General features: G+C 33.1%; 7 protein-coding genes across 15 annotated transcripts in view; 4 read left to right on the top strand and 3 right to left on the bottom strand.

Moving 5' to 3' along the window:
• Window positions 1–12081, top strand: part of LOC115385263 (thimet oligopeptidase) — a 55067-nt gene extending 42986 nt beyond the window's left edge. Inside the window, exons 9-13 of the mRNA XM_030087236.1 lie at window positions 958–1403; window positions 3456–3883; window positions 6740–6868; window positions 8735–8871; window positions 11866–12081. Coding sequence (XP_029943096.1) covers window positions 958–1403; window positions 3456–3883; window positions 6740–6868; window positions 8735–8871; window positions 11866–12027 — 1302 coding nt within the window. The 3' untranslated portion in view covers window positions 12028–12081. The remainder of the gene's footprint in view (window positions 1–957; window positions 1404–3455; window positions 3884–6739; window positions 6869–8734; window positions 8872–11865) is intronic.
• A 1481-nt stretch (window positions 12082–13562) lies between these two features.
• Window positions 13563–31602, top strand: LOC115385277 (excitatory amino acid transporter 5-like). The gene is made up of 11 exons (XM_030087254.1): window positions 13563–14152; window positions 17070–17149; window positions 22335–22550; window positions 22807–22849; window positions 24205–24421; window positions 25195–25294; window positions 25897–26130; window positions 27324–27518; window positions 29186–29320; window positions 29398–29500; window positions 30398–31602. Exons 1-11 carry the CDS (start codon window positions 13916–13918, stop codon window positions 30563–30565), a joined length of 1728 nt encoding a protein of 575 aa, XP_029943114.1. The 5' UTR covers window positions 13563–13915; the 3' UTR covers window positions 30566–31602.
• Window positions 31603–36872: 5270 nt separating this feature from the next.
• Window positions 36873–50815, bottom strand: LOC115385275 (tetraspanin-33). The gene is made up of 7 exons (XM_030087251.1): window positions 50675–50815; window positions 49163–49220; window positions 46597–46721; window positions 44225–44299; window positions 42479–42703; window positions 39760–39960; window positions 36873–37200 (listed from the first exon to the last, which is right to left on the bottom strand). Exons 1-7 carry the CDS (start codon window positions 50807–50809, stop codon window positions 37057–37059), a joined length of 963 nt encoding a protein of 320 aa, XP_029943111.1. The 5' UTR covers window positions 50810–50815; the 3' UTR covers window positions 36873–37056.
• A 1887-nt stretch (window positions 50816–52702) lies between these two features.
• On the top strand, window positions 52703–77848 carry LOC115385268 (receptor expression-enhancing protein 6-like). 9 transcript variants are annotated; one of them, XR_003931108.1, is made up of 9 exons: window positions 52703–52792; window positions 54343–54476; window positions 55413–55506; window positions 57820–57958; window positions 60109–60277; window positions 63579–63697; window positions 64882–64904; window positions 66424–66515; window positions 68664–68709. XR_003931108.1 is itself a non-coding variant. In XM_030087243.1 (8 exons), exons 2-7 carry the CDS (start codon window positions 54344–54346, stop codon window positions 63920–63922), a joined length of 669 nt encoding a protein of 222 aa, XP_029943103.1. In that variant the 5' UTR covers window positions 52703–52792; window position 54343; the 3' UTR covers window positions 63923–63958; window positions 66424–66510. The 9 variants fall into 9 exon arrangements, 6 of the variants coding, with proteins under 6 accessions (XP_029943103.1, XP_029943100.1, XP_029943101.1 ...); XR_003931109.1 differs by lacking the exons at window positions 66424–66515; window positions 68664–68709 and adding exons at window positions 63908–63958; window positions 65007–65641; XR_003931110.1 differs by lacking the exons at window positions 66424–66515; window positions 68664–68709 and adding exons at window positions 63908–63958; window positions 65003–65641.
• A 1822-nt stretch (window positions 77849–79670) lies between these two features.
• On the bottom strand, window positions 79671–101740 carry apc2 (APC regulator of WNT signaling pathway 2). Its single transcript, XM_030087245.1, has 13 exons — window positions 101555–101740; window positions 99873–99963; window positions 99594–99774; window positions 97971–98079; window positions 97191–97301; window positions 95849–95923; window positions 95697–95771; window positions 91098–91464; window positions 90010–90108; window positions 88012–88151; window positions 86997–87191; window positions 85679–85893; window positions 79671–82132 (listed from the first exon to the last, which is right to left on the bottom strand). Exons 1-13 carry the CDS (start codon window positions 101687–101689, stop codon window positions 79675–79677), a joined length of 4251 nt encoding a protein of 1416 aa, XP_029943105.1. The 5' UTR covers window positions 101690–101740; the 3' UTR covers window positions 79671–79674.
• A 12500-nt stretch (window positions 101741–114240) lies between these two features.
• LOC115385282 (uncharacterized) lies at window positions 114241–127946 on the bottom strand. The gene is made up of 5 exons (XM_030087259.1): window positions 127588–127946; window positions 120664–120760; window positions 118020–118173; window positions 116236–116384; window positions 114241–114746 (listed from the first exon to the last, which is right to left on the bottom strand). Coding segments are annotated over exons 1-5 (720 nt in total). The 5' UTR covers window positions 127906–127946; the 3' UTR covers window positions 114241–114744.
• Window positions 127947–132419: 4473 nt separating this feature from the next.
• On the top strand, window positions 132420–139984 carry rtca (RNA 3'-terminal phosphate cyclase). The gene is made up of 11 exons (XM_030087246.1): window positions 132420–132504; window positions 132581–132681; window positions 134293–134436; window positions 134857–134980; window positions 136343–136401; window positions 137494–137635; window positions 138203–138324; window positions 138402–138460; window positions 138620–138714; window positions 138776–138880; window positions 139783–139984. Exons 1-11 carry the CDS (start codon window positions 132466–132468, stop codon window positions 139894–139896), a joined length of 1104 nt encoding a protein of 367 aa, XP_029943106.1. The 5' UTR covers window positions 132420–132465; the 3' UTR covers window positions 139897–139984.
• Window positions 139985–144179: the final 4195 nt, after the last annotated feature.

Here is a 144179-nt window from a genome sequence, read left to right as displayed (position 1 = left end):
TTTTCATTTCCGATTTTATTTTTTTTTCGGATTTTCATGTACGAAGTTTTTCCGTACTTTTCATTTGCCAATTTTTACATTTTTTAATTTATTTTTATTTTTTATTTATTCATTTATTTTTTTAACACATTTTCATCTACAATCATTTCCTTGCGAGATTTACAGTTACGATTTTTTTTTTTTTTACGGACTTTCATGTATGTAGTTTTTCCGAACTTTTCTCCAAACTTTTCATTTGCCACTTTTAAATGTTTTAGCATATCATTTTTTTTTTTTTTTTTTTTTTTTTTTACCAATTTTCATCTACGATCATTTCTTTCAAAGATTTTCACTGACGATTTTTGTTTACGGACTTTTATGTACGAAGTTTTTCCGAACTTTTCATTTGCCACTTTTACCTTTTTTAACTTATGATTTATTTCTTTTTTTTATTTTAACCAAATTTCATCTGCGATCATTTCTTTGCGAGATTTTCATTTTAGATTTTTCTTTTTTTTTCACATTTTCATGTACGAAGTTTTTCCGAACTTTTCATTTGCCACTTTTACCTTTTTTAACTTGATTTTTTTTTTTTTTTGATTTTAACCGAATTTCATCTGCGATCATTTCTTTGCGAGATTTTCATTTCCGATTTTTTTTTTTTTCAAATTTTCATGTACGAAGTTTTTCCGAACTTTTCATTTGCCACTTTTACATTTTTTTTCTCTTTTTTTTTTTTTTTTTGTTTTTTTTTACCAATTTTCATCTACGATTAATTCCTTGCGACATTTACACTTACGTTTTTTTTTAAGGAACTTTCATGTACGAACTTTTCCCGAATTTTTCACTTGTCAGCTTTTACCTGTTTTATTATTATGATTAATTAAATAAATTCTGAGCAATCTGAATATTTCTGCGTTAATCGTTTTAAACATCTGTTGTGTGTGTGTGTGTGTGTGTGTGTGTGTGTGTGTGCAGGTGGAGGAGACCCAGTACTCGGTGGACCAGAACCAGCTGAAGGAGTACTTCCCGCTGGACGTGGTGACGGCCGGCCTGCTGGACATCTACCAGGAGCTGCTGGGCCTGCGCTTCACCCGGCTAGCCACCGCTAGCGCTAGCGCTAACGCTAGCGACGCTAACACTAACGCTAGCAGCGATAAGGCTGAAACTAGCTCCACAAGTTCCAACACTAGTGCCAGTAATGCCACCGCTAACGCTAACGCTAATGCTAACGCTAGCACGGCCGCCGCTAAAGCTAGCGCCGCCGACGCCGAAAGCGGCGCCGGTAATACTGACGCCCCGAGCAAGGCTAACGCTAGCGGCGCTAGCATTAGCGTGTGGCACCCGGAGGTGTCGTGTTACGCCGTGCACGACCGCGAGAGCGGCGAGGCGCTGGGGGTGTTCTACCTGGACCTGCACCCCAGGTAACGCGCGCACGCACGCACGCACACACACATTATTTATTATTATAATTAAATAAACTTAAAAAAAGCAAGTAATACAGTTAAATCAATTAAAACAGGGCGTGGTCAGACACCAACAAATTAAAAAATTTTGAATAAAAAATGTTTATAAAATGTAATGATTTGTAAAATAAACTAAATGCTCAATAAATTTTAAAATTCTATTGAAATAAATATTTATTCATAAAAATATAATTAAGAAAAATAAATAAATTGAATTAAACACATAATAAAATGTATATTGTTTTTATATTTTTGTGACCACGCCCTCTTTTTGAAAAGAACAAATTATTAATTCATTTGTATTATGATTATTTTATTTTTTATGGTTATAATTTTTTTTAAAATTAAAATTTAAAAACAATTTTTCTATTTTGTTAACTTAATTTCTGACCCCGCCCCTTCTGTGTGTTTACTATTATTTTTTATTCTAGTTATATATATTTATTTTTTTATATTTTATTTTCTGAAACCAGCCCTTTAAATGATATTTAAATTCTAATTATTATTAATTTTGTTATGATATACTTTTATATATTCGTTTTATTTATTTTAATTTGTATTTTCTGACCCCGCCCCTTTTCTCTCCTGTAATTTATCTCCAACCCTGGCCCCGCCCCCAGCCCTGGCCCCGCCCCCTCCCGTTGTCCTGACCACACCATCTTTTTGGAGTGAATGATTTTGTATTCAATTATTTGTATTTTTAATATTGTTATTGTTATTATTATTAGTATTTATTTTTATGGTTACAATTTTGTTTAATATAAGTTCATTTCAATAGCTTAATTTCTGACCACGCCCCCTTTTTGAAATGAAATACATTTTTTATCCAATTATTTGTATTATTGTTATTATTATTATTATTATAAATATAAAAATATTAACATTTTTGCTATTGTTATTTTTATTTTATTTTTTATTGTTAAAATTTTATTTTACAATCAAATACATAAACCTTTTCTATGCTTTGAACTGAAATTCTGGCCCCGCCCCTTTTCTCACTCCTGTAAGTGGTCTCCTCCCCTGGCCCCGCCCCCTCCTGTTGTCCTGACCACGCCCTCTTTTTGAAATGAATTATTTTTTTCATTCATTTGTATTATGATTATTATTATTATTATTAATTTTATTATTATAATTATTATTATTATAAATATCAATATTATTGTTTTCATTTTTTATGGTTACAATTTTTTTAAAAAAAACAATGTATAAACATTTTCCATTGTAATAACTTATTAAAATATAATATTATCATTATTATTATTATTATTATTATTATTATTATTGTTAATATATTTATTATTATTTTATCTTTACGGTTAAATTTTTTTTTAATAAAAGTTCATAAGCATTTTCTATTTCAATAACTTAATTTCTGACCACGCCCCCTTTTTGAAATTAAATAATTTTTTAATTCAATTATTTGCATTATTATTATCATTAATATAAATAATATTAATAATATGTTTGCTATTCTTATTATTGTTATCTTATATTTTATGGTTAAAATTGTATTTTGAATGAAATTTATGAACATTTTCTATGTTATGAACTGAGTTTCTGGCCCCGCCCCTTTTCTTACAACTTGTCATTTTTCCCCCTGGCCCCGCCCCCTCCCGTTGTCCTGACCACGCCCTCTTTTTGAAATGAATGATTTTTTCATTCATTTGTAAAATTATTATTATTATTATTATTATTTTTATTATTATTATTGTTATTATATAATAACTTAATTTCTGGCCACGCCCCTTTTTGAAATGAAATTTTTTTAATTCAATTATTGTTATTACTGTTATTATTAATATTAGTGTTATTTTTATTGTTATGTTAATAAATGAATTTATATAGTTATTGTTTTTATTAATGTGTATTTTATGGTTAAAATTGTATTTTAAATGAAATTTATGAACATTTTCTATGTTATGAACTGAGTTTCTGGCCCCGCCCCTTTTCTCACGACTGTAATTTCTCTCCTCAATCTGGCCCCGCCCCCTCTGGCCCCGCCCCCTCCAGAGAGGGGAAGTACTCCCACGCCGCCTGCTTCGGCCTGCAGCCGGGCTGCCTGCTGCCGGACGGCCGCCGCCAGCCGGCCGCCGCCGCCATGGTGGCCAACTTCAGCCGGGGGGCGGGGCCCGAGCCGGGTTCGGCGTCGGCGGGGGCGGAGCCGACCCCGGCGCCCTCGCTGCTGCAGCACGACGAGGTGGAGACCTACTTCCACGAGTTCGGCCACGTCATGCACCAGCTGTGCGCCCGCGCCGACGTGGCCGCCTTCGCCGGCACGCACGTGGAGCGCGACTTCGTGGAGGCGCCGTCGCAGATGCTGGAGAACTGGGTGTGGGAGGCGGAGCCTCTGGGCCGCATGGCGCGCCACCACCGCAGCCGCCAGCCGCTGCCCCAGGGCCTCATGGGAAAGCTGGCCCGCTCCCGGCTGGCCAACACCGGTAGGAAGCCGACCAGCAAAGACATCGAGCTTCAGAATAAAGAAAATAAGTAGAATAAAGTTTGAAATAAATTAGTGAATAATGACAATAAAAATGATCATAATATAAAGATAATAAAAATGTAAAATAATGTTATAAAATACATAACAGTTAATAAAATAATAACAAAAAGTATAAAAAATATATGTAGAAAGTCCATTTAAAACTTTATTCTTCAAAATATTCTTTTAAATAAAGTCAATGAATAAGATAAATAGAATAAAAATCTAAATAAGTGATTAAAAATAATATCGTAAATAACGGTTATAATAATAAAAATAAAATAAGTAGAATAAAGTTTAAAATAATACAAAATAATGACAATAACATTATAAATGATAAAACAAAACTTTATGAATCTATTTTTATCTTTCAAAATATTTTTTTAAATAAAGTCAATAAAAAATAAACCTACAAAATAATAAAAATGATAATAGAAAAATAAATAAAATAAGTAGAATAAAGTTTTAAATAGATAATAAAAAATAATATCGTAAATAACGGTTATAATAATAAAAATAAAATAAGTAGAATAAAGTTTTAAATAAATAATACAAAATAATATAGTAAATAATTAAAATAAAAATGATAATATAAAAATAAATAAAATAAGTAGAATAAAGTTTTAAATAAATAATACAAAATAATATAGTAAATAATTAAAATAAAAATGATAATATAAAAATAAATAAAATAAGTAAAATAAAGTTTTAAATAAATAATACAAAATAATATAGTAAATAATGACAATAAAAATGATCATAATATAAAGATAATAAAATTTAAAATGTTATAAAATACATAACAGTTTATAAAATAACAAATAAAAAGTATAAAAAATATATATATAAAAAATCCATTTAAAACTTTATTCTTCAAAATATTTTTTTAAATAAAGTCAATGAATGAGATAAATAGAATAAAAATCGTAATAAGTAATAAAAAATAATATCGTAAATAACGGTTATAATAATAAAAATAAAATAAGTAGAATAAAGTTTTAAATAAATAATACAAAATAATATAGTAAATAATGACAATAACATTATAAATGATAATAAAACAAAACTTTATAAATCTATTTTTTATTTTTCAAAATATTTTTTTAAATAAAGTCAATAAAAAAATAAACCTACAAAATAAATAAAATGGAATAAACATTTAAATAAACAAATAAAAAAATTAGTAAATAATGACAATAAAAATGATAATATAAAGAATAAAAATGTAAAATAATGTTATAAAATACATAACAGTTAATAAAATAACAAATAAAAAGTTTAAAAAATATATTTAAAAAATCCATTTCAAACTTTATTCTTCAAAATATTTTTTAAATAAAGTCAATGAATAAGATAAATAGAATAAAAATCTAAATAAGTAATACAAAATAATATCGTAAATAACGGTTAAAATAATAAAAATGAAAATATAAAAATAAATAAAATAAGTAGAATAAAGTTATAAATAAATAATACAAAATAAATGAAAATAAAACAAAACTTTATCTTTTTTAAATGAAGTCAATAAAAAAAATAAACCTACAAAATAAAATAAATCGAATAAAGATTTAAATTAAAAAATAAAAAATGATTCAATAATGACAATAAAAATGAACATAATATAAAGATAATGAAAATGTAAGATAATGTTATAAAATACATAACAGTTCATAAAATAATAACAAATAAAAAGTATAAAAAATATATATAGAAAATCCATTTAAAACTTTATTCTTCAAAATATTCTTTTAAATAAAGTCAATGAATAAGATAAATAGAATAAAAATCTAAATAAGTGATAAAAAATAATATCGTAAGTAACGATAATAATAATAAAAATGATAATATAAAAATAAATAAAATAAGTAGAATAAGGTTTTAAATAAATAATACAAAATAAATGATAATAAAACAAAACTTTATATTTTTTAAAATAAAGTCAATGAAAAAATAAACCTACAAAATAATTAAAATAAATCGAATAAAGATTTAAATAAACAAATAAAAAGATTAGTAAATAATGACAATAAAAATAATCATAATATAAAGATAGTAAAAATGTAAAATAATGTTATAAAATATATAACAGTTAATAAAATAACAAGTAAAAAGTATAAAAAATGTATATAAAAAATCCATTTAAAACTTTATTCTTCATAATACTTTTTAAATAAAGTCAATGAATGAGATAAACAGAATAAAAATCTAAATAAGTAATAAAAAAATAATGTTGTAAATAATGGTTATAATAATAAAAATGATAATATAAAAATAGTAAAAATGTGAAATAATGTTATAAAATAAATGATAAGAATTATCAAAATAAATAGAATAAAAATTAAAGTGAATGATTAATGCTAATGTCGTAAATAATGATAAAAGTGATACTAATGCAAAAATAATAAAAATGTGAAATGTAATAAATGACAAAAATTTATAAAATAATTACAAGTAATTTAAAACAAAACTAGATACATCTATACTTCCTTTAAATATTTTAAAATATTTTTCATATTCTTTACTTTTTAATTGTTACTCATTTCTTTAAAATATATATTTTTTTATTTTTAACCAATTTATTTTTCAAAATTTGCGCTTTTTGGTCAATAAGAAAAAATTTTCAACGTAAATTGGAATTAATGTATTTTGCTTGTTTTTATTTTCTGTAAACTCATTTAATTTGAAAAATTATTAAACTTTTAAGTTTTTTTTTCCTATATTTCTTTTACATTAGTGTTATTGGGCGTTTTCCCGTCGTCCAGCCGTTTGTTTACCTTTGTTTGTTTGTTTGTTTGTTGTTGTTGACTCCCTGCAGGCCTCTTCAACCTGCGGCAGATCGTCCTGGCCAAGCTGGACCAGGCGCTGCACACCCGGCCGGGGCTGGACCCGGCCCAGGAGTACGGCCGGCTCAGCCGGGAGCTGCTGGGCGTGGCCGCCTCGCCAGGTAGGCTAGCGGGCTAGCAGGCTAACTGCTAGCTAGCATGCTAACGGGCTAACTATAAGCTAGTGTGCTAACAGGCTATATGCTTAAAACAAGCTAGTATGGTAACACGCTAATGTCCAAAAAATAAGCTAGCCTGCTAAAAACAAGCTAGTGTGCTAAGAGGCTACTATGCTAATGACAAGCTAGTATGCTACAAACAAGCTAGTGTGCTAACAGGCTAATATGCTTGAGACAAGCTAGCGTGGCAACACGCTAATATGCTAAAAAATAAGCTAGCCTCCTAAAAAGAAGCTAGTGTGCTAACAGGCTAATATGCTTTAAAACTAAGCTAGTGGGCTAAAAACAAGCTAGTATGCTAAGAGGGTAATATGCCAACGACAAGCTAGTTTGCTAACAGGCTAATATGCCAACGACAAGCTAGTATGCTAAGAACAAGCTAGTGTGCTAACAGACTAATATGCTAAATACAAGCTAGTGTGCTAACAGGCTAATATGCTTGAGACAAGCTAGCGTGGCAACACGCTAATATGCTAAAAAATAAGCTAGCCTCCTAAAAAGAAGCTAGTGTGCTAACAGGCTAATATGCTTTAAAACTAAGCTAGTGGGCTAAAAACAAGCTAGTATGCTAAGAGGGTAATATGCCAACGACAAGCTAGTTTGCTAACAGGCTAATATGCCAACGACAAGCTAGTATGCTAAGAACAAGCTAGTGTGCTAACAGACTAATATGCTAAATACAAGCTAGTGGGCTAACAGGCTAATATGCTTGAGACAAGCTAGCGTGGCAACACGCTAATACGCTAAAAATAAGCTAGCCTTCTAAAAACAAGCTAGTGTGCTAACAGACTAGTACGCAGAAAACAAGCTAGTGGGCTAACAGGCTAGTATGCTTAAAACAAGCTAGTATGGTAACACGCTAATGTCCTAAAAATAAGCTAGCCTGCTAAAAACAAGCTAGTGGGCTAACAGGCTAATATGCGAAAAATAAGCTAGCCTGCTAAAAACAAGCTAGTGGGCTAACAGGCTAGTATGCTAAGAACAAGCTAGCCTGCTAAAAACAAGCTAGTGAGCTAACAGGCTACTTTGCTCAAAGTAAGCTAGTGTGCTAACAGGTTAATATGTGAGAAACTAGCTAGTGTGCTAACAGGCTAATATACTAAAAATAAGCTAGTGTGCTGACAGGCTAGTATGCTAAAAACAAGCTAGTAGGCTAACAGGCTAGTGTGCTAACAGGCTATTATGCTAAAAACAAGCTAGTGTGTTAATAGTCTAATATGCTAAAAACAAGCTAGTGGATTAACAGGCTTGTATGCTAATGACTAGCTAGTATGCTAAAAACAAGCGAGTGTGCTGATATGCTAAAAGCAACCTCGTGGGCTAGAGTGCGAGAATGCTGACAGGCTAGCATGCTAGCAACAAGCTACCATGCTAGCCTAGGTAGGGTAACAGGAGGAACATAGCAGGCGTCGCGGCGGCTTCGCCAGGTACACAATGCTATCATGCTAACATGTGACTAAAATTGTAACGCTTCCATGCTAACACCGGAATGCTAACCCAGTCATGCTAGCATGCAGCATGTGTATGCGAACGGGTGTGCTAACATGCTCACACAACTAAGGCAACATGCTAAATAACTTGAACGAGCTGAAGTGTCGACACGCGCATGCTAACGTGCGAACTAGCATGCTAACATGCTAACACAGCCATGCTAACTTGCTAGCACAGGAAGCGACGGTAACTTCCCGCTACTTAACTGTAAATGCGAGACGTTTTGATGTTGCCGGTGAAGCCCCCTCCCGCTCTAAGACCCGCCCCCCCCTCCTTCTTAACCCCGCCCCCTTCCCCTCTAAACCCCCCCCCCCTCAGGCACGGACATGCCGGCCACGTTCGGCCACCTGGCCGGCGGCTATGACGCGCAATACTACGGATACCTGTGGAGCGAGGTCTTCTCCATGGACATGTTCCAGAGCCGCTTCAAGGCCCAGGGGGTCATGAACCCGGAAGTGAGTCCCCGCCAAAGCCCCGCCCACTTCCCCACTTCCCCTCCCCTCCAATAAGCCCCGCCCACTCGTATCTGTTTCAGCAAACGAAGTATTTCATCATGAAATTGTTAAGCAAGCCTCTGTGCAGGAAGCAAGCAAGCCACGCCCACCTCACGTGCCCAAGCCCCGCCCCCACAGTTTATAAAAAAGAAAAATTACAAAAATGTGATACGAAAATATTAAAATAAAAAATATAAATATAATGGATATAATTACTAGATACATAATATATGTTGTCCATTATATAAATATATAAAAACAATAAAAAATATATATATTAAAAGTAATTAAGATACATATGTCGTCATTTATATAAATATATCATATAAAATAATAAAAATAAATATATTAAAAATGATTACAACATACATAATATATGTTGTCATTTATATATATATATCATATAAAATACTAAATAAATATACAAGAAATAATTGCTACATAATATATGTCGTTTATATAAAAATATGAAAATAATAAAAATTAATATCTTAAAAATAATTACTACATACATAATATGTCGTCCATTATATAAATATATAAAAACAATAAAAATAAATATATTAAAAGTAATTATAACATACATATGTCGTTATTTATATAAATATATCATATAAAATAATAATAATGAATATATTAAAAATAATTACGACATAAATATGTGTTGTCATTTATATAAATATATCATAAGAAATAATAAAAATAAATATATAAGAAATAATTACTACGTAATATATGTTGTTATATAAAGATATGAAAATAATAAAAATGAATATATTAAAAATAATTGCTAAATACATAATATATGTTGTCATTTATATAAATATATCATATAAAATAATAAAAATAAATATATAAGAATTAATTACTTCATAATATATGTCGTTCATATAAAAAATATGAAAATAATAAAAATTAATATCTTAAAAATAATTACTACATACATAATATGTCGTCCATTATATCAATATATAAAAACAATAAAAATAAATATACTAAAAGTAATTGTAACATACATATGTCGTCACTTATATAAATATATCAAAATAATAAAAATAAGTATGTTAAAAATAATTACTACATCCATAATATATGTTGTCGTTTATATAAATATATCATATAAAATAATAAAAATGAATATATTAAAAATGACTACATACATAACATATGTTGTCGTTTATATAAATATATCATATAAAATAATAAAAATGAATATTTTAAAAATGACTACATACATATGTTGTCATTTATATAATCATATAAAATAATAAAAATGAATATATTAAAAATGACTACATACATATGTTGTCGTTTATATAAATATATCATATAAAATAATAAAAATGAATATTTTCAAAATGACTACATACATAATATATGTTGTCATTTATATAAATATATCATAAAATAATAAAAATGAATATATTAAAAATAATGACTACATACATAATATATGTTTATGTAAATATATCATAAAATAATAAAAGTAAGTCACTTAAAAAAAAATCTTACATAATATATGTCGTCATTGAAATAAATATATAAAAATAATAAAAATAAGTCACTTAAAAATAATTCATACGTAAAATGTGTCGTCATTTATATAAATATCATATGAAAATAAAAATAAATGTATTAAAAATAATTACTACATGTGTCGTCATTTATATAAATATATCATATAAAATAATAGAAATACAGATAAAAATAATAATTGCATGCTACATATGTCGTCACTTAAAAATATATAAAAATAAAAATAAATATTAAAAATTACTACATACATAATATATGTCATTTATGTAAATATGTAAAAATAATAAAAATAAATATATTAATAATCAATGCATAATATATCTTGTTTATTTAAGTATAAAAATAATAAAAAAGTATATTAAAAGCAATTGCTGAATACATTATATGTCGTCATTTATATCACTATCATATAAAAATAATAAAGATAAATATAAATAAGTAATACATACATAATATATGTCTTAATTTATATAAATGCATCATTAAAAGTAATAAAAACAAATATATTAAACACATTAAGACATACAAAATATATGGTTGTCATTTATATAAATTGTATAATAAAACAATAAAAATAACAACATGAAAATTACAAAAATATGTACATAACAGGATATCTTTTATGTCTGTTATATATACATCAATAATAAAATTAAATATATTTAAGATAGAAAATATACATAACATAAGATGAAATATATGATAATAAATTTTTTAAATATTTGTTTTTGGTTTTCATTATCATTCAAAAATATATTTTTTGTATTATGTTAATTATTTAATTTATTAAATGTAAATATGTTGTAAATAAATAATTTAATTGTTTAAAATTTTTTAATGGTATTAAAATTTAAGGTAAAGAATAATTAAAAATATTGATTAATACAAAATTAATTATAATTGAATTTTTTATGAATAATTTTATCATTTAAAAAAAAAAAAAATAGCCAAAAAGAAAAAATGAGTTCCTGAAATTATTTCCTTTAATCTTGAACTAATACTATTAGAAATAAATTAAAAGTATAAATTTCTATTATAGTTTAATAATAAAACAACTGAAACTAAAATTTGAAAATTCAGAAAATTCATATTAAAAAAAAACATACTTTGGGGGCGTGGCTTAATTATGTCCAATAAATTGTTTTTAAATTTTTTGCTCAGCTTGTAATTGTTTTTATTTTTAACCTGCAATTTTTTGATTTTATAAACCAAATTTTATTAGAAAAGAAATTTTGATGAATATTTTTTATATGTATTATTTCTTTTGAATTTTTTGTTTTTGTACAAAATTAAATAATGTTAATTATTTAAATAATTTTATTATGTATTATTGATTTCTTGACTGTTAATTTGGGGTGACTAAGTGTTTTTAAATGTGTTGCGTCCTGGCCCCGCCCCCCCTCTCCTCTGATTGGCCAGGTGGGGCGGGACTACCGCCGCTGCGTCCTGGCGCCGGGCGGCTCGCTGGATGCCGAGGAGATGCTGCGCAACTTCCTGGGTCGCGACCCCGAGCAGGAGGCCTTCCTGCTCAGCAAGGGGCTGAGCCCCGAGGCACAGGCCACGCCCACCCCGGCCTGCTGAGGCCACGCCCACTCTCCCGGAAAAACCAAACCAATAAAAGTCGTCGAATCATGACTCAGCTTTTTTTTTTTAATTCCATTAAAATTCAGGTCAGGTTCATCAGTATCAAACCATGACTCTGCATTTTTACTTAAAATGATTAAAACATGAGTCAGCATTGTTTTATTTAAAATGATTAAAACATGAGTCAGCGTTTTTTTTATTTAAAATGATTAAAACATGACTCAGCAATTTTTTTTATTTAAAATGATTAAAGCATGAGTCAGCATTTTTTAATTTAAAATGATTAAAACATGAGTCAGCATTTTTTTATTTAAAATGATTAAAACATGAATCAGCATTTTTTTACTTAAAATGATTAAAACAGGCAGTGTTTTTTTATTTAAAAGTAAAACATGAGTCAGCATTTTTTTACTTAAAATGATTAAAGCATGAGTCAGCGATTTTTTTATTTAAAAGTAAAACATGAGTCAGCATTTTTTTATTGAAAATGATTCCAAGATGACTCAGCATTTTTTTATTTAAAATGATTAAAACATGAGTCAGCGTTTTTTATTTAAAATGATTAAAACATGAGTCAGCATTTTTTATTCGAAATTATTAAAACATGAGTCAGCATCACAATAAACTGACTGATTATATATAAATCACTTTTTTGGGGTGAAAGAAATTTAAAAAAAAAAAGATCAGCCATGACTCATCATTTTCAGGAAAACAAAGTAAACCATGACTCAGCATTTTTACACAAAATGCAATAAATTAAAATAAAACATGACTTGGCGTTTTTAATAAAATAAAATAAACCGTGAGTTAAAAAAAAAAAAACTCACAAAAACAAACCATGACTTATCATTTTCTCAAAAACAAAATATTACCCGTTACTCAGAAATTTTTAAATATAAAAACAGGTTTTTTATTATTATTATTAAAACGTGACTCAGAATTTTCTCAAAAAAAATATACTCTTACTAAGAATTTTTTTTTTAAATAAAAACATATATTATTTATATTATTATTAAAACATGACTCAGCATTTAAACAACAACAAAAACAATCCATCACAATAAACTGACTGATTATATATAAATCACTTTTTTGGGGGAAAATAAAAAAAAAAAAAAAAAAAAAAAGATCAGCCATGACTCATCATTTTCAGGAAAATAAAGTAAACCATGACTCAGCATTTTTACACAAAATGCAATAAATTAAAATAAAACATGACTTGGTGTTTTTAATAAAATAAAATAAACCGTGACTCAGCTCTTACATGAGTTAAAAAAAAAACTCACAAAAACAAACCATGACTCAGCATTTTCTCAAAAACAAAATATTACCCGTTACTCAGAAATTTTTAAAAATAAAAACACGGGTTTTTATTATTATTATTATTATTATTAAAACGTCACTCAGAATTTTCTCAAAAAAAATATACTCTTACTAAGAATTTTTGAAAAATAAAAACATTACATTATATTATTATTATATTATTCATATTATTAAAACATGACTCAGCATTTAAACAAAAAAAAAAAAAATCCATCACAATAAACTGATTATATATGAGTCACTTTTTTGGGGGAAAAGAAATTTTAAAAAAAATTAAAAAAAAGATCAGCCATGACTCATCATTTTCAGGAAAGCACTCAAACCATGACTCAGCATTTCTTGAAAAGTCCCACAATTCCGCATTAATTGACCCCGACTCCTCGCTCCTCCTCCTCCTCCTCCTCCTCCTCCTCACCTGCCACCTGCCGCCCTCACCTCCCATAATTCCCTGCTGCCTCGATCTAATCCTCTTTCCCCTCCTCCTTCCTCTTTAATCCGCCGCTCGCCGTCTGCTGCTGCTGGCGGCGTTTGACTCGCTGCCAGCGCCGTTTCCTGTTTGGCCATGGAGGAGCTGCTGCTGCCCTCCGGCGCCGGTGGCGGCGGCGGCGGCGGCGGCGGCGGGGAGGAGGACGGCGACGGGGACGGGCGGCGGCGGCGGCTGCTGGCGGCGGCGGAGGACGGCGGGCGCGCCGCCCGGGGCTTCTGCCGGCGCCACGGCCTGCTCACGCTCTCCGTGGCCGCCGTGCTCACCGGCTGCACGCTGGGATTCATGCTGCGGGGGACCAAGCTCAGCACGCAGGTGAGACGGGGGGGGGGAGGGGGGGAGGGGCTAGAGGGCAAGGGAAGGGGGGGGGGGATCAGGTGGCTTCAGTTAGATTAGCTTCAATCCGACAGGAAACAAGGAGAAAGTAGCATGAAGTGGCATCGGTTAGCGGGAATTAGCTGAATGCTGAGTAAAAACGAGGGAAAAAACTAGCTTGAATGAGGTAAAGTAGCTGAAATTAGCTTCATGCTAACAGGAAACAAGGACTAACTGGCTTAAACTAGCTTAAAACTTCCAGGAAACAAGGAAAAACTAGCTTAGATTAGGTCAAACTAGCTGATATTAGCTTAATGCAAACAGAAAACAGGGACAAACTAGCTTAAATTAGCTGAAATTAGCTGAAAGTACCTTAATACTTTCAGAAAACAAGGAAAAGCTAGCTTAAATGAGGTCAAAGTAGCCAAATTTAGCTTAATGCTAACAGAAAACAAGGACAAACTAGCTTAAAGTAGCTTAAATTTGCTGAAATTAGCTTCATGCTAACAGTAAACAGGGACATACTAGCTTAAAGTAGCTTAAATTTGCTGAAAGTAGCTTAAAACTTGCAGAAAACAAGGAAAAACTAGCTTAGATTAGATCAAAGTAGCTGTAATTAGCTTAATGCTAACAGAAAACAAGGACAGACTAGCTTAAATTAGGACGAAGTAGCTTAATACTTTCAGAAAACAAGGAAAAAGTAGCTTAAACTAGCTGAAAGTAGCTTAATGGTTCCAGACAACAAGGAAAAAGTAGCTTAAATGAGGTCAAAGTAGCTGAAAGTAGCTTAAAACTTCCAGGAAACAAGGAAAAACTAGCTTAGATTAGGTCAAACTAGCTGATATTAGCTTAATGCAAACAGAAAACAGGGACAAACTAGCTTAAATTAGCTGAAATTAGCTGAAAGTAGCTTAATACTTTCAGAAAACAAGGAAAAACTAGCTTGAATGAGGTCGAAGTAGCTGAAATTAACTTAATGCTAACAGAAAACAAGGACAAACTAGCTTAAATGAGCTGAAAGTAGCTGAAATTAGCTTCATGCTGACAGAAAACAAGGACAGACTAGCTTAAAGTAGCTTAAATTTGCTGAAAGTAGCTTAAAACTTGCAGAAAACAAGGAAAAAGTAGCTTAAATGAGGTCAAAGTAGCCACAATTAGCTTAATGCTAACGGAAAACAAGGACAAGCTAGCTTACATTAGCTTTTTTTAGCTCCAAGCTAACAGGAAATGAGGAAAAACTAGCTTAGATTAGCTTCAATCCAACAGGAAACAAGGAGAAAGTAGCATGAAGTGGCTTCAGTTAGCCGCAATTAGCTTAATGCTAACCGAAAACAAGGAAAAACTAGCTTAAAGTACCTTAAATTGGCTGAACGTAGCTTAATACTTACAGAAAACAAGGAAAAAGTAGCTTAAAGTACCTTAAACTAGCTGAAAGTGGCTTAATGGTAACAGAAAACAAGGACAGACTAGCTTAAATTAGGACAAAGTAGCTTAATACTTTCAGAAAACATGGACAAACTAGCTTAAACTAGCTGAAAGTAGCTTAATGGTTCCAGAAAACAAGGAAAAACTAGCTTAGATTTTTTTTGTTTTGTTTTGTTTTTTTTTTTTAGCTCGAAGCTAACAGGAAATGAGGAAAAACTAGCTTAGATTAGTGTCATTCCAACAGGAAACAAGGAGAAAGTAGCAAGCTAACTGAAAACAAGGAAAAACTAGCTTAAATGAGGTCAAAGTAGCTGAAATTAGCTTCATGCTAACAGGAAACAAGGACAAACTAGCTGAAAGTAGCTTAATACTTTCAGAAAACAAGGAAAAAGTAGTTTCAATTAGCTTTATTTAGCTACATGCTAACAAGAAATGAGGAAAAACTAGGTTAAACTAGCCTAAATTAGGACAAACTACCTGAAATTAGCTCGATGCAAACAGACAACAATGGAAAACTTGCTTAAATTAGCTTGATTTAGCCCCGTGCTAACAGGAAACAGGAAAAAAAACTGGCTTGAAATAGCTTAAATTAGCTTAAATCAGCTGTAATTAGCTTAATGCTAACAAAAACTACTTTAAATTAGATTCATATAGCTTCATGCTAAGAGGAAACAGGGAAAAACTAGCTTGAATTAGCTTAAATTGCTTAAAATTAGCTGAAATTAATTTAATGCGAATAGAAAACGAGTAAAAACTAGCTTAAATAGCTCAAATTAACAAAAATTAGCTTAACACTAACAGAAAACAAGGACAAACTAGCTTAAAATAGCTTAAATTAGCTTAATGCTAACAGGAAACAAGGACAAACTAGCTTAAAATAGCTAAAGTTAGGGGAAATTAGCTTAATGCTAACAGGAAACAAGGACAAACTAGCTTAAAATAGCTAAAATTAGGTGAAATTAGCTTAATGCTAACAGGAAACAAGGACAAACTAGCTTAAAATAGCTAAAATTAGGTGAAATTAGCTTAATGCTAACAGGAAACAAGGACAAACTAGCTTAAAATAGCTAAAATTAGTTTAAATTAGCGTAATGCTAACAGGAAACAAGGACAAACCAACTTCGATTAGCTTGTATTGGATAAAAAAACTAGCATCCGTTGGCTAATATTAGCTCAAATTACATTCATGCTAACAGGAAGTAACCACAAGCTCGCTTCAGTTAGCATACAATAGCTTGAAATAGCGCTACGCTAACGACATAATGGAAAAAATCAACTAACTTCAGTTAGCATGAAATAGCTTAAATTAGCATGTTGCTAACAGGAAGTAAAGGTAAACGACCTGTGATTAGCATGTCTTAGGTACAATAAGCATTATGCTAACAGGAAGTAACGGAAACACTAGCCTCAGTTCATTTCAGTGGGCTTTTATTGTTAGCATGGATGAGCGTCATGCTAACAGGAAGTCCCGCCTCCACTTCCTGTCTTCTAGGCTAAGATCTACTTCTCCTTCCCCGGGGAGCTGCTGATGAGGATGCTCAAGATGCTAATCCTGCCGCTAATCACCTCCAGGTGGGTGCATGCTAACGCTAGTGCTAGTGCTAAGCTAGTATGCTATGCTAGGCTAGCGTGCTTGCTTACATGCTAGGCTAGAGTGGATGGTATGCTAATATTCTACGCTACGATTTTCGTTGATCAAGGCTATATGCTAAGCTAGGCTATATGCTAAGCTAGGCTACATGCTAAGCTAGGCTATATGCTAAGCTAGGCTCTTGGCTACACTACGTCATATCCTAAGCTAGGCTATATGCTAAGCTAGGCTACATGCTATGCTAGCTCATATCCTAAGCTAGGCTATATGCTACGCTAGGTCATATTGTAAACTAGGCTAAATGCTATGCTAGCTCATATCCTAAGCTAGGCTATATGCTACGCTAGGTCATATTGTAAACTAGGCTAAATGCTATGCTAGCTCATATCCTAAGCTAGGCTATATGCTACGCTAGGTCATATTGTAAACTAGGCTAAATGCTATGCTAGCTCATATCCTAAGCTAGGCTATATGCTGCGCTAGGTCATATTGTAAGCTAGGCTAAATGCTATGCTAGCTCATATCCTAAGCTAGGCTACATGCTAAGCTAGCCTATAGGCTGGATGCTAATATAAGCTAAATGCTAGTGCTAGGCTGTTTGCTAGCCTGTGCTACAGGCTAGCCTAGCATGCTAATTCTCATGCTAGGCTAATGAGCCAAATCAATGGAGGAGCCCTACAATGCATTGTGGGTAATGTCGCGGCCTGAGCTGTAGTCAAAATTGCTCCTCCAATCAGGAAGCTTTATGAGGAGGGGGGGCGTGGCCAGGCTGGCTTCGAGATGACATCATCGTGCTTCAGTCCTGGCTGTTTTGTAAGGCTCTCCTGGCCCACGTCCATGCTAGTGCTCATGCTAATGCTAGGCTAGTCTTGTATTTTAGGGAATTAGGCTAGGCTACGCTCTATGCTAAGCTAAGCTATAGGCTAGCTACTAGGCTAGCTACATGTTAACAGGAAACGAGGAAAAACAGGTTTGTATTATCTTGATTTAGCTACATGCTAACAGGAAGTAAGGAAAAACTAGCTTAAATTAGCTTAATTTAGCTTGATGCTAACAGGAAATAATGGAAAACTAGCTTAAATTAGCTTAATTTAGCTTCATGCTAACAGGAAATAATGGAAAACTAGCTTAAATTAGCTTGATTTATCAACATGTTAACAGGAAACGACGTAAAACTAGCGTCAAATAGCTTATTTGAGCTTGGTTTAGCTACATGCTAACAGGAAGTAATGCAAAACTAGCTTGAATTAGCTTGATTTAGCTTCAAGCTAACAGGAAGTCATGAAAAACTAGCTGAAATTAACTTAATTTAGCTTCATGCTAACAGGAAGTAATGTAAAACTAGCTTGAATTAGCTTAATTTAGCTTCAAGCTAACAAGAAGTAATGAACAACTAGCTGAAATTAACTTAATTTAGCTTCATGCTAACAGGAAGTAATGCAAAACTACCTTGAATTAGCTTGATTTAGCTTCAGGCTAACAGGAAGTCATGAAAAACTAGCATAAATTAGCTTAATTTAGCTCCATGCTAACAGGAAGTAATGAAAAACTAGCTTGAATTAGCTTGATTTAGCTTCATGCTAACAGGAAGTAATGTAAAACTGGCTTGAATTAGCTTGATTTAGCTTCAAGCTAACAGGAAGTCATGAAAAACTAGCTGAAATTAACTTAATTTAGCTTCATGCTAACAGGAAGTAATGTAAAACTAACTTGAATTAGCTTAATTTAGCTTGATGCTAACAGGAAATAATGGAAAACTAGCTTAAATTAGCTTAATTTAGCTTCATGCTAACAGGAAATAATGGAAAACTAGCTTAAATTAGCTTGATTTATCAACATGTTAACAGGAAACGACGTAAAACTAGCGTCAAATAGCTTATTTGAGCTTGGTTTAGCTACATGCTAACAGGAAGTAATGCAAAACTAGCTTGAATTAGCTTGATTTAGCTTCATGCTAACAGGAAGTAATGTAAAACTGGCTTGAATTAGCTTGATTTAGCTTCAAGCTAACAGGAAGTCATGAAAAACTAGCTGAAATTAACTTAATTTAGCTTCATGCTAACAGGAAGTAATGAAAAACTAGCTTGAATTAGCTTGATTTAGCTTCATGCTAACAGGAAGTAATGCACAACTAGCTTGAATTAGCTTAATTTAGCTTCAGGCTAACAGGAAGTCATGAAAAACTAGCTGAAATTAACTTGATTTAGCTTCATGCTAACAGGAAGTAATGTAAAACTAGCTTGAATTAACTTAATTTAGCTTCAGGCTAACAGGAAGTCATGAAAAACTAGCTGAAATTAACTTGATTTAGCTTCATGCTAACAGGAAGTAATGCAAAACTAGCTTGAATTAGCTTGATTTAGCTTCATGCTAACAGAAAGTAATGAAAAACTAGTTAAAACTAGTTTAATTTAGCTTCATGCTAACAGGAAGTAATGAAAAACTAGCTGAAATTAGCTTAATTTAGCTTCAGTCTAACAGGAAGTCATGAAAAACTAGCTTAAATTAGCTTGGTTTATCTACATGCTAACAGGAAGTAATGAAAAACTAGCTTAAATTAGCTTGGTTTATCTACATGCTAACAGGAAGTAATGTGAAAGTAGCATAAATTAGCTTAATTTAGCTTCATGCTAACAGAAAGTAATGTAAAACTAGCTTAAATTAGCTTGATTTAGCTTCATGCTAACAGGAAGTAATGTAAAACTAGCTTGAATTAGCTTAATTTAGCTTCAGGCTAACAGCAAGTAATGAAAAACTAGCTTAAATTAGCTTAATTTAGCTTCATGCTAACAGGAAGTCATGAAAAACTAGCTTAAATTAGCTTGGTTTATCTACATGCTAACAGGAAGTAATGTGAAAGTAGCATAAATTAGCTTAATTTAGCTTCATGCTGACAGGAAGTCATGAAAAACTAGCTTAAATTAGCTTGGTTTATCTACATGCTAACAGGAAGTCATGTGAAAGTAGCATAAATTAGCTTAATTTAGCTTCATGCTGACAGGAAGTCATGAAAAACTAGCTTAAATTAGCTTGGTTTATCTACATGCTAACAGGAAGTAATGTGAAAGTAGCATAAATTAGCTTAATTTAGCTTCATGCTGACAGGAAGTCATGAAAAACTAGCTTAAATTAGCTTGGTTTATCTACATGCTAACAGGAAGTAATGTGAAAGTAGCATAAATTAGCTTAATTTAGCTTCATGCTAACAGGAAGTAATGAAAAACTAGCTTGAATTAGCTTGATTTAGCTTCATGCTAACAGGAAGTAATGCACAACTAGCTTGAATTAGCTTAATTTAGCTTCAGGCTAACAGGAAGTCATGAAAAACTAGCTGAAATTAACTTGATTTAGCTTCATGCTAACAGGAAGTAATGTAAAACTAGCTTGAATTAACTTAATTTAGCTTCAGGCTAACAGGAAGTCATGAAAAACTAGCTGAAATTAACTTGATTTAGCTTCATGCTAACAGGAAGTAATGCAAAACTAGCTTGAATTAGCTTGATTTAGCTTCATGCTAACAGAAAGTAATGAAAAACTAGTTAAAACTAGTTTAATTTAGCTTCATGCTAACAGGAAGTAATGAAAAACTAGCTGAAATTAGCTTAATTTAGCTTCAGTCTAACAGGAAGTCATGAAAAACTAGCTTAAATTAGCTTGGTTTATCTACATGCTAACAGGAAGTAATGAAAAACTAGCTTAAATTAGCTTGGTTTATCTACATGCTAACAGGAAGTAATGTGAAAGTAGCATAAATTAGCTTAATTTAGCTTCATGCTAACAGAAAGTAATGTAAAACTAGCTTAAATTAGCTTGATTTAGCTTCATGCTAACAGGAAGTAATGTAAAACTAGCTTGAATTAGCTTAATTTAGCTTCAGGCTAACAGCAAGTAATGAAAAACTAGCTTAAATTAGCTTAATTTAGCTTCATGCTAACAGGAAGTCATGAAAAACTAGCTTAAATTAGCTTGGTTTATCTACATGCTAACAGGAAGTAATGTGAAAGTAGCATAAATTAGCTTAATTTAGCTTCATGCTGACAGGAAGTCATGAAAAACTAGCTTAAATTAGCTTGGTTTATCTACATGCTAACAGGAAGTCATGTGAAAGTAGCATAAATTAGCTTAATTTAGCTTCATGCTGACAGGAAGTCATGAAAAACTAGCTTAAATTAGCTTGGTTTATCTACATGCTAACAGGAAGTAATGTGAAAGTAGCATAAATTAGCTTAATTTAGCTTCATGCTGACAGGAAGTCATGAAAAACTAGCTTAAATTAGCTTGGTTTATCTACATGCTAACAGGAAGTAATGTGAAAGTAGCATAAATTAGCTTAATTTAGCTTCATGCTGACAGGAAGTCATGAAAAACTAGCTTAAATTAGCTTGGTTTATCTACATGCTAACAGGAAGTAATGTGAAAGTAGCATAAATTAGCTTAATTTAGCTTCATGCTGACAGGAAGTCATGAAAAACTAGCTTAAATTAGCTTGGTTTATCTACATGCTAACAGGAAGTCATGTGAAAGTAGCATAAATTAGCTTAATTTAGCTTCATGCTGACAGGAAGTCATGAAAAACTAGCTTAAATTAGCTTGGTTTATCTACATGCTAACAGGAAGTAATGTGAAAGTAGCATAAATTAGCTTAATTTAGCTTCATGCTGACAGGAAGTCATGAAAAACTAGCTTAAATTAGCTTGGTTTATCTACATGCTAACAGGAAGTCATGTGAAAGTAGCATAAATTAGCTTGATGCTTCATGCTAACAGGAAACAAGTAGTGGCTTTACCTGTCGTCAACATTGCTCCTCCAATCAGGGAGCTTTAAGCGAAGGGGGGCGTGGCCAGGCTGGCTTCTCGATGACATCATCTTGTTCAGTCCTAAGAGGGAGGGGGGCGTGGCCAGGGTGCGGTCGACGACATCGTCGTGTTCAGCCCGGGCTGCTTGTGGGTAATGCAGTGGCCTACGCTGAAGTCAACCTGGCTCAGCCAATCAGGGAGGTGTGTAAGGGAGGGGGCGTGGCCAGGGTTAGGTTGATGACATCATCTTGTTTCAAGTCCTGCCTGTTTTTCTCAGGCTTTTCTGCTCCTCTAATGGTCTTTTCTGGTCCTGATCCTGGTTCTGATCCTGGTCCTGCTGGTCCCCCCCCCCCCCACCCCCGCCCCCCAGCCTGATGTCGGGCCTGTCCTCCATGGAGTCGCGGGCCTGCTGCCGGATGGGGGTCCTCACGGTCACCTACTACCTGTGGACCACCTTCATGGCGGTGGTGGTGGGCATCGTCCTGGTGCTCATCATCAAGCCGGGGGTGGGCACCACCATGGAGAGCAACCGGCTGGGGGCGGGGCCCGTCATGACCTCCGCCGACGCCCTGCTGGACCTCATCAGGTCAGGGTGGGGGGGGGGGGGGGGGGGCGGGGCTTAGGGAAAGAAATTGAAAGGGCGGGGCTTAGAGGGAGAGAAACTGAAAGGGCGGGGCTTAGAGGGAGATAAACTGTAGGGGCGCGGCTTAGAGAGAGAAACTGAAGGGGCGGGGCTCAGAGGGAGAAACACTGAAGGGGCGGGGCTTAGAGAGAGAAACTGAAGGGGCGGGGCATAGAGGGAGCGTTCCCTCAGACCTGTGACCTTTGACCTCTCCCCACAGGAACATGGTTCCCTCCAACCTCATCGAAGCCACGTTCCAGCAGGTAGGGGACTTCCCCACGCCCTACGCACTTTTCTACGAACTATTTTACGCACTTTATTTTATGTGTCATTTATTTGAATTTTTTTTTCTTCTCAAAGCTATTTTAAAAATCGTTGCAATTTTTATTTCATCCAATTTGCAAAATTCGCAATTTTTTTTTCAATGTTTTTCATTTTTATTTTTTAATTTAAATAAAAAATTAAGGAACTTTTTTTTAATATTAAGTTTGATTTTCAACATAAATTGTCGAAATAATTTTTGAAACTTTTTCAAAGATTTCTTGAAAGTTTTATTTTTATTTCTATTATTTTTTTTAGCTTTTAAAGATTTTAATTTGGAAAAATATTTTTCTTTTTTTTTTAATTTTCTTGAATTTTACATGTTTTTTTGTAAGTTTTCAATATGTTTCACTTATTAATTTAAAATGTCATTTTTTATCGTTATTATTATTATATTTTAACTCCGGTTGAGTACACTGTCAATTATTTTTTATCTTTGTTTTTTTTTCTTTTCTTTCAAAGAAAGCCACGCCCACATTTAATTTTTTTTACACCTTACGTCCGGAAACGGCCTTTATTAGTCTGACTTTTTTGGCCCCGCCCCCTTTTGAGTCCTGCCCACTTTTTTTGTACAATGATGTCTTCACAACCCTGCCCCCTCACCTTCTGCTTGAGCCCGCCCCTTCCTTTTCATCTCTCTTTAACTCCGCCCCTTTTGAATATATGTCTTTAACCCCGCCCCTTTTATCACTCTCTTTAGCCCCGCCCCTTTTTATATATCTCTTCAATCCCTCCCCTTTTTATATATCTCTTTAACCCCACCCCCTTTTTACATCCATCTTTAACCCCGCCCATTTATAAACATATCTCTTTAATCCCGCCCCTTTTCAAGATATCTCTTTAACCCCGCCCCTTTTATCACTCTCTAACCCCGCCCCTTTTATATATCTCTTTAACCCCGCCCCTTTTATATATCTCTCTTTAACCCCACCTCTTTTTATGTCTGTCTTTGACCCCGCCCCTTTTTATATATCTCTTTAACCCTGCCTCTTTTATACATCTCTGTTTAACCCCGCCCCCTTTATATACATATATATCTCTTTAACCCCACCCCTTTTTTGTATCCCTCTTTAACCCCGCCCCTCTTTAATCTCTCCATCTTTAACCCCGCCCCTCTTTGTTGATGACGTCGCTCCTTCCTCTTAATTCTGGCCCCGCCCCCTCTGCTAATTTGTCCCCGCCCCCTTTCCCCCTCAATCCCTTATTTGTCAATTTCAAATTTTTTTGTGCCACGCCCCTTTTTTTCAAAACTTCCTGTTTTGACCCCGCCCCCTTTTCCTCTAACCCCGCCCACCAGTACAAGACGGACCTCATCCCCATCCTGAAGGTGGCGGCGCGCACGGCCCCGCCCAGCTTCCTGTACGCCGTGCCGGACGAGGAGGAGGGCGACGCCCCCCGGGGGCGGACCGTCCTGCTGGAGCTGACTCCGCCCCCCGAGGTCACCTACCGCACCAGCCCCGGCAGCAGCCAGCAGATGAACGTGCTGGGCATCGTCATCTTCTCCGCCACCATGGGTAGCTAGCGTTAGCATTAGCATCCCGTGCTATGGCAACAGCGAGTTTGCTGTTACATCATCGACTGCTACAGATTGTTTATTAGCCTGTTGCTATGGTAACAGCCAGCGTGCTACTTTGTCTTTACAATGTTCATTAGCCTGTTGCTATGGCAACCAGTCTGTTGTCGGGCAGATTAGATGCTTCATTAGCGGCTAGCCCTGTTTCTATTAGCATCTCATTGTGTTTATAGTTGCTATGGTAACAGTTAGCTTGCTATTACGTCATGTTTTGCTACAGATTGTTTATTAGCCTGTTGCTATGGCAACAGCTAGCTTGCTGTTGCGTCATCTATTGCTAAAGATTGTTTATTAGCCTTTTTCTATGGTAACCGCTAGGTTGCTGTTACATCATGTACTGGTGTAGATTGTTTATTAGCCTGTTGCTATGGCAACAGCTAGCTTGCTAGTCTGTCATCTACTGCTGCAGATGGTTTAGTGGCCTGTTGCTATGGTAACAGCTAGCTTGCCATTATGTCATCTAATGCTACAGATTGTTTATTAGCCTGTTGCTACGGTAACTGCTAGCTTGCTATTACATCCACTACTGGTGTAGATTGTTTATTAGCCTGTTGCTATGGTAACCGGTTCTGTTGCCGGGCAGATTATGGGCTCTCACTTTATAATTTTTTTTGTCTGTTAGCGTCTCATTGCATTTGTTTGCCGTTGCTGTGGGCGACGCTAATGGCTAGGCAGGGGCTAACGGCTAACAGCGGCTAACAGCTTGTCCCGCAGGCCTCCTGCTGGGCCGGATGGGCGAGCGCGGCTCGCCGCTCATCAACGTGTGCCAGTGCATCAACGAGTGCGTCATGAAGATCATCAACGCCGCCGTCTGGTCAGTGGCGCTACTGCTAGCTAGGCTAACAGGCTAATGCTAGCCGGCTAGCAGGCCAGAAATAGACATTTAACTAGGCTAGCCGCAGGAATAGATGCTAACAGCTAGCGTCCTTTAGCCATGCTAACTGCTAGCATGCGAGCTTATTCCCCAGTTTAGCATGCTAGCGATTAGAATGCTAGTTTGTTTCTCGTTTTATGCTACGTGCTAGCATGCTAGTTTTTTGTTCATATTTTAGCCATGCTACCTGCTAGCGTGCTACTTTTTTTTTCTAAATTAAACCATGCTAACTGCTAGCATGCTAGTTTTTTTCCCTTTTTTAACAATGCTAACTGATAACATGCTAGTTTTTTTTTTCCTTTCTCAAACATGCCAACCCCTAGCATGTCGTTTTTTTTTTTATTTTAACCATGCTAACTGCTAGCATGCTAGTTTTTTTCCCCCCTATTTCTACACTGCTAACTGCTAGCGTGCTAGCCTTTTCCCTATTTCAGCGTGCTAGCTATCAGCATCCCCGTATTTCCTCCTCTCCGGCTCCGTTTTCGACCGTTCTTTTTGCCGCCCCGCCCCCTCTAACCTTCAGCCCCGCCCCCTCCCTGCAGGTACTTCCCGTTCGGCATCGTGTTCCTGGTTGCCGGTAAGATTCTGGACATGCAGGACCCGAGCACGCTGGGCCTGAAGCTGGGCTGGTACGGCGTGACCGTGCTGGCGGGGCTCTTCGTCCACGGCCTGGTCCTCCTGCCGGGGTTTTACTTCCTGCTGACGCGCCAGAACCCCTTCCGATACATCCGGGGCCTGCTGCAGGCCATGGTCATCGCCCTGGCAACCAGCTCCAGGTGGGCGGGGCTTAGGACGCAGAAGGGGGAGGGGGCTCAGCGTCTCGTTTCTGCAGATAGATGTGTTGTGATGCATTAGCTTCCTTCCGCTGTCTACTTCCTGTTTCCCCTCTAATCCCGCCCCTTCTTTCCCGTCTTCTTCCTGTTTCCCCTCTAACTCCGCCCCCTTCCTTCGCCTCTCTATATCCTGTTTCCCCTCTAACCCCGTCCCCTTCGTCCCCTCTCTACTTCCTGTTTCCCCTCTAACCCCGCCCCCTTCGTCCCCTCTCTACTTCCTGTTTCCCCTCTAACCCCGCCCCCTTCGTCCCCTCTCTACTTCCTGTTTTCCCTCTAACCCCGTCCCCTTCCTTACTCTGTATCCTCCATTTTAACTTCCTGTTTCCCATTTATCCCCGCCCCCTTCCTTTCCCTCTCGACTTCCTGTTTCCCCTTAAACCCCGCCCCCTTCTGGCCCCTCTCTACTTCCTGTGTCCTCTTTAACCCCGCCCCCTTCCTTTGCCTCGCGACTTCCTGTTTCCCCTCTAACCCTGCCCCCTTCCTTCCTCTGGCTCTTTCCTTTCTACTTCCTGTTTGCTCTCTAACCACGCCCCTATTCATTTCAATTTCCTGTTTCTCGTCCAACCCGGCCCCTTTCCTTCCCCTCTCTACTTCCTGTTTCCCCTTAAACCACGCCCCCTTCCTTCCTCTGTATCCTCCATCTCTACTTCCTCTTTCTCCTTAAACCACGCCCCCTTCCTTCATCTCACTACTTCCTGTTTCCCCTCTAACCCGACCCCCTTCCTTCCCTCCTACTTCCTGTTTCCCATTCATCCCCGCCCCCTTCGTTCCCCTCTCGACTTCCTGTTTCCCCTTAAACCCCGCCCCCTTCTGGCCCCTCTCTACTTCCTGTGTCCTCTTTAACCCCGCCCCTTTCCTTTGCCTCGCGACTTCCTGTTTCCCCTCTAACCCCGCCCCCTTCCTTCCTCTGTCTCTTTCCTTTCTACTTCCTGTTTGCTCTCTATCCACGCCTCTTTTCATTTCAACTTCCTGTTTCTCGTCCAACCCGCTCCCTTTCCTTCCCCTCTCTACTTCCTGTTTCCCCTCTAACCCCACCCCCTTCCTTCCCCTATCTCTCCCCCCTCTACTTCCCCGTTTCTTCCTCTCTCTAACCCCGCCCCTCTCCCCTCTGGCCCCGCCCCCCCCCCCCCCCCCAGCTCGGCCACCCTGCCCATCACGATGAAGTGTCTGCTGGAGAACTGCCGGGTGGACCGGCAGATCGCCCGCTTCGTGCTGCCGGTGGGCGCCACCATCAACATGGACGGCACGGCGCTGTACGAGGCGGTGGCGGCCATCTTCATCGCCCAGGTCAACGACTACGAGCTGGACTTCGGCCAGCTGGTCACCATCAGGTACGCTAGCGCTAGTGCTAACGCCGACGCTAACAGGAAGTACACGAAGAGGGCTTAGAGGGCAAACAGGAAGTAGAGATTAAAAGGGGGTGGGCTTAGAGGACAAACAGGAAGTAGAGATTAAAAGGGGGTGGGGTTAGACTGGAAACAGGAAGAAGAGATAATAGGGGGTGGGATTAAAAGGGAAACAGGAAGTAAAGAAGAAAAGGGGGTGGGGTTAAATGGGAAACAGGAAGTAGAGATAAAAAGGGGATGGGCTTAGCGGACAAACAGGAAGTAGAGATTAAAAAGGGGTGGGGTTAGACTGGAACAACAGGAAGTAGAGTTAAAAAGGGGGCAGGATTAAAAGGGAAACAGGAAGTAAAGAAGAAAAGGGGGTGGGGTTAAAGGGGAACAGGAAGTAGAGATAAAACGGGGGCGGGATTAAAAGGGAAACAGGAAATATAGATATAAAAGGGGCGGGATTAAAGGGGAAACAGGAAGTAAAGAAGAAAAGGGGGTGGGGTTAAAGGGGAAACAGGAAGTAGAGATAAAAAAGGGGGCGGGATTAAAAGGGAAACAGGAAATACAGATATAAAAGGGGCGGGATTAAAGGGGAAACAGGAAGTAAAGATAAAAATGTAGTGGGATTAGAGGGAAAATAAGAAGTAAAATTAAAAGGGGGCGGGGTTAGAGGAGAAACAGGAAGTAAAGATGAAAAAGGGGCGGGGATAGAGGGATGACGGGAAGTTTAAATAAAAAGGAGGTGGGCTTAGAGGGGACACAGGAAGTAGAGAGGGGGAGGAAGGGGGCGGGGTTATAGGGGAAACAGGAGATTAAAATGAAAAGGGGGCGGGGTTAGAGGAGAAACAGGAAGTAAAGATAAAAAGGGGGTGGGGTTAGAGGGGAAACAGGAGGTTGAAATGAAAAGGGGGTGGGGTTAGAGGACAAACAGGAAGTAAAGATAAAAGTGGAGAAGTTAGAGGGGAAACAGGAAGTAGATTTAAAAAGGGGTGGGGTTAAAGGAGAAACAGGAAGTTTAGAGTTGAAGGAAGGGGGTGGGCTTAGAGGACAAACAGGAAGTACAGATTAAAAGGGGGTGGGGTTAGACTGGAAAAACAGGAAGTAAAGATGAAAAAGGGGCAGTGATAGAGGGATAACAGGAAGTTGAAAAGGGGGCGGGGATAGAGGTAAAACAGGAAGTTTAAATAAAAAGCAGGTGGGTTGAGAGGGGAAACAGGAAGTAGAGAGGGGGAGGAAGGGGGCGGGGTTAGAGGGGAAACAGGAAGTGACAATAAAAAGGGGGCGGTGTTAGAGGATAAACGGGAAGTAAAGATAAAAAGGGGGTGGGGTTAGAGGGGAAACAGGAAGTAGAGATTAAAAGGGGGTGGGGGTTAGAAGAGAAACAGGAAGTTGAAATGAAAAAGGGGTGGGGTTAGAGGGAAAACAGGAAGTAAAGATAATAAGGGGGTGGGGTTAGAGGGGAAACAGGAAGTAGAGATAATAAGGGGGGGTTAGAGGGGAAATAGGAAGTAGAGAGGGGAAGAAAGGTGGTGGGTTAGAGCAGAAACAGGAAGTTGAAATAAAAAAGGGGTGGGGTTAAAGGGGAAACAGGAAGTGAAACTAAAAAGGCAGTGGGTTTAGAGGAGAAACAGGAAGTAAAAATGAATCGTGACCTCCCCTGCTAGCATCACGGCCACGGCGGCTAGCATCGGCGCGGCCGGCATTCCGCAGGCCGGCCTGGTTACCATGGTGATCGTGCTGACCTCGGTGGGGCTGCCGCCCGATGACATCACCCTCATCGTGGCCATCGATTGGATCCTGTGAGTCCCTCATTAATTCGCTTGTTTCCGCTCCGGTCTCACCTCGCTGACTCCGCCCACTTTTTGTGTCGCCGTAGCGACCGCTTCCGGACCATGATCAACGTGCTGGGCGACGCGCTGGCGGCAGGGATCATCGCGCACCTCTGCAGGAAGGACTTCCCCCTGAGCGGCGCCGCCAAGGTTAGCATGCTAATGCTAATGCTAACAGGCTAATGCTAACTTGCTAACAGGCTAATGCCAGCTGATTATATAGCTTGATGTGTCATTTGGTAACTCATTGGCCAAGGTGGGTAGCTAATGCTAATGCTAATGCTAACAGGAAGTAGCTAAAGGTGCCACATAAACAACCTGTGATGATAGAGCTAATGCTAATGCTAACACGAAATAGCTAAAAATGCCACATAAATAGGTGGTGATGCTAATGCTAACAGCTAACAGGAAGTAGCTAAAGATGCCAAATAAGTAGCTGGTGATGCTAATGCTAACAGGAAGTAGCTAAAGCTGCCACATGAACAGCTGGTGATGCTAAGGCTAATGCTAATGCTAACAGGAAGTAGGTAAACATGTCACATAATCAGCCGATGATGCTAAGGCTAATGCTAACATGAAATAGCTAAAGACGCCACAGAAATAGGTGGTGATGCTAATGCTAATGCTAATGCTAACAGGAAGAAGTGAAAGGCGTCAAAAAAAAGGTGATGCTAATAGTAATGCTAATGCTAACAGGAAGTAGGTAAACATGTCAGACAATCAGCTGGTGATGCTAATGCTAATACTAACGCTAACAGGAAGAAGCTAAATGTGACATAATAGGCTGTTGATGCTAATGCTAATACTAACGCTAACAGGAAGAAGCAAAACGTGACATAATAAGCTGTTGATGCTAATGCTAATACTAACGCTAACAGGAAGTAGCTAAACATGTGGCTTAATAGGCTGTTGATGCTAATGCTAATACTAATGCTAACAGGAAGTAGTTAAACATGTCACATAAACAGCTGCCGATGCTAATGCTAACAGGAAGTATTGATGATGCTAGCTCTCAGATGCTAACGGCTAGCGGCTAATCCCCCTCAGGTCCCGTCCTACGGCTCGGCGGCGCCGCGGCGGCCGGACGTCCCGCTGACCCGTCTCCGCGGCGACGAGGAGGAAGGGGCGGGGCCCGAGGAGGAGGAGGAGGAGGGGGCGGGGCCTGCCGGCCACGGCCACGCCCACACCGTCTACTACAACATCTGCCAAGTGTGAGAGAGGCCCAACGCCCGGGGCGGGAACCCCGGGGCGGGACGACAACAGGGACGCTAGGGCTAACGCTAAGCTAACGCTAAAGCGAAGCGGACGTCCTCTTTTGTACCACGTTAGCATGCGGGCATGCGGCTAATGACTTCCTGTGAAGTCGCCTTATGTTTGTTACGGTGCTAGCATAGCGGTAGCTTCAGCTAGCTAGCAAGCTAGCATTTAGGCTAGCTGCGGAGCGATTAGCTCGAGCTTTTGGATTAGCGGTCGTGAGCGCACTGAGCGGTGGAAGCTAGCGGGGGGTTAGCTCGCCATGCTAGCATTAGCATCTCAAGGCTAAGTTAGAAGGTTAGCATGTTGAGTTAGCATCCCGCCATTTTAGGATTAAAGCTAGCAGTTAGCGCAAGCGAAAGGAGTTAGCTGGTCAGGACGGCGCAAGCTAGTGGAGTTAGCATGTAATGCTAGCATTAGCATCTCAGGACTGATGCTAAAACTAGCAAGAAGGCTAGCATTTTTGAGTTAGCATCCCGGATTAATTAACCTTGAAGCTAGCTGTTCAGCTAGCATATGCCAAAGCTAAAGGAGTTAGCATTTAATGCTAGCTTTAGCATGTCGGTGCTGATGCTATAGATAATAAGTAGGTTAGCTTTTCATGCTAATATCCCAGCTAGCTGGAAATTACGCTAGCAATTGCGAATGCTAAAAGCTAACGGTGTTAGCATAGCGGGATGAGGGAAGCTAGCGGAGTTAGTCGGTGTTCGCTAAGAGCTAGCTAAAGTATATAGCGTTTAGGCTAACATATGACAAAGGAGATAGCATTGTTTGCTAATGCTAATGCTAACTCTGCTAGCTAGGAGAGTTATGCTAGCATTTCAAACTAGCGTAGTCTCAGATCCGAAGCTAATGCTAATGCTAGCAACCTAGCTAAAGCATGGCAACAGTGATGCTAATTCCATTAGCTAATCTGAAGAGGTTAGCATTCATGCTAACTCCATGAGCTTAGCTACAGACTCAGCTTTGTTTACTGACGCTAGCTAGTTGACGCTAGCTGCGATGCTAACTCCATTGACGGTCAGGTAGTGGAGAGGGCGTTAGCGTCGGGTTGCTAACAGCGCTAGCATCCGTGCTAGCACCATGCTAATGCTAACTGTTTGGATGTGTTGAAATAAAGACGTTTGTTCCGACGCTTGTTGTTTTGATTCGTGCCGATGACGTCGTCACGGTGTCTGACGACGTCAACGGGACGACGTCTTCCGATGACGTCGCCGCGCTTTGTTTTTGACACGTGAGCTAAAAGCTAAGACGCTAATAGTGCTATGCTAGCAATGAGATGCTAATGATAAGAAGCTAACACTGTGATGCTAACACTAAGATGCTAATGGTGCTATGCTAACAGTAAGATGCTGACACTACTGATGCTGGCACTAAGATGCTAATAGTGCAATGCTAACGCTAAGTTGCCAAAATAAGAAGCTAACACTGTCATGCTAACACTAAGATGCTATTGGTGCTATGCTAACAATAAGATGCTAACAATAAGAAGCTAGCAATAAGAAGCTGGCACTACTCATGCTAGCACTAAGATGCTAATAGTGCAATGCTAGCAATAAGATGCTAATGATAAGAAGCTAGCACTGTGATGCTAGCACTAAGACGCTAATAGTGCAATGCTAGCAATAAGATGCTAATGATAAGAAGCTAGCACTGTGATGCTAGCACTAAAATGCTAATAGTGCAATGCTAGCAATGATATGCTAATGACAAGAAGCTAGCACTGTGATGCTAACACTAAGACGCTAATAGTGCAATGCTAGCAATAAGATGCTAATGATAAGAAGCTAGCACTGTGATGCTAGCACTAATAAGCTAATAGTGCAATGCTAGCAATAAGATGCTAATGATAAGAAGCTAGCACTGTGATGCTAGCACTAATAAGCTAATAGTGCAATGCTAGCAATAAGATGCTAACACCGATGCAAGCTATAAGATGCTATTTAGCTTGCTGAGGCTAACGATGCTAACATATTTATGATGCTAGTTTATGTTTGATGATTAAGAAGCTAGCATTGCTAACAATGCTAACGTGTTAAATATGCTAAAAGTAGCCGGTTTAGCTAACAGGCAGCGGCGGCGGCTGTCGGCGCCTCACGTGCGCGCCAATCGGATGAGCGCGCACGTGAGGCGTGAGGTAATTAGCGATTAGCGCCGGCGCTAATGGCTAATCCTCCAGGGGATCTGGGGGGGGGCGGCGGAGGAGGATTACACAGGAAAGGTGAGCCGTCGGCGGGGAGAGGAGGAGGGGAGGCCCCCTGGAGGACATGGAGCTCTGGAGGAAATACATCAAACATAAAGAAATAAACATGTACATAAAAAAGGTAAACAACAACAAAAAAAGAAGATTAAAAAAAGAATAAATTTTTGAATATATCTTGGAAATAAAATAATTAAAAATACATTTTAGAAACAAAAATAAAAAAACAAACAAATAAAATAAATTAAAATAAAATAAACTAAAGTAAGATAATATAAAATATGACAAAATAAAATTGAGAAAAAATAAAATAAAATAAAATAAACCAGACATTAAGAAGTAAATGTGTAAATAAAAAAGTAAACAACAAAAAATACACTAAGAAAAAAATAAATTGTAGAATGAAGCTTAGAAATAAATGAAAAAGAACTAAAATTATTTTAAAAAAATAATTAAAAATACATTTTAGAAAGAAAATGGAAGAAAAGTAGAGAAAGAAAAATGAAGAAAAGTAAAGAAGCAAACATAAATAAAATAAATAAAAATAAAATAAAATAAAACGATACCTAAATAAATAAATAAAAAAAGAAATCAAAAGAAAAAGAAAGAAATACATCAATAACAGAAAAAAGTAAATAAGTAAAGAAATATAAATACATGAAAAATATTTTTAAAAAATGATATATATAAATAAATAAATAAATAAATAAATATCACTAGATATAAAATAAAAATTATACGAAATAATAAGTGAATAATAACAAAAAAAATGATTGAAAAAAGTGTTCAATAAATAAAAAAGTTAATTGAAAATAATGAATTAATAAACAATAATAATAACAAAATAGACATAGTTATATAAATGTAATAAACAAGTAAATAATGTAAAAAATGAATAAATCAATAACATATTTTATGATCAAAATAAATGAATCGATATGAAAATATGATCAATAAGAAAATAAATACTATTCTAAATGAATCGATTGTAATGATGATAAAAAAAATGAATTCAAATGACAGCTATATCCAATACAAAGCATATATTAAAATTAAATAAAATAATTTTAAAAAAGTAACACAGTAAAAATGCGAAGGACAAAAACGTAAACTATCAATGCAAAATATAGAGAAAATAATATAAATAATTTTACATAAGTCAATAACAAATATATGGAAAACAAGTAATTTAAATAATTTAGAAGATTGAAAAATAAAAATGGTAAATTTAAAAAAAAATTTTGAAAAAAATTAATGAAATAGTCAAATGTTAAAAAAATAGTTTAAATAATTTGAAAAAAGGCAAATATGGAAATAAAAATAATGAAAAAAATTATAAAAAATCTTTAAAAATATGTAAACATAAAAAAAAAAAAAAATTAATTGAAGTAATTAAAACGGTTCATATAAAAATATTGAAAAGAAATATAATTAAAAAAGTAAATAATAAAAAATTGGTAATCCAAGCACTGTGCCTCAATCAATAAAAAAATTGCAAAAAAAAACTTTTTGAGAGAAATGTTAAAAAATTTAAAATTAAGGATCAACTTTTGTTTGTTGTTTTGCAAATTTTGTTTATTGGTCTTTCTTTTCAGAAAAACATTCAGACATAAAACTCAAACTGAAATGAAATGTGAATGAACTCAATGGAAGAAGAATAATATGAAGAAAAATGAGGAAAAACAGAAAACAGAAAAGAAAAAGAAAAAAGATAAAAAGGAACACTCAAGAAATCACATGACTGATAGAAAAATATAAGCTAAGAAAGCAAGTTTAATTGAATTATTTACTGTGAATACTTATACATTTAAAATTGATTAAAATTAAAATAAAAAACTAAAAAAATTAAATTTAAATTTAGATTTTATTTATTTTAATAAATTTATTTTTTTGAACATTTTTCAATTAAATTAAAACATTTAAAAATTAACTTACAATTTCTTAAATTTTTTTAATTTTTCATAAATATATATATATATTCCAGGGTACTGGAGAGGAGGATCCGACCGATAGTCGAACCTCGGATTCAGGAGGAACAATGCGGTTTTCGTCCTGGTCGTGGAACAGTGGACCAGCTCTATACCCTCCATAGGGTGCTCGAGGGTTCATGGGAGTTTGCCCAACCAGTCCACATGTGTTTTGTGGACTTGGAGAAGGCATTCGACCGTGTCCCTCGTGGTGTCTTGTGGGGGGTGCTCCGGGAATACGGAGTCCGGGGCCCCCTGTTAAGGGCCGTCCGTTCTTTGTATGACCGGAGTAGGAGTCTGGTCCGCATTGCCGGCAGTAAGTCGGACCTGTTCCCGGTGCATGTTGGACTCCGGCAGGGCTGCCCTTTGTCACCGGTTCTGTTCATCATTTTTATGGACAGAATTTCTAGGTGCAGCCAGGGGCCGGAGGGGGTCCGGTTCGGGGACCACAGGATTTCATCTCTGCTTTTTGCAGATGATGTTGTCCTGTTGGCTTCATCGAACCAGGACCTACAGCATGCACTGGGGCGGTTCGCAGCCGAGTGTGAAGCGACAGGAATGAGGATCAGCACCTCCAAATCCGAGGCCATGGTCCTCGACCGGAACAAGGTGGCTTGCCCTCTCCAGGTAGGTAGAGAGACCCTAGCCCAGGTGGAGGAGTTTAAGTATCTTGGGGTCTTGTTCACGAGTGGGGGACGGATGGAGCGTGAGATTGACAGGCGGATCGGTGCAGCGGCTGCCGTGATGCAGTCGTTGTATCGGTCCGTCGTGGTGAAGAAGGAGCTGAGCCGAAAGGCGAAGCTCTCGATTTACCGGTCAATCTACGTTCCCACCCTCACCTATGGTCATGAGCTTTGGGTCATGACCGAAAGGACAAGATCCCGGATACAAGCGGCCGAAATGAGCTTCCTCCGTAGGGTGGCTGGGCGCTCCCTTAGAGATAGGGTGAGGAGCTCAGTCACCAGGGAGGAGCTCGGAGTAGAGCCGCTTCTCCTCCACATCGAGAGGGGCCAGCTGAGGTGGCTCGGGCATCTGTTCAGGATGCCTCCTGGACGCCTCCCTGGGGAGGTTTTCCGGGCATGTCCCACCGGGAGGAGACCCCGGGGAAGACCCAGGACACGCTGGAGAGACTATGTCTCTCGGCTGGCCTGGGAACGCCTTGGGATCCTCCCGGAAGAGCTGGAGGAAGTGTCTGGGGACAGGGAAGTCTGGGCATCCCTGCTGAGACTGCTGCCCCCGCGACCCGGCCCCGGATAAGCGGCTGAAGATGGATGGATGGATGGATATATATATATTAATGCTTATTAAATCATTTTATTTATTTATTAACTTGTTATTTTGGTAAATTTATTAACTATTATTATTATTTAATAACAAAATATTTTAACTTTTTAAATTTTTTAAAATTTTAATTAAAATTTTAATTTAATTTTTGAAAAAGTTTTTTAATTAAATTAAAACATTTAAAAAATAAATTGCAATTTTTTAAAAAAAAATTTAAATATATAAATTCTTGCATATATATATATATATATATATATATATATATATATATATATATATATATATATATATATATATATATATATATGCTTGGATCTGCTCCAAGCATATATATATATATATATATATATATATATATATATATATATATATATATATATATGCTTATTACATCATTTTATTTTTTTATTAACCTGTTAACTTGTTAAATTTATTTTTATTGTTATTTGTCTCATAACAACAATTTTAAAAATTTTAATTTTTCAAAATATTAATTTTAATTTAATTTTTAATGGTTTTGTGAAATCAAGTTTCAAAATTTTATAATTACATTACAATATTTTTTTTTAATTTTTTTAAATTTAGAATTTGTTGCATATACATCATTTTATTTATTTATGAACTTCTAAAGTTGTTAAATTTATTATTATTATTTTTAAGAACCAAAAATTTGAGAAAACATTAAACGTTTTAAATTTCTTAAAAATTTGATTTTAATTTTAATTTAATTTTTTTTGAAAGTTTTTCAAATGAAATTAAACAAATGTAAAATTTAATTTAATTTTTAATTTATTTTTTACTTATTTTTTGTTGCATATATGTATATATATACTTATTAAATCATTTTATTTATCTACAACTTCTTGACTGGTTCAAATTATTTTTCTATATTATTATTTTTTTCAATCATTTTAATATCTAATCATTTTAATGAATTCTAATTTTTTAAATATTTATTAATATTTCTTTTTTGAAATTTTCAATGAAGCTAGCTGCTAGCCTCAGTCGTAGTCGAAGTCAGCGAACGCCGGCAGCCAGACGGACGGGCTCCGGTCCCTCTCCCGGTCCCGGTCCCGGTCCCGGTTCCTCTTCTGGACCCGGCGGATCCAGCAGACCTGGACCAGAGCCAGAACCACCAGGGAGACCTGATAAACAAACAAACAAACAAACAAACAAACAAACAAACAAACAAATTATGTTGAAACTCCGTCTTCTGTGATATAAAATAAAAATGAGACATAAAAGTGATTTAAATAGAGAATTAAAAAAATAAGGAAAAATCAATTCATAATAAATACATGAAACATGACAATATAAACATAACAGTAAAAAATATAAGTACAAATTCAATAATATAATTACAGAATGCATATAATTAATTAATTATATATAATTATTAGACATACATTTTTTAAAATCATTTCGAAATAATTAATTTTTAAAATATAACAAATATAAAATGTCAGACATTAATAATTTTAAGAAACTTGTTAAAAGACAAAATAGAAAAAAAAATATTATACACACACATATACATATATATACATATACATACATATATCCACATATATATATATAATATTAATGACTACATAAATTTTATGTATTTATATATTTTCTTTAAATAGTAATTATTTAAAATATAACATAATATAATATAAATTATTTTTTATTTTTATGAACAGGTTAAAATAAAAAACATATATAAAAGAATATTTGTAAATAAAACAATATAAATACAAATAGAAAAATCATAACAACATGACATAATATTAATGAATGTGTAAACATAAAATTTTTACAATAATAATTATGTAAAATATAACAAATGTAAAACATCAGAGAGAAATAATTTAAAAAAACAGATTAAATTCAAAAATATATAAAATAATAATTATATACAAAAAATTAATAACAAAATAGAACAAAATGTAATATTAATAAATACACAACAATTTTTTTTAAATAGTAAAAATAGTAAATACATACAAAAATTAATAAATTAGCTATTTAAAATATAACAAATATAAAATATCAGACAGAAATAATTTTAAAAAAAGATGTTAAAAGAAAATAATAGAAGAAAAAATAATTATTATTATATATGTAATATAATTACAAAATAGAAAAATTATAAAAAAATACATAATATTAATGAATACATAAACATAATTTTTATTAAAATAATAACTATTTAAAATAAAACAAATATCAAACATCAGACAGAAATAATTTTAACAAACACGTTAAAATAAAAAAGTTATATAAAATAATGATTATGTACAAAAATAATAACAAAATAGAAAAATAAAAAAATAAAAAATATTAATAAATACATAACAATATTTTTTAAATAGTAATTACTTGAAATATAACAAATATAAAACATCAGACAGAAATATTTTAATAAACTGGTTAAAATAAAGAACAATATATAAAATAATTATTATATATAAAATAATATAATTACAAAATGGAAAAATAATAAAAAGATAAGTAATATTAACAAATGCATAAAAATATATTTTTTTCAAATAATAATTATTTAAAAAATTAAATAAATGTACAACTAATACAACAATGTCATAAACACATAAGAAAATAAAAATAAAAATGATTTTAAAAATAATATCATTACAAATTAAAAAAAATTGGATTCAACAAATTCACACATGTGAATTCATCTTTATTTTAAAATCATAGCAATATAAAAAATAACATTAATAACAAAATAGAAAATAAAAAATATATAGATTATAATATATTTAGATCAATTAAACATGTAAAATAATTATAAAAAAATAATATTAATAAACAGATTAAAATACAACAAATTTAAAAAGAATAGCTATATAAAAATAATGTAAATGTAAAGTAAAAAGTATTTCTTTTATATATTTGCAATTTTAATGTTTAATGTTTTTGTTTGTATTTGTTTTATTTAATGTTTGTTGTTTTTTGTTTGTATGATATTAATAGATGCATTGATGCGTACGTGTACAAGAGAGCTTTGTTGTGGAACTTGGTGACTGAAATTAGTAATGTAATAATAATAATCATCATCATCATCATATGATTATTATATATTATTCTTAGGGCGATCATTTTTATGCGTTAATTAGATTAATTAATCACAACGCAAATTCAATTATAGCACGCATTAGCATTAGCACTAGCACCACGGTTGCCACGGTCACCTCCAGCATTAGCACTAGCATCAGGGTTGCCATGGTTACCTCCAGCATTAGCAATAGCATCAGGGTTGCCATGGTTACCTCCAGCATTAGCACTAGCACCACGGTTGCCATGGTTACCTCCAGCATTAGCACTATCATCAGGGTTGCCATGGTTACCTCCAGCATTAGCACTAGCATCAGGGTTGCCATGGTTACCTCCAGCATTAGCAATAGCATCAGGGTTGCCATGGTTACCTCCAGCATTAGCACTAGCACCACGGTTGCCATGGTTACCTCCAGCATTAGCACTATCATCAGGGTTGCCATGGTTACCTCCAGCATTAGCACTAGCATCAGGGTTGCCATAGTTACCTCCAGCATTAGCACTAGCATCAGGGTTGCCATGGTCACCTCCAGCATTAGCACTCGCATCAGGGTTGCCATGGTCACCTCCAGCATTAGCACTAGCATCAGGGTTGCCATGGTCACCTCCAGCACTAGCATTAGCATCAGGGTTGCCATGGTTACCTCCAGCAGCAGCATGGCCAGCGTCAGTCCGGCCACCAGCAGCAGGTTGTTCCTGGTCCAGGTCCGGATCTGCTCCAAACAGCCCACAGTGAAGATCTGCTGGTCCCGGTCCCAGTCCCGGTCCCGGTCCCGGTCCTGGTCCCGGTCCCGGTCCGGGTCCTGGTCCTGCATCCCGTAGCCGCACATGGTGTTCAGGACCGTCTGCAAGATAAAAATAAAATTATATATGAATCAGTAAATAAATAAATAAATAAATAAATAAATAAATAAATAAATAAATAGAATAAAAAAACACAAGAAATCCATTGAATTAAATGAATAAATAAATAAATAAATAAATAAATAAATAAATAAATAAATAAATAAATAAATAAATAAATAAATAGAATAAAAAAACAGAAGAAATCCATTGAATTAAATGAATACATAAATAAATAAATAAATAAATAAATAAATAAATAAATAAATAAATAAAATTTCAATTTCGGAAAAGAAAAATGCGGAAACATGAAGTACAAGTGATTAAAACCAATAAATAAAAAATAAAATTAAAAACACAATGAATCAATTAAATACAGAAATCACTAAATAAAAATAAATAAATGAATAAATAAATAAAATAATCAATAAATAAATGAATAAATACATAAATAAAATTTCAATTTTGGAAAAGAAAAATGCAGAAACATGAAGTACAAGTGAGTAAAACTGACAAATAAAAATTAAATTAAAAAACACAATGAATCCATTAAATACAAAAACCACTCAATAAAATAAATAAATAAGATAATAAATAAATAAATAAATAAACAAATAAAAAAAAATAAATAAATAAATAAATGAAGAGGAAAAAGAAAAAGGTCGGAAAATCTCAATTAAAAATGTGAGAAAAGAAACAAAAATGTAAAGAAAGCAATTTAAATCAGTAAAAATAAAGAAGAAAACAAATAAATGGATAAAATTTCAGTTCAAAAAAACATTGAAAAACGTTAAATAAAAATCAAAAAGCTATGAATACATACAAATAGTATTAATTAAAAAAAACTAAATTTTTAATAAAAAAAAATCAATGACAAAGTTAAAAAAATGACAATAAATCTGTGAGAAACAGTCGAATCAAACTCAATGGAATAAAGTAGCAAAATAAAAAATTATAAATCAAATGTCGAAGTAAATAAATAACATTGGAAATTGCAAAATTGAAAAAATGTCAACAAATATTAAAAAACGAATCAATTTTAAAATATATATAAATAGATCTTAGAAAAAAATGTTCATCACACCATTGAAAAAATGTGGAAATAAATAATAAATAATTCAAAAATAAATAAATAAACAAATACATAAATTAATAAATAAATAGTAGTTTGCAGTAAACAAGATAACATTTTAAAATATCAAAATAAATAACAACAAATATAAATAAAATATAAATATATTTAACCAAATTTATAGAAATATATATCATAAATAAAATGAACAATATGAACAATATAATTTATAAACAATAATAAATACAATTATAAAATAAATATAATTCATATAAAACTATATAAATTAAATAAAACATATAAACAATATAATTTATAAACAATAAAACGATCAATATAAACAATATATTTCATATACAATAGTAAATATAATTATAGAAGTAACATAATTAATGTATAACCACATAAATAAAATTAACAAGATTAATATTATTTATAAACAAATAATTTATAAACAATATAAATTAAAATATCAAAAACACCAACTGAAAAAACAAAATGAATAAACCAAAAACAGAAAACATAACAAAAACAACAAGAAAACGTTACAACACAGAAACATAACAACAACAAAAAACAAAAACAACAAAACATAACCACAGCAACAAAAAACAACAACAAAACATCACAACAAAAAACATAACAAAAACAACAACAAAACAGAACAACAAAAACAGAACAAAAAACAACAAAATAAAAACAGAACAAAAACTCAACAACAACACATAACAACAACAAAAAACATAACAAAAAACACAACAACAAAATAACTAAAACATAACAACAACAAAACAAAAAAACAACAAAACATAACAACAAAAACCACAACAATGAAACACAACAACAAAATAACTAAAAAAAAAACAACAACAACAAAACATAACAACAACAGCAAAACAAAAAAACAAAACATAACAACAAAAACACAACAATGAAACACATCAACAAAATAACTAAAACAACAAAAAAACAACAACAAAACAAAAAAACAACGAAACACAACAACAAAATAACTTAAACATAACAAAACAACAACAACAAAACAACAAAAACATAACAAAAACTCAACAACAACACATAACAGCTAAATCATAACAAAAAACAACAAAACATAACAACAAAACACAACAACAAAATAACAAAAACATAACAACAACAAAACAACAAAAACATAACAAAAACTCAACAACAACAAAATCATTACAAAAAACAACAAAACATAACAACAAGAAACACAACAAGAAAACACAACAACAAAAGCATAACAAAAACTCAACAACAACAAATGACAACAACAACAAAACAGCAAAAAACATAACAACAAAACAACAACAAAACATAGCAAAAACAACAACAACAACAAAACATAAAAAACAACAAAAAACGTAACAACATAAAAGATCAAATCAAATGACACAAAATAATGATGGAAGATTTAAAAAGCGGACCTGGTTGCCGTGGCGACGGCAGCAGGAGTAGGGCACGCCGCAGGCCTCCAGGCCCGGGTTGCCGTGGCGACAGGTGAAGTAGGGGTTGCGGTCCCAGTCGCCGTGCCCGCCCACGCCGCAGCAGCCGAACTTCCGCTGGACGAAGTCGATGGCGTTCTGCAGGTCGGGGTCGTCACGGTAACTCTCCACCGCCCGCATCAGCAGCCGCTCCGAGCGCTCCAGCACCTGCAGCGTTACCGTGGCGACCGAGGGATGGAGAGGAGGGGGGGGGCGGGGTTAAAAAATCAATCACAATAAAATGAGACAAAATGAATGATACTGATAAAGTTTTAAGACTTTGAACGAAAAAACTGAGTATCAATAATTGGAAAAAAATCAGAGAAAGATTAAATTGTATCAACTGAAGAAAAATGAATAAAATCAATGAAATATAAATATAACAAAAAATATCTCAACATTTTATGTCTAAAAATCTATAAAAAAAAAAAATATATATGAAATATAAAAAAAACAAATATATAAAATCAATATATTGGTTAAAAAATATATATAAAATAAAGATATAAAAAATGCCTTTTTTAATTTTAATACAGTTTCTATTAGTTTTCTCGTTGTCCTGATTAAAAAGTACAGAAAAATAGTATTTTTGTTGATTGCGAATTTTTTTAATTTTGTATTTATTTAGAAATATGTATGCATTTAATTAGAATTAAAAAGTAATAAAATGATTTTAAATTAAAATAATAAATATTAATAATTAAACAAATCAGAGAAAGATTAAATTATATCAGCTTAAAAAAATGAATAAAATCAATGAAAAATAATTATCACAAAAAATATCTGAACATTTTACATATAAAATCTCAAAAAAAAATATGTAAAATATGTATATATTTTTTTTTCCAATGTTCATTTTATTTATTTCTTTTATTTTATTATTTATTATGTATATACTATTATTGTAATACAGTTTGTCTTAGTTTTTTTTTGGCCAGATTAAAACGTACAGAAAAAATAATATTTTCATTTATTACTCATTTTTTTAATTTTGTATTAATAATTTAATTAGAAATTGAAAAAATAATAAGATTTTGAATTAACACAATAAATACTGATAATTTGAAAAACTCCGAGAAAGATTAAATTATGTCAACTGAAAAAATGAATAAAATGAATAAAAAATAATAATAAAAGATATATGGACATTTTACATCCAAAAATCTATTTAAAAATATATGAAATATATAAAAATAAATCGAGAAAATCAATATATTAGATGAAAAATATGTATTTACATTAAACATATTAAAAAACGCCCTTTTTTTAATACAGTTTATCTTAGTTTGTTTTTTCAGCCTGATTAAAAAATATAGAAAAATATAATTATCTGTTTTATTTTTTGTTCATTTAATTTTGTATTTATAAATTAATTATAAAAAAATAGTATGAACGTAAACCTGAACTAAATGTAAATTAATCCACAAATAAGAAATTAATATTATTTTTCATATTTTTTAAACATAATTTTTTATATTTTTTGATGATATATATAATTCTATATATTTCTAATTTGTGATTGTGTTGTGACATATTTATTTTTTTCACTTCTTTGTTTATTATTTGTTTTTTGTGATTCTATCATTTTGACAAAACAAAGGCATTTGAAAAACTACAGTAAATACAATCAATAGAAAGTCGTCAAATTGAAAAAGTAATAATAATAAACAGGTGTTTGGCGTCTCTCACCTGATCGGTGAAGAGGAAACAGACGCAACCGGCGACGATCTGAAGGACGAGAACCAGAAGCAGCAGCGACAGGAACTGAGGAGCACCCAAAAAGAAAGATTTTATTTAAAAAAATATTGAATATTTTGTATTTGAGTTATTTACTTGGTTGAATTAATCTACAGTTTAGTTTTAAAGTTGTTTTATTTACTTTTATATTTACTTATTTATTTTTTGAGTTTTTTAGTTTAAAATTTAATTTACACTTTACTTTTATCTAAATGTATTTATTTATGTAAATAATGAATGAATTAATTAATTTATTTATTGATTGATTTATGTAGCTTTTATATATTTGGTGTCAGAAGTTTTTACGACTTCTAAAAATTTATATTTAGTTATTTATTTTCTTGAATATTTCTGTATTTGTAAAATTTTCTAAATTGATTAGTTTTATTTTAAAATAATTTTTTTTTTAATTTAATTTACACTTTATTTTTATTTCAATGTATTTATTTATTTATTTATTTATTTATTTATTTATTTATTTATTTATTTAATTTTGTAGTTTTTATATATTTGGTGTCGGGAATTTTTACGAATTCGAAAAAAATAATAATAAATGAACACAACAAACGAAATAAAATACAAAAGTACGAATTTTAAGAAGACTTAAAATATGTTACCAAAAAAATTAGATGCAATAACAATAACAATAATAATAAGAAAAAATAATAATAATAATAATAATATGAATAAAATGTTAAAATAATAAGAACATGTTAAAAAAATATGTTAAATATGAAATATTAAAATAATAAGAAAATCTCTTTTTGTAAAAAAAAAAAAAGTATAAATTGCAAAACACTATTAAAAAAATTGCTAAATCACTCAATAAAATAAAAACTAATATTGGAAAATTTAATTGAAGATTCATTGACTATGAATAGAAATACTAAATGTAATATTTTTGTAATTAAGTAAACGTTGTTAAAATAACACTTAGTGGAAAAAGTTCGAAAAGACAATAATAACAATAACAACAACAACAATAATAACAATAAACTAAGGTAAAAAGGGTTTGAGTTGCTTTTTTTAATTTTATATTTACTGATTTATTTTTTCTTGTAGTTTTTATATATTTGGCGTTGTAAAAATGTATGAAAAAAAATAATATTAATGAATAAAATATAATAAATAAATAATAAATGACAACAAATATTCCAAAAAATAAACAAAACCAAAAGAAATAAAATACAAAAGTACGAATATTAAGAAGTGTTGAAATGTAACCAAAAAACTAGATGCAATAATAATAATAATAATAATAATAATAATAATAATAATAATAATAATAATGTGAATAAAATGGTAAAACAATATGAAAATGTTTTAAAAAATTGTTAATTGTGAAATGTCAAAATAATAAGAAAATCAATCAAAATAAAAAAAAGCAAAAATAAGCATAACTTTGCAAAACATTTTTTTTTTAAATTGATGATTTCAATTCCAAATAAAAACTAATATTGCAACATTTATTTGAAGATTCATTGAGTTTAAGTTTCATTTAAGTACATTCAATTACTTTAAAATATTTTTTTAATTCTACATTTATTTGTTTTTTTTGCATGTAAAGTTTGAAACAGTTTAAAATGTTATTTAATTTAAATTAAATAAAGTCATTTTTTAATTTCACTAATTTAACAATTAAATTGTTTTCTGAAGTTATATGTAATAGAATGAATAGGAATATTTTAACAACATTTGTTGAGGTGTATAAAAAATAATAAAATGGATGTAAACAAAAATATTTTTTATGAGAAAAAAATTTAATTCTTGAATAGAAATTTGAATAAATGAAATAAGAAATATCAACACAAATAAGAACATATATTTAAAATAAACAAAATTTTAAACTTGAAAAAATTTAACAATTCAAAGCCAAAAAAATATTTGAAATAAAAATTAAATTAAAAAAATAAAAATAGAAATAAACATAAAATCAAATAAAAATTTAAGAAATGAAAAATCCTAATTTTTTAATATTTTAATTTTCAAATTCATTGAATATAAATGAATAATAATGAACTAATGTAAATAATGGTTTTAAAAATATTTTTTTTAATCAAATCAAAAAGAAAATAATAATAATAATAATAATAATAATAATAATAATAATAATAATAATAATAACAATAATAATAATAATAATAATAATAATAATAATAATAATAATAATAATAATAATAACAATAATAATAATAACATGTATGAAACAATGTAAAAAAAAACCAGGTCAAAATTAATCAACAAAAGAAAATTGTGAAATAAATAATATATAAAATAATATAAAATAAATATTCAATGTAATAAAGGATGCTAGCTGTACTGACAGCGTTAAGCAGGCAGGGGGCGTTCCTGAGCGAGCCGGAGCATCCCAGGAAGGTCAGCAGGAAGAGGAAGGAGCCAACGCAGATCAGGAAGAGGGCGGGGTCAACGGACAATGAGTCCACCACGCCTGGGGCCAGAGAAACAGTCACATGTCTTTATTTTATTTTTCTGTAATTTAGGATAATAATTTTTGTATATATATATATATTCATTTATTTTTTTAATAATACTTCTTTAATACAATAATTATTTAAGTTTTATTTGCAGTGTTTTAATTATATTTTATAGATAAGCAATTAGATAAATTCTTATAAATGCTAATAAAAATAAAACAACATTAAATTATATATATATATATATATATATATATATATAATTTTTTTGTAATATTACTTCTTTAGTACAATAATTATTTAAGTTTTATTTGTAATGTTTTAATTATATTTTATAGATAAGCAATTAAATGAAATGTTATAAATGATAATAAAAATTAATAAGAGAAAGTTAAATGAATGAAATATATATTTTTCAATATTACTTCTTTAACACAATAATTATTTTAAGTTTTATTTGTAATGTTTTAATTATATTTTATCGACAAGCAAGTAAACAAAATATAAAAAATGATAAGAACAAATAAAACAAAATTAAATGAAATATATATATATATATATATATATATATATATATATATATATATATATATAGTAATATTACTTCTTTAATACAATAGGTATTTGTAATGCTTTAATTATATCTTATAGATCAGCAATGAAATAAAATATTATAAATGAGAATAAAACATAAAGAAAAGAAAATTAAATATATATATATATATATATATATATATATATATATATATATATATATATATATATATATATACACACATATATATACATACAGTTTTTATTGTTTATTCAGTAATATTGTTACATATAAAAATAGGTTTTGCTTGTTTTATTTATTTTAGAACTTTTTTTATTTTATTATATTTATTACTATTACACGTTTTTTAATTGTTTTATTTGTGATGTTTTCATTTATTTTATTTTAAATATATTTTCTTATTTTTGTTAATTTTTTTTATTTCATTGATTTGAATTTAAATAAAATATTACAAATGATAATGAAAAATAAAAAAATGTCAAACAAATTATAAAACAAAAGTACAAAAAATTAAAAAAAATTAAATTAAAATAAATGAATAATAATACAATAACATATAAAAACTATAAAAAAAGTTTATGAGTCGTATTCTCACTTCTTCATATTTTCAAGCCTTTTTTTGATTTTCCAGGATTTTCCTCATTTTCTCGCCTTCTCGTTGTTTTACCATCTTTTTTCCATATTTTTCCATACTTTCCCGATTTTCTCGTTATTGCTTTCCGTCATTTTCCCGCCTTGTGATTGATTTCCCTGCCGTTTCATTGATTTTCCCGCCTTTTCATATTCATTTTCCCGCCATTTCTTCACTCTCCCACCTGTTTATTGATTTTTCCCGCCTTCTTGTTATGTTCCCGCATTTTCCAGATTTTCCCGTCTTTTCTTATTTTCTTCCCGCGCAGTCTTTGTTTCCCACCTTTTCATGTATTTTCCGACCTTTCTTCATTTTCCCGCCCTTTCATCAGTTTTCCCGCCTTTTCTAGATTTTCCTGTCTTTTCTTGTTTTTCCCGGTTTCTCATATATTTTACTGCCTTTTTGTCATTTTCCCACCCTTTCATTGACTTTTCCCGCCTTTTCTTTATTTTCCTGACGATTCCAGATTTTCCTGCCTTTTCTTGTTTTTCCCGCCTTTTGATTGATTAGATTTGTGATTTGATTGAATTTCCCGCCACATTCTCCTGCTCTTTCATGTATTTTCCCGCCTTTTCTTTGCTTTCCCGTCTATTTCAAATGTTCCCGTCTTTTCTTGTTTTTCCCCCCTTCTCATGTATTTTCCCGCCTTTTCTTAATTTCCCCGCCCGTTAATTGTTTTTCCCACCCTTTTATTTATTTTCCCGCCTTTTGATTGATTAGATTTTCGATTTGATTGAATTTCCCACCACATTTTCCCGCTCTTTCATGGATTTTCCCGCGTTTTCTTTATTTTCTCACCGATTTCAGATTTTCCCGTCTTTTCTTGTTCATCCCGCCTTCTCATGTATTTTCCCGCCTTTTCTTAATTTTCCCACCTTTTGATTGTTTTTCCCACCCGTTGATTGATTTTCCCGCCTTTTCTTTATTTTTCCGCCTATTCCAGATTTTCCCGTCTTTTCTTGCTTTTCCCGCCCTTTGATTGTTTTTCCCAATCTTTCATTGACTTTTCCTCCTTATCTTTTTTTCCCGACTATTCCAGATTTTACCGCCTTTTCTTGATTTTCCCGCCTTTTGATTGATTAGATTTTTGATTTGATTGATTTTCCCGCCACATTTTCCTGCTCTTTCATGCATTTTCCCGTCTTTTCTTGTTTTTCCCGCCTTCTCATGCATTTTCCCGCTTTTCGATTGATTTTCCCGCTTTTTTTTTTTTTTCCATGTTCCCGACTTTTCCCCCTCAGGCCCCGCCCACATGAGGCCCCGCCCACCTTTCTCCTTGGCGATCTTGGCGTAAACGCCCACGGCGATCAGGACGGCGCTGACCACCTGCAACGGGACGCTAGCGTTAGCATTAGCATGACCAGGACGCTTGCATTCGCGGTAGCAGCAACAGGAAACTAGCATTAGCATTAGCGATGATGCTAACCACCTGCAACCGGACGCTGACATTAGCATTAGCATGACCAGCTACATGATGCTAGCATTAGCACTAGCAATGATGCTGATTAGCTGACGCAGGATGCTAGCATGAGCATTAGCATTTGTATTATCAGCTAGCATTGACATCATGTTTGCTAATCGGTTAGCTACAGTAGCTTCTTAAGCTAACTCCAACCGGAACCCAACAAAACCAACATGTTTAGCTAACATAGCATTTATGCTAACAGGCTAACTGTTTAAAAATAGGATGCTAGCATTGCACGCAAATGCTAGCAGCGACATCATAATGAATAAGTGGTTAGCATGGCCAGCTGTTGAAGCTAGCTCCTCATCTGAAACAGCAAAATGCTAACAGTACATCTTAATGCTAGTTAATGCTAACATCCTGTGTAATTGGTTAGTATTTTTAGCTTTTTAAATAACAATAATAATATTAATAATAATAATAATAATAATAATAATAATAATAATAATAATAATAATAATAATGATAAAATAATAATAATAATAATAATAATAATAATAATAATAATAACAATAATATAAAATAAAACAAATAAGTAATATAAAATGATAATTAATAACAACAACAACAATGATCATAATGATATAAAATATATAAATAAATAAATAAATAAATAAATAATTGATCATAATAATGATAATAATGTTAATAATAATGATAATAATAATAATAATAATAATAAATTATATAAAATATGTAAATAAATAAATAAATAATGACAATGAAATAATAATAATAATAACTGATATAAAATAAATAATTAAATAAACAAATAAATAAATAATGTTAACAACATAAAATAATAACAACAATAAATGATATTAAATAAATAAATACATAAATAAGTAAATAAATAAATAATAATGATAATAATAATAATAATGAGTAAAAAATAGGACAAAAACATCGGTAGCTAACATAGCATTTGTGCTAACATGCTGTCTGTTCAATACAGACTGTTAGTTAGCATTAAATGCTAATGCTAGCAGTGACATCATGTTCGCTGATTGGGTTAGCTTTAATAGCTTTTGAAGCTAGCTCCTTGTGAAAAAAGGAAAAATACTGTTCACCTAATATAGCATCTAAGCTAACATGCTACCTGATGAAAACCAGATCATAGCATTGAATGCTAATGCTAGCGGTGGCGTCATAATAGCTAGCTGCTTAGCATTCCTAGCTGTCGGAGCTAGCCCCTCCCCCCACAGGTATCAACTGCGCCCTGTTTAGCGGACGTAGCATCGAGCTAGCCACTCGGCGCTCACGCTAGCTGTCTCAAAGAGCCGTTAGCATGCGGCGGCTAGCAGCTAGCGCTCACCCAGAAGACGTAGCAGAGGCAGAAGAGCGAGTACTTCACGCCGCGGTAGCCGCGCATGATGGCAGAGAGTCGGGGAGAGAGAGAGAGAGAGAGAAAACAGCGGGCGAGTCCCAACATGTGGAGCATTCCAGACATTCCGCTAACGCTAGCAGGAGGGGGCTGACGCTAACGCTAGCAGGAGGGGGCTGACGCTAACGCTAGCAGGAGGGGCCCTCGTGGGTGAGCACGAGAGTTAGCATGTGAGCTAATGCTACTATTTTCAATTACCTTGAGAGTTAGCATGTCAGCTAACATTACATTAGAGTTAGCATTTCAGCTAATGCTACTATGTTCTGTTACCATGAGAGTTAGCATGTGAGCTAATGTTACATTAGAGTTAGCATGTGAGCTAATGTTACATTAGAGTTAGCATGTGAGCTAATGTGACACTACAGTTAGCATGTAAGCTAATGCTAGTTTGTTGTATTACCATGAGAGTTAGCATGTAAGCTAATGCTACATTAGAGTTAGCATGTGAGCTAATGTTACATTGGAGTTAGCATGTAAGCTAATGTGACACTAGAGTTAGCATGTCAGCTAATGCTACTATGTTCTGTTAAAATTGAGAGTTAGCATGTAAGCTAATGCTACATTAGAGTTAGCATGTGAGCTAATGTTACATTAGAGTTAGCATGTGAGCTAATGTTACATTAGAGTTAGCATGTGAGCTAATGTGACACTACAGTTAGCATGCAAGCTAATGCTAGTTTGTTGTATTACCATGAGAGTTAGCATGTGAGCTAATGTTATATTAGAGTTAACATGTGAGCTAATGCTACTATTTTCTATTACCTTGAGAGTTCGCATGTCAGCTAACATTACATTAGAGTTAGCATGTAAGCTAATGCTACTATGTTCTGTTAAAATTGAGAGTTAGCATGTGAGCTAATGTTACATTAGAGTTAGCATGTGAGCTAATGTTACACTAGAGTTAGCATGTAAGCTAATGCTACTTTGTTGTATTACCATGACAGTTAGCATGTAAGCTAATGGTACTATGTTCTTTTACCATGAGAGTTAGCATGTGAGCTAATGTTACATTAGAGTTAGCATGTCAGCTAATCCTGCATGAAAGTTAGCATGTTAGCTAATGCTAACTTATCATTAGCATGGAAGCTAATGCTGCATGACTGTTAACATTTCTGCTAATGCTAGAACACTCTCATAGCATGATGCTAACAGGTAAGCTAATGCTAGATTACTGAATTAGCATCAGATTTAGCATGTAAACTAATGCTACAGCTCAGAGCTAGCACGAGCGTTAGCATGAAAGCTAATGCTACAATAGTGACTGAGCATGATGCTAATTGGGGAGAGGGGTTAGCCGTGAAGCTAACGCTACATTTCAGTTACCATGCAAGCTAATGCTACATTTCAGTTAGCATGTACGCTAACGCTACATGTAAGTTAGCATGCAAGCTAAAATGACGTCAGAGCTAGCATGCAAGCTGATGCTGCAATATAGAGTTAGCATGATGCTAACAGGTAGAGGATTTAGCATGCAAGCTAATGCTAATGTCTGCAGATATAGCATGACAGTGTGTGTGTGTGTGTGTGTGTGTGTGTGTGTCTGTGTCTGTGTCTGTGTGTGTGTCTCAGCTAATCCCCGGGATCGGATTACGCCCTGGCTGGCAGATGGAGGGGGGCGTGGCTTAGCTTCCTCCTATGTTGAGCAGATGGAGGGGGCGGGGCTTAGCTTCCTCCTGTATTTTGCAGATGGAGGGGGGCGGGGCTTAGCTTCCTCCTGTGTTTAAGCAGATTGAAGGGGGCGGGGCTTAGCTTCCTCCTGTATTTTGCAGATGGAGGGGGCGGGGCTTAGCTTCTCCCTGTGTTAGGCAGATGGAGGGGGCGGGGCTTAGCTTCCCCCTGTGTTTAAGCAGATGGAAGGGGGCGGGGCTTAGCTTCCCCTGTGTTTAAGCAGATTGAAGGGGGCGGGGCTTAGCTTCCTCCTGTGTTTAGCAGATGGCAGGGGGCGGGGCTTAGCTTCCTCCTGTGTTTAGCAGATGGAGGGGGCGGGGAGTTAGAGCGAGGAGAGAGAGCCAGAGCAGCTCAGGACGTGTAGATCTCGAACCTCCGCAGGTACGTTCTCTCCGTTCGCCGCTAGCGTTAGCATGCTAGCAGACAGCCTGACTCACACATGCTAGCTGCTAGCTCCATGTTTCAGCTAACTAGCACTAGCATGGCTATTTATTGCTAACTGGCATTTGACTGTATATTTATGGTAATTAACATGTTATTGTTGTTTGCTAAGTTGTCTCAAATATACTTTATGCTAATCAGCATTTTACTGTATATTTATGCTAATTAGCATTGTAATATATGTACATACTGACTAGCATTTTACTGCTTTTATGCTAACTAGCATTTGATTACACTCCATTACATGAACACATTACATTAGAATACATTAGAATACATTACATCATCATCACAATGCATTACATTAGAATACATTACATCATCATTATACATGACATTTGAATGCATTACATCATCATCATCATTATTATCATTGTAATACATTACATTAGAACATATTACATCATCATCATAATACATTACATATGAATACATTACATCATCATTATAAATTACATTTGAATACATTACATCATCATCGTAATACATTACATTAGAATACATAACATTAGAATACATGACATCGTCACTAGAATACATTACATTGGAATACATTACATCATCATTACAATATATTATATTACATGACGTCATCAATAGAATACATTACATTGGAATACATGACATCATCATTGGAATACATTACATTGGAATCCATGACATCATCATTAGAATACATTACATTGGAATACATTACATCATCATTAGAATACATTACATTAGAATACATGACATCATCATTAGAATACATTACATTGGAATCCATGACATCATCATTAGAATACATTACATTGGAATACATTACATCATCATTAGAATACATTACATTAGAATACATGACATCATCATTAGAATACATTACATTGGAATACATGACATCATCATTGGAATACATTACATTGGAATACATGACATCATCATTGGAATACATTACATTGGAATACATTACATCATCATCGTAATACATTACATTAGAATACATAACATTAGAATACATGACATCGTCACTAGAATACATAACATTGGAATACATTACATCATCATTACAATATATTACATTACATGACGTCATCAATAGAATACATTACATTGGAATACATGACATCATCATTGGAATCCATTACATTGGAATACATGACATCATCATTAGAATACATTACATTGGAATACATGACATCATCATTAGAATATATTACATTAGAATACATGACATCATCATTAGAATACATTACATTGGAATACATTACATTAGAATAAATGACGTCATCATTACATTACATTACTTTATTATACATTACATCATCATGATAATACATTACAACACTATTTTAATACACTACATTAGAATACATTATCATCATAATACATTACATTAGAATACATGGCATCATAATTAGAATACATCATACATTACATCATCCTTCTCATATTACATGATAACATGTTAGGATATGATGATCTGCTGACAGGCGTGTGCGGTGTCTGTCCAGGATGGGGGTCCTGGACCTGCTCCAGACGCTGAAGGAGAAGGCCGAGCGCTTCCTGAACGAGGACAACGTGGTGACCGGCGTCCTCAGCTGGATGGAGAAGAAGACGGGAGTCAGGAAGAAGATCCTGGCCGCAGGTCGCTAGCACGCTAACTTCTAGCACGCTAGCTTCTAGCGCGCTAGCGTCTAGCGCGCTAGCTTCTAGCGCGCTAACTTGCAACAGCAAGAAGGTTGACCGGATCGCAGCGAGACAGCTGCCATCATAACAACCAGCTTGCTGATAGGCTCAAATGCTAACCGCTAGCATGCTAATTGGCTGAAACCCGAGAAGCTAGCATGCTAGCAGGCTAAAATTCTATCTGCTACCATGTTGAAAGGCTAAAACACTAGCAAATGCAAAGGCTAGCCTGCTGAAATGCTAGTAGATAGCATGCTAGCAGATAGCACGCTAACAGGTCAAAACGCTAGCAGATAGCATGCTAACAGGCTAAAATGCTAGCAGATAGCATGCTGACAGGCTGAAACGCGAGCAGATAGCATGCTAACAGGCTAAAACACGACCAGCTAGCATGCTAACAGGCTGAAATGCTAGCAGATAGCATGCTAACAGGCCAAAATGCTAGCAGATAGCACGCAAACAGGCTAAAACGCTAGCAGATAGCACGCTGACAGGCTGAAACACCAGTAGCTAGCATGCTAACAGGCTAAAATGCTAGCAGACAGTATGCAAGCATGCGGAAACGCTAGCAGATAGCATGCTAACAGGCTAAAACACAGCCAGCTAGCATGCTAACAGGCTGAAATGCTAGCAGATAGCATGCTAACAGGCTAAAATGCGAGCTGCTAGCATGCTAACAGGCTAAATTGCCTTCTGCTTTCATGTTGAAATACCAGATAGCATGCTAATAGAGTGACATCGCAACATGCTAGCATGCTAATATGCTAAACTTTCACAATGCCTAAATGCTAACATGTGAAAGTTTGACCAAGCTAACATTTTACCAAGCTTACAAGCCAGTGGGTTAACATAGCAACAGCACAACATGCTAACATGCTAACGTCTCACACGCTAGGCGCCGTGTCGCTAACGGGGCTCTACCTGATGTATGGCTACGGCGCGGCGCTGCTCTGCAACCTGATCGGCTTCGTCTACCCGGCCTACTACTCGTGAGTGCCGCAAGGCTAGCCGGCTAGCAACGCAAGCATGCTAACAAGCTAGCGTGCTAACCGGCTTGCTTCCTGTGCTGTCAGTTGTTTTGAAAATCCAGGATCTTTGGCTTTTGGTTGCTAGAATGCTAACAGGCTAATGCTAGCATGCTACTAGCAGGGGTCATGCTAACGTGCTAATGCTAAAAGGCTAATATTGAAAAGCTAATATGACGAATGCTTATCCCAACAGGTGAAGGCTAACAAGCTAATGTTAACAAGTCAATGCTAATAGGCTAATGCTAAATTGCTCATGCTAATGCGCTAACGTCACCAGGGTAATGCTAACAAGCTAAAGTTGAAAGCCAAAGAAGTCTAAGGCTAACATGCTAATTACTATGATCATTATTTTGAATTTTTATTTACTTTAAAAATTTATATTTTTATAGACTGTATTTTGGATTTTTTTTATGATTTAAATATTTTTTAATTTAAAAAAAATACAATAAATATTAAGGAAAATAAATACATAAAAATAGAAGCAATAATCAAAAAAAATATCTAAACTTTTATTATTTGTATTATTATTATTGTTATAATAATAATAATTATTATTATTATTATTATTATTATTATTATGATGATTTTTTATTTACTTTAAGTGTTTATGTTTATATTTTATAATTTGTATTATTTTTTTATATTTTAAACGTTTTTTAATAAAAATGTACAGTAAATATTAATAAACATAAATACATAAAAACAGAAATAATAATCAAAATAAAAATCTAAATTTTTATTATTTTTATTATTATTATTATTATTATTATTATTATTATTTTGATTTTTTTATTTAGTTTAAGTGTTTATGTTTATATTTTATAATTTGTATTATTTTTTTATATTTTAAACGCTTCTTAAGAAAATGTACAATAAATATTAATAAACATAAAAACAGATATAATAATCAATATAAAAATCTCAACTTTTATTATTATTATTATCATTATTATTATTATTATTATTATTATCATTATTATCATTATTTTGAATTTTTATTTACTTTAAAAATTTATATTTTTAGTTTATATTTTGAATTTTTTATGATTTAAATATTTTTCTTATAACAATATACAATAAATATTACGTAAAATAAATACATAAAAATAGAAATAATAATCAAAATAAAAATTTAACTTTTATTATTATTAATATTATTATTATTTTGAATTTTAATTTACTTTAAAACTTTACATTTTTAGTTGATATCTTGTCTTTTTTATCATTTAAATATTTTTTTATAAAAAAAAGTACAATAAATATTAATAAAAACATACGTAAAAACAGAAATAATAATCAAAATAAAAATCTAAGCTTTTATTATTATTATTATCATTATTATCATTATTTTGATTTTTTATTTACTTTAAGTGTTTATGTTTATATTTTATAATTTGTATTATTTTTTTATATTTTAAACTTTTTTTTAATAAAAATGCACAATAAATATTCATAAAATACAAAACAAACAAACAAAATACAAAAAAAACAGAAATAATAATCAAAATGAAAATCTCAACTTTTATTATTATTATTATTATTATTAATATTATTATCATTATTATCATTATTTTGAATTTTTATTTACTTTAAACATTTATATTTTTAGCTTATATTTTGGATTTTTTAAAATTTAAATATTTTTTTTATAAAAATATACAATAACTATTAAGTAAAATAAATACATAAAAATAGAAATAATAATCAAAATAAAAATCTAAACTTTTATTATTATTATTATTATTATTTGACTTTTAATTTACTTGAAAAATTTATATTTTTTGTTTATATCTTGTCTTTTTTATCATTTAAATATTTTTTTATAAAAAAAAAATACAATAAATATTAATAGAAATACATACGTAAAGACAGAAATAACAAAAACAATCACAAATCGGATGTATTGCTCATTATCGTTTATACATTTTTTTATTTGCATTTTTATTTTCCATGTGAAAGTTATTTATTTATTGTTTGTTATTTCTGTTCTATTGATGAAAAAATATAAAAATAAACATAAATAAAAATAAATAAAAAATAAATACATAAATAAAAATAAATAAAAAATAAATAAATAAAAATAAATAAATTAAAAAAAATTAAAATTACAGAAAAAATTTTAAAAAAAAAATAAAAAAAAATAAAAAAAAACATTTGTAGTAAGAAATTCTGAGGCTGATGTATTTTACGGCCCCTCTTCCTCCCGCCGTTTGCCCCGCCCCCTCCCCCGTTGGCCCCGCCCCCTTCCCCCGTTGGCCCCGCCCCCTCCCCCAGCATCAAGGCCATCGAGAGTGCGGATAAGGAGGACGACACCAAGTGGCTGACCTACTGGGTGGTGTACGGCGTCTTCGGCCTGGCTGAGTTCTTCTCCGACCTCTTCCTCTACTGGTTCCCCTTCTACTACGCCGCCAAGGTCAGAGGTCACGGCGAAGGGGGCGGGGCTAAAAAGGGGGGCGGAGCTACGGCGGGAAAAAAAAGCGAGTTGTAATTTAAGTTTTTTTTTTCGTTTTTTTTTTGGCATATCTATATGAAAGATTTGATGATTTTTGCTCGTCTTTATTTTTATATTTGTTTTTATTTGATATTTTTTAATTAGTAATTATTTTCATTAATTGTTTTTCCTGTTTCCTGTTTTTTCCCATTTTTGTCTATTGTTTGTGAATATTTAACATGTATTTATTTATTTACATATATATATATATATATTCATATATATATATATATATATATATATATATATATATATATATATATATATATATATATATATATATATATATATACATATATATTCATTTTTTATTGTAATTTTTTGCGTTTTTTATTTTTTAACATATTTGTCTTTTTTGTAATATTATTTTTTTCTTTTCTATTTTAATTTCTTGCAATTTTTTTCCATTTTCTTTAACATATTTTCATTGTTATGTTACATTATTTTTTAATTTTATTTTACTTGTTGCCTATATTTTTAACATTATTTCATTTTTTATGTAATGTTGTACATTTATTTTTCATGTGAATTTTTTTTTATTTTTCTCTATTTTTATTTTTTTATGTTTTGTATTCCCTTATTTTTTATTTTAATGTTTTGCATTTTTTTCATTTTTCATTACATATTTTTATTTTAGCGCTATAGTATTTTTCATTTTCATTTGTTGCTATTTTTTAAAAATTTTTCAAATATTTCTGTTTACATTTAATATTAATTTGGATTTTTTATTTCACACAATTTTTTCTAGAATTTTTAAATGCTGTTGCTTTATTGCATTTGTATTTCTTTTTACAATGTATTGATTTTCTTTGTTATATTTATGTATGTTTTTAATTTTTAATTTTATTTCAAATTGATTATTTACCTTCTTAATATTTATTAGATTAATTTTCATTATATTTTTTTTATTTTTGTAAATTTTTATCTTATTTAATCTGTCATCTACTATATACATATACATGTATTTTTCTATGTAAATATTTATTTTTATTTATGCATTTTTATTTCTCCCATGATGCCGTTCTGCAGTGCGTCTTCCTGCTGTGACAGTGTATCATTTATATTTTTAATATTAGTGCTTTATTTTTATTCAAATATTTATTTTAGATTTTTTTTCATTTTTTTCATTTCAATTTTTTAAGTGTTTATTTTATATTTTAGTTTTATTTAATTCATTTTCATTTTACTTAATTTTATATGTATATATTTCATTTTTTTCAATTTGTTGATGTACTAATTTTTTCTGTTATATTTATATATTTTTTTAATTTTTTTAATTTTTACATTTAATTATTAACCTTCTTAATACTTACTACATTTAGTTTCATTTAATATTTTTATTTTTGTCAATTTTATCTTATTTAATTTTTCATATACTGTGTTTTTTCTATGTAAATATTTATTTTTATTTATGTATTTTTTTTAATTCGCCCATAATGCCGTTCTGCAGCTTCCTGCTGTGACGTTCTCCTATCATTTATATATTCAAAATTATTGCTTTGTTTTTCTTTAAATATTTATGATAGTTTTTTAATATGCTTTTCTTCATTGTTTTTTATTTCAATTGTTTAAATATTTATTTTATATTTTAATTTTTATTTCATTTATTTTCAAATTTTTATTTTATTTTTTCCTTTCATTTTTTTTAGATTTTTATTTGTGTTTTATTGTTTTTTATATATATATGTTATATATGTATATATATATATATATATATATATATATATATATATATATATATATATATATATATATATATATATATACATATATAACATTATTATATATAACATTAAATAAAATAAATATACATATAAATATATTTTATTTTTTCCAATTTGTTGATGTGCTCATTTTTTCTGTTATATTTATATTATTTTTTTTTTAATTTTTTAAGTTTTACATTTATTTATCGACCTTCTTAATACTTACTACATGTATTTTCATTTAATATTTTATTGTTCTCAATTTCTATCTTATTTAAATTGTCACATATCTTCTATGTTTTTTCGATGTAATTATTTATTTCAACTGCTGTGTTTTTTTGACTCTCCCATGATGCCGCTGTGCAGTGCGCCTTCCTGCTGTGGTGCATGGCGCCGGTGTCGTGGAACGGCTCGCAGGTGCTCTACTCCCGCCTGGTGCGGCCGCTCTTCCTCCGCCACGAGGCGGCGGTGGACGGCCTGGTGAGCGAGCTGGGCGGCAAGGCGGTGGGCGTGGCCGAGAGCCTGACCCGCGAGGGTAGGAGGAGCCTCCCGCCGCCGTCCACACTTCCCTCCTGGGAATTTCCCACTTGTTTTATTTACATTTCCCACTTGATTATGAACATTTACCAGTTTATTGTTGACGATTCCCACTTGTTTCCTAAAACGTCCCATTTGTTTTTCCAGATTTACCACTTGTTTACTGAATTTCCCACTTAGTTTTTTAAATTTCCCACTTGCTTTGCAAAATTTCCCACTTTCTTTTCCAAATTTCCGACTTGTCTTTCTAATTTTCCCACATCTTCCTAAATTTCCCCACTTGTTTCCTAAAATTTGCCACTGGTTTTCTACATTTCCCACTTGATTATGGACATTTCCCACTTCATTGTTAACAATTCCCACTTGTTTCCTAAACTTCCCACTCGTTTTTCCAGATTTCCCACTTGTTTTCTAAATTACTTCATAAATTTCCCACTTGTATTTGTACATTTTCCCAATTTTTTTTCCGAAATTTCCCACTTGTTTTTCTAAATTTTCCACTTCTTTCCTAAAACTTCCCACTTGTTTTTCCAGATTTCCCACTTGTCTTCCGTAATTTCCCATTTGTATTCTAAATTTCCTATTTGCCTGTCTAAATTTCCGACTTGTTTTACTAAATTTCCCACTTGTCTTTCGAAATTTTCCACTTGGCTTTCTGTTTTTTTCCTACTTGTCTTTCTAAATTTCCCTTGTTTACTAAATTGTCCACTTGCCTTTCTAATTTTCCCACATCCTCCGAGGTGTTTTCTAAATTTCCCACTTGTCTTTTTAAATTTTCCACTTGTCTGTCCGAATTTCCCATGAGTCTTTCTAAATTTCTCCATTTGTTTTACTAAATTTCCCACTTGTGCTTTTTTTTTTTTTCAAATTTCCAACTTGTTTTTACAGTTTTCCCACTTGTTTTCCTAAATTTCCCAGTTCTCTTTCTAAATTTCCCACTTGGATTTGAACATTTTCCCACTTGTGTTTCTAAATTTCCCAATTGTTTCCTAAAATGTCCCGCTTGTTTTCCTAAATTTCCCACCTGTCATTCAAAATTCCAACTTGTCTTTCTAAATTTCCGACTTGTATTTGTACATTTTCCTACTAGTTTTCTAAAATTTCCCGCTTGTTTTCCTAAATTTCCCACTTGTTTTCTGAATTTCCCAGTTTTCTTTCCAAATTTCCCACTTGTTTTTCCAGATTTCCCATTTGTTTTAAAAAATCTCCCACTTGTTTTACTATAATCCCCGCTTGTTTTCTAAAGTTTCTGACTTGTTTTCTAAATTTCCCACTAGTCTTCCTTAATTTCCAACTTTTTTTCTGAAATTTTTCCACTTCTTTTCTAAATTTCCCACTTGTTTCTTAAAATTTCCCACTTTCTTTTCCAAATTTCCCACTTGTACTTGTAATTTTCCCATTTTTTTCGTATATTTCCCACTTGTTTTAGTAAATTTCCCACTTTCTTTCCAAATTTCCAACTTTGTTTAATAACTTTCCCACATTTATTTGTAATTTTTCCACTTGTCTTTCAAACTTTCCCACTTTTTTTCCTAAATTTCCCACTTCCGTTTGCAAATTTCCCGCCTTGTTTGCTAACTTTCCCACTTGTTTTTTTCAAAATTCCCACTTGTCTTCCTAAATTTCCCACTTTTCTGTTCAAATTTCCCACTTTTCCTCTTAAATTTCCCACTTGGTTTAAAAAATTTCCCACTTTCTTTTCCAAATTTCCCACCTTGTTCACTAAATGTTCCACTTGTCTTCCTAAATTTCCCACTTGTTTTAGTAAATTTCCCACTTTCTTGTCCAAATTTTGAACTTTGTTTACGAACTTTCCCACTTATATCTGTAAATTTTCCACTCGTTTTTCGAAATTTCCTGCTTGCTGTCATAACTTTCCCACTTGTATTTGTAAATTTCCCACTTGTTTTGTCAATTTCCCACTTGTTGTTTCAAATTTCAACTCGTATTCTTAAATTTCCCACTTGTTTTCCTAAATTTCCCACTTTCGTGAGCAAATTTCCCACCTTGTTTACTAACTCTCCCACTTGTCTTCCTAACTTTACCACTTGTCTTTTCAAAGTTCCAATGTCTTCCTAAATTTCCCACTTTCTTGTCCAAATTTCCAACTTTGTTTACTAACTTTCCCACTTGTATTTGTAATTTTCCCACTTCTCTATCTAAATTTCCCACTTGATTGTGGCCATTTTCCACTTTATTGTTAACAATTCCCACTTGTTTCCCACAACTTCTCACTTGTTTTCCTAAATTTCCCACTTGTTTTCTGAATTTCCTAGTTCTCTTTCCAAATTTCCCACTTGTTTTCAAAACTCTCCCACTTGTTTTACTATAATTCCCGCTTGTTTTCTAAAGTTTCTGACTTGTTTTCTAAATTTCCCACTAGTCTTCCTTAATTTCCAAGTTTTTTTCTGAAATTTTTCCACTTCTTTTCTAAAATTTCCCACTTGTTTTCTAAATTTCCCACTTGTTTCTTAAAATTTCCCACTTTCTTTTCCAAATTTCCCACTTGTACTTGTAATTTTCCCATTTTTTTCGTATATTTCCCACTTGTTTTAGTAAATTTCCCACTTTCTTTCCAAATTTCCAACTTTGTTTAATAACTTTCCCACATTTATTTGTAATTTTTCCACTTGTTTTTCAAACTTTCCCACTTTTTTTCCTAAATTTCCCACTTCCGTTTGCAAATTTCCCGCCTTGTTTGCTAACTTTCCCACTTGTTTTTTTCAAAATTCCCACTTGTCTTCCTAAATGTCCCACTTATTTGTTCAGATTTCCCACTTGTCCTCTTAAATTTCCCACTTGGTTTAATTAATTTCCCCCTTCCTTTTCCAAATTTCCCACCTTGTTTACTAACTTTCCCACTTTTTTGTTTTTAAATTCCCACTTTCTTTTCCAAATTTCCTACCTTGTTTTCTAATTTTCCCCATTGTATTTACAAATTTCCCACTTATCTTTTGAAATTTCCCACTTGCTTTCATAACTTTCCCACTTGTATTTGTAAATTTCCCACTTCTTTTCCTAAATTTCTCACTTGTTTTTTGGAAATTTCCCATGTCCTCTTAAATTTCCCACTTGTTTTCCTAAATTTCCCACTTTTGTTTGCTAATTTCCCGCCTTGTTTACTAACTTTCCCACTTGTTTCTTTTTCAAAATTCCCATTTGTCTTCCTCAATTTCCCACTTGTATTTGTAACTTTCCCACTTCTCTATCTAAATTTCCCACTTGTGTTTTCTTAAATTTCCAACTTGTTTTTCCTAAATTTCTCACAATTCCCGGCTGCCGTCGTGGGCGTGTTCCAGTCCTCTCCTCTCTGGTGAAGAGTCGGGCCGTCGTCAGTCCTGCGGCTCCGGAACCGGAACGCCGGAGACTTCCCAGTTCGGAACCGGAACCGGAACCCGAGCCGGAACCGGAACGCCGGGTGGGTTGAGCTAGCAGCTAGCATCACGTGCTAATTAGCATCATGCTAACTAGCATCACACCATCTACTATCACCACGAACTAGCAATTACACTTGCTAGCATCACGCTAAGTAGCATTAGGCTAACTGGCATCACACTAGCTAGCATGGCGCTAACTAGCATCAAGCTAAGTAGCACCACTATGCTAATCCTAGCTTTTCCCATTGCAGCCATTCCTGGGCTAACTAGCTAACTGGCTAACAAGCTAGCTCGCTGGTTTGGTAAGTTAAGCTAGTTAGCAAAGGTAGCATAAATGCTACATGTGGATGTTTGTTTATTTGTTTGGTTATTGTTTGTTTTCTCCCAGATTAGTTTCCTGTTGTCCACTTCCTGTCTCCGTTTCACCACTTCCGGTCTCCTTTTTACCACTTCCTGTCTCCATGTTACCACTTCCTGACTTTTATTTACCACTTCCTCTCTCCTTTTCCCCACATCCTGTCTTCTTTATACCACTTCCTCTTTTCCTTTATACCACTTCCTGTCTCTTTTTTCCCACTTCCTGTCATCTTTATACCACTTCATCTGTTCCTTTAAACCACTACCTATTTCATTTTCACCACTTCCTGTTTCCTTTGTCCTACTTCCTCTCATCTTCATACCACTTCCTATTTTCCTTTCTACCACTTCCTGTCTCCTTTTCCCTACTTCCTGTCACCTTTATACCACATCCTCTTTTCCTTTAAACCACTTCCTATTTCATTTTTATCACTTCCTGTCTCATTTTTCCCACTTGCTGTCTGTTTTTTCCCACTTCCTGCCATCTTTATACCATGTTCTCTTTTCCTTTAAACCACTACCTATTTCATTTTCACCACTTCCTGTCTCCTTTTCCCTACTTCCTGTCACCTTTATACCACTTCCTATTTCACTTTTACCATGTCCTGATTCCTTTTTACCACTTCCTGTCTCATTTTTATCACTTCCTGTCATCTTTGTACCACTTTCACTTTTCCTTTATACCACTTCCTGTCTCCTTTTCCCCACTTCCTGTCTCCTGTTTACCACTTCCTGTTTCATTTTTCCCACTTTCTGTCATCTTTATACCACGTCCTCTTTTCCAATAGACCACTTCCTGTCTCCTTTTCGCCGCTTCCTGTTAGCATGTGTGCTAATCAAGCTAACTCGTCTTTTCCCCACCTTTCAGGACGACGTTAGCGTCGACTGACGGTAAGCTAACCCCGCTAATCAAGCTAACCGCTAGCTCGGACAGCTGCTAGTCCCGCCCCTTTATCCGCATGCTAACGCTACGTTTGTCTTCTTCCTAGCTAGCTAGCGGCGCGACAAAGGAGGAGAAAAAGAAGACGAGGCGGATGCCAGAACGTTACGTTAGCTGGGATGCTAGCAATGTAGCATTAGCCTGGATGCTAACAGGACACGTTAGCGGGGATGCTAGTGCAATGCATTAGCTCGGATGTTCGTAATGTAGCATTAGCTGGAATGCTAGCACAACACTTTAAATTAAATGCTATCAGTGTGATGTTAGCTAACATGCTAGTGATGTAGCACTAGCCTGGACACTTACCATGTAGCATTAGCGCAGATGCTAGCATGATGCATTAGCTGGGATGCTAGCGACATACCTTTACTTTAAATGCGTCAGCTGGGTTGCTAGCACGGCGTGTTAGCTTGCATGCTAACATATCACATTTGCTTGGATGCTAGCGATGTAGCATCACCATGGACGCTAACGATGTAGCCTTAGCATGATTCATTAGCCTGGATGCTATCAACTTAGCATTACCTTGGATGCTAGCGCGTCACAATAGCTCAGATGCTAGTGACGTAGCATTAGCTTGGATGCTACATTGATAGCATCAAACGGAAGCTTTTGCCTCGGGTTAGCTAGCTAGCTAGCTAGCTAGGTAACGCTGCATTGCGTTGTGGCTAAATGCTAACCGCTAACAACTTGCACTTTAATGAATGAATGGAAGGAATTGGTGGGGAGGGGGGGTTTCCTGAATACTGCCTGATCAGAATTGGGGGGGCCTGAAAACTGTCTGACAACTGCCTGATCAGAAATCAACACTAATAAATATTAACATGGAAACATGGAGGCTTCTGATTGGTTCTTTTACTCGCGTATTTGCATATGTCATGTGTATTTTGTTGTTGTTGTCGTTGTTTATTATTATTATTATTATTTATTTTCTTTCTTAAATTTTTATTTGTTGTTGTACAATAACGTAAAATAAAATAAAATAAAATTAGAGCAAAGGATACATTTTTTAATCTTATTATTTTTATTTATTTATTTTATTATTTATTGTTATTTTTATTTTTTTATTTCTATTTTTAGTATTTTATTTTATTTATTGACTATTATTATTATTATTATTATTATTATTATTATTATTATTATATGATAATAAAAATAATAAAAATAATAATAATAATAATAATAATAATAACAATAATAATAAATTATTATTGTTATTATTATTATTATTATTATTATTATTATTTTATAAATTTTATCTTTTTATTTTTTATTTTTAACGGATTAATTTTATTTTAAAAGTAAAGTGACTTTTTTTTTTTAGTATTTTTCTAAAGACGACGGGACGTTCCGTGCGTGATGACGTCACCACGTCGACGCTCCGTCCCCCGTTAGCATTTCCTTGCTAAAGCCTTCAGAGCTTAAGCCGCTTTTTCTTTTTTTATGTATTTATTATTCTATCCATAAAAGAACGCCGCACCGGAGCTCCGCCGTCCACCGGGACTTCACCGGGACTCTACCGGGACCCTACCGGGACCGTCTCCTCCGCCTCGTGGCCTCCGGTAAGCGGCTTCTTTGAGCGTTTGCGTCTGTGTTTACAGCCGAGAAACAACGAGTTTTTCTGTGTTTCAGTTGATTTAATAAACTATAAATACATTTCTAATTAAATTAATTTGAGCCGAATTGCTCAGCACACATAAACATATCAGGTTCTCGTTTGTTTCTTCTATAAAAGATGCGTTTTGAATCATAAACTCGTGATTAAGTTTAAAATGATAGAGAAAATACAAGGAGTCTGGTGGGTTGAGTTTAGTAGTACGCACGTTACGTTTAGTAAGTGGACAAGAAATTCTAGTTGATGTAATCAAAACACACGTTTCGGATTAAATTCACGTTGGCCGAATTGTTCAGCAGAGATCGATTTACGTAAGTAAAGTTTAAGTTATTGAAAAAAAGTGTGTTTCGAATAATAAACTCGTGATTTAGCTTAAAATCATATAGAATTACACGGAGTCCGGTGGACTGAAAGTTCGTAGGTTTAGTCGCTCCTTTTTTGATTTAATATGAAGTTAAAATACATTTTTATTTAAAGTCACGTGAGCCGTATTGTTCAGCAGATCAAAACACATTAAATTCAAGTTCATTTTATTTAAAAAAAGATGTTTTGATTCACAAACGAGCAATTTGTCTTAAAATTATAGAGAAAATGCATAGGGTATGGTGGGCTGAGTTTTAGTAGGTGGAGGTTTTTCAATGAATTTATTTACTAAAAGATATTTCTGATTAAAATAACATGAGCCGAATTCTTTAACAGACTAAAATACATCAGATTAGGGTTTATTTTAAATTTAAACAATGTAATTTGAATGCAAAAACTTGCGATGCAACTTAAATTGACAGAAAAAATAATATACGTAGTCTTGTGGGCTGAAAATGAGTGGGTTTACTAAGTTCTTTTGAGGTTTAAACAATAAAAAACGTTTTTTTCTTTACATTCATGTCGGCCGAATTGTTCAGAAGATCAAAATACATCAGATTAATGTTTATTTGTTTTAAAAAGAGGTTTTGAATCTTAAATTTACTGTTCAGTTTAAAGTAATACCAAACAAAATACATGGAGTCTGGGGTGTTAAGTTTTAGTAGGTTTAAAGCATAATAAACACATTTTTACTTTAAATTCATGTCAGCCGAATTGTTTAGCAGATCACAGCACATTAAATTCATTGTCGTTTTATTTTAAAAAGATGTGTTTTGAACCACAAATGTGTGCTTGATCTTAAAATGATAGAGAAAATACATGGAGTCTGGTGGGTAGAGTTTCAGTAGGTTGAAGAGGTCGTTAATGAATGTAATTACGAAAAAAAACCCCCACAGTTCTGATTAAATTCACGTGAGCCGAATTGTTTAACAGGTCAAACCGCATAAAATGAAGTTAGTTTTGTTTTGGAAAAAAATGTATTTCAAATAATAAATTCACGATTGGTCTTAAAATGACAGCAAAAATGCATGGAGTCTGCTGCGTTGAGGTCGAGTAGGTTGAAGAGGTTTTTAATGAATTTAATTACCAAAAACACATTTCTGATTAACAAAACATGAGACGAATTGTTTAACAGACCAAAAAACGTCAGAAAAAGGTTTATTTTAAATTTGAAAGACGTGATTTGAATTAAAAAAAAAACCTTCCCGTTGAGCTTAGATTGGCTGAAAAAACACATGGAGTCTGGTTGACTGAAAATAAGTAGGTTTCATAAGTCCTTTGGATGATTTAAATAAAAAAATAATTAAAAAAAAATAAATAAAAACACTTTTTTTAATTACATTAACGTGAGCCGAATTATTTAACAGATCTTAAAACATAAAATTAAAGTTTACTTTGCTTTTAAAAAATGTGCTGTGAATCAAAAACTCGTGATTGAGCCTAAAATGATGGAGAAAATACATGGAGTCTTGGGTGTTAAGTTTTAGTAGGTTTGTTTAATGCATAATAAACACATTTTTCTTCACATTCATGTCAGCCGATTTCTTTAACTGATGGAAATACATCCGAATAAGCTTTATTTTATTTCAAAAAGTTGTGTTTTGAACCATATATTCACGATTTAGCTTAAAATAATATCAAAAATGCATGGAGTCTGGTGGGGTGAGTTTTAGTGGGTCTAAAACATGCCTGACGGAAAAAAAAAAAAAAAAAATCTTGCTCCCGTTTGAAGGTTTTGAGGGGGGGCGTGGTGAGAGATGAACCCGGGTTCCAAGGCGAAGAAGCGGGCGGTCCTGCCCAGCCGCCCGGAGCCGCCCAGCGTGGAGCAGATCCTGGAGGACATGGACCGGGCGGAGCCTCAAGACGCCGTCTTCAGCATCCTGGACGGCAGCCAGACGCAAGGTGGGGCTTTTCCACACGTTTCCCACCGCTCTTCTCCAGTTTTCCCCTCGTATTTTTCAAATTTCTAAAAGAACGATGCATTCAAACATTTAAATGAAAGATGGTTTTATTTTATTTTTTTTGAATTTATCAATATATTACATTTTATATTAACTTTTATTATATATATATATATTTTTTTTAATTTTATTTGTTTTATTCTGAATTTTTACTCATTTTTTTATTTTAGTTAAGTTAAATTTTTATTATATTATTATTTTTTATAGTATTACTTTTTGTTTAATTTAATTTTTATTTCATTCCAAATTTTTACTCATTGTTTTTATTTTAGTTATATTTTATTTTTTTTATATTATTATGTTTTATATTATTTATTTCATGTAATTTGTACTTTATATTATTGATTTTTGTAATATTTTTATTCTGAATGTGTTCTCATTGTTTTTTAGTTATACTTTATTTTTATCATATTATATTTTATATTATTCATTTTTTCATGTAATTTTGTTATTATTTTTATTTTATGTATATTTTATTCCAAATTCTTACTCTTTGTTTTTATTTTAGTTATATTTTTTCTATTATTATCTTATATTATTAATTTTTATTTAATTTAATTTGTATTTTATATTAATTTTTATTTTATATATTTTATTCCGAATGTTTTCTCATTGTTTTTTAGTTATACTTCATTTTTATTATATTATTACATTTTATATTATTAATTTTTTTAACATACATTTTTATTTTTGTTTTATTTATATTTTATTCCGAATTTCTACGCATTTTTTTATTTTAGTTGTGTTTTATTTTTATTATATTATATTTTATATTTTTTATTTTTTCATGTAATTTTTAATTTTTATTTAATTTATATTTTATTCCGAATTTTCACTCATTGTTTTTATTTTAGTTATATTTTATTATTATATTATCATATTTATTATCATTAATTTTTTCATGTAATTTATTATTTTTATTGTATTTACATTTTATTCTGAATTTTTACTCATCGTTTTTATTTTAGTTATATTAATTTTTATTATATTATTATCTTATATTATTAAATTTTGTTTCATTTAACTTTTATTTTATATTAATTTAGTTTAAGCAATTTAGTTTAAGTTTTAATTAATATGTAGTTTCATTAGTCATTAATTTTCATTCTATTTTTCCATTTTTCATTTAAATTTGTATTCTAATTTTGTATTATTATTGTTATTATCATTATTTTAATTGAAAAAAATTTAAAATGAAACCAATTTTTTTATTTTAATGCAACATGTTTTACAAATGTAATAATTATAATATCAATAATAGTAATAATAATAATAATAATAACAATAATAATAATAATAACAGTTATAATTAATATTGAAAGTAAAGGCATTTTTCTATAATTCATTACGTTCAATTAAATTTTTATTTAATTATTCATTTAATTAGAAATTAATTATATTTTTCATTTGTATTTTATTAGTCCATAAAAATAAATTCGATGAACCGAAACCTATTTATTTTTATTTTTATTATTATTATTATTATTATTATTTTATTATTTTTATTATTATTTATAAAATGTAAAGCAAAACTAATTCCTGTTTGTAATTTTCATGCCACATTGCTTAAGATAATAATAATAATAGTAATAAAAATTACAATATTTGCATTCTTATTTAATTTGTTTTTTTAAATCATATAATTATTAATTATTGTACTTATTTTTTTGTTTATATTTAATTTTGCAACCCATGAAAATGAATTAATTGTAATGAAACCTAATTTCTGTTCTGACGTCACTTCCTGTCTTCCTGAATGACTTCCTGTCTTTGTGATGTCACTTCCTGTCTGTCTGAACCACTTCCTGTCTTGCCGATGGCACTTCCTTTCTGCACAGTATCACTTCCTGTCCCAACGGAGTCACTTCCTGTCTGTCTCTATCACTTCCTGTAGTGCTGAGGTCACATCCTCTCTCTCTGAACCACTTCCTTTTTTTTTTTTTTTTTTTTTTTTGAAATCAAATCTTTATTTAGAACAAAGTATTTACAAAACAAGTCAGGGTGTAAAATATATGGACACAATTCAAACTAGTGTATTTGGCACAGTAAACAGAAATTTACAGCAAAATGGACACTATAAAAGAATAAAAGAACAGTAAACAAAGGCACAAGATGCAGGCACAACATTTCAAAAAAAGCAAGGATTTAGAAATAGTTGTGATCAATTTTTTTTGCTTTCTTATTAAGTTTTTCCATCTTTTTCAGTGGTTTAAAGTATGTGGTCAAGGAGTGGGTGAAAGCAGTGAAGGAGGGAATAGTGTTGTTCCACTTACAGCAGTGTAAATAGTATTTACCCAAAATAACCACAAGATTGATGACATCCGAAAATTGTGTGTCCAGATTGTCCATAAAGTAGATAATATCGTTATAAGTAAATGGAGGAATGTTTTCAATTTTCAGGGACAGCCAATTATGAATTTCACACCAAAATATGTTGACTGGGGAACAATTAAAAAACAGACGGTCTAATGTTTCACTTTCAGTTGAACAGAAAGTACAGGGGTCCACATCAAATCCAAATCTTTTTTTTAAAGAAGTCATTAACAGGGTATATTGCTGATATAATCTTAAAATGGGTTTCTTTTACTTTAGGGGTGACGGGGAATGAAAGGTCGAAGGAGAAAGACTTTTTCCTCAGAGAAATATCTATATTGCGTAACGAGCATGAATCAAAACCATTCCAATTTTTCTTTTTAAAGGTCAAACTGATGTTTTTGTTGTCACATTTTTTGTCCAATAAGTTAACCTCACCAACTCTAAGAGAAGGTAGAGAGACTGAAAGTTACTTTGTATCATACGGAGTAAGGGAATAGGAATTGCTTTACATAAGTTGGCAAAGTCTTTCCTTGAAATAGAAATGTTATACTTTTGGACACAGTCTTCAAAGGATAAGAGCTGACCAGCAGGATTCAGTAAATCACACACATAGTTCACATTCTTTTCAAACAAGTCTACCTTAAAAAGGGATTTTCTGTTTAACGTTATAACCCTGTTGTTCCATAATAAAGAATTGTGGGGTGAAAAATTCTGGGGAAATACCATTTTCCCAGAACAGTAAGGCTTGCTTGTGAAAATTAGATAGCTTCATGGGAATTTTAGGGATTTCAAAATCACATTTAAGGAGGAAAATAAGACCTCCAACTCGATCGAATAATTTGTTAGGAATATGGTACCAGATAGATTGAGGATTAGAGATACATTCTTTTAGCCATTTGACTCTGAAAGTTGCAGTCACAGATTCAAAATCCATAGCTCGAAGACCTCCGTTTACATATTCTCCAACCAGCTGCGACTTCCGTAAATAGTGAGTTTTATTTTTCCATATGAATTTGAAAATAATAGAATTGGAAGATTTAGTCATTTTAGGTGAAATGTAAAGGGAGTGGCAAGGATACATAAGTCTGGAAAAACCATCGGCCTTAGACAAAAGAACTCGACCAAACACAGACAAATCTCTGGAGAGCCAGTGGTTAAAAGTTTTTCGTGTGGAATTTAATCTGGGGATAATGTTTAGACTTTCTCTATTACTCAGATTTTTTGTAATAATTAGTCCTAGGTACTTCACCTCATCTTTTATTGGAATATTGGCTATACTGGTAAGTTTGCAATCATGAATAGCCAATAGTTCACATTTGTTAAGGTTTAATGTTAAACCTGATGCTTTTGAAAATACATGAATCTTATTAATAGACAATTGGAACCATATTTTGGTTTTTTAAAAGTAGTGCTGTATCATCCGCAAACTGGCTGATTCAAATTTCTTTCCCGAACATTTTAACACCATGAAGATCTGGTGAATTTTTTAAATATATTGCAAACAGCTCTGCAGCTAAAATGAACAGTAGAGGACTTATTGGGCATCCTTGACGAATGCCTCGTTTAATAGGGAACCTTCTAGACACACCACAGCTTAAAGAGACACTACTATTTATATCTTTATAAAGCACATGAATGATGTTACAAAAGTTCGGGCCGAAATTAAATTTTTTTAAAGTTTGTGACGTGCTGCGGGCACATCGTGGTTTTTTTTTACGGACAGCTTCTTGTTTTTTCCCCCTCTCAGATATTTAGGGAATATTTATCCTGTTTTGTGTTTTGTTACTTTTTTGAAGTAAGTATCTTTTCCCTTTTTTGTTCGGTTTTGGTTGGAGCGAGTCGCGCCGCCGCGCTATAAATAGCAGCGTGGAGGCGGCGCTCTGGGTCGTCGTCGTCCGGTCTCTCTCTCGCTCGCCCACCCACCTCGTTACACCTGTCGCCAGGTGCGCTCGCCGGCGCACCATGGACTCCGGCTCCGACAGGCAGGCATGTGGCTGCAGGGCATGCTAGCCCACTAGCCGGCTTTGTGTTCCTTTTTTCCGTTTTTTTCCCTTCTTTTGGATCGCTGTCTTTTTCCGTCCAGGTGTGACCAGCCGTCCCGTTTTCGCCTTTCTTTTGACCGGGTTTAGTTGGGGTTTTGTCTTTAGTTTGGACGAGGGATCAGCTTCGACGGCTGCATAGCAGCTGGGCTGTGAACTCGTCTTTTTCTTAAGTTTGGCTGGCGCATCTGGGCCTTCCTTGGTTTGCTACTTTGTTTCTTTTTTTTTTTAATACAGTTTTGGGGCACGGGTGATGAGGGTTCTCTTTCCTCCAGAGCCTCGTCAGGTTCCAGCTTCCAGACGCCGACTCTGGAGAAAGTGTTAAATAAATGACTGACCCTCATCCTGTTTGTCCTGTGTCCTTGAGAAATGTGTTTGACTCTTCGGGTCATAACACAAGCAAAAACTGATGTTCAAGAGTATCAAAAGCTTTAAAAAAAATCTAAGAAAAGGATGAAACTGTCATGTGAAATCAGATGATTGTAGTCATGAATGTGTCTTCCTTTGATAAAAGCTGACTGTGTTTCATCAATTATTTTGTGAATCCCTTTCTTTAGTCTGTTGGCATAAACATGAGCCAAAAGTTTGTAGTCACCACATAGTAGAGTAATAGGTCTCCAATTGTCCAAATAAAGTTGATTTTTGTTTGGTTTTGGAATAAGAGTGATAAACCCTTGTTCCATTGTGGGGGATAAGGTAGAGTTTGCGATGCATTCTTTAAATGCATTAAAAACAATATCCCGAATTTCAGACCAGAAATGTTTAAAGAACTCATTGGTTAGACCATCTGGTCCTGGTGATTTCCCACTGGGCATTTGAGAAACAGCTATATCCAGCTCTGCTAATGAAATCTCAGCTTCTGTTCGAGCTTTGAAGTGTTCATCAATTTGTTTCACCAAATTAAGAAAGTGGTCAGCCTCATGCTTTAAGAATTTAGAACTGTAAAGGGATTTATAAAAAGAAAAGATATGCTCTTCAATTATATTCTGGTCTTCACTCAAACTGTCTTTTGTAAATAGTTTGTTTATTGCTTTATTGTTCTGTCTACGTTTCTCTAGATTGAAGAAATATGATGAATTTTTTTTCGCCGTCTTCAATCCATCTTGCTTTCGATCGAATAAAGGCTCCTTTTGCCTTGTCTGTGCAGAAGTCATCTAATTCTGACTGTAGCCGAAGGAGTTCAAGGTTATCGGCATCATCAAGATGAGTATTGAGACACAGGGTGTTTATTTTACAGACAATATCAGTTTGTTGTTTTCGTCTTAGATTAGCCAGTTTGTTGCCTTCATAAATACTAATTCTTTTAACATTAAATTTAAGCCATTCCCATTTACCTGTGTGAGATAAGTCCTTTCGCTGCCTAATTTCAGAGATTAAAGAAACTATTTTCTTGCAAAAAGACTCATTTTTTAATCGGTTGCTATTAAATTTCCAATGCAAAAATCTGCGTTTAGGAGAATTAGCTTTAGGTGAAATAGTCAGCACAGTGGTCAGTAAGAGGAGAAGGACTAATATTGCACTCTGAAGATAATTCAGTTAAGTTTTTTTGATATTAACCAGAAGTCTAATCTAGTCTAGAACATTGAGATCGACTGGTATTGTTCCACCACGTATATTGTTTTACATCAGGATTCATTTTACGCCAAATATCCACAAGATTTAGTGATTCGGAGAAGTCAGATATTAGAGGATCAAAAGAATGAGTTCTATCAGTCGAGTATTGGGTCATCCAGTTATCGATCATGGTACCTAAGTTGGAAAACATTTTTCTATTTTTGGTCCGATTATTAAAACCGTACACATTTAAAAGTATATAGTTAGAATCATTCAATTCAAGAGTAACCATAAGCCAGTGTCCTTTAACATCACTTTTATAATCTAAAACCTTACCATCCAGTTGTTTGAATAAAATGGCGACGCCTGCTGAATGAGAAGAACCGCGGGAGAGAAATATGTCGCCACAGCCCCACTGAGATTTCCAAAAACTTACATCATTATCTGAAGAATGAGTCTCCTGTAGAAAAAAACAGTTTGCCCTTGCTTGCTCCTTACGAAAAAGAAAAATAGCCTTGCGCTTGGTGCCGTTTCTTAAACCTCTAACATTTAACGATAATAAAGAAAGTGCCATATAGTGATGAAAAGCATTTACAAACTTAAAGCAGGAATAAAAGAGTTGTAACCTTCAACAAATCTGTAGTTATATTTAACGCATTAACAACCAGCATTTAGTCTAATGTGAACAGAAAATTACTTGGCAGTTAAGTGCCTTTCATTAATGACCTTAAGCTTCACAGCCAGAGGACACAGACATTTTAACACACTGATCTGTCAGGAATCAGATATCTCACTGCTGGGATGCAAAGGAAAATAGGGGCAAGAGTTTTTCAGCCAGTTGTTCGGCGCCCGTCAATCACAGCATGTCCGTCCCGCAAGATATGCTTTAAGACCTCTTTTCCTCGCCTCTTCCACTTTTGGCCACAGGCGTGTATGAGCTTCGCGGTCCTCCTTACAGAAGTCCTCTCTGAAGCGGATCTTCGTCTCGTTGCAGACTTGGGCATTCTTGGACATTTTCCAGACCTGGTCTCGGACGGTTCTCATGGAGAACTGAAGAAGGATCTGTCTGGGCCTTCCGGTTTTCTGGCCCAGCCTGTGCACTGAGTCGACAAAATCACGTCATTTTTCAGCTGGAATTGGGACAACCTCGGACAGGATCTCGATGACTTCTTCCCGGGGGTTCTCGCCTTCTCGTTCGGGGAGGCCGTTCAGCCGCAGCAACCATCTTCGCTTGTATCTCTCCAGCTCCAGGCATGCATCTTTCAGTGCATCTGCGTTTTCATCTTCTCAACATCGTCCTTAATCCCTTTCAGAGCAGATGTGTTTGCATCGACCGACTCTTTAATTTTAATAACTGCATCGGTATTTTCTTCCAGCTGCCATTCAACAGCTTGGAAATGTTCATTTTGCGTATCAAACTTCTGAGTCAGAGACTGAATGGCAGCGTAAAGGACACCAGTGGAGACCTCGTTTTCTGAACCCGCTGTTTTTTTAACCTTACTCGGGTTTGGGTTTTTCAGCGGGGTGTGAACCAGGTTCTTACGTGCAGTAGGCGTCGGCTCCTGAACTGACTTTTCCACGTCTTGTTGTTCCATCCGGTCGATGTCTTCCTCGTCGCAGGCTTGTTGAAGAGCGGCTAACGAGTATTCATGATCCTTGTTAACTCCGGCCATATTTGGAACTTCATACGTAAAGAAAGGGCTTTAAAACAACCAAAACAGGTTCATAAACAAAGGCGACTGTTCAAAATAATGTTAAGCTGAGCGTTAATAAAGAAAAAGAAGGTTTGAACAGTTAAACTGCAGAGCCTGCAAAAAGTTCGGCTGCTCACTCCGCCATCTTGGAACTCCCCCCTGATGTCCCTTCCTGTCTTGCTGATACCACTTCCTGTCTTGCTGATGTCACTTCCTGTCTCTCTGAACCACTTCCTGTCTTGCTGATGTCCCTTCCTGTCTCTCTGAACCACTTCCTGTCTTGCTGATGTCCCTTCCTGTCTCTCTGAACCACTTCCTGTCTTTATGATACCACTTCCTGTCTCTCTGAACCACTTCCTGTCTTTCTGATACCACTTCCTGTCTCTCTGAACCACTTCCTGTATTACTGATGTCACTTCCTGTCTTTCTGAACCACTTCCTGTCTTTCTGATACCACTTCCTGTCTCTCTGAACCACTTCCTGTATTACTGATGTCACTTCATGTCTCTCTGAACCACTTCCTGTATTACTGATGTCACTTCCTGTCTCTCTGAACCACTTCCTGTCTTTCTGATACCACTTCCTGTCTCTCTGAACCACTTCCTGTCTTTCTGATACCACTTCCTGTCTCTCTGAACCACTTCCTGTCTTTCTGATACCACTTCCTGTCTCTCTGAACCACTTCCTGTCTTTCTGATACCACTTCCTGTCTCTCTGAACCACTTCCTGTATTACTGATGTCACTTCCTGTCTTTCTGAACCACTTCCTGTCTTTCTGAACCACTTCCTGTCTTTCTGACACCACTTCCTGTCTCTCTGAACCACTTCCTGTATTACTGATGTCACTTCATGTCTCTCTAAACCACTTCCTGTCTTTCTGATACCACTTCCTGTCACTCTGAACCACTTCCTGTATTACTGATGTCACTTCCTGTCTTTCTGAACCACTTCCTGTCTTTCTGATACCACTTCCTGGATTACTGATGTCACTTCCTGTCTCTCTGAACCACTTCCTGTCCTGCTGATACCGCTTCACGCCTGCATAACATCCCTTCTTCTCCTAATGACATCACGTCCTGCCCCTCTGACGTCACTTCCTGTCTCCCCGCAGGGCCCCTCCCCCCTCCGGACGGCTTCGAGCAGGCGCGGCGCCTCCTGCTGCTGGCCGAGCGGCTCCGCCTCTCCGGCCGCCGGCTCCGCCTCCAGGGGGCGGAGCTGCGGGAGGTGGGGCACGCCCTCAGCCGTGACATCACCCAGGTCGAAGGTCAAACCCAATAAAAAAAAAAAAAAAAAAGAAAAACACAACCGCTTCCTCGTGTTTGAGTCTTTATTTCCTGTTAGCATCGGGCGCTAGTTAGCATGCAGGACAACACGTTAGCGGCTAACGGCTAACACTACAGAGACAACAAGCTAGCAAGGGGTCAGAGGTTAGCCCCGCCCACTCCACTGAGAATACACCAAAAAAAAACCAAAAAAAAACATTAGCATGACGGGGTAGCTAGCTAATTAGCGGTGAGTTAGCATGCAATATTTACAACGCGGGTTAGCGTCGGCCGCTAACGTCGTCGGGATGATTCGCTAGCGGAGTTAGCGGGTGGGGATAGCCTAGCTAAGTAAAGGGGGGGTTAGGGGGTCGGGCTAGCATAGCGGGTCGGGCTAACGGGGCTAGCGAGTCCCGATGAGAGTCGCTAGCAGGCGCGGCTAGCGTGGGGAGTCGGAGTCGTTAGCATAAGTAGCAAGCAGGTCGAGCTAGCGCTGTTAGCATGTTTGGATCGGTAAGTCAGGTTAGCGGAATTAGCTCATTTTGGCAAGTCAAGCTGTTAGCAAGTCAGGCTAGAATAATTAGCTAATTGAAGCAAGTCAAGCTAGCAGCTAATTTAGCTAGTTTAGCTAAGCATGCTTTGCTAGTTGTGGCTCAATTAGCTGTTTAAGCTAGCATTATTAGCTAATTTTGTGCTTTCGAGCAAGCGATCGTTGCTATTTTAGCTAAATTAGGCATTTAAGGTAGCATCCTTTGCTAATTTTAGCTAAATTTGCTATTCAAGCTAGCATTCTTAGCAAATCTAGCTATTTAGCTTTGAATACTCTGTTAATTTTAGCTAAATTAGCTATTTAGGATGACATTTTTAGCTAATTTTGCTATTTAGCTTAGCATACTTTGCTAATTTTAGCTAAATTAGCTATTTAAGCTAGAATTCAATGCTAATTTAGCTTTTTAGCTTAGCGTACTTGAGTAGTTTTAGCTAAATTAGCTATTTTAGATGACCTTTTTAGCTATTTTAGCTATTTAGCTAAGCATGCTTTGCTAATTTCAGCTAAATTAACTATTTAAGCTAGCATTCTAAGCTAATTTAGGTTTTTTGCTTAGCATACTTTGCTAATTTTAGCTAAATTAGCTATTTAAGCTAAAATTCTATGCTAATTTAGCTTTTTAGCTGAGCATACTTGAGTAGTTTTAGCTACATTAGCTATTTCAGATTACCTTTTTAGCTATTTTAGCTATTTAGCTAAGCATGCTTTGCTAATTTCAGCTAAATTAGCTATTTAAGCTAGCATTCTTAGCTAATTTAGCTTTTTAGCTTAGCATACTTAAGTAATTTTAGCTAAATTAGCTATTTAAGCTAGCATCCTAACCTAATTTAGCTTTGTAGCTTAGCATACTCAAGTAATTTCAGCTAATTTAGCTATTCAAGCTAGCATTCTAAGCTAATTTAGCTTTTTAGCTAAGCATGCTTTGCTATTTTTAGTTAAATTAGCTATTTAAGCTAGCATCCTAAGCTAATTTTGCTATTTAGCTTAGCATACTTAAGTAATTTTAGCTAATTTAGCTATTCAAGCTAGCATTCTAAGCTAATTTTGCTATTTAGCTGAGCATAGTTTGCCAATTTTAGCTATATTAGCTATTTCAGCTAGCATTCCAAGCTAATTTAACTTTTTAGCTTAGCATACTTAAGTAATTTTAGCTAAATTAGCTACTTAAGCTAGCATTCTGAGCTAATTCAGCTATTTAAACTGAATTTAGTGTTTAAGGTAGCATTTTTGGCTAATTTCAGCACATTTTTGCTATTTAAGCTAGCATTGTCAGCATGATTAGCAATCGTGCTAGCAAGAACAGTCAATTCAGCAAATTATCGTAGCATTGTTAGCTAACATTAGCAAGTCGGGCTAGAAAAAAAAAATTAGCAAGCTTCCAGTTTCTTCTTCTTGTCAGACACGCTAACGCCGCTAACGCTAGCAGTGCTAACGTTAGCGTTGGCGTTGCGGGGCGTGTAGTTGAACGGCGTGACGCGCGCCGCCTTGCTCGGCGAGCGGAACGTCTCCTCCGTCTGCACCGTGGCGTCGCTGGTCTGTCGCCGCTGCGGCGACAAGCTCGCCGCGCTAGCCGTTAGCTTGTCGCCGCGGGCCCGCCGCCAGGCGGCCGCGTCCTTTAGCCTGGCGCTGCCACTGGCGCTCGTCTTCGCGCTGGAGTCGGACGACGTGGAGCGTGGCGACGCTATGCTAGGCGACGACGCGTGGCGGCGGAACGCCGCGCTAGCGTTGTCGCGTTGCCGCGGCAGCGGCGCCTTCGCTAGCGGCGCCCTCGCCAGCGCTAGCTTGCGCGGCTCGTCCGAGCCCGTCCGCCTAGCTTGCGCCGCCGCCGCCGCCTTGCTAGCCCGCGGCTCCTTTATGAACGTTAGCTGCCGCGGCGGGAGCCGCGCGACGTTGTTAGCGTTAGCCGCCGCCAGCGGCGACGGCACCGGCTTCTGCTGGCGCCGCATGAACGGGATTCGCACCGGCGACTTCTGCGCCTTGCCGCCCGAGTCGTCGGAGGAGGAGCTGCGCGGCGGCGGCGGCGTGGCGCTGCGCGGCGCTAGCGTCAGCATGCTAGCGGCGTCCAACCGGTGGAGGCTCTTGGAGCGCTGGCTTGCTAAAGGGACCTGCGACGGCGGGGAGTCACGCCGCGGCGGCGTGTAGATGACGGTGCGGCCGCGCAGGACCACGGGGATGCTAGCGCCGCGCGGGCGGCGTGCGGCGAAGTCCAGCGGCTTGCTAGCGCCGCCGCCGCCGCTGCTCCACTTCCTGTTTTTCGGCGTGAAGCTCGACGCTAACGACATCACCTCTTCTGTCTCCGTCTCGTCGTCGGTGTCGGGTTTCGCCGCCAGCAGCCCGTCCACCACGCGCGCCGCGCCCTCGCGGATGGCTCGCCAATCGGTGCTGGTCAGCGACTCGTCGCTGTCCTCGGCTAGCAAGGCCTTGCTAAATTTCGCCGGCTTCTTCCGCCGCTGCTTCGGCATGGCCGACGTGATGCAGCGCTGCAGGAGGTCGTCTTCCGACTCGGCGCTGGAGCTAGCTAGCTCCCGCGCCTTGCTAGCGCTGTTAGCGTTAGCGTTGGTCTTCTTCCATTTTTTCCGGCGTTTTTCCGACTCGGCGTCGCTGATCGACGACAAATCGTCGTATTTTCTCGAGTCTTCCACGACAGGAAGTAGGAGGAGCTTGCTGAGCTCCTTGCTGCGCGCCAGCAAGCGCTGCGTGGCGGCGGCGCGGCGCGCCAGCGCGAACGCGCGCAGCTCCCGCAGACGCCTGGCGTCGCTAACCGGCATCGCGGAATTAATACACTCCTTTAAAATCTCAATATCTTCGTCGGAGTTAGCGTTAGCGTTAGCGCTAGCGTGCAGCGGCGTCAGCTTGAGCTCCACCTCCTTTTGCACGTAGTGCTCGTGCACGGGGAGCGCGCTCAGGCTGGACGCGCACGAGAAGTTCCCCGTCGTAAAAATCCGACCGGAGTCCAAATCCGGCGGCAGCGCTAGCTTGATCTCGCTAATGATGCTAGCGTCGGTCGTCGTCGTGGTCGTGGTGGTGGCGGTGGTTGAGGGTTCGATTCCCGGCGTGCGGCAGCGGCTGGGCGGCGCCGTCTGCCCGGGGCTGTCGGGCAAGTCGCTCGGCGACAAGTTGCCGTCGAGCAAGGCGTCGTCGGCCGAGTTGTCGCTGATTATGGAGCTGGCGATTGATGGCGAGCCGAACGAGCCGAGCGAGCTCACCGAGCTGCAGCGGCTCATGACGAGGGGCGTGTCCTGGACGACGTCATCGGAGGGGGCGGAGTCCGAGTCCGAGCTGAGGGAGGAGAGCGAGGAGCAGCGCGAGAAGCAGATGGGCGTGTTCTCCACTGAATACTTCTGCAAGGTCTCGTTAGCGTTAGCAGTAGCGCTAGCATTAGCGTTAGCATGGCTAGCTTGAATGCTACTAGCGTTAGCCGGCTCCTCGTCGTCGAAGCAGCCGGAATCGGACGCGTAGTTAAGCTCCGCCTCTAAGGCTTTCTGCTTTCTAACGAGCAAAGAGGGCGTGGCCGTCGCGGTCGGCGAGGGCGACGTCATCGAAAAGTGGGCGGGGCTCACGGAGAGGAGATTACGCAACGCGGCGGCGCTGCCGGCGGCGATGGCGCGGTGCCGCGAGTGCACCAGGTTGCGCAGCATGGCGGCGGCGCCCAGCTCCAACAGGAGGAGCTGGTCCGGGGAAGGGGCGGGGCTTAAGGAGGAAGCCGGGGCGGGGCTCGAGGAGAGGTGCATGAGGGCGCCGCAGGCGTTGGAGACGATGGTGAGCGAGGGCGAGCGCAGGTGGGCGAGCAAGGCCGGCAGGCAGGCGTGGGCCCGGAGGATCCGCCTGCAAGAAAAAAAAAAGGGGCGGGGTTAGATGAAAAGGGGGAGGGGTTTAAGAGAGAGGAGGGGGCGGGGTTAAAGAGAGGAGGGAGAACTTCATTATATATATTTGGGTCAATAAATGTTAAAAATAGTAAATAACAAGAAATCAATTAAAAAAAAAGAAAAAAAAGAAAAAAAAAGTAAATAATAATAGTAATAAATATATAAAAATAATAAAACGCTATAATATAATTAAATATAAAATGTAATCACTAATAGTATGGAATATAAGTGATAAATAAAATTAAAAAATAAATTAAAAAAATGTGTTAAAAAAAAGTAATAGTGACGGTAAATAAAATATAAAAAATTTAAAATAATACAAAATAAATCAATAATGCTATGTAAAATAAATAAAGTAAAAACACAATAAAGAAAAAAATATATTGTGTAAAATTAAGTAATAAATAGTGACAAAAATATTAAAAATGTGTAATTAAATAAATAAAAAAAATAATAGTATTAGTATGCAAAGTAAATAATTAAAATAAAAACAAAAAAAATTAATATTGTGTGATATAAATAATAACAATAATAACGATAATAATAATTAGTGACAATAAATAAAATAAACAATAAAGAAAACATATTGTGTAAAATAAATTATAATGATAAATAAATAACAGCAATATCTAAAATAAATAATTAAAATAAACAAAAAATCAATATTGTGTGAAGTAAATAATAAAAATAATAATAATAATAATAATATTAAATAGTGACAATAGATAAAATAAGAAATAACTAAGTTTTAAAAAAAATAAATGAATATGATCATGTAAAATGAATCATAAATTAGAAACAATAATAGAAATATTGTATAAATTAAATAGTGACAACAAATAAAATAAAAAATAATTAAAATTTTTAATGAAATGAATAATAAATCAATATGAGCATGTAATATGAATCATAAATAAATTAGACAACAATAAAGAAAAAAATGTATAACATAAATAATAGTGACAATATATACAATTGAAAACAGTTATTATAGACTAAATAAATGATAAAAATAAAACATAAAATAAAAAAGACAAAATATCAGTGCGTAACAAATGAGTGTGACAAACAAATAAAGAAACAGTGATAAAGTCAATAAGTAAATGCTAAATCAATAAAAGTATAAAATAAAAATATGAATAATAAAGTAATGACAATAAAAAAATGAAAAGACTAAAGTTATGATACATTTTATTTAAAAAAAAAGTTATATTAAACATACTACATGAATAAGTATTTGTAGAATAAATAAAAATATTGAACATATCAAAAACTAATAAATAAATAGTGAATATCAAATATATAAAAAATAAAAATATTATATATAGTGTGCATTTTTAAAAATAAATATATACATTCTAAAAATAAAAATTGTAGTTTATATAGTAATAAACAAAATGAAATATATTAAAGATATAATAAATGAAATTAGTCAATTTAATAAAATACATACAACAAAATAAAAATGAAATATATAAAAGATATCATTAAATATTAATATATTGTATAACTGACAGTCAATTTCATAAAAGAATATATGAAATAAAATAAATATATAAATCAAAAATATATTGAATAGTAAATAACACAAAATAAATAATAAAGAAACAAATAAATAAGAAATTAAAATATTAATAAAATAAGTAAATACTTATGAATAATATATAAAGAAAAAATACAATAAATTAATAGAAAATTAATTAATAAATAAAATATGCAAAGTCTAACTAGTAACAAATAAAATAAGCAGAAATTTATGAATAAGAATGTATTTTATAATAAAAAAATAAAAAAAATAAATACAAAAAAATTAGATGTTAAAAAGTAAAAAAATAAATATAAGTAAGTCAATAAAGTACAAATTTCAAATAGAAATATAAATACAATTGTATAGTAAAGTAAATAATATATAACATAAATAATAATGAATAAAATAAGAATGTAGGTGTAGTAGTAGCATTATTAGCACGGCTAGCATACTTAATATACAACTGAACCACTGCTAGCATCATTCAAACAACCGTTAGCATCATTAAATAATTAATAAAATAAAATATATCAAAAATTAACAAAAAAATAAATAGTAAATATAAAATATATATAGTAAATATAAAAAATATAAATAGTAAAAATAAAAAGTGTACGTTATATAGTAATAAATAAAATGAAATATATAAAAGATATCATTCAATATTAATATATTGTATAATAACTGACAGTCAATTTCATAAAATAATATATGAAATAAAATAAATATATAAATCAAAAATATATTTAATAGTAAATAACACAAAATAAATAATAAAGAAACAAATAAATAAGAAATTAAAATATTATTATAATAAGTAAATACTTATGAATAATATATAAAGAAAAATAGAATAAATTAATAAAAAATTTATTAATAAATAAAATATGCAAAGTCTAAATAGTAACAAATAAAATAAGCAGAAATTTATGAATAAGAATATATTTTATAATAAAAATTAAAAAAAAATAAATACAAAAAAAATAAATGTTAAAAAGTAATAAAAATAAAAAATATAAATAAGTCAATAAAGTACAAATTTCAAATAGAAATATAAATACAATTGTATAGTAAATAATATATAACATAAATAATAATGAATAAAATAAGAATGTAGGTGTAGTACTAGCATTATCAGCACAGCTAGCATACTTAATATACAACTGCACCACTGCTAGCATCATTCAAACAACCGTTAGCATTATGAAATAATAAATAAAATTAAATATATAAAAAATTAACAAATAAAATAAATAGTAAATATAAAATATATAAAAAATTAAAATATTAAATATATATAGTAAATATAAAAAATATAAAAAGTAAAAATGAAAAGTGTACGTTATATAGTAATAAATAAAATGAAATATATAAAAGATATCATTCAATATTAATATATTGTATAATAACTGACAGTCAATTTCATAAAATAATATATGAAATAAAATAAATATATAAATCAAAAATATATTGAATAGTAAATAACACAAAATAAATAATAAAGAAACAAATAAATAAGAAATTAAAATATTAATAAAATAAGTAAATACTTATGAATAATATATAAAGAAAAAATACAATAAATTAATAAAAAATTAATTAATAAATAAAATATGCAGAGTCTAAATAGTAACAAATAAAATAAGCAGAAATTTATGAATAAGAATGTATTTTATAATAAAAAATTAAAAAAAAAAAAATTAAAAAAATTAAATGTTAAAAAGTAATAAAAATTAAAAATAGAAATAAGTCAATAAAGTACAAATTTCAAATAGAAATATAAATACAATTGTATAGTAAAGTAAATAATATATAACATAAATAATAATGAATAAAATAAGAATGTAGGTGTAGTACTAGCATTATTAGCACGGCTAGCATACTTAATATACAACTGAACCACTGCTAGCATCATTCAAACGACCGTTAGCATCATTAGCATGTTTAGCATGACCGCCGCCCCCCCACCCCCTTTACCTGTAGTCCTCCCGGGTGGCCACCAGGGATGCCACGTTCCTCAGGATGCCGCCGCCGCTCTCGATGATGGCCAGCGAGTTGGTCTGGCAGCGGTACGTTAGCGTGCTGACCAGGAAGGCCAGCGCGCCGTCCACCGCGCACAGCGCCGCCTTGTTCTCCGCGCTGTGCGCCGACAGGTTCCACAGGGCGCTCAGCACGCTCTTCAGGGTGGACTCCTGGGAAACGGCGGGCGCGAGTTAGCGTGGCTGGACGGGGCTAGCATAACAACCGAGTTAGCATGAAATCTCGTAATGGAAAAAAAAAAAAACTGTTACCATGGAAACTGACCATGTTAGCCTGTTTTTTAGCTAATTAGCCTGTAGTTAGCATAGAATGAGTAGGAAGTAGTTAGGTAATTAATGTGTTATTAACATGTAATTAATGTGTTAACATGTAATTAATGTGTTATTACCATGTAATTAACGTGTAATTAACATGTAATTAATGTGTTGTTAACATGTAATTAATGTGTTATTAACATGTAATTAATGTGTAATTGACATGTAATTATCGGGGTGGACTTCTGAAACCAGCTAGCGTGGCGGTTAGCCTGTTTTTAGCTAATTAGCCTGGAGTTTGGATAAAATCAGTAGAAAATAGTAATTAACGTGTTGTCAACATGTAATTAATGTGTTATTATTAACGCAGTGTGCTAACGTGTCATTATTGCGTTATTAACATGTAATATTGAGTTAATGACATGTTATTAATGCATTATTAGCATGTAATTACTATGGTATTAAATCAAAATTAGTTATTAAAATATTATTTTGTTAACACAATGTGTTAAACATAATCAATGTGTTCTTAACAAGTAATTAATGTGTTATTAACACTGTTACTAACATAATCACTTAACGCATAGGGGGTTTACATGTAATTACTCTGTTATAATCATGTAACTAATGTGTTATTAACACTTATTAACTGTGTTATTAACATGTAATGAATGTGATACTAACATGTAGTTAATGTGTTATTAACATGTAATAGTGAGTTAATAACATGTTATTAATGCACTAGTAACATGTAAATACTATGTTATTAACTCATAATATGTAATAATGTTATTGTCTTAACATATAATGTGTTATAAACATAATGAATGAGTTCTTAACAAGTAATTAATGTGTTAACATAGTGTGTTACTAACGTGTAATCACTGTTATTAACGCATTGGGGGTTTAATAACATGTAATACATGTAATTAATGTGTTATTAACATGTAATTAATGTGTTATTAACATGTATTTAGCCCGTCACTGGTGTTTGAGCTCACCTTGGTGGCCCTGAGCGCGCAGGCGGTGAGCGCGGCCACGCAGCCCACGTCGCGCAGCAGGCGGCGGCTGCTGACCGGCGCCCTCCAGGACAGGTTCCTCAGGATGCTGCTGACCACCTGCTGCAGCTCCTCCGAGTCCGACTCCAGCTGCCGCACCAGCGCCTGCAGCGGGGCGGCCCGCGAACACAGCGTGGCCTGAGGGCACGCCGGCAGAGAGGGAGAGGTTAGCTTAAAGGCTGATGTAGCAGGAATGGGAAAGAAAAGCATAGAAGCTAGCTAAAAGGCTAACGTAGCCTAGAGATGAAGGAAAGTCAGCCTGAAAGCTAGCATGACGGCTAATGTAGCCTTGAAGTGAAAGCTAGCTTAAAAGCTATTGTAGCCTTGAGATAACAGGAAGTTAGCATACATTAGGATTTGCCATTAGCATTAGCGTATTTTAGGTCCTTTTGGGCCAAAATTACTGCACAAAATGTTAACACCAAAGCTAGCTAGCATTAGCATTAGCCATTAGCCGTTAGCATTAGCATTTTGGGGTTATTTTTTTGGCCAAATATTACATGTTTCAAGTTAGCATTTTTGCTGTTTTTCTATGTATTTAAATCCCAAAAGTAGCAAGCATTAGCAATTAGCATTAGCACTTAGCATTAGCATTGCCTTGGGCCAAAATGACACATGTAAAGGTCACTTTTATTGTTTTGTTCTTATTTACTTTTCAACACAAATGCCAGCTAGCTTTAGCATTACTCGTTAGCCATTACCATTAACAGTTAGCATTAGCATTTTTGGATGCTTTTAGGCCAAAACAACATGTTCAAGGTTAGCATTTTCATTGTTTTGTTGTCTGATCCAAAACTAGGTAGAATTAGCCATTAGCAATAGCAATAGCCGTTAGCATTAGCAATTTTGTGGGTGTTTCATGGGAAATAATTTACGTTTTCAAGTTAGTACTTGCATTTTTCTTTAATCCAAAAGTAGCCAGCATTAGCATGAGCGTTACCGGTTAGCATTAGCCCACCTTGTTAGCCACGTCCCCGAAGGTGAGGTTGGTGACGGCCATGCCGGCGTAGCGCCGCAGGCTGAGGTTGACGGGGTCGCCGGGGGCGCCGTACAGCTCCTGGTCCAGCTGGATGAGGTCGGCCACCGCCTGCAGCCCGCCTGTAACCGCGGCAACCGCCGTTAGCATCGCCGCGCCAACCGGAAGCTAGCTATTAGCACTTAAAGTTACATTACTAGCATCATGGTGTGTGAAACGTCCCCAAAGGTGAGTTTTGGTTAAAAACATGAGTTTTGACTGCTAGCATTAGCTGTTAGCATCACCTTGCTAACAGGAAGTTAGCATTTACAGTGACATTTAGCACGCGAAAGCTGCTAGCAACGTCCACGAACGGTGAGGTTATGAATATAAAATTTGGGCGTTAGCATTTATCTGTAAGCATTAGCATTTTATGCGTTGTTAACATGTAATTAAGGTATTATTAACTTGTAATTAATTTTAAATTAACACATAATTAGTGCTTTGAACATGTACTTAATGTCTTATTACCTGAACTTAATTTGTTAAGACATAATTCATTAACATGTAATTAATGTCTTATTATTTTGTAATTAATGTTTCATTAAGTCATAACTAATGTGCTATTAACATGTAATTAATGTCTAATTAACTTATAATTAATATTAAGGAATAATGTGTTACTAACATGTAATTAAGGTTTTATTAACTTGTTCTTACTTTTTAAGACATAATTCATTGATAACTTGTAACTAATGTGTTATTAACTGGTAATTAATGTGTTATTAAGGAAAAATTAACATGTTAACATGTAATTAACGTCTACCTAACTAGACATAATTAATGCAATATTAACATGTAATAAATGTCTTATTAACTTCTAATCAATGTGTTTTTAAGGCATAATTAACATGCTAACATGTGATTAACGTCTACCTAACTAGACATAATTAATGCATTACGAACATGTAATTAATGTCTTATTAGCTTGTAATTATGCTGTTATTAAGGCATAATTAACATGTTAACATGTTATTAATGTCTAATTAACAAGACATAATTAATGTGTTACTAACATGTAATTAATGTGTTGTACAGTTACAGTGATTTTGAATGACATGTAGTAAATTTAACATCTATTTCGCCAGGTATTGCCATATTAGTAACAATTAAATCAAGTGTTAATAACGTGTAATTAACATCTTACTAACATCTAATGAACAAAAGATTAACAATTGACTTCTGAATGGGTAATTAATGTATTATTATCATGTAATTAAGGTACTAATAACGTGTAATTACCATGGTAACATTGGCATTTCTTTCTAGTTTGAGGCCAAAATGACACGCTACAATTTAGCATTGGCGTCTTTCTCATAAAATTAGCATTAGCTTTCGCATTTCTTGCTATTTTTTTAATAGTTAGCATTAGCCGTTAGCATTTTGTAACATTTTTCTTTTCTGGCCAAAAAGTTGGCATTAGCAATGCTTTTTACTAGCTACACTTAGCTAAGATTAGCATGAGCATTGTTTTATTTTTTTAAAGAGATACATGTTGGCCATTAGCATTAGCTGTTAGCATTAGCATTTTTTCTAGGTTTTAGCCAAAATCACATGTTGGAATTTAGCATTAGCTTCTTATTTAAAAAGAAAAAACTAGAATTAGCATTAGCATTTTTAATTTTTTTTAATAACTATATGCTAACAGTTAGCGTTAGCTGTTAGCATTAGCATTTTTCTAGTGGCTTTGGTCAAAATTACATGTAATTTAGCATTAGCTTTAGCATTTCAAAAGAATTACCATTAGCCTTTCGCATTTTGGAAATAGTTAGCATTAGCCATTAGCATTTTGCTACATTTTTCTTTTCCGGCTAATAGTTAGCATTAGCCGTTAGCATTTTGTAGTTTTTGCTTTGTTTTTTTTTTTTTTTCTTTTTTTTAAAGCCAAAACAACATGCTGGCAGTTAGCATTAGTGGCTAGCGGGTTGGCGGTTAGCTCACCTAGCTCGTTCATGGCGCGGCGGTACTCCTCCTCGAAGGACAGCTTCATGAGCGCGCACGTGGCCTGCACGAGCTGCGGGTCCAGCGGCTCCGGGGCGCCTGCAAAACGACACGCAAGCTAGCAATGCTAAAGATGCTAATGTGGCTAAAGATGCTAATGAAAAAAAAAAATTAGTAATTACAATAAATATTAAAAGAAAACAAAAATTGAAAAATAGAAAAAAACAAAAAAATAATTAAAATAATTATAAAAAATAAGCTAGCAATGCTAAAGATGCTAATGTGGCTAAAGATGCTAATTAAAACAAATATAATTATTAATTACAATAAATATAGAAAAATTAAAAAAAATTGAAAAATAGAAAAAAACAAAAAAATAATTAAAACAATTATAAAAAATATACTAGCAATGCTAAAGATGCTAATGTGGCTAAAGATGCTAATTATAAAAAAATAAATTATTAATTACGATAAATATTAAAAAAAAATAAAAAAAATTAGAAAAATAGAAAAAAAATTTAACAAAAATAATTATAATACTTATAAATAATATGCTAGCAATGCTAAAGATACTAATGTGGCTAAAGATGCTAATTATAAAAAAGTATAATTATTAATTACGATAAATATTAAAAAAATTAAAAATAATTAGAAAAATAGAAAAAAAATTAAATAAAAATAATTACAATAGTTATAAATAATATGCTAGCAATGCTAAAGATACTAATGTGGCTAAAGATGCTAATTATAAAAAAGTATAATTATTAATTACGATAAATATTAAAAAAATTAAAAATACTTAGACAAATAGAAAAAAAATTAAATAAAAATAATTACAATAGTTATAAATAATATGCTAGCAATGCTAAAGATGCTAATGAAAAAAATCTAATTATTAATTACAATATATATTTTAAAAAATTAGAAAAATTGGAAAAATAGAAGAAATATTAAACAAAAATAATTATAATTACAAATGATATGCTAACAATGCTAAAGATGTTAATGAAAAAAAAAAATTATTAACTACAATTAAACGCTATAAAAAGTTCAGATCTGGTCCTTTAGCCCCGCCCCCTGCCGCAAGCCCCGCCCACCTGCGTCCCCGCGCTGCCGCCGCTCCTCCAGCCAGTCCCAGCCGCTGTCGCAGTGCGTGCGGATCTGCTCCAGCAGGAGTAGAACCCTCGCCTCGCGCCTGCCTTGCCCCTCGTCGGCCTGCGAGCACACCACGTTGTGGAGCGCCGCCGCCGCCCGCGACTTGGCCTCGCGGCTCACGGCGGGGGCGGGGCCGTCGCCGGCGTCGCCGTGCAGGATTTGCACCAGCAGCGGCACGCAGCCCGAGCGCCGCAGAGCAAGGCAGCTGTCCTGGGAGCTGGACAGGGCCAGCAGCGTGCGCGACAGGTCCTCCGGGTCGCGGCCCGCCAGCAGGGACAGCAGCCACAGCACCGCCTCCACCTGCAGGGGGGCGGGGCCAGAGGAGGGGGAGGGGGCGGGGCCACAAAGCAGACAGGAAGTAGTGGGAAATGAGTAAATACATGTAAATATATAAAAAAAATACTTACAATAATAGTGAAAATAGTAATAAGAGTAATGAAGTAAATACAAATAAAGTATATTAAATAAAATAGTAAAAAATAGAAATATATAAATTAAACATAAAAAAATAAAAATAAAAAAGTAAATAAGAAATAACAGTATTAAAGGTTTTATGATATAAAAAATAAATAAAATGAAATATGAGCAATAAAGTAAATAGAAATAAAGTATATTCAATAAAATAATAAAAAATGGAAATATATAAATTAAACATGAAAAAATAAAAAATAAAAATAAAAAAGTAAATAAGAAATAACAGTATTAAAGTATTTATGATATAAAGAATAAATAAAATGAAATATGAGCAATAAAGTAAATAGAAATAAAGTATATGAAATGAAAAAAATAAAAAATAGAAATAGAAAAATATAATTTAAAAATAAAATAAAAAAGTAAGTAATTAATAAAAGTTTTATGATATAAAAAATAAATAATAAACTGAATAAATACATGTAAACAAATAAAAAAAAATTACAATAATAATGAAAATAAATAAAATATAATAAGAGTGATAAAGTAAATAAAAATTAAGTATATTGAATAAATAAATAAAAAAATAGAAATATATAAATTAAACAAAAAAAATTTAAATAAAAAAGTAAATAAGAAATAAGAGTAATGATATAAAAAATAAATAAAATGAAATATGAGCAACAAAGTAAATATAAATAAAGTATATGAAATGAAAAAAATAAAAAATAGAAATATAAAAAATTAAATAAAAAATAAAAATAAAAAAGTAAGTAAGTAATAAAAGTTTTATGATATAAAAAATAAATAATAAACTGAATAAATACATGTAAACAAATAAAAAAATTACAATAATAATGAAAATAAATAAAATATAATAAGAGTAATAAACTAAATAGAAATAAAGTATAAACATAAAATAGAAAATAAAAAAGGAAATATAAAAAATGTAACAAATAAAAATCTAAATAAAAAATAAAAATAAAAAAAGTAAATAAGTAATAACAGTAATAAAGGTTTCATGATATAAAAAATAAATAAAATGAAATATAAGCAAGAAAATAAATAGAAATAAAGTATATAACATGAAAAAAATAGAAAACTTAAAAATTAAATAAAAAATAAAAATAAAAAAGTAAAAAAGTAATAAAAGTTTTATGATATAAAAAATAAATTAAAACTGAAAAAATACATGTAAATAAATAAATACTAAAAATTTAAATAATAACGAAAATAAATAAGATACAGTAAGAGTAATAAAGTAAATATAAATAAAGCATATAAAATAAAAAACATTAAAAAATAGAAATATGAAAAATTATACAAATCCAAAAAATAATAAAAAAATTAAAATAAAAAAGTAAAACAGTATTAACAGTAATAAAGATTTTATGATACAAAATAAAAAATAAACTGAATAAATAAATGTAAATAAATAAAAAAAAATAAAAATACTAAGAACAATAAATAAATCATAAGAGTAATACAGTAAATAGAATTAAAGTATATAAAATAAGAAAAATAAAAAATAGAAATATAAAAAAAATTTGATTAAAAATAAATAAAAAATAAAAATGAACTAAATAAGTAATAATAGTAATAAAGGTTTTATGATATTAAATAAATAATAACTGAATAAATAATGTATAAATAAATAATAAAAATGAAAATAATAATGAAAATAAATATAAAATATAATAAGAGTAGTAAAGTAAATAGAAATAAGTATCAAACACAAATAGAAAATAAAAGAGAAATATAAAAATGTAACAAATAAAAATCTAAATAAAAATAAAATAAAAAAAGTAAATAAGTTAATAACCGTAATAAAGGTTTCATGATATAAAAAATAAATAAAATGAAATATAAGCAAGAAAATAAATAGAAATAAGATATAACATGAAAACAATAGAAAACTTAAAAATTAAATAAAATAAAATAAAAAAGTAAAAAAGTAATAAAAGTTTTGATATAAAAATAAATTTAAAACGAAAAATACATGTAAATAAATAAATACTAAAAATTTAAATAATAACGAAATAAATAAGATACAGTAGAGTAATAAAGTAAATATAAATAAAGCATATAAAAATAAAAAACATTAAAAAATAGAAATATGAAAAATTATACAAATCCAAAAAATAATAAAAAAATTAAAATAAAAAAGTAAAACAGTATTAACAGTAATAAAGATTTTATGATACAAAATAAAAAATAAACTGAATAAATAAATGTAAATAAAAAAAAAAAAAAAATACTAAGAACAATAAATAAATCATAAGAGTAATACAGTAAATAGAATCAAAGTATATAAAATAAGAAAAATAAAAAATAGAAAGATAAAACAAATTTGATTAAAAATAAATAAAAAATAAAAATGAACTAAATAAGTAATAATAGTAATAAAGGTTTTATGATATTAAAATAAATAATAAACTGAATAAATACATGTATATAAATAAATAATAAAAATTGAAATAATAATGAAAATAAATAAAATATAATAAGAGTAGTAAAGTAAATAGAAATAAAGTATAAAACACAAAATAGAAAATAAAAAAGAAATATAAAAAATGTAACAAATAAAAATCTAAATAAAAAATAAAAATAAAAAAGTAAATAAGTAACAATAATAAAGGTTTTATGATATTAAAAATAAATAAAATGAAATATAAGCAAGAAAGTAAATAGAAATAAAGTATATAAAATGAAAAAAATAGAAATATAAAAAATTAAATAAAAAGTTAAAATAAAAAAGTAAATAAGTAATAAAAGTTTTATGATATAAAAAATAAATGAAAAACTGAATAAATACATGTAAATAAATAAATAATAAAAATTTAAATAAAAATGAAATAAATAAATATAATAAGAGTAATAAAGTAAATATAAATAAAGCATATATATATATATATATATATATATATATATATATATATATATATATATATATATATATATAAAGTAGAAATATGAAAAATTATACAATTCCAAAAAATAAATAAAAAATTACAAATTAAAAAGTAAAAAATATTAACAGTAATAAAGATTGTATGATACAAATTAAAAAAAACACACTGAATAAATAAATGTAAATGAATAAAAATACTAAAAATAATAATTACAATAAATAAAACGTAATAAGAGTACAACAGTAAATAGAATCAAAGTATATAAAACAAGAAAAATAAAAAATAGAAATAAACTAAATAAGTAATAACAGTAATAAAGGTTTTATGATATAAAAAATAAATAAACTGAATAAATAAATGTAGATTAAAAAAAGGTAGAAAAAGATTAAAAAACAATGAAAATAAACTAAATAAAGGTATATTAACTATTAAGTATTAAATATAATAAAGAAATGTATCACTATAAATACAATAAAAATAAGTTCAGGTAAATAATAAATAATAAAAACAATAATTATTGTAATTCATGTATAATTAATTTAAATGTATGATAATAAATAATACATATAATAAATAAATATAAATATATCAATAAAAAAATCAATACAATTCGAATAAAAATAGAAATATTAAAAAGTAAATAAAATTAAACAAACAATAAAATAAATATTTAAAAAAATAAAATGACAATAGAATAAAACAAAAATGACTTAAACAATAAGAATTTAAAAAATAAAAACAATAAAACAATAAAAAACAAAATAAATACATTTAAAAAAGAATAATAAATAGTTAACAAAATAAAATAAAAAAACAATAAGATAAGTAAAAAATAAAATGAAAATAAAATGAAATAAAAATGACATAAATAAGAATAAAAAAATAAGAAAACAATAAAATATAAAATAAAAAAATAAATACAATTAAAATTAAAAATAGAAATAACAAATAGAGAATAGAATAAAAAAACAATAAAAAAAATGAAAATAAAATACAATAAAAATGAAATAAATAAGAATTAATTAAAAAAACAATACAATAAAAAATAAAATAAACAAAATAAATGCAATAAGGTTTAGTAAATAGTAAGTAATAAATTATGAAATTCAAATGGTCCAGGTGTGTGTGTGTGTGTGTGTGTGTGTGTGTGTGTGTGTGTGTGTGTGTGTGTGTGTGTGTGCGTGTGCGTGTGTGTGTGTGTGTTGGAACCTTGTTCCCTCCGTCGGAGCTCTCCGAGTTGCAGTTCTCCGGCTCTCCAGCGGGCGGACGCTCGGCGCCGCACAGCTGCGCACACACACACAAATACGCACTCATCAGTGATGATGTCATCGCGCGGCCACGAGAGTTCCTCAAACGCTCACCTGCACCTGGCTCTCCTGCGTGCCCCGCACCTCCTGCAGCTCCTTCTCCAGCTGCTCCAGCCGCGCCGCGCGCACCTGTTAGCATGCTAGCGTCAGTCGCGCTAAGAGATATGCTAACGCCTGCTAGCTTGTGATCTAGTGTCGTGTTGCAGTTAGCATGATTTGGGGGCATGCTATTGTGCATGATAATGCTTGTTAGCGTGTGCTAGCATCCCTTCAAGAAGTATGTGTTAGCATGTTGAACTAGCTCCTGTTAGCATCCCTGCACAAAGCAGCAACAATTTAGGGGTCCCTTAAAACAAATACGGACTATTTAAGGGTCCCTTAAAACCACTATGAACCATTTAAGGGTCCCTTAAAACCACTAAACTCCAGTTAAGGGTCCCTTAGAACCACGATGGACCATTTAAGGGTCCATTAAAACGACTAAGAACCACTTAAGGGTCCCTTAAAACCACTAAGGACCATTTAAGGATCCCTTAAAACCACTAAATACCACTTAAGGATCCCTTAAAACCACTAAATACCACTTAGGGGCCCTTAAAACCACTAAATAGCACTTAAGGGTCCCTTAAAACCACTAAGGACCATTTAAGGGTCCCTTAAAACCACTATGGACCATTTCAGGGTCCCTTAAAACCATTAAATACCGCTTAAGGTTCCCTTAAAACCACTATGGCCCCTTAAAGGGTCCCTTAAAACCACAAAGGACCATTTAAGGGTCCCTTAAAACCACTAAATGCCACTTAAGGGTCCCTCAAAACCACTATGGACCATTTAAAAGTCCCTTAAAACCACTAAATACCACTTTCGAGTCCCTTAAAACCACTAAGGACCATTTAAGGGTCCCTTAAAACCACTAAATACCACTTAAGGGCCCCTTGAAACCACTAAATACCAATTAAGGGTTCCTTAAAACTACTATGGACCATTCAAGGGTCCCTTAAAACTACTATGGACCATTTAAGGGTCCCTTAAAACCACTATGGATTAATTAAGGGTCCCTTAAAACCACTATGGACCATTTAAGGGTCCCTTAAAACCACTAAATACCACTTAAGGGTCCCTTAAAACCACTATGGACCATTTAAGGGTCCCTTAAAACCAATAAATACCACTTAAGGGTTCCTTAAAACCGCTATGGACCATTTCAGCATTCCTGAAAACAATTAAAGACTATTTAAGGGTCACTTAAATCCACTATGAAGCATTTAAGGGTCCCTTAAAACAATTAAGGTTAGCATATGTGTTAGCATCCTTTCACGAATTAGCATATGTGTGAAGAGATGCGTTAGCATCCCTTTAAGTAGCACCTGGAAGTAGCATGTGCTAGTGTACTCACCTGCGCACGCTGCAAGGCATGCTGGGAGCCGAAGCGGCGCTCCATGGCGGCGCGCAGCTGCTGCGCCTCGCAAGCTAGCTGCTGGCGGATCAGGTCCATCTGCAGGGAGAACTGCAGCCGCCACGGCTAGCTTAGTGCTAATGCTAATACCCGCTGACGCCAGCTATTGCTAGCTAAAGCTTTGTCACTAAACAAGCTAAATGCTATTGTTAACTACAGTTTCTTCACTAAAGCTAAATGCTAATGCTAACTGCAGTTTTGTCACTAAACAAGCTAAATGCTAATGCTAACTATAGTTTTGTCACTAAACAAGCTAAATGCTAATGCTAACTACAGTTTTGTTACTAAACAATCTAAATGCTAATGCTAACTACAGTTTTGTCACTAAACAAGCTAAATGCTAATGCTAACTACAGTTTTGTCACTAAAGCTAAATGCTAATGCTAACTACAGTTTTGTCACTAAAGCTAAATGCTAATGCTAACTGCAGTTTTGTGACTAAACAAGCTAAATGCTAATGCTAACTACAGTTTTGTCACTAAAGCTAAATGCTAATGTTAACTACAGTTTTGTCACTAAAGCGAAATGCTAATGCTAACTACAGTTTCGTCACTATAGCTAAAAGCTAATGCTAACTACAGTTTTGTCACAAAACAAGCTAAATGCTAACGCTAACTGCAGTTTTGTCACAAAACAAGCTAAATGCTATTGCCATTGCTACGCACGATAAACGCTAATGCTAACCTTTACTAGACACATGCTAATGCTAGCGGCACTCACCGCGTCGATGCGCGGCAGCTGCGCTAGCCGCTGCGTTAGCGCCTCCAGCTGGCTGAAGTACCAGCGGCGCTCGCGCTCGTCGCGGTCCGTCTCGCCCAGCAGGAGCTCCCTGTTTGAAGAAACCGTTAGCATGTAGCTGTTAGCACGTAGCATCAGCCAGCATGCAGCTGCTAGCATGTCGGATTCATTGTTAGCATCCCCCATCCGTTAACATTGAGTTTTTTTATGCAACGTTAGCATATCCCGATGATTAACTTGGAGCCATTAGCATCGTTAGCATCTGCCATCCCTTAACATGGGATGATTAGCACTGTTAGCATCTCCATCCGTTAACATGGAGATGTTAGCATCGCCCATCCATTAACATGGTGTCTTTAGCATTATTAGCATGTCCATCCATTAACATGGTGTCTTTAGCATTATTAGCATCTCCCATCAATTAACATGGTGTCTTTAGCATTATTAGCATGTCCATCCATTAACATGGTGTCTTTAGCATTATTAGCATCTCCCATCAATTAACATGGTGTATTTAGCATTATTAGCATGTCCATCCATTAACATGGTGTCTTTAGCATTATTAGCATCTCCCATCAATTAACATGGTGTCTTTAGCATTATTAGCATGTCCATCCATTAACATGGTGTCTTTAGCATTATTAGCATCTCCCATCCATTAACATGGTGTCTTTAGCATTATTAGCATCTCCCATCAATTAACATGGTGTCTTTAGCATTATTAGCATGTCCATCCATTAACATGGTGTCTTTAGCATTATTAGCATCTCCCATCAATTAACATGGTGTATTTAGCATTATTAGCATCTCCCATCTAATAACATGGGGTTTTAGCATTATTAGCATCTCCCATCTAATAACATGGGTTTTAGCATTATTAGCATCTCCCATCTGATAACATGGTGTTTAAGCATTATTAGCATCTCCCATCTGATAACATGGTGTTTTAGCATTATTAGCATCTCCCATCTAAGAACTGGGTGTTTTAGCATTATTAGCATCTCCCATCTGATAACATGGTGTTTTAGCATTATTAGCATCTGCCATCTGATAACATGGTGTTTTGGCAATATTAGCATCTCCCATCTGATAACATGGTGTTTTAGCGCTATTAGCATCTCCCATCTAATAACATGGTGTTTTAGCATTATTAGCATCTCCCATCTAATAACATGGTGTTTTAGCATTATTAGCATCTCCCACCTAATAACATGGCGTTTTAGCATTATTAGCATCTCCCATCTGATAACATGGTGTTTTAGCATTATTAGCATCTCTCATCTGATAACATGGTGTTTTAGCATTATTAGCATCTCTCATCTAATAACATGGTGTTTTAGCATTATTAGCATCTCCCATCTGATAACATGGAGATTTTAGCATTTTTAGCATCTCCATCCATTAACATGGAGACTTTAGCATCTCCCATCTGTTAACATGGAGATTTTAGCATTTTTAGCATCTCCATCCATTAACATGGAGATTTCAGCATCTCCCATCCGTTAACATGGAGACTTTAGCGTCTCCCATCCGTTAACATGGGGTGTTAGCATCATTTAGCATCACCCATCCGCGAGCATGGCCCCGTTAGCGCCGTTAGCTCACCTCTCCCGGTACAGCTCCTCCAGCGCGCCGGGCCGGCCGTCGCCGCCGCCGCAGCTGATGGTGGGCGGGGCCCCGTCCAGGAAGTGATGCGGCTCCTCGCAGGTGGGCGTGGTCAGCTCCGAGGCCCCGCCCCCCACCGGCCGCCGCAACTCGTAGTAATTGGTCAGATCCATGTGCAGCTCTGCGTTTTTTGTTTTGACAAAAAAAAAGACGCTAACGGTTAGCATGACGCTAACCAGGAAGTGGCGTGTTTTTTTTTTTTTTTCTAAGCTAGCGTACCTTTGAGCTGATGTAGCACGTCGCTACGTCCGGACGATGCTAACGACCCCGCCTCCTGCTCCAGCTTGCTCTGCAGCTGCTTTAGCGCCTCCTGGAAAAAGGGGGCGGAGCCAAAAGGTGAGCTAGCATAGCATCCCAGAGCTAGCTAGAAAAAAGAAAAAAAAAAAACAGCCTGAAACTAAGCTTGAGGCTAGCATGACAGCTAAAATAAGCTAAAGGTGTCGTGAAGCTAAGGCTAATGCTAACAGAAAACTAGCCTAGCACTAGCAAAACAAGTAGCCTATAGCTAACGCAAGCCTAGCCTTAAAGCTAACCAATCGTACAGCTAACTGCAACTAGCCTAATGCTAACATTAAACTAGCTTAAAAGTAGCTTAAAGCTAACCTCAAACTGGCCAAATGCTAACCTCAAATTAGCCTAATGCTAACCTAAAACTAGCCTAACTCTAAGGTTAAACGAAGCTAGTTTTAGGTTAGCAATAGGCTAATTTTTTATTAGCGATTGGCTAGTTTTAGGTAGCCTAGGCAGCCATAAGCTAACTGAAAAGTAGCCTAATGCTAACGTGAAACTAGCATAAAGCTAGAATGCCGCTAACAAAATGCTAACCAAAAGCTAGCTCAAAAGTACCCTATTGCTAACAAAAAACTAGCCTAATGGTAACATAACATTAGCCTGATGCTAACATAAAAAAGTATAGTACTAGCCTAATGCTAACATAAATCGAGCCTGATGCGAAGATTAAACTAGCATAAAAGTAGCCTAATGCTAACATAAAACTAGCATAACATGAGCATAAAGCCAACATTAAACTAGCCTAATGCTAACATAAAACTAGCATAAAATGAGCGTAAAGCTAACATTAAACTAGCATAAAATGAACCTAACGCTAACATAAAACTAGCATAAAAATTAGCCTAATGCTAATATATAAGTAGCCCAATGCTAACATAAAACTAGCATAAAACGAGCCTAATGCTAACATTAAACTAGCCTAATGCTAACATAAAACTAGCTTTATGCTCGCATCAAAACAGCCCAATGCTAACATTAAACTAGCATAAAATGAACCTAACGCTAACATAAAACTAGCATAAAAATTAGCCTAATGCTAATATAAAAGTAGCCCAATGTTAACATAAAACTAGCATAAAACGAGCCTAATGCTAACATTAAACTAGCCTAATGCTAACATAAAACTAGCTTTATGCTCGCATCAAAACAGCCCAATGCTAACATAAAACTAGCATAAAATCAGCGTAACGCTAACATTAAAGTAGCCTAATGCTAACATAAAACTAGCATAAAATTAGCCTGATGCTAGCATAAAAGCAGCCTACTGCTAACATAAAACTAGCATAAAATGAGCATAAAGCTAACATTAAACTAGCCTAATGCTAACATAAAACTAGCATAAAAGCAGCCTAATGCTAACATAAAACTGGAATAAAATGAGCGTAAAGCTAACATTAAACTAGCCCAACGCTAACATAAAACTAGCATAAAACGAGCCTAATGCTAACATTAAACTAGCCTCTGCTAACATAATGCTAGCTTAATGCTAAGAGAAAACTACCCTAAATGTAGCCTGATGCTAACATGAAAACAGCTTCAATGCAGCTTCATGCTAACATAAAATAACTAGCACTAGCATTAGCATTAGCATTAGCATGCGGGCGAGCCACCTTCATGCCGCTGGTCTCGCTCTCCAGCTTGCTCAGGTGCTGCACGTTGTGGTTGAGCTCGCGCCGCAGGCTGGAGTTCTCCTGGCGCAGCGCCTCCACCTGGTGGGCCAGCTGGTCGTACGACGCCGTCGCCATGGCGACCGGCCGGCTGGAGGCTGGAGGCTGGAGGCTGGAGGCTGGAGGGGAAAGGGGGCGGCGGCTACCGTCGCCGCGGGAGACGGTCGGGGAAAATGAACAAAGCTAGATTAGATCACAAAAGATGTAGGGCAGTGGTTCAACAAATAAATAAATAAATAAATAAAAAACATATATATTCCAAATAATAATAATAATAATAATTAATAAAAAACTGAATAAAAATAAATAACATTTTATCTAATATAATACAAACTTGAATAGTAAATAAAAAAAATTTTAAAAAAATTATAATTAACTATTATAATAAATAATAACTGAATGTATTTTTTATAAATATGTTAAATTAAAAAGAATAATTAATATAAAATAATAATAATAACAATAATAATAATACAAGTATAAAAAAATAAAGTAACACAAAAACAATTAAAATAAAATTAAGAAAATAAAATTAAAATAAAAAATTTTAAAATTAATAAATAAAAATGATAATAATAATAATAATAATAATAATAATAATAATAATAATGATACATATCTATTTTTTATTTAAAGTAACACAAAAAAACACATTAAAAAAACAATTAAAATGAAATTAAAATAAAAAAAATAAATAGTAACAATACTAAAAATATAAACAAATTAAAAAATTAAAAATAAAGTAAAACAAAAACAATAAAATAAAATTTAAAAAATAAATTTAAAATAACAAATTTAAATTAATAATAATAATAATAATAATAGTAATAATAATAATAATAAGTATATAAAAACATTAAAAAAACTACAAAAAATAAAGTAAAACAAAAACAATAAAATTAAATTAAAAAAATAAATTTAAAATAAATTTAAATAATAATAATAATGATAAAACTGGAATAAGCTGAAGCATCACCCTGTTAGCATCAGTCAGTTAGCATCAGTTTGTTAGCATTAGCCTGTTAGCATCAGTCTGTTAATATTAGCCAGTTAGCATCAAACTGCTAGCATCAATCTGTTAGCATAAACTTGTTAGCGCCAGTCAATTAGCCTATTAATATCATAGCATCATCCTGTTAGCATCAAGTCATTTCCATTGTTGTTGTTGTTGTTTACCTTGTTGTTTATCTTGTTGTTCTCCCTGTCGGCGATGCTAGCAGGCTAGCTAGCTAGCTAGCGGAGCGTGTCCCGGACCTGTAAACAAACAAACAAACAAACAATCACACAAAATAGCAGGTAAACAAATGAACAACCAGAAACAAGTGAAATATCAACAAGTAAACAACAAACAAATGATGTCAATCAAAACAAGAAACAGCTAAACAACCAATGTAAACAAACAATCAAATAAAATAGTAACAACCATGAAAACAAACGTCAATTATTGGAACAATGTAAACAACTAATCAACTAATGTCAACAAACAACAACAAAAACATGGAAACTGTAAACAAACAAGAATCTGAATGAAAAACAAACAATAACAAAACAAATGCAAACAGTTCAATCAATGTAAACAAAATTATGTAAACAAACAATCATCAAATGAAACAGTGTAAACAATCCCTGTAAACATGTATTGTAAACAAGTTAAACAAACAGTCCATGTAAACAATGAATAACAAAAACAAACAAGTAACTGATGAAAACAAACAAGAACAATAATCAGATGTAAGCAATGTAAACAAACAATGAACTCTTGTAAACAAACTTGCAACTAACGATGTAAATAATCTAATAACAGCCAATGTGAACAAACAGCTGATGTAAACAAATGACTGATGTAAACAATAAGCCATGTGAACAAACTTGCAACAAACGGTGTAAACAATCTAAAAACAGTCAATGTAAACAATCAACTGGTGTAAACAAACAATGACTCATGTAAACAAACTTGCAACAAATGATGTAAACAATCTAAAACAGCCGATGTAAACAAACAGTTGATGTAAACAAAGGACTGATGTTAACAATAAGTTATGTAAACAAACTTACAACAAACGATGTAAACAATCTAAAAACAGCCGATGTAAACAAAGAACTGGTGTAAACAAACAATGACTCATGTAAACAAACTTGAAACAAATGATGTAAACAATCTGAAATAGCTGATGTAAACAAACAACGGATGTAAACAAACAATAACTCATGTAATGGAAACAAAGAAAAGAGGATGTAAACAAACAACAATCGATGAATGTCAACAAACAATAACAAAAACTGACAGAAGCAACTGCTGAAATAACGTAACAAATAAAGTGATGTAAACAAAAACAAACAAGAAAAAAATGATGTAAACAAACAATCATTGAAACATTGTAAAAAAAGCAACTGACGAAACTAAAAAATAACAACAAATCGATATCTGTAAAAAAAAATGACGATGAAGTGGGGAGTGGGTTGCCATGGCTACCAGGCCGGTTACCACGGCAACCGGCTCTCTGGGAACCGGGATGGAGATCTAGATATCTACAGCCTGCAGTAAACAACTGACAGATAAACAAACAAACAAATAAGACAATATGAAAGTAATAAGATATAAAAATAAAGATAAAAATAAAGATAGGATATAAAACAAAAAAACAATAAGAAAAATGTTTAAAAAATACGAAAAAAAATTTGAAAAAAACCTGGAAAATAATTACAAAGAATAAAAAAATGTATGAAAATAAATTTAGAATGTAAAACAAAAACAATAATAATAAGAAAAATAGTAAAAATGAATAAATTAAAGATAGAAGATGAAACTAAAACAAAAATTTAAAAATGTAATAAATAACTAAATTTAAAAATAAATACGGAATATAAAACTGAAAAAAATAACAAAAATGTAAAAAATTTAATACAAAAACAAATATATAATATACAACAATAACAATGATAAAAAATAGCAAAAATAAATATAAATTAAAGCCGCGAGCGGCGTCAAAAGGCCCTCGCCCGCTGCTTACCTGACCCACCCCGTTTCATTCTTTCATTGATGTTTGTCAAATTTGGCACATTTCCATGGCAACAAGTAAAATTGATTTGATGGGAGATTTTTCACTTGGGCCCATTAGAATAACATGGGGAACTTCAGCCATTGCCACGGCAACACCGTTGATAATACAACATGGTTACCATTTGCTTTTTTGATCGGGACGACATGAAGGAATTATCACCCAAATTCCATTGATTTCTGATGAACTAATAATTTTACTCCCCATACAGATTTTATTTTGATTCTGTAGGGGGCGCTGTAACACCGATTTTCAAAGTTTCACTGTCAATGTGTCCAGGAACAAAGGATTAATCAGTGTTTAAAATTTGGTTTGGATTGGAGTCATTATGTAGAAATGGCAGCCATTTATCACACTGAAAAAATGGCGGAATTTGACATCAACTTTGCGGCGTTGCCACGCGGAAACCGTAGTCTGAAGATTTGTGAATTGGATAACTTTTAATTGTCTACTTGTGTAGATGGTGTCCACCAAATTTCAGCTCATTTGGAGAAGCGCGCGATCAAAACGAACATTTTGTACGACGTCCTGGAAAACGCTGACTCAGCATTTTTTAAAATTCAATCCCAGCTTGCTGCTTTCCTGCTGTTTTGAGGTCGGGCTCATAATAATATTTTTTGTTTGTCCTGACAACGCGCATGTGTATACCGAATTTTGTGGCTGTACGACAAAGTTTATTGCAGACGCCCTCTCATTGACGCAATGCATTTTGGGTTTTGCAGGTGGCGCTGTAGAGCCAATTTTTAAATCCCAATATTGAAATTCATATTAAAAAAAATTTTTCGCCGGAACTGAATTTTGTGCAAAATTTGGTGAGTTTTCGAGCATGTTCAGGGGGTCAAATTCCAGTTTAAAGAGCAGAAGAAGAAGAAGAAGAAGAAGAAGAAGAAGAAAGAAAGAAAGAAAGAAAGAATTAAAGCCGCGAGCGGCGTCAAAAGGCCCTCGCCCGCCGCTTACCTGACCCGCCCCATTTCGTTCTTTCATTGATGTTTGTCAAATTTGTCACATTTCCATGGCAACAAGTAAATTTGATTTGATGGGAGATTTTTCACGTTGGCCCATTAGAATAACATGGGGAACTTCAGCCATCGCCACGGCAACACCGTTGAAATTACAACATGGTTACCATTTGCTTTTCTGATCGGGACCACATGAAGGAATTATCACCCAAGTTTCATTGATTTCTGACAAACTAATAATTTTACTCCCCATACAAATTTTATTTTTAATCCATAGGGGGCGCTGTAACGCCGATTTTCAAAATTTCTCTGTCAATGTGTCCTGATCAGAAGGGTCAATAAGTGTTTAAAATTTGGTTTGGATTGGAGTCATTATGTAGAAATGGCAGCCATTCATCACACTGAAAAAAATTGCAAAATTTGACATCAACTTTGCGGCGTCGCCACGCGGAAACCGTAATCTGAAGATTTGTGAATTGGATAACTTTTAATTGTCTACTTGTGTAGATGGTGTCCACCAAATTTCAGCTCATTTGGAGAAGCGCGCGATCAAAACGAACATTTTGTACGACGTCCTGGAAAACGCTGACTCAGCAATTTTGAAAATTCAATCCCAGCTCGCTGCTTTCCTGCTGTTCTGAGGTCGGGGTCATAATAATATTTTTTGTTTGTCCCGACAATGCGCATGTGTATACTGAATTTTGTGGCTGTGCGACAAAGTTTATTGCGGACCCCCTCCCATTGACGCAATGCATTTTGGGTTTTGCAGGTGGCGCTGCAGAGCCAATTTTTAAATCTCAATATTGAAATTCATATTAAAAAAAATTTTTCGCCGGAACTGAATTTTGTGCAAAATTTGGTGAGTTTTCGAGCATGTTCAGGGGGTCAAATTCCAGTTGAAAGAGCAGAAGAAGAAGAAGAAGAAGAAGAAGAAGAAGAAGAAAGAAAGAAAGAATAATATTTTTTGCAAAAACAATATGCGATTTTTTTTTCTGCCATTATTTCGCCCACATGTTATATATTTTCGGAAAGGTCTCGACAAGCCCGACGCGTCTGTGAGGTGTTTGAGAGTGTGAATGTCTGTGGTCGAGCGCTACGCGCTCGACAAGTCATGTTTGTGTGTGAGAGTGTGTGTGCGTTTTTTGTATTTGTACACGTGTGTATGAGTGCATGTTGGGGTGTGTGTGTCTGGACATGGTGGCCTATGTCTGAGGTCGAGCGCTGCGCGCTCGACTTGTCATTTTTGTACGTTTGAGGGTGTGAAAGGCCTTGGTCGAGCGCTACGCGCTCGAAAATTCGTGTGTGTGTGTGCGTTTTTGTGTTTGTACACGCGTATGTGTGAGTACGTGTCAGTGTGTGTGTGTCTGGACATGTTGAATGATGTCTGTGGTCGAGCGCTGCGCGCTCGACTTGTCATCGTTGTGTGTTTTGAGAGTGTGAAAGGCCTGAGGTCGAGCGCTGCGCGCTCGACTAGTCGTTGTCTGTGTTGCAGAAACAATAGGCCCTTCGCCCTTGGCAGGCCAGGGGCTCGGGCCTAATTAAAGCCGCGAGCGGCGTCAAAAGGCCCTCGCCCGCCGGTTACCTGACCCGCCCCGTTTTATTCTTTCATTGATGTTTGTCAAATTTGGCACATTTCCATGGCAACAAGTACATTTGATTAGATGGGAGATTTTTCACTTGGGCCCATTAGGATAACATGGGGAACTTTAGCCATCGCCACGGCAACACCGTTGATAATACAATATGGTTACCATTTGCTTTTCTGATCGGGACCAGATGATGGAATTATCACCCAAATTTCATTCATTTCTGATAAACTAATCATTTTACTTCCCATACAGATTTTATTTTAATTCTGTAGGGGGCGCTGTAATGCCGATTTTCAAAATTTCATTGTCAATGTGTCCAGATAAGAAGGGTCAATAAGTGTTTAAGATTTGGTTGAGATTGGATGTGTTATGTACGAATGGCAGCCATTTATCACACTGAAAAAATGGCAAAATTTGACATCAACTTTGCGGCGTTGCCACGCGGAAACCGTGATCTGAAGATTTGTGAATTGGATAACTTTTAATTGTCTACTTGTGTAGATGGTGTCCACCAAATTTCAGCTCATTTGGAGAAGCGCGCGATCAAAACGAACATTTTGTACGACGTCATGGAAAACGCTGACTCGGCATTTTTGAAAATTCAATCCCAGCTCGCTGCTTTCCTGCTGTTTTGAGGTCGGGGTCATAATAATATTTTTTGTTTGTCCCGACAACGCGCATGTGTATACCAAATTTTGTGGCTGTACGACAAAGTTTTTTGCGGACTCCCTCCCATCGACGCAATGCATTTTGGGTTTTGCAGGTGGCGCTGTAGAGCCAATTTTTAAATCCCAATATTGAAATTCATATTAAAAAAAATTTTTCACCGTAACTAAATTTTGTGCAAAGTTTGGTGAGTTTTTGAACATGTTCAGGGGGTCAAATTCCAGTTTAAAGAGCAGAAGAAGAAGAAGAAGAAGAAGAAAGAAAGAAAGAAAGAAAGAATAATATTTTTTGCAAAAACAATATGCGATTTTTTTTTCTGCCATTATTTCGCCCACATGTTATATATTTTCGGAAAGGTCTCGACAAGCCCGACGCGTCTGTGAGGTGTCTGAGAGTGTGAACGCCTGTGGTCGAGCGCTACGCGCTCGACAAGTCATGTTTGTGTGTGAGAGTGTGTGTGCGTTTTTTGTATTTGTACACGTGTGTATGAGTGCATGTCGGGGTGTGTGTGTCTGGACATGTTGGCCTATGTCTGAGGTCGAGCGCTGCGCGCTCGACTTGTCATTTTTGTACATTTGAGTGTGTGAAAGGCCTGTGGTCGAGCGCTGCGCGCTCGAAAAGTCATGTGTGTGTGTGCGTTTTTGTGTTTGTACACGCGTATGTGTGAGTGCATGTCGGGGTGTGTGTGTCTGGACATGTTGTATGATGTCTGAGGTCGAGCGCTGCGCGCTCGACTTGTCTTCATTGTGTGTTTTGAGAGTGTGAAAGGCCTGAGGTCGAGCGCTGCGCGCTCGACTAGTCGTTGTCTGTGTTGCAGAAACAATAGGCCCTTCGCCCTTGGCAGGCCAGGGGCTCGGGCCTAATAATATTTTTTGCAAAAACAATATGCTTTTTTTTTTTCTTCCATTATTTTGCCCACATGTTATATATTTTCGGAAAGGTCTCGACAAGCCCGACGCGTCTGTCAGGTGTTTTAGAGTGTAAATGGCTGTGGTCAAGCGCCACGCGCTCGACAAGTCATGTTTGTGTGTGAGAGTGTGTGTGCGTTTTTTGTGTTTGTACACGTGTGTATGAGTGCATGTTGGGGTGTGTGTGTCTGGACATGTTGGCCCATGTCTGAGGTCGAGCGCTGCGCGCTCGACTTGTCACTTTTGTACGTTTGAGTGTGTGAAAGGCCTGTGGTCGAGCGCTGCGCGCTCGAAAATTCGTGTGTGTGTGTGCGTTTTTGTGTTTGTACACGTGAATGTGTGAGTGCATGTCGGGGTGTGTGTGTCTGGACATGTTGTATGATGTCTGAGGTCGAGCGCTGCGCGCTCGACTTGTCTTCATTGTGTGTTTTGAGAGTGTGAAAGGCCTGAGGTCGAGCGCTGCGCGCTCGACTAGTCGTTGTCTGTGTTGCAGAAACAATAGGCCCTTCGCCCTTGGCAGGCCAGGGGCTCGGGCCTAATAATATTTTTTGCAAAAACAATATGCGATTTTTTTTTCTGCCATTATTTCGCCCACATGTTATATATTTTCGGAAAGGTCTCGACAAGCCCGACGCGTCTGTGAGGTGTTTGAGAGTGTGAATGCCTGTGGTCGAGCGCTACGCGCTCGACAATTCATGTTTGTGTGTGAGAGTGTGTGTGCGTTTTTTGTATTTGTACACGTGTGTATGAATGCATGTCGATGTGTGTGTGTCTGGACATGTTGGCCTATGTCTGAGGTCGAGCGCTGCGCGCTCGACGTGTCATTTTTGTACGTTTGAGTGTGTGAAAAGCCTGTGGTCGAGCGCTGCGCGCTCGAAAATTCGTGTGTGTGTGTGCGTTTTTGTGTTTGTACACACGTATGTGTGAGTGCGTGTCGGTGTGTGTGTGTCTGGACATGTTGTATGATGACTGTGGTCGAGCGCTGCGCGCTCGACTTGTCATCGTTGTGTGTTTTGAGAGTGTGAAAGGCCTGAGGTCGAGCGCTGCGCGCTCGACTACTCGTTGTCTGTGTTGCAGAAACAATAGGCCCTTCGCCCTTGGCAGGCCAGGGGCTCGGGCCTAAAAATAGGATATAAAACTAGAACAACAATAACAAAATATTGCAAAATAAATATAGAATATAAAACCATAACAATGAGAAAAATGTTTAAAAAAATTATTATCAAACAGAAGATAAAACTAAAACAATAATGACAAAAATATAAAAGATAAATATAAAAATAAATACAGAATAGCAAAATAAATAGAAAAAAATATAAAAATACATATGTATGTAAAACTGCAACAATAATAAGAAAAATAGTAAAAATAAATTAATACAATAAAAATAGAATATAAAACTAAAATAATACAACATAAAAACAAAATATCTAAAAATGAAGATAGAATATAAAACGAGAACAATAATAACAAAAAATTGAAAAATAAATAAAAAAATAAATATAGAATATGAAACTAGAACAATAACAACAAAAAATAAAAATATATAAAAATAAATATGAATATGAAACTATAACAATAAAAAGATAAACAGCAACAAAATAAATAATAAAATAAAAATAGAACATAAAATTAAAATAATGATATATATATATATATATATATATATATATATATATATATATAAACAAATATACAATATGAAAGTAGAACAATAACCAAAAATATATAAAAAATAAATATGAATATGAAACTATAACAATAATAAGAAAAACAGCAACAAAATAAATAATAAAATAAAGATAGAATATAAAACTAGAACTATAGTAACAAAAAAATATAATATAAATATAAAAATATAAATATAATATTTATAAAAAGAAATACATTGCTAGCAAACGAGCTAATCTCGTGGAAACTCTACGGAAACTCGACTTGAACTAGCAAAACAAGGACGTGGTCCCACGTCTGGTCAAAAATAAAATAATAAAAAAATAAAAATAAAAAAATAAACATAGGATATGAAACTAGAGAAACAATGTAAGATAAATATAAAAATAAAGAGAGAAAAAATACAAAAATTTACATCTCAACAAAGAAAACCAAATGACGTAAACAAACAAATAAAAATGATAGAAACAAACATCACAAAAAGAAAAGCTGATGCGACTAGATTTGAAGCGATGTCTATATCCATGTGTCTGGCTAAGAAGGATGTAAACAACAAACAAAAGAAGCAACAAACTAAATGAAGGAAACAGCAGCCCGAGATACAAACAAGCTGAAGTAAACAATAAACAATTTTATCAATTTTGAATTTATCTTATTTTTTGTTCTTGTATTTTTTTATTAAAACTTTTTAAAAAATTGTATTTTCTTTGTTCCATTTTATTGCATAAAAATATTTTTTTAATAATAGCAGTAAAGAAATTAAAATTAATTACTATTTTTTTCACTATTTGTATTTATTTTTATTTTATTATAGTTAAATAAATGAAAAATGTATCATGTATTACGTATAAATTATCATTTTGTAATTTATTTTATTTATTTTCAGATTTTTTTAATTACTGCTATTTTTGTTTTTCGATGTGTTTCATGATTGTTTTTACACTAAAATTATTATTTAATATATGCAATGTAATCTTTTAATGTGCAATATATGTATTATTTAATGAGTTATTATTATTATTATTATTATTATTATTATTATTATTATTGAAATATTTAGCTTTTTTTAAAATATGAATTTATTTTTTTTATTTTATCAACATGCTATTTTAATAAAAGTTTATTCGTGTAATATATTTAATATTTGATGAACTATATTATCATTATTATTATTATTATTATTATTATTACTGTTATTATTATTATTATAGTTAGTTTTATATTTTATATTAATTTAAATATATTTTAAATTTGATTCTATATTTATTTATTTTCATTACTGTTTATTTTAAGTTATTGATTTTGTTATTCATTTATTTATTTTATATTTTTATTATTATATTTTCTATTTATTTATTTCATTACTTTTCATTTTTTAATTTTATTTTATTTGTTATTTATTATTGTTTAGTTTTATTATTATTTTTATTTTTTTCTCATTATTTTGTTATTATTTTTATTATGTATTTATTTTATATTGACATTATTATATTTTATATTTTTCATTTTTTCATTTTTTTTTTTTTTTTTTTTCTTAACTTGAATATTCATTGAATTCAAACCGTCATTGTTTTGCATTGAGAGCCGAGTGTATCCGGAAAGAGCCGAGCTCCCCCCCCCCGCCGCCCGGCCCCGCCCCCACCCGAATCCGGCCCCGAGCAGCCGAATCCCTCACGAACCGAACCGAACCCGGGCCGAACGGCCGCGGGAGCGAATCCCGCCGGAGGAGAGCAATTGAACGTTTAAATGAAGAGAAAAATAAAAAGAGGGATGGAGAAGAGGAGGAGGAGGAAGAGGAGGAGGAGGAGGACGAGGCCGCACCTCCGTCTTCAGCATCCCTCCATCCTTTGTCCTCAAAAATAAATAAAGAAATAAGAAAAAAAAAAACATGGAGGTAAATCGGCGGGACGTGCGGGGGAGGCAACCCGGGAAACGAGGCTCGAGGAGCGGGGAGAGGAGGAGAGGGAGAGCCGCGGCACGGAGGGAAGGACGGATGGAGGATGGAGGGATGATGGAGGGAGGCTCTGCTTACCGCCATGGCTCCGGACGGACGAGAGGAGGAGGAGGAGGAGGAGGAAGAGTGAAGCGCGAGCAGCAGCAGCAGGAGGAGGAGGCGGGACTTCCGCTTCCGGTCCGCCACAATAAAATGACTTCTTAAAGGAAAAGGAGAGAGAGAGGGGGGACTGGAAGCCACGCCCACTGCCGCAAGGGGCAGAGTGACGTCATGACCTCATGGTTTAAAGAGAGAGGAGGGAGAGGCCCCGCCCACTGCCGCGGTGACGTCATAGAATTGAAGTAAATAGCATGTAAGAACTACCCTAGTAGAGAGACGCTAGATGCTAATATAACGATGCTACATGCTAATTAGAGATGCTAACTGCTAATATAAGGATGCTACATGCTAATTAGAGATGTTAGATGCTAATTATAGATGCTAACTGCTAATATAAGGATGCTACATGCTAATTAGAGATGTTAGATGCTAATTATAGATGCTCACTGCTAATATAAGGATGCTACATGCTAAATAGAGATGTTAGATGCTAATTATAGATGCTAACTGCTAATATAAGGATGCTACATGCTAATTACAGATGCTAAATGCTAATATAACGATGCTGCATGCTAATTAGAGATGCTAACTGCTAACATAACGATGCTACATGCTAATTAGAGATGCTAACTGCTAACATAATGATGCTACATGCTAATTAGAGACGCTAACTGCTAATATAACGATGATACATGCTAATTAAAGATGTTAAATGCTAATATAAGATGCTAACTGCTATTAGAAGATGCTAACTGCTAATATAACAATGCTAGATGCTAATTAGAGATGCTAACTGCTAATATAAAGATGTTAAATGCTAATATAAGATACTAACTGCTAATTTAACGATGCTCGATGCTAATTAGAGATGCTAACCACTAATATAAAGATGCTAAATGCTAATATAAACATGCTAATATAACAAACATGCTAATATAACAATGCTAGATGCTAATTGGAGATGCTAACCACTAATATAAAGATGTTAAATGCTAATATAAGATGCTAACTGCTAATTTAACGATGCTCAATGCTAATTAGAGATGCTAACCACTAATATAAAGATGCTAAATGCTAATATAAAGATGCTAAATGCTAATATAAACATGCTAAATGCTAATAAATTGCTGCTAACTGCTAATATAAAGATGCTCACTGCTATTATAAACATGCTATAAGTGCTAATATTAAGCTGCTAAATGCTAATAGCAACTTGCTAAATGCTAATACAACGATGCTAACTGCTCGGAAATCATGCTAAATGCCAACACATAGATGCTAACTGCAAATAAATGGATGCTAACTGCTAATGTAAAGATGCTAAATGCTAATATACTGATGCTGAATGCTAACGTAAAGATTGTAATTGCCAATGAAACATGCTAAATGCTAACAGTAAGATGCTAACTGCTAACAGATTGATGCTAAATGCTAATAGAAGGATGCTAAATGCTTATATACAGATGCTAAATGCTAAGAGAAACATGCTAACTACTAATTAGAGATGTTGAATGCTAATAGAAAGATGCTAAATGGTAATAGATTAATGCTAATTGCTAATTAAAAAAGGCTAATGCTAATATCCAGATGCTACATGTTGAGACAGATGCTAATGCTAATACCAAGATGCTAAATTTTAATAGATCAATGTTAGTAGAAAGATGGTAAATGCTGAGACAGACGCTAATGCTAATGGAAAGATGCTAAAGAAAAACACTTCCTGGTTCCAGCAAACAAACTTTTATTGTCCAATCAGGAGGCCGGTCGCGCTCAAGCCCCGCCCACCAATCCTTCAGCATGCTTCTTAAAACAAAGCTCTTGAAATGCTAACAAATGCTAATAGGAGCTAACGTGAATGCATAGCATCTGGAAAACAAACTACTCAAAGCTAACGTTAGCTTCTTTAGGCTAATGTTAGCTTCCTCCAGCTAATATAAGCTAATTTTCGCTTGTCTATGCTAACATCAAGGGAGTCACAGCAAATTCTAACCAGCTAACTGATGCTAACACAAGCTAGCGCTAGCAAAAAAGTGAATTCAAGCTAATACATTCAACGCTAGCTAGCTAGCAGGTGTCCGCCAGCTAGCTAGCTAAGCCTGCCGGAAGCTAACACAAGCGAGCAAGCTAAAAATCTCAGCTAATGATTTTTTTTTGGTTTGTTTGTTTGTTTGGTTACAGCAGTAGTGATGTCACTCGAGGCCACGCCCCCTTCTCCTTCAGGCTCCGCCTCCTGCGAAGATAAAGCAAAAGAAATGAGACATAAGCCCCGCCCACTGCCATTTAGAAAAACGTGTTTAAAAAAAATAATTTTTAAAATGCTGCACTTTAAACTGAAGTTTGTGCTGAGACGCTAAAATAAAAAGCAAAATTTTTAAAAATATTTAAATAAAAACTTGTTGAAAAATGGAAGATAAAATATGGATTTTATTATTATTATTATTATTATTATTAAATAAAACATTTGATAAAAGATTTTAAAAAAGCAAAAACTAAAAAAACATAAAAATTTTCTATATTTATGTATTTATTGGATTATTTAGTTTTTTTTTTTAATTAAAGCATTTAAAGTAAAAAAACTAACTATTAATTACTAATAAAGTAATGCAAAATGAAATTTTTAAATCAGAATTTATGATGTTTTAATTTAAGGGTATTTATTTATTTATTTATTTATTTATTTATTTATTTATTTATTTACTTTACTTATTTATTTATTATTTTGAATTTAGAATTATTTACAAGACAAATTAAAAAATGTAATGTCTTAAAATAAAATGAAAAAAAAACAAAACATCTAAAGATACAAATGAACAATTACATATTCGTAAATTAATCAAGTAATCGAATATAGATTTTTTTTACTAAAAAATATAATTAAAAATAGTTACTATGATGTCATACTTATTTTACAAAAATATTGCTTTAAATATCAAATCTTTCTAAAGTGGAAATATAAATAGTATTTATAAAAAAAAAATAAATAGAAAATAAATAAAAAAAATGAAAAGTAAAGATTTATTTCATTTAAAGTAATAATAATAATGATAATAATAATAATGGTAATAATGATAATAATAATAATAATAATAATAATAATAATAATAATAATACTCAAAATATATTATACAATCAATAATTAAATAAATAATAAAAAACAACAATAATAAATTATTAAACACATAATAAAACAATAAAGCATAATTTTCAAATAAATAATAATAAAAACAATTACAAATAAATAAATAAATAAATAAATAAATAAATAAATAAATAAAAACATAAAAAATAAAATAAATAAAATTGAATCAAAACAAAAAATAATAAAAGATGAATAAAAAAAAATAATGAAAAATAGATAAAGTCCAAAAAAGTCTAATACATGAAAAAGTCATAAATAAAACATTGCTATTAATCATTTAATTCAATGATGAAAAAATGACGAAGAAACTTTTCGCGACAAGCCTAAAATTTAAAAATCATATTTAATTAAAAAATAATAATAATTTATGCAAAAATGTCTGATTAAAAAAGAAACGAAGCAAAAACAGTAAGAAGAGGAAGACTGAAAAAAATAATAATTAAAAATAATTAAACTAAAATACAACAAAAAATAAATCAATAAAAATAACTAAATGATAAAATTTTGAGAAATAATCGAAAATAATGGGATGAGAATAACGGCGGTGCGTTCAGGGGCAGTGGGAATCCTCGCCACTCACAGTTCAGCAGTCTGAGGACTCCGCAGACGAGCGCCAGCAGGGCGGGGCTCCAGAGGGTGGGCGGAGCCGCCCGGGAGGGGGTGGGGCTCGGCGGCGGCCCCTGCTGCTGCGTCCGGGGGGCGTCGGCCTCGGGAGCTTTGCACACCGCACTGCAATAAATAGAGAAAAAAAATGTTTTAAATATAAAAATAGATAGAAAAAAATAACAAAATAAAATAATGAAAACAAACCTTCGAAATATACAAATAAATATAAAATATAATAAATAAATAGACTTAAAAAATCTACAAAAAGGCCATGAAATATATTACAAATAAAATAAATTAAAAAAAATTAACCCGTTACAACTATGAGAAGAAATATAAAAAAATAACACATACATGAAATAAAATAATAGAAAAAATCAATTAAGATGAAAAATAAACAAAAAATTATTGAAAAAAAAATTACACAAAATCTTAAAAATAAATTTAAAATATTAAAAATTAAAGAAATACTTAAAAAGGAATTTGTTTAAAAAATACAAATCAATAATGAAAAACAACTGTTAGATATATAAAAATAAAAAAAGAATGATGAAATGAAAATAGTAAATATAAATAAATAATCAAGAGGAAAAACTATTAACGATTACAAATTAATAAATAAATTTATAAAAATAAAACAAAATCAGCAAGAACATCCGTTAGAAATGTAGAAATAGATAATAAATATAATAAATAAATATTAAAATAAAATGATAAAAATAAACATAAAAATAAATAATTAAAAAATGAAAGTAATTATACATTAATAATACAAAAATGTAAAAAAATAATTAAGAGAAAGGATTGAAAAAGAAATTAAAAATAACAATAAAATATTAAAAATCATTAAAAGTAAATAAATCAAAACATTAAAAAAAATAAATGAACAACAGCTGTTAGAAATGTAGAAATAAATGTAATAAATAATAAATAAAATAAAATAAAATACTAGAAAATACAAATAAATATCAGTTAATTGATTTAATTAACTGAATAATGAATAAATACAAAAATTATACAATCAATCAATAAATAAATAAATAATAAAATAAAGTAATCACAATAAACACAAAAATAAATATAAAAATCAATAATTTAAAAACATGAAAACAATTATAAATTAATATTGTACAAAGTAAAAGAAATTAAAAGAAAGGATTGAAAAACAAATTAAGAAATAATAATAAAATATTAAAAATGATTAAAAATAAATACTTTAAAACCTAAAAATAAAAAAATGAAAAACAACTGTGAGAAATACAAAAATAAATTTAATAAATAATAAATAAAATAAAATAAAATAATAGAAAATAAATATAAATATCAATTAATGGATTTAATTTAACTTAATAATGAATACATACAAAAATTATACAATCAATAAATAAATAAAGAATAAAATAAAAATTAAAATAAACATAAAAATAAATATAAAAATCAATAATTAAAAACATGAAAATAATTATAAATTAATAATGTACAAAGTAAAAAAAATATTAAAAGAAAGGATTGAAAAACAAATGAATAAATAATAATAAAATACTAAAAACGATTAAAAATAAATTCATTAAAGCCTAAAAATAAAATAATGACAAACAACTATTAGAAATACAGAAATAAATTTAATAAATAATAAATAAAATAAAATAAAATAATGAAAAACAACTTTTAGAGATATAGAAATGAATTAACTTCATAATGAATAAATACAAAAGTTATACAAACAATAAAAAAAATGATAATGAAATGAACGCTCACAGCTGGCGCTGCAGGAAGTCCTGGTGCACCCGGCACGCCTCGGTCTGCGTGCGCGCCGCCGCCGCCTGGTGCTGCTCCGCCGTGCGCAGGCGCTCGCACGCCGCCGCCGCCATCAGCGCCTGCGTGGCGTTGTGTTCGAGGTACGCCACCAGCTCTGGAAAAGACGGCGTCGGTGACAGAAGGGAATAATTAATATCTGGAAAAAATACTTATATTACAAAGTAAAATATTTGACTTTTTTTTTAATTTGTTTATTTTTTGTTTTTTGTTTTCATTATTTATTTGTCATTTTTATTATTATTTATATTTTTATTCATTTATTTATTTTTATTATTTTATTTTATTTTATTTTATTTTATTTTATTTTATTTTATTTTATTTTATTTTATTTTTAATATATTTCAATTTAATTCTTTACTAATATTTTGGCAGAATTTTTACAATATTTATATTTTTAACAATAATTAAAGCACAATAAAAAAAGGAAAAAAATGTTAAAAATTCAAAAGAAATCAGCTATAATAAATTAACTTAAGATTAAATAAAATAAATAAATTGTATGGAACCCTAAATATAAAATTTAAAAGATATGTTTAAAAATGTAACTTTTTAAATGAAAAAAATAATTGGATTAAAAAAAATTACATTTAAAAATTGTGAAGAAAAATTTTCAAAAATTGAAATAATTGAAAAATTTGTTATATTTATTATTATTTATATTTTTATTCATGTATGTATTTTTTGTTTTATTTTATTTTATTTTATTTTATTACATTTTATTTTCTTTTATTTTTAATTTACTTTAATCTTTTTTTAGTAATATTTTTACATAATTTTTAAAATATGTATATATTTTTAACAATAATTAAAGCACAATAAAATAGGAGGAAAAAATGCTGAAATTTAAAAAAAATCTTCTGTAGTAAATTAACTTAAAATTAAATAAAATAAATAAAGTGTATGGAACACTAAATATACAAGTTAAAAGATATGTTTATAAATTTAACTTTTTAAATTAAAAAAAATGAAAAAAATTACGTTTAAAATTTGTGAAGGAATTTTTTTTTTTTAATTTGAAATAATTGAAAAATGGAACAGAAAATTGTGAATTCAATTAATTTATAATTAAATGCTTTTTTAAGTGTATTGAGCCTTAAAATTTAAATTGAAAAAAATAAGAAATAAAAACAATTAAATATTTTAACTTTGTTAAATTTAAAAGAAAAAGTAATAGAAAATTAGAAAAGAATTAAGCAGTAGATATAAAACAAATCTGTATTATCTGTGTAAATAAATAAAATAATTGTTAAAAAGTAACAAATATGTTAAAATAATTAAACTTTAATTTAATGATATTTAATACAATGTATGGAACCTTAAATTTTAGATTTAAAAGAAATTCTTACAAATAACAATTTAAAAAAAAAATGTCAGTAATTTTTTTAAATTTAATTATAAAAATTCAATAAAAAAATTTGAAAAGAAATGATAATATTAAAAAAAACGATTAAAAAAATCAAAATTATTTTTCAGTGAAAAAAGTCAAATCAATTCAACGTTAATTAAATTAAAGTGTATGGTTGAAAAAGTTATTTATAAAAATTATGTATAAAAAATGTTTTTTTTAATAAAAAATACAAAAGAATTTATTAAAAAAAATGTTGATTACTTTTTTAATTAATTTAATTAATTTTAATTGAAATACTTTTTTATTTTTTTTATTTTTTTATAACAAATACATTTTGATAGAGAATATCAATTAAATATAATTAAATATCAATTAAAAGATACACTGATAAAACAAATAATAATGAATTTAGTCAATTAATTCCAATTATTTAAAATTGTTTTTAATTGTAAGGATTTTTTTTCACACAAATTGCAGTCGGACCTTTGACCCCACAGTTACCACATTTACATATTTAAGAGATTACGTCACTGTTATGCAATCCTGAAAGTTTCAGCTTTCTGGATTAAAGTTTAGAAGCACACCATAGCTTCAAGTTTGCATGTTTTTCAAGTTTTTACATTGTGAGCGCACATTAAAAATGACTTTTGTGCTCATTTTGAACTCAAATAACTCTCTGACCTTTGACCTCACACTTACCAAATTTACATATCTGAGAGATGACATCACTTTTATTGGATTCCGAAAGTTTCAGCTTTCTGAATTATAGTTTTGAAGCACAGCATAGTTTCAAATTTGCATGTTTTAATTTTTTTACATTATGATCGCACATTAAAAATGACTTTTGTGCTCATTTTGAACTCAAATAACTCCCTGACCTTTGACCTCACACTTACCAAATTTACATATCTGAGAGATTACGTGACTGTTATGCAATCCTAAAAGTTTCAGCTTCTTAGACTCAAGAACTGAAGCACAGTAAAGTTTCAAATTTGCATAATTTAACATTTTACATCTTTTTCAATTCAAACTCCACAAATCAAAATGGCATTCTTGCTCACTTTCAACAACAATAAACCTTTGACCTTTGACCTCATAGTTACCTTTTTAACATATTTAGGAAGATGACGTCATTGTCAACTAATTTGGAAAAATTTGAGCTTGCTAGCGTAAACGGTTCCCGCGTGACGGTCGTCTAAACTTGGGACGTTTGAGCGATTTCTCGCGTTAGCTTACCGTCCTGCGCGGCGATGTGCGCGCTGAGGTTCGCTAGCTGCCGCCGCTGCTGCTCCCGCTCGTCCAATAGGAGGCTCACGTTCTGCCGCAGCGCCGCCTGCAAACACACGCTAGCGTTAGCCTGGCGCTAGCATAGGGCTTACCATGGGTGGAGATAGCCTGTGGGATTAACAAGATGGATTTGGAGTTAGCGTATTGCTAATGCTAAGTTTGCTCTGAATCAATTGGAGATAAGTTAGCATTAGCATGTTGCTAACGCCAGGTTTCCCAGAAATCAATTTAAATATAAGTTAGCATTAGCATGTCACTAATACTGGTTTTGTTATAAGTAAAATACATTATAAACTAGCGTTAGCATGTTGCTAACAAAAGGTTGGCCAGATATCAATTGGAGTATAAGTTAGCATTAGCATGTTGCTAACACTCGGTTGGTCAGAAATGAATTGGAATATAAGTTAGCATTAGCATGTTGCTAATACTAGTATTGTTATAAAGAAAATACCATATAAGTTAGCATTAGCATGTTGCTAATACTAGGGTTGCTATAAATTGGAGTATGAGTTAGCATTAGCATGTTCGTAACGCTAGGTTGGCCTAAAAATCCAACCAAATATAAATTAGCATTAGCATGTTGCTAACACTAGGTTAGCTATGAATGAATTGGATATAAATTAGCATTAGCATGTTGCTAGTAGTTCAATTTTTACTAATAAAATCCAATATAAGTTAGCATTAGCGTGTTGCTAGCGCTAGGTTGGCCAGAAATCAATCGGAACATAAGGTAGCATTAGCATGTAGCTAATACTAGGTTAGCTATGAATGAATTGGATTATAAGCTAGCACTGGCTTGTTGCTAATGCTAGATTTGCTATATACGAATAGCAATATAAGTTAACATTAGCATGTTGCTAAAGCTAGTCTTGCTATAAGTGATTTCCAAAACCAGTTAGCATTAGCATGTTTGCTAATGCCAGAACTGCCATAAATAAATTACAACAAAAGTTAGCATTAGCATGTTGCTAACAGTCGGTTGGCTAGAAATGAGTGAGAAATGATGTTAGCATTAGCATGTTGCTAATGCTAGGGTCACTGTAAATAATTTACAAAATAAGTTAGCATTAGCATGTTGCTAAAACTTGGCTTCCGCTAAAAGAACTGCAATAGACGTTAGCATTAGCATGTTGCTAATAGCGCAGTGTGTGTGTGTGTCCCTGATTAGCATGATTCAAGCAGTGCTCTGCTAGCATTAGCCCCTGTTAGCATAAACCTCTAATGTAAACCGCGAGGCTGATGGCTAGCTGGGTGCTAGCGTGCACGCTAGCTAGCTAGCTAGCAAGCTGCCAATTGGAAGCGCTGACCCACATTCCTGTCGCGTTAGCTGGCATTAGCGCTAGCCAAGCGTCTCACAATAGCTGGAAATTCCACAGGTGGGTGGTCACCGGGGGCAACGGGGCCGTCGCCGGGGGCAACGGGGGGGGGGCAACAAACACAGGCGTCCGCAGGATTTCCCCCTGCAGGAAGCTAGCGCCGCTTAGCGCCGCTAGCTCCATTTCCTGCCCTGCCTGGGTCCCACGCTCTGCCTTTAGCATTAGCATCCATCCATGTGTTAGCACTGCCGGCTTGTTAGCTTGCTAGCCTGTTAGCATCCTCTGCATTATTAGAAATGTTAGCTTACCTTCTTGTTGGCATCCTTAGCGCTGTTAGTTTGCTAGCTCGCTAGCTCGTCAGCCGACCCAGCATTGCTAGCGTGCTAGCTTGTTAGCATCGCTCGTTTGGTAGCATTCTTAGCTTCTTAGCATAAGTTTCTGGTGAGTATTGGCAGTATTGTTAGCTTGATAGCTTGTTAGCTTTATTAGCTTATCCTGTTAGCATTGTAGCCTTTTTCTATTCTTTATCGCTACACTGTTAGCATTTTTAGCATTTTTAGCTTATCCTGTTAGCATTGTAGCCTTTTTCTATTCTTTATCACTGCGCTGTTAGCATTGTTAGCATTTTTAGCATTTTTAGCTTATCCTGTTAGCATTGTAGCCTTTTTCTGTTCGTTATCGCTACACTGTTAGCATTGTTAGCATTTTTAGCATTGTTAGCTTTTCCTGTTAGTATTGTAGCCTTTCCCGTTCTTTATTGCTACACTGTTAGCATTTTTACCTTATCCTGTGTAGCATTGTAGCCTTTTTCTATTCTTTATCACTATACCGTTAGCATTGTTAGCTTATCCTGTTAGCATTGTAGCCTTTTTCTATTCCTTATTACTATACTGTTAGCATTGTTAGCATAGTTAGCTTGTCCTGTTAGCATTGCAGCCTTTTTCTCGTCTTTATCGCTACACTGTTAGCATTCTTAGCATTGTTAGCTTAGCCTGTTAGCATTATAGCCTTTTTCTATTCTTTATCACTGCACTGTTAGCATTTTTAGCATTGCTTGCTTATCCTGCTAGCATTGTAGCCTTTTTCTATTCTGTATCACTACACTGTTAGCATTGTTAGCTTAGCCTGTTAGCATTGTAGCCTTTTTTTATTCTTTATCACTTTACTATTAGCATTGCTAGCTCATCCTGTTAGCATTGTAGCCTTTTTCTATTCTTTATCACTGCGCTGTTAGCATTGTTAGCTTAGCCTGTTAGCATTGCAGCCTTCTCTAAATCTTAAGTATTGTTCTTGCTAGCTTGTTAGTATTGCTAGCTTGCTAGCTTGTTAGCATCATTTTCTTGCTAGCATCATCAATATTGTTAGCTTGCTAGCTTGTTAGCATCATCAGTATTGTTAGCTTTCTAGCTTGTTAGCACTGTTAGCCTATCCTGTTAGCATTGTAGCCTTTTCCCATTCTTCCCCATTATATTGTTAGCATTGTTAGCTCGCTAGCTCTCCCCCCTATACGTCCTCCATTAGCATCTAAGCTAACCCCCCCTTCTCTTTCCCTTCGCCGTCTGTTTCTTGTTTTTTTTTGTTTTTTTTTTTCGCCGCGGCTAAAAATAGCGCTTCGGCCCCCGGAGGAGTGACGTCATCGGCGAGGAAGGAATGCGGCGAATGTTTTCCATTAAGAGAAGAAGAAGAAAAAAATAGAAAGACATGAAAAAAGAGAAAAAGAAGAAGAAGTGGAAAAGTTTCTGAACAGGGGAAACCAGGGTGTGGATCATAAAACGCCTGGATAAACTACAGCAAACGTTATAAAAGACCTGGATAAAGTGAAGTTCACTTATATAATACTAAACAAAGTAAAGCCAATGTGTAAAAAAGACTGGATGAGGTAAAGTTAACTTATAAAAAACTTGGATAAAGTTAAGCTAATGTATATAACACCTGGATAAAGTTGAGCTAACTTATAGAAAACGTGGATAAAGTAAAGCTACCTTATAGAAAACCTGGATAAAGTGAAGGTTACTTATAAAAAAACATGGATAAAGTAAAGCTAAGTTATATAAAACATGGATAAAGTAAAGCTAACTTTTAGAAAACCTGGATAAAGTAAAGCTAAGTTATATAAAACCTGGATAAAGTAAGGCTAACTTTTAGAAAACCCGGATAAAGTAAAGCTAACTTATATAAAACCTGGATGAAGTGAAGGTAACTTATAAAATACTATAAAGTAAAGCTAAGTTATATAAAACATGGATAAAGTAAAGCTAATGTGTAAAAGACCTGGACAAAGTTAAGCTAACTTATAGAAAACATGATTAAAGTAAAGCTAACTTATATAAAACCTAGATAAAGTTAAGCTAACTTATAGAAAACCTGGATGAAGTTAAGGTAACTTTTATAAAACTTGGATAAAGTAAAGCTAAGTTATATAAAACCTGGATAAAGTAAAGCTAACTTATAAAAAACCTGGATAAAGTGAAGCTGACTTATAAAAAAACCTGGATAAAGAGAGGCTAACTTATAGAAAACCTGGATAAACTCAAGCTAACTTATCGAAAACCTGGATAAAGTAACGCTAACTCATATAAAACATGGATAAAGTAAAGCTAATGTATAAAAAACCTGGATAAAGTTAAGCTAACTTATAAAAACCTGGATAGAGTAAAGCTAACTTATATAAAACATGGATAAAGTTAAGCTAACTTATATAAACCATGGCTAAAGTAAAGCTAATGTGTAAAAACCGTGGCTAAAGTTAAGCTGACTTATAGAAAACATGATTAAAGTAAAGCTAACTTATATCAAACCTGGATTAAATAAAGCTAATGTATCAAAAATGGGGATATGCTAAAGCTAATGCTAACCCACGCCAATAAAATGGGGGCCGGCCGGACATGCTAATGCTAAAGCTAACGCGCTTAAAAGGGATTGAAAGCGCTAATGCTAATATTGCAAAATCTGATTTGCCAATATTAGCCAGGCATTCTAATAGCTTAGCAATAATCAATGAAAGTCAATGCGCTCATGCTAATGCTAAAATGCTAGGAGGCGGAGATGCAAGAAGGCTTGCCAACATGAGCCGGCAGCGCTAAAAGCTAGCAGGGTCACGGCGGGCAAACATCTGGACGGCGTTAGCGGCGGCCGCTGTTTACGGCCCGGTCGCCGTGGCAACGGCAACAGAAACAGCAGCAGCATGTGCTGCCAGCCGGAGGCCTTCTGGGAAAAAAAAAAAAAAAAACTACTGGGGTTTATTTTAGGACAAATCCAAATAAAAGAATGAATAAATAAAACATTACAAAAATAAATAAATAAATAAATAAATAAATAAATAAATAAATAAATAAATAAATAAATAAATAAATAATACGGAAAAAGGTGAAAAAAATAAATAAATGTATAAAAATGTTAGAAAAATACAAATGAAGGTTAAATATTTCAGGAAAAATCGAAATAAATAAATAAATAAATAAATAAATAAATGAATAAATAAATAAATAAATAAAGTAGGAAAAAATGGAAAAGAAAAAATAAATATATAAAATTGTCAGAAAAATACAAATAAACGCTAAATATTTTAGGAAATATCCAAATAAAATAAAAAATAAATAAAAAAATAAATGAACAAATAAATAAATAAATAAATAAATAAATAAATAAATAAATAAATAAATACATTAAGTGGGAAAAAAGGGGAAAGATGAAAAAATGCGTTCCATCCCCGGCATTTTACTTGTTTCTTTTTACATTTTTTAATTCAATTTTTTAAAACATTTTTTTGTTTTTTGACGTTTGTTGTGTTTACTTTTATTTTTTTATTTTGTGTCTATTTACTGTGAATATTTACGAATATTGTTATTTATTTTTTTATTTATTATTATTATTATTATTATTATTATTATTATTATTATTATTATTATTATTATTATTATAATAATAATAATAATAATAATAATAATTATTATTATTATTATTATTATTATTATTGTTACTATTATGATTTATTTTTTAAGTCAATTTTTTCATATTTTTCAGTTTTTGTGACATATAGTTTTTATTTTTTAATGTATTTTAAATTATATCTTTATTTATATTTTTCATTTTAATTTTTTATTATTATTTTTTATTCCTTAATTTCTTATATTCTTAATTTATTTTTAGTATTTTTTTAATTCATTTTTTTTAAATGTGTTTTATCATTTGATGTATGTTTTTTGGGGTTTATTTTGTAATTTTTGTATTAGATATTTCATGCATTCTTACTTTTTTTTATTTTACATATATTATTTCTTATTTCAATTTATCTTGTAACATTTTTAGATATTTTTTATCTTTTTTTATTTATTAATGCATTATTATTATTATTATTATTATTATTATTATTATTATCATTATTGTTACTATTTATTCTGTAATTTTATTATATTTCAATTTTTTTCTTAAATTTTTTAAATATTTTTTATATACATACATATACACATTTTGTATTATTACTATTCGGACCCTGGTTGCCACGGCGTCGTCACGGTAACCCAGCTCGCTGTCCCGGCACTCCTCCAGCGATTGGTTGAGCCGGTCCATCCACATGTGACAATTTTATTGGAATGTTTTTTGTTTTTTTTAAATATATGTTTTTCATTTTTAATTATTATTTATTTTTAATTTTATGTGTAATATTTATTAATTTTTGATTTATTTTGTAACATTTTTTAATTCAATTTTTATTAGTTTTTTTATATTTTTTGAATTTTTATTCTCTCTTTTTTTGTTTATTTATGAATTTCGTGACGTTGTTTTTTCATTTAGCATTTGAATTTTCAATTTTTCATTTTTTTTAAATTATTTTTTGACTTAGTAACATTTTTAATTGAGTTTTTATTTGATTTATTTTCATTTTTATTTATTTTTTCAGTTTTTAATTTATTTTATAAATTTTTTAATTTTAGTTTTGTTAGAATATTAAATATTTTTTGCCATTTAAAAAAAACTAAATACTTTTTTAAAATAATGTTTTTATAAGTTATTTATGATTGTTTAAAACATTAATAATAAATAAATACAAAATTAAAAATAAATAAATAAATAATAAATAATAATAAATAATAATTGAAATAATAAAATAAATACATATAAATGTCAATCAATAAATAAAAGAAATAATAATAATAAAAATCAAATTAAATAAATTAAAAAAATAAAATAACAATATATAAATATAATAAATAATATTCAATAATAATAATATTACAACATAAATAATACATAAAATTAAAAAAATAAATATATATAAAAGACAATAAATAAGTCAAAGAAATAATCACTAATAATAATAAAATTATAAAAAATTTAAAAAATTAATAACAATAATAATAATAATAATAATAATAATAATAATAATAATAATAATAATAATATATAAAAACAAAACTAAAGAAAATAAATAATAATAATAATAATATTTTATGTTTATATATTTTATTTTTATTTTTATTTTTATTTTTTTTATTTAATTTTTTAAAATTGGGATTACTTGGACCCTGGTTGCCACGGCGTCGTCACGGCAACCCACCTCTGTTTCCCGGCACTCCTCCAGCGATTGGTTGAGCCGCTCCATCCCCAGCGTCAGCGCCGCCGCCCGGGACTCCGCCCTCTCCCGGGCCTCTCTCTCGGCCTGCAGCGCCCCCTCCAGCTGGCTGCGCTCGCCGCCCCACACCGCCCGCTGGCCCTCCAGCTGCACGGCCGCCGCCCGCAGGTCGCCGCGGCAACGCGCCGCCCCCTTCAGGTCGGGCGAGGTCGCCCACGCCACGATGGTGATCAGCGAGGCCAGCGACCACGCCGACAGCACGGCCAGGGCCAGCGTCTGGCCGGAGCAGCCCCACGACATCATCCCCACCCGGCCGAGGACGAGAGAAGAAGAAGAAGAAGAAGAGAGAGAGAGAGAGAGAGGAGAGGCAGGAGGCGGGGGCGGGGCTAAGGAAGGAGAGAGAGAGAGAAAGAGAGAGAGAGAGAGAGGGGAAAGAAAACAGGGAAGGAGTGAGTCATGAGGGGCGGCGGCCGGGATTCCTACGGCCAGGGGAGGGACCTGAACGCAGCGCGGCGCCCAACACACTGGGTCAAAGACTAGTTAGAGAACTAGTTTAAAGTGGGATAAAGAGTAGTTTAACAACTTGTTTAAAGTGGTTTAAAGACTAGTTTAAGAACTGGTTAAACAGCTGGATTAAACTGGTTTAAATGCTGGTTTAAAGACTAGTTTAACAACTGGTTTAAAGTGGTTTAAAGACTAACTTAAGAACTGGTTTAAAGTGGTTTAAAGACTAACTTAAGAACTGGTTTAAAGTGGTTTAAAGACTAGTTTAACAACTGGTTTAAAGTGGTTTAAAGACTAACTTAAGAACTGGTTTAAAGTGGTTTAAAGACTAACTTAAGAACTGGTTTAAAGTGGTTTAAAGACTAGTTTAACAACTGGTTTAAACTGGTTTGAAGACTAGTTTAACAACTGGTTTAAACTGGTTTGAAGACTAGTTTAACAACTGGTTTAAACTCGTTTAAACTTGTCTAACAACTGGTTTAACAAATTGGGCCAAAGACTAGTTAGATAACTAGTTTAAACTGGGACGAAGAGTAGTTTAACAACCTGTTTAAAGTGGTTTAAAAGCTGGTTTAAAGACTAGTTTCACAACTGGTTTAAACTGGTTTAAAGACTAATTTAAGAACTGGTTTAAACTGGTTTAAAGACTAGTTTAAGAACTGGTTAAACAGCTGGATTAAACTGGTTTAAATGCCGGTTTAAAGACTAGTTTAACAACTGGTTTAAAGTGGTTTAAAGACTAGTTTAACAACTGGTTTAAACTGGCTTAAAACTAGTATAACAACTGCTTAAACAACTGGTTTAAACAGGGTAAAAACTATTTTAACAACTTGTTTAAACTGGTTCAAAGACTAGTTTAACAACTGGTTTAAACTGGTTTAAACTGGGTAAAAGACTAATTTAAAGAGTAGTTTAACAGCTAGTTTAAAGTGGCTTAAAGACTAGTTTAACAACTGGTTTAAACTGCGTAAAAGACTAGTTGAAAGAGTAGTTTAACATCTGGATTAAACTGGTTTAAACTGGGTTAAAACTAGTTTAACAACTGGTTTAAAGACCAGGTTAACAACTGGTTTAAACTGGCTTAAAAGTAGTATAACAACTGGTTAAAACAAACAAAAAAAATAATGACTAGTTTAACAACTGCTTTAAACTGGGTAAAAACTATTTTAACTACTGGTTTAAACTGGGTAAAAGACTAGTTTAAACAGTAGTTTAACAACTAGTTTAAAGTGGCTTAAAGAGTAGGTTAACAACTGGTTTAACAACTGGTTTAAACTGGTCTAAAAGTTGGTTTAAAGATTAGTTTAACAACTGGTTGATACTGGTTTACAGACTAGGTTAAAGACTGGTTGAACAAATGGTTTAAACTGGGTTAAAGACTAGTTTAACAACTGGTTTATCAGCTGGATAACTACTTTAGACTGGTTTTGGAACATGGGATAAAGACTAGTATAAGGTACTAGTTTAAACTGGATTAAAACTAGTTTGGACTGAGTTAAAGCGGATTAAAGACTAGTTTGACAACTGGTTTAAGTAGTAGTTTTAGGAATGGTTTAGATACTGGGTTAATGTGGGTTAAACTAGGATAAAGACTAGTTTAAGAACTAGTTGAAACTGGTTTAAACTGGGTTAAAGACTGGTTTAGATGCTAGTTAAATGTGGGTTAAACAGGGATAAAGACTAGTCTGACAACTGGTTTAAGAACTGGTTAAAACTGGTTCAAAGACTAGTTTAACAACGGGTTTAAATTGGTTTAAAGACTGGTTTAGATACTAGTTTGATGTGGGTTAAAGTGGGATAAAGACTAGTTTAACGACTGGTTTAACAAACTGGGTTAAAGACTAGTTTAAGAACTGGTTTAAACTGGTTTTAAAACTGGTTTAAGAACTACTTTAATTACCAGTTTACGTACTAGTTTAAATTGGGGTAAAGACTAGTTGGATAACTAGTTTAAACTAGTTTGGGTTACCAACTGATTTATACTGGTTCAAAAACAGGTTAAAGGACTAATGGAAAGACTGGTTTAGATACTAGTTTAATGATTCTTAAACTGCGTTAAGGACTAGTTGAACAACTGGTTTAGCAGCTGGTTACACAACTCGTTTAGAGTAAGTTAAAAACTGGTTTGAGAACTACTTCAACTGGTTTAAACTGGGAAAAAGACTAGTTTAAGAACTGGTTCGGAAACTAGTTAAAATACTAGTTTAATGTGGGTTAAACTGGTTTAAACTGGTTAAAGAACTATTTGAAAGACTAGTTCAGGTACTAGTTTAAAGTGGGTTAAACTGGCTTAAGAGACTGGTTTAAAGGCTGGTTCAAGGACTGGTTGGAACTAGTCTAGGTAGTTTAAACCGGTTTGAACCAGATCAGCTGATTTCTGATTTTGTATGGAAAACACACACACACACACACACACACACACACACACACACACACACACACAATAATTAAAAATAAAAGAAGCAAAAAAGGGGAAAAAATAATAGGAAAAAGGAAAAAAATAAATAAAATAAAATAAAATAAATAACAAAAAATAAAAAAATAAAAAAATAAATAATAATAGTAATAATAATAATAATATATAAATAAAGATAACAATATGTATTAATTGAAGTATGAATACAATTAAAAAATAAAAAAATCAATGAATTAAACAACCAACAGATTAAAAGAGAAAAAAACAGGAAATTAACTGAAAAAAGTATAAATAATAGGAATAAAGTAATTAAAATGCATGAAATAACTAAAAATACGTATAACAAAATATATGAAAATGGGAATTTAATAAGAACAAGAAATACCCCAAAAATACAAAAATAAAATTTACAAAACCTGATAAAATATTAAATAACATAAATCAATGAAATAATAAATGAATTGAAAATAAAAACAATTAAATAAAAGGATGAGCCTTGGTCATTTGACAATTTTTATGATTTTTATATTATTTATTTTTTTTTAATATATGACAAGAACAAGATTAATAACAAAAAATCTGATTTGACGTTATTCCCTCAATATTATTTTGATTTTTTAAAAATCGTTTTCATACTTTATTGTCAATTCATTTTTATTATAATTATTCTCTTTTGTTTTATTATTTTTTATCATGGCATTATTTTATTCCTTTCTTCTTTATTGTTTCCTTTTTTAATGATTTAAAAATTTTTCTATTGGTATTTATTAATGTTATTTATTATTTTATTTATTCATTGAGTAGTTTATATTTGTTTTTATTTTTTCTGTTTTTATTCTTTGTTGTTGTATTTTTTAAGTTGAATTTTGTTATTATTTAGCGCATTTTAAAATTTCAACAATTCTTTTAAAATAAATTTAAGCATTCTTTTTAAAGTGTCAACAAAAGAAATGATTTAAACATTTCAGCACATCTGACGATTTCCAGATTTAAAAAATGATGATAAAAATTGTAGTATTTTTTTATTTTAAATATGGAATTTTTTCAGTCAGTTTAAAAAAAAATACATTTTTTTGCATACATTTCATTAATTTTTGTCCATTTAAATTTTTACTGTAATTTTTTTGTTAATATTATAATTTTTAAAATTTGTTTTTCAACATGGATGTTATTCTTTTAAAAAAATCCATATTTTTATATTATATATTTGTGTATTTATTTATATTTTATGAATTGAATTTAATTCAATTAATTTTTGTATTTATTTCTTTTTATTATTGTATTTTTTAATTATTTTGTAATTTTTTTCTATTGGTATTTATCAATTTTATTTATTATTTTAATTATTCATTGAGAAGTTAATACTTGTTTTTATTTCTTTCTTTCTGTCTTCTTTGTTGTTGTATTTTTTACGTTGCAATTATTATTATTATTTTTATTATTATTATTATTATTATTATTATTATTACATCCTTTTTGATTTCTGTTTCTCAATTTATTTTTTAGTATTTATATAATTACTTTGATTTAATCCTTTTTTTCATTGTTTTATCATTTTTCTATAGGTATTTAATCATTTTATTTATTATTTTATTTATTGATTGAGTATTTTATGTTTTTCGTTATTTATTTCTTCTTTGTTATTGTATTTTTTTACGTTGCAGTTTATTATTATTATTATTGTTGGTGTTGCTGTTATTATTATTATTATTTATTTTTTTATTTTTATTATTGTTGTTATTACTGTTATTATTCTGTTTTTTGGATTTCCATGTTTCTCAATTTATTACTTGCATTTTTTTTAAAATTAGTTAATTAAATTCTTTTATCTTTTTGTTTTTTCTTTTTTCTTTAACCCTGTATTTCTCCTCCACTCCTCCAGGCGGCGCTGCGATAAAACCTCCACCTTCCGCTAGCCTCTGTAGCTAGCAGCTAAGCCGAACATGGAGCCGGTGGAGCTGGACGGCAGCGTCATGGAGGGGGTCAGTTTTCTCCTGTTTTTCCTCTCTTCGTATGCTAACATGCTAACATGCTAACGCGCGGCACGCACGCACGCAGGGCGGGCAGATCCTGCGCGTGTGCGCCGCGCTCAGCTGCATCACGGGGACGCCGATCCGGGTCCGAAACATCCGGGCCGGGAGGAGCACGCCGGGGCTCAGGTGAGAGACGGAACCCTGGAAGGGGGGCCGATTTGAGTGTAACACCGAAGCGTTTTAGCGCTTAAAACTCACTAAAAACACGACAAAATGAGACAAAATAACGTTTAAAAACAAAGCACCATTATTTACAGTGTGAATTAAGTCAAAATACGCTTTAAAAATACTTTTTTTATTGCCGTTTTTTAAAGTGAAGGAAATTCAGTGAGCCTCATCCAAGATGGCGGACATCACTGGGCGGTTTTTAATGAAACATCGAGGATTTTTTAGGGTTTTAAAGCGATTTAAATTCACAAAATGCAGAAAATAAAGTCTTTAAATGACGAATTTGTTGATATATTTGTGAATTTAGAGAAAAAGAGGCCGGCAATCTCCGTTTTTGCATCGTTTTGAAAACGTGAAATTGGGAGATCAAGCCTCATCCAATATGGCGGACATTTTGGGACCATTTCTACTGTGTCGTCGAGGCGTTTTTTTTCCTAAAACTGACTAAAAACATGGAAAATAAGATAACAATAAACGTTTATAAAATAAATATTATTATTTTGAGTGGTTTTAATAAAAATAAGCTTGAGAAAAACTATTTTACCGTTTTTGAAACTGAAGCAATTTCACTGAGCCTCATCCAAGATGGCGGACATCATTTAATTTAACATCGAGGGTTTTTTAGGGTTTGAAAGCGATTTAAATTTACAAAATGCAGAAACTAAAGTCTTTAAATGACGAATTTGTCATATATTTGTGAATTTAGAGGAAAAAGAGGCCGGCAATCTCCGTTTTTGTATCGTTTTGAAAACGTGAATGGGGGAGATAAAGCCTCATCCAAGATGGCGGACATTTTGGGACCATTTCGACTGTATCGTGTAGGCCTTTTTTTTTTTACTAAAACTGACTGAAAACACGAAAAATAAGACAATAAACGTTTCTGAAATAAATATTATTATTTTGAGCGATTTTAATAGAAATAAGCTTGTGAAAAACTATTTTACCGTTTTTGAAACTGAAGCAATTTCACTGAGCCTCATCCAAGATGGCGGACATCATTTAATTTAACATCGAGGGTTTTTCAGGGTTTTAAAGCGATTTAAATTCACAAAATGCAGAAAATAAAGTCTTTGAAGAACGAATTGGTTGATATACATGTGAAATTAGAGAAAAAAGAGGCCGGAAATTTCGGTTTTTGCATAGTTTTGAAAACGTGATCGAAGGCAACTGATCCTCATCCAAGATGGCGGACATCGTGGAACCATTTCGACTGTAACGTCGAGGCGTTTCCAGCCTTAAAACTGACTAAAAACGTGAAAAATAAGAAAACAAACCGTTTATAAAATAAATGTTATTATTTTAATTTTGATTTTAATCAAAATCAGCTTGAAAGAAACAACTATTTCACTGTTTTTGAAAGTGACGGAATTTCACTGAGCCTCATCCAAGATGGCGGACATCATTTAATTCAACATAACAACAATAATAATGATAACAATAAAATAACCACTATTTAAAGGTATTTAATTTATTTTTGATTGTATTTATTTTATTTTAATTTATTAATTTTTTTCATTGTTTATTTACTTGTTTGTTTGTTTGGTTGTTTGTTTGTTTGTTTGTCTCCAGGCCCCAGCACCTATGCGGCCTGCAGCTCCTCTCCCAGATGACCTCGGGCCTCCTGCAGGGGTCGGAGGTCGGCTCCACCCACATCACCCTGGAGCCCCGGGCCGTAGGGGGCGGGGCTTATACTGCTGACACACACACTGCTGGGTGACGCACACACACTGATACACACACAAATATGCTAATGCTAACAGTTTCCAGCTATTTTCAATGGTGCTAATGCTAACAGTTATGCCAATGCTAACAGTCTCTAGCTTATTTCAATGGTAATATGCTAATGCTAACAGTTTCCAGCTTGTTTCAATGGTAAAATGCTAATGCCAGCAGTTTTGCTAATGCTAACAGTTCATAACTTATTTCAGTTGTAAAATCATTATGCTAACAGTTATGCTAATGCTAGCAGTTTCCAGCTTATTTTAATAGTTAGATGCTAATGCTAACAGTTTCTAGCTTATGTCAATGGTAAAATTCTAATGCTAACAGTTTCCAGCTAATTGACTTGTCATATCGTGTGTGTGTGTGTGTGTGTGTGTGTGTGTGTGTGTGTGTGTGCGTGTGCGTGTGCAGGAGTGTGTGTCTCCTCCTGCAGGCCTCACTTCCCGTCTCGCTCTTCTCCAATCAGAGGACGGATCTGGTCCTGAAGGGCGGGACTGAGACGGAGCTGGCGCCGCACAGCGACTACACCCTGAAGGTACAACAACAACAACAACAACAGTAGTCGTTATCCTTCAGTTTATTACTTTAATTAATAATCAGTAATTTAATAATTAACAATATAAATCAATACAAAATAAACAATAGTTAGAAAAAATACATCGGAATGAATAAATGAATAAAATAAATATTAATAATAATAATTAAAAATAATTAATTATTGAGTTGATTATCCTAAAGTTAAATTTTTGATCTTTTATTTATTTATTTATTTATTTATTTATTTATTTATTTATATTACGTACATATTTATCTTTAATTTTTTTGTAATTATTTTAGTCCATGTTTTGTGTTTTTTATTAAATGTTTTATATTATTTAGTAGTACAATATGTTGCAATATATATTTATTTTAACATGTTTAATTTAGTTTTTTGTTATTTTACTTCTGTATTATTACATTATTTATATATTTACATATATTGATTTAATTTGTCACAATTATTGTATGAATAAATTTATATTCATAAATATAATAAATAATATATACAATACAATATAAAATGATGTAAATATAAATAATATTAAATATAATCATGATAATAAAAAAAATATATTCATAATATTTTTAGGGGATTATACATTTAATGTTTTTATATTTTTGGCAAATCATTGTTTTAATTTTATATATGTTATTTTACTTATATATTTATAACTTTTAATAATGTATTAAGTAATTTATTTTTTATATAATTTTTATTAGTGAGTATCAGTCAGTGTAAAAGTTAGTATTCAATAACTTATTTTTTATTTATATTTCTTATTAAAAATGTTTATATTTGTAATTGTTTTATTTATTTTACTATCTATTTATTATTTACTTAATTTGTTCATATTTATTATGATTGTTTTAATTTTTTTATTATTTATTATGTATTTAATGTTTATATTTATATAATTGTTTTCTTATTTTTTGTTATTTATGTATTATGTATTTAATGTTTATTCTTCTGTTTGCTTCATTTTATGTTATTATATTTGTTTTTTTTGTTTTTTAATTTTTATTATTTATTTGTTATATATTTAATATGCTTATATTCATATAATTGCATAATGTATTTTATTATCTATTAATTATTTATTTAATATGTTTGTATTTATATAATTGTTTGGTTATTTTTTGTTATTTATGTATTACATATTTAATGTTTATTCTTCTGATATTTGCTTTATTTAATTTTTATTATTATTATAATTGTTTTGTTTTTTACTGTTTATTATTATTTATTTGTTATATACTTAATATGTTTACATTTATTCTATTTGTGTGTTTGACAATGACAACAGTCTGGTTGTGTGTTTTTTCGTTGTTGTTTACTTCTTGTTTGTTTGTTTTCCAGGTTTTCAAACCCATCGTGGAAAAATTCGGAGTTCAGTTCGACTTCGACGTCGTCAAGAGGTGTGGTGTGTGTGTGTGAGATTGTTTTTTGTGTGTCTGATTTTGTTTGTGTGTGTTTTTTGTGTGTCTTAATTTTTTGTGTTTTTTTGTGTGTGTCCAATTTTGTGTTTTGCGCATGTGTGTTATTTTGTGCGTCTGATTTTGTGTGTGTATACTTTGTTGTGTTTTGTGTGTCCAGTGTTGTGTTTTTGTGTGCGTTTTGGTATTTTGTGTGTGTCTTATGTTGTGTGTCTGTTTTTTTTCTGTATTTTGTGTGTGTGTCTGATTTTGTTTGTGTTTTATTTTGTGTGTAAGTTTTTGTGTGTGTCCAATTTTGTGTTTTGTGTGTTTGATTTTGTGTGCTTATTGTGTGTATACTTGTGTTTTGTGTGTCCAATGTTGCGTTTTTGTGTGTGTTTGCTATTTTGTGTGTCACATTTTGTTTGTGTGTTACTTTGTGTGTTTTTGGTATTTTATGTGTTTAATTTTTTGTCTGATTTTGTTTGTGTGTGTGTTTGTGTGTATGAAGTTTTGTGTCCAATTTTGTGTTTCGCGTGTGTGTGTTATTTTGTGTGTTTTTTTGTGTGTGTGTATACTTTGTTGTGTTTTGTGTGTTATTTTGTGTGTATTTTTGTCTGATTTGTGTGTTATTTTGTGTGTTTTTGGTATTTTGTGTGTGTTATTTTGTGTTTTTGTGTGTCTGATTTTGTTTGTGTGTTTGTGTGTGTGTATATACCTTCTTGTGTTTTGTGTGTCCAATGTTGTGTGTTTGTGTGTGTTTCTTATGTTGTGTGTCTAATCTTGTCTGTGTGTTACTTTGTGTGCTTTTGGTATTTTGTGTGTGTGTGTGTTATTTTGTGTCTGATTTTGTGTGTTTTTTGAGTGTGTATACTTTGTTGTGTTTTGTGTGTGTTCATTTTGTTGGAGCCTTTGTGTGTGTGTGTGTGTGTGTGTGTGTGTGTGTGTGTGTGTGTGTGTGCGCGCGCGTGCGTGTGTGTGTGCGTACTTTGTCTAATTTTGTGTGTCATTTTGCGTCTGATTTTTGTGTGTGTTATTTTGTGTGTCAAATTTTATGTGTGTGTGTGTGTGTGTGTGTGTGTGTGTGTGTGTCAGGGGCTTCTACCCTAAAGGAGGGGGCGTGGTCTCCGTCTCCGTCCAGCCAATCCGGCAGCTGCAGCCCGTCGTCATGGAGACCAGAGGGGGCGTGGCCAGGATCACGGGGACGGCCTTCGTGGCCGGAGTGCTGCCCATCAAGGTCACGCTAATGCTAATGCTAAAGCTAACGCTAATGGCTGTTAGATTAGCAGTAGCAACATTAGCATGTTGCTAGCCTGTCATTAGCCTTAGATTAGCCTTTTTTTATCATTTTGCTAGCCTGTCATTAGCCTGTTGTTAGCATGTTGCTAGCCTGTCATTAGCTTTATATTAGCATGGTGTTTCAGCTAATGACATTCTAAAACCATGCTAGCATTAGCCTGTTTTTAGCATGTTGCTAGCCTGCCATTAGTTTTACATTAGCCTCTTGTTAGGCTAATGACAAATAGAAACCATGCTAGCATTAGCTTGTTGTTAGCATGTTGCTAGCCTGTCATTAGCCTGTTGCTAGCATCTTGCTAGCCCTGTCATTAGCCTTACATTAGCCTGTTAGCATGTTGCTAGCTCTATCATTAGCCATTTGTGTAGCATGCTTGCTAGCATCTTGTTGTTAGCATCTTGCTAGCATGTCTTTAGCTTATAATTAGTGTTTAACGTTAGCTTGTTGCTAGCCTCTCATTAGCACACTGCTAGCTTACCGCTAGCCTGATTAGCCGTCTCTCCACAGCTAGCTAAAGCCATGAGCGCGGCCGCCGCCCGCGCCCTCCGCGCGCACGTGGCCGGCGCGCACGTGGACGTGGCGGCCACCAACGAGAGCCAATCGGCGTTCGGCAACGGCAGCGGCATCCTGTAAGCCCCTCCCACTCCGGCCCCGCCCCCTTTCTAATCCACGCTGCGCTCTGATTGGTCCGTTTGTTTTTGTTTAGACTCGTCGCCGAGACGACCGGCGGGTGTTTGCTAGCATCGTCGGCGCTAGGGAAGCGAGGTGAGGCGCTAGCAGGCTAATGATGCTAACGGCTAACCATGCATTTTCTCATAAGGGTTAGCACAATGCTAATTCTCGCCATGAATTCAAATATGTGGGTGTGGCCGCGAATTAGCATTAGCATGATGCTAACTAGCCCCGCCCCCCCCCCCACTCCAGGCGTGTCTCCGGAGCAGGTGGGCGTGGCCGCCGCCGAGGCGTTGCTGGGCAACCTGCGACACGGCGGCTGCGTGGACGACTTCCTGCAGGATCAGGTGAGGCCCCGCCCCCCACGATGACATCATCCTTCTAACTCCTCCCCTCCTTCTCCGTTAGCTCGTCATCTTCATGGCGCTAGCTAGCGGCCGCTCGCGGATTCGAACCGGCCCCCCCACGCTGCACACGCGCACCGCCATCCACGTCGCCGAGGCGCTAACCAAGGTATGTTAGCGGCTAGCCGCCCGCGCTCGTAGCGGAAAATGCACGTTAGCCTCAGATGCTAATGGCTTTTTAATGCATGCTGTGGAAGTACTTAGCATAAAGCTAATGCTAATTACATCTATATGTATGATGCTAATGTTAGCATTTCAAGAAGTTAGCAATTAGCTAATGCTAAATATGCATGGTATGCTGTTGTTAAGCTAGCAGTAGCGTGAAGCTAATGCTAACAGTAATCTGTGGTTGACATTAACTAATGCTAACTTAAGCTAATGCTAATTTTAAATTAGATAATGCTAATTTTAGCTAATGCTAATCTGTAGTTAATGCTAACATGAAGCTAATGCTAATTGCAACTCATGCTAATCTGTGGTAAATATTAGCATGAATGCATTTCTAGACTTAAGCTAATGCTAATTTTAAGCTAATGCTAATCTGACACTAATATTAACATTAATGTATTTTTAAACGTGAGTTCATGCTAATTTAAAGCTAATGCTAATATGTAGTTAGCATCAATATTGATCTAATGCTAATTTTAGCTTATGCTAATCTGTACTTGATGTTAGCATGAATCTATATCTAAACTTAATGCTAATTTAAAACTAATGCTAATTTGCAGTTGGCATTAACATGAAGCTAATGCTATTGCTAAGCCAATGATAACTTGAAGCTAATGCTAATCTGTAGTCTAAAGCTAACAGTTACCTCAAGCTGTTAGCATGAAGCTAATGCTAATGTAACGCTAATGCTAAACCGAGTGTTATATTAAGTATAAGCTAGCACAGACGCAAAGCTAATGCTAGCATGGGGCTAATGCTGACCCAAAGGTGAGCTTAAGCTAATGCTAGCCTGACGCTAATGCTAAGTCAAAGCTAATGCTAACGCTAGCTCCTGTCTTTCAGGCCAAGTTCACCATCACCAAGTGCGAGGACGCTAGCGCCGACGCTAACGCTAGTGCTAGCGACAGCTACCTGATCGAGTGCGACGGCGCCGGCGTGGAGAACACAGACCTCTAGCACGCGTGCGCGCGCGCGCACACACACACACACACACACACACACACACACACACACACACACACATACATAAATAAATAAAGGTCCTTCTGCTTCACACTCCGCCTCTCTGCTCCACTTCCTGTTTATGCTAATGAGCTTTATGTTAATGAGCCTGCAACGGTTCACTTAAGGCAGAGTGGGGGCGGGGCTTGAGACTCCGCCCACTCCTCTCCATCAGGGCCGTCGCCGTGACGACGCCCGGCCCGCTGACCTGGAGACGGTTGTATTGTGTTACTGTGTGTTTGTAACCCGACACCTCCCGGCTGGTCGTCACCCGACACCACCTCCTCCTCCTCCTCTTCTTCTTCTTCTTCTTCTCCTGATGGAGGACCGGACCGGACCTGGTCCTCCTGGGCCCCGTCCGGGCCCGGAACCGGGACTTGGACCGCCGGGACCCGACCGGGTCTGGATCTCCCTGATCGCAGGTGGGTTCAGGACTAGTTAAGGGCTAGTTAAGGGCTAGTTAAGGACTAGTTAAGGACTAGTTAAGGACTAGTTGGTTCTAGATTATTAGATTCAGGCTTGGTTAGTGTTGGTTCAGGACTAGTTATAGACCTCTTCAGGACTAGTTTCCTGGACTAGTTATACACCTATCTACGACTAGTTTTGGACTAGTTATAAACCTCTTTAGGACTAGTTTACTGGACTAGTTAGACCTAATTCTGTAGAAGTTCTTAACTAGTTTTGGACAAGTTATAGCTCTTGTTCTGTACTAGTTTGGACTAGTTATACACCTGTTAAGGACTAGTTTACTGGACTAGTTTTAGGCCTAATTCTATACTAGTTCTAAACTAGTTTGTTGCTAGTTCTAGCCCTCATTCTGTGCTAGTGTGGACTAGTTATACACCCGTTTCGGACTAGTTTACTGGACTAGTTATAGGCCTAATACTATACTTGTTTTAAGCTAAGTTTTAAACTAATTTTGGACTAGTTATATATGTATTTCTGCACAAGTTTGAGCTAAATTTGGGCTAGTTACACACCTGTCTAGAACTAGTAAACTGGATTCTTGCGACTAGTTATGGGCCTATTTGGGACTAGTGTACTCATTTTTTGGACTAGTTATTGACATTTTTCTACACTAGTTTTAAGCTACTTTTGGACTAGTAATACATCTTTCTAGTTATAGACCTGTTTAAGACTACTCTAATGGACTAGTTATGAACCTCTTCAGAACTAGTTTACTCACTAGTTACATACCTAATTCTACACTAGTTTTAAACTAGTTTGCTGGACTAGTTATAGGTATAAATTCTATCCTAGTCTGGACTAGTGAAACACATGTTTAGAACTAGTTGACTGGAGTAGTTATCGACTTGTTTAAGACTAGTTTACCGGAGTAGTTATAGACCTGTTTGGGACTAGTTTACTGGACTAGTTTACTGGATTTCTAGGACTAGTTATAGACCTATTTGTGCACTACTTTTAAGCTAGTTTTGGACTAGTTATTCACCTGGTTTGAAGTCGTTTACTGGATTTTTGGGACTAGTTATAGACAGGTTTCTGATCAATTTACTAATTTTGTTTGGACTAGTTATAGGCCTAAAACTATACTAGTTTTAATCTAAGTTTCGAGCTAGTTTTGGACTAGTTATGCACATGATTAGGACTAGTTTTACTGGACTAGTTATATGCCTAATTCTATACTAGTTCTAAACTAGTTTTGGACTAGTTATAGCTCTTATTCTGTACTAGTTTGGACTAGATATACACATATATTGAACTAGTTTACTGGACTAGTTCTATACCTAATTCTATACTAGTTTTAAACTAGTTTTGGACTGGTTATAGTTTTAATTCTTTATTAAAATGGACTAGTTATAGCACAAATTCTATACTAGTTTGACTAGTTATACACATGTTTAGGACTAGTAAACTGGACTAGTTATAGCCTTAACATTCCCTACGAGTTTGGACTAGTTATACGCTTATTTAGGACTAGTTTGCTGGACTAGTTATACGCCTAATTCTACACTGGTTTCAAACTAAGTTTTTAACTAGTTTGCTGGACTAGTTATATGCCTAATTCTTTACTAGCTTTATACTGGTTTTGGACTAGTTATAGTTATAGTTTTACCTGCATTTGAAGTTAGTGTCTTACTAGTTTAGTACTAGTTATAACCTTCCTTTAAACTAGTTTTATACCTTGAAGCGAGTTCAGACTAGTTTTGAACTAGTCTCATACTAGTTTTAAACTAGTCTCATACCAGTTTTAAACTAGTCTCATAGTAGTTTTCCAGTCTTACAGAGGTTTTAACTAGTTTTATACTAGTTTTGAACTAGAGTGGTTTTAGACTAGTCTTAAACTAGTTTCAAGGTGGTTTTAAACTAGTTTCATAGTCATATTCAACTAGTTGCAGACTAGTTTCCAGGAGTTTCATATGACGTTTAAACTAGTTTCGTGCTAATTTTAAACTAGTATGAAACTGAACTAGTCCCACACTAGTTGAAATAGTTTTAAACTAGTTTTCCAGTAGTTTAAAACCACTTCTAAACTAGTTTAGTACTAGTTTAGTTGTCGTTTGAAGCTAGTTTCACAGTGGTTTGTAAACTAGTTGCACGTTACTTTGAAGCTAGTTTTGTACTAGTTTAGTACTAGTTTTAACCTAGTTTCAGAGTGGTTGTAAACTGGTTTTATACTTCTTTTAAACCAGTTTCATACTCATTTTTTACTAGTCGCTAACTAGTTTTAAGCTAGTTTCATCCTAAATTTAAACTAGTTCCAGACTAGTTTTCCTGGAGTTTGAAACTACGTTTAAACTAGTTGGATTTAAACTAGTTTCTTGCTACTTTTAAACTAGTCTCACGCTTATTTTAACCTAGTTTCAGACTGGCTTTAAACTAGTCTGAGAAATGGCCATAAACTAGTTCCAGACTAGTTATCCAGGAGTTTCATACTACTTTAAACCGGTTTAGTTCTAGTTTGAGGCTAGTTTAGTGCTAGTCAAAGTGGCTGTTAACTAGTTTCACAGTAATCTTAAACTATTTATATACTAGTTTCATACTAGTCTCACTGGTTTTAAACTAGTTCCAGACTAGTTTCTAACCAGCTGAATACTAGTTTTCAACTAGTTACAAAAGGGTTTTAAACTTCTTTAGTAATAGTAAAAACTAATAAAACCAAAAGATAAATACAATAAAAATATATAAAGAATAAAAGCAATAATAACAAATATAACATAATACAACACAACATAAATAATAATAAAGATAAAAATAAATTAAAAAATAATAAAGTAAAAAAATATCAAAAAATAGAATGAATAAAAATAAATAAAAATAATAAAAATAATAAAATAAAACATAAAAACAAATAAATAACAAATTTAATAATATAATATAAAATAACATAGATAATAATAGAGATAAAAATAATAAAATAAAACAAAAAGAAATAAATAACCAATATAATAATATAATATAACAAATAATAATAAAGGTAAAAAAAATAAATAAAAACAATTACAACTAGTTTGATCCACGTTTTAAACTAGTCTGATTGGTTTTCAACTAGTTTTACATGACTTTGAAGCTAGTGTCTAACTAGTTTAGTACTAGTTATAACCTGCCTTTAAACTAGTTTTCTACATTTAAGCTAGTTGAGACTGGTTTTAACTAGTCTCAGTGTTTATATACGAGTTTTAAACTAGTCTCAGACTAGTTTAAAGCTAGTTCCATTCTACTAGTTTTAACCACGGTTCAAGTGGTTTAAAACTAGTCTCATACTAGTTTTAAACTACTTTCAGACTAGTTTTGAACTAGTTCAAGATTAGTTTTCCAGGGGTTTGAAGCTAGTTTTATACTAGTTTTAAACTAGAGTGGTTTTAAACTAGTTTTAACCTAGTTTCAAGGTGGTTTTAAACTAGTCTCACTCTCATATTCAACTAGTTGCCGACCAGTTTCCAGGAGTTTTATATGACGTTTAAACTAGTTTCATGCTAGTTTTAAACTAACTTTCATGCTTCTTTTAAACTGGTTCAGTACTAATTTTAAACTATTTGTATACTAGTTGTAGCCTTGTTTTAAACTAGTTCCAGACTAGTTTAAAAGAAATGGTCATAAACTAGTTCCAGAGTAGTTAGTCAAGAGTTTCAGATGAATTTCAAACCAGCTGAGTACTAGTTTTGGGGCGTTAAACTACTTTAGTACTAGCAAAAAAAAAAAAAAAAAAACAATAAAGCAAAAAATATAAATAAATAAAATAATAAATTAAAAAATATAAAAAACTAAGCAAAAAATAA

The sequence above is a fragment of the Salarias fasciatus genome, unplaced genomic scaffold, assembly GCF_902148845.1.
Source record: "Salarias fasciatus unplaced genomic scaffold, fSalaFa1.1, whole genome shotgun sequence".
In the NCBI taxonomy this organism is placed as follows: Eukaryota; Metazoa; Chordata; class Actinopteri; order Blenniiformes; family Blenniidae; genus Salarias; species Salarias fasciatus.
Note: the sequence above shows the minus strand (reverse complement) of the source record. Positions and strands in the feature narration are given on the sequence as shown.

Excerpts from the sequence above, each read along its gene's own strand:
- LOC115385268 (XM_030087239.1), top strand. The coding sequence starts at position 54,344 with ATGGGGGTCCTGGACCTGCTCCAGACGCTGAAGGAGAAGGCCGAGCGC. Across the intron at positions 66,516-68,663 it reads CCTCCGCCTCGTGGCCTCCG|GTTTTGAGGGGGGGCGTGGT; the intron begins GTAAGCGGCTTC and ends TCCCGTTTGAAG. Across the intron at positions 68,834-77,606 it reads GGACGGCAGCCAGACGCAAG|GGCCCCTCCCCCCTCCGGAC; the intron begins GTGGGGCTTTTC and ends GTCTCCCCGCAG.
- LOC115385277 (XM_030087254.1), top strand. The coding sequence starts at position 13,916 with ATGGAGGAGCTGCTGCTGCCCTCCGGCGCCGGTGGCGGCGGCGGCGGC. Across the intron at positions 22,850-24,204 it reads TCGAAGCCACGTTCCAGCAG|TACAAGACGGACCTCATCCC; the intron begins GTAGGGGACTTC and ends CCCGCCCACCAG. Across the intron at positions 26,131-27,323 it reads GCCCTGGCAACCAGCTCCAG|CTCGGCCACCCTGCCCATCA; the intron begins GTGGGCGGGGCT and ends CCCCCCCCCCAG.
- LOC115385282 (XM_030087259.1), bottom strand. The coding sequence starts at position 127,905 with ATGATGTCGTGGGGCTGCTCCGGCCAGACGCTGGCCCTGGCCGTGCTG. Across the intron at positions 120,761-127,587 it reads AGGAGTGCCGGGAAACAGAG|GCGGCGCTGCGGCAGAACGT; the intron begins GTGGGTTGCCGT and ends GTGTGTTTGCAG. Across the intron at positions 118,174-120,663 it reads GCACATCGCCGCGCAGGACG|AGCTGGTGGCGTACCTCGAA; the intron begins GTAAGCTAACGC and ends CGTCTTTTCCAG.
- apc2 (XM_030087245.1), bottom strand. The coding sequence starts at position 101,689 with ATGGCGACGGCGTCGTACGACCAGCTGGCCCACCAGGTGGAGGCGCTG. Across the intron at positions 88,152-90,009 it reads CCGCGCCATGAACGAGCTAG|GCGGGCTGCAGGCGGTGGCC; the intron begins GTGAGCTAACCG and ends CCGCGGTTACAG. Across the intron at positions 82,133-85,678 it reads GCCACCCGGGAGGACTACAG|GCGGATCCTCCGGGCCCACG; the intron begins GTAAAGGGGGTG and ends TTTTTCTTGCAG.
- LOC115385275 (XM_030087251.1), bottom strand. The coding sequence starts at position 50,809 with ATGTCTGGAATGCTCCACATGTTGGGACTCGCCCGCTGTTTTCTCTCT. Across the intron at positions 42,704-44,224 it reads GTTTCCTCTTCACCGATCAG|GTGCTGGAGCGCTCGGAGCG; the intron begins GTGAGAGACGCC and ends GTAACGCTGCAG. Across the intron at positions 39,961-42,478 it reads GCCGTCGCCACGGCAACCAG|ACGGTCCTGAACACCATGTG; the intron begins GTCCGCTTTTTA and ends TTTATCTTGCAG.
- rtca (XM_030087246.1), top strand. The coding sequence starts at position 132,466 with ATGGAGCCGGTGGAGCTGGACGGCAGCGTCATGGAGGGG. Across the intron at positions 132,505-132,580 it reads ACGGCAGCGTCATGGAGGGG|GGCGGGCAGATCCTGCGCGT; the intron begins GTCAGTTTTCTC and ends GCACGCACGCAG. Across the intron at positions 136,402-137,493 it reads GACTTCGACGTCGTCAAGAG|GGGCTTCTACCCTAAAGGAG; the intron begins GTGTGGTGTGTG and ends TGTGTGTGTCAG.